This window comes from Nicotiana tomentosiformis, chromosome 3 (genome assembly GCF_000390325.3).
Source record: "Nicotiana tomentosiformis chromosome 3, ASM39032v3, whole genome shotgun sequence".
Taxonomy (NCBI): Eukaryota; Viridiplantae; Streptophyta; class Magnoliopsida; order Solanales; family Solanaceae; genus Nicotiana; species Nicotiana tomentosiformis.
In genome coordinates, this window is record NC_090814.1 from 61,959,932 (window position 1) to 62,104,110 (window position 144,179).

At 39.9% G+C, this 144,179-nt stretch overlaps 3 protein-coding genes and 1 non-coding gene across 5 annotated transcripts; 3 read left to right on the forward strand and 1 right to left on the reverse strand.

The window, feature by feature from the left end:
- Positions 1–24,823: 24,823 nt before the first annotated feature.
- Positions 24,824–25,319, forward strand: LOC138907895 (uncharacterized). The gene is made up of 2 exons (XM_070198516.1): positions 24,824–25,191; positions 25,256–25,319. The coding sequence occupies exons 1-2, from the start codon at positions 24,824–24,826 to the stop codon at positions 25,317–25,319; spliced, it is 432 nt and encodes a 143-aa protein (XP_070054617.1).
- A 5,726-nt stretch (positions 25,320–31,045) lies between these two features.
- On the forward strand, positions 31,046–31,129 carry TRNAL-CAA (transfer RNA leucine (anticodon CAA)). The gene has a single exon. It is a non-coding gene; the product is annotated as a tRNA-Leu (tRNA).
- Positions 31,130–32,559: 1,430 nt separating this feature from the next.
- Positions 32,560–34,732, reverse strand: LOC104095700 (putative protein phosphatase 2C 53). Its single transcript, XM_009601884.4, has 4 exons — positions 34,295–34,732; positions 33,793–34,134; positions 33,491–33,670; positions 32,560–33,354 (listed from the first exon to the last, which is right to left on the reverse strand). Exons 1-4 carry the CDS (start codon positions 34,730–34,732, stop codon positions 33,190–33,192), a joined length of 1,125 nt encoding a protein of 374 aa, XP_009600179.1. The 3' UTR covers positions 32,560–33,189.
- A 9,753-nt stretch (positions 34,733–44,485) lies between these two features.
- LOC104119086 (em protein H5) lies at positions 44,486–106,338 on the forward strand. 2 transcript variants are annotated; one of them, XM_070197017.1, is made up of 3 exons: positions 44,486–44,600; positions 57,350–57,421; positions 105,943–106,338. In XM_070197017.1, exons 1-3 carry the CDS (start codon positions 44,486–44,488, stop codon positions 106,092–106,094), a joined length of 339 nt encoding a protein of 112 aa, XP_070053118.1. In that variant the 3' UTR covers positions 106,095–106,338. The 2 variants fall into 2 exon arrangements, with proteins under 2 accessions (XP_070053118.1, XP_009628792.1); XM_009630497.4 differs by lacking the exons at positions 44,486–44,600; positions 57,350–57,421 and adding an exon at positions 105,617–105,836 and having other exon boundaries at positions 105,931–106,338.
- Positions 106,339–144,179: the final 37,841 nt, after the last annotated feature.

The following is a 144,179-nucleotide window of genomic DNA, read 5'->3' on the forward strand; positions in this document are numbered from 1 at the left end:
GCTGATTGTGCACGTGGAGAAACAACTGGAATAAAACTTGTAGTTGGAGTGTTCTGATGAAATCCACACATCCCAAGTCTGGGGAAATCTCTCATGATGTGCCTAGTATCATCACACTCATAACAACCCCTCTGAGGTCGCAACTGCTCATACTAATTCTGTGCCATATAACTGGAATAACCACTGTAAGAATCTCGTGTCGATGTGCACTATAAACTGGAGCACCCCGAGTAATCTGATGTGTGGACTGAGCTGACCGACTGCTCGAGCCTCCGCTATAATGGGTCCTAGCTGAAGAGTAAAATCCACTGAACCCTCCAGATCTTCGAGACCTTTTGTCCTCCTTAGACTCCCTTTCCTCGCCTAACACACCATCAATCTTCCTTGCAATCTCCACTATTTGCTGAAATGGAGTATCATTTTGCAATTCTCGAGCTATGCATATTTTAATATCGTAATCGAGCCCCTCAATGAATCTGCGGACCCGCTCTCTGATTGTAGGAACTACGATAGGTGTATGACGGGCTAACTCACTAAACCTGATAGCATATTCTGACACTATCATCGTGCCCTAACTCAACCGTTCGAACTATGTGCGCCACGCATCTCTGAGAGTCTGGGGAACAAACTCTTTCAAGAATATTTCCGAAAATTGAGCTCAAGTTGGTGGTGTTGCATCTGTTGGTCTACCTTCTTCATAAATTTTCCACCAGCGATACGCTACGCCTGACAGTTGAAATGTAGTAAAGGCAACTCCGCTCACCTCCACAACACCCATGGTGCGGAGAATACGATGACAATTTTCTAGAAATCCTTAGGCATCCTCTGTAGCTGTGCCACTGAAAGTAGGTGGACTATACCTCTTAAACCTTTCAAGTCTCTTTTGTTCTTCTTATGATGTCTCTGGCCTGACCTCAGGCCGAACCGAAATAACAGGTTGAACCGGTACTACACCCTGAACCTGGCCAACGTGAATCTGCTGCTCTAGAGTTGTGGTAGAAGTGAGAGCTACTCCCCCAATCTGCAGAATATTTGGTGCAACAAAAATCAATCCCGCCTGATTTAATGTACCAAACATAATCAGGAACTGTGCTAAAGTCTCCTGAAGTTTGGGGGTAACAACAGGTGCTTCTGGTACCTGTCCCCCAACTGGAGCTACTAGCGGCTCCTCAACTGTTGCCCTGATATCTTTCTCGACCTCTACCTTGGCCTCTACCTCGGCCCCGACCTCTTGAAGCCCTAGCAGTATATGTGGATGCCTGCTCAGTTAACCCAATAGCACGTGTCTTCACCATCTGTGAGAGAATAGAGATACAAAGGCTCAAATTCCAAATTCAACAAATTTCGCACGACAGGAATGAAAGAAGTGGAAATTTTCTAACAGTTCTGTAGCCTCTCGAAGATAAGTACAGACGTATCCGTACCGATCCGCAAGACTCTTTTAGACTCGTTCGTTACTCGTAGAACCTATGAACCTAGAGCTCTGATACCAACTTGTCACGACCCAAAATCCCACCACAGGCGTCGTGATGGCACCTTGTCTCTAAGACTAGGTAAGCTTATTTCAATTACATTTTGAAGCCATTTTTTTAGTAATCAAAACTAGCAGCGGAACAAATATGAATATACAACCTCCCAAGACTGGTAGTACTGAGTCACGAACTCTAACTGAATACATGAAATGATCAAAAGGACCGAATATACAATACTGTTTGATTAAAAATTAACAGTATAATGAAATGAAAAGACTCCAAGGGACTGCGATGACCAAGCAGCTCCACCTTGAATCCTTACGATCCGTATTTAACTCTGCTCAAGTCCGATATCTCCAATACCTGGCTCTGCACAAAAATGTGCAGAAGTGTAGTATGAGTACATCACGGTCAATACCCAGTAAATATCAAGACTAACCTCAGTAGAGTAGAGACAAGGTACAGTCGAGACACTCACTAGTCTAATAGCATGTGCAATATAATATACAAAAATAATAGGAAATAGATAACAATAAGGGAAACATAAAACAACTAGTGATATACACAGCAAGACAACAAGAATACCATAAATATCGCTCAACAATTAATAAATACATGTACACCCAATTAATTCAAGTTTTTCAAATAAATATCTTTCACATATAATTCTTCCAAATAACTCTCTTTCAAATATAGTTTTCTCAAATAATTATCTATCAAATATAATTCTTTCAATAAATCCTTTTCAAAAATAATTTCCTCAAATAAATATCTTTCAAATACAATTCTTTCATATAATACTTTCTAAATAAAAATTCTTCCAAATAAATATTTTGAATATAATTCTTTCAAATTAAAAGGTCACCATGTGACACCTCATTTCATAATCATAAAAATACATATCTCAGCCCAATTTCATATTTTTCGTAAACACAGGTCTCAGCCCATTTTTCATATTTCCACGGCACTTCATGCCCATAATTAAATCATCATATTTTCTGTAATGACCCAACCGATCATTTTAACTTTTAGAAACTCGTTCCCTAAAATAAAACTCCCCGAACATACTTTTATTAATTTATGACTCGCGGGGATGGTTGGTTCGAGATTTGGAAGTGTGTGGGTTGAAATCGAAACACTTGGTTCCTTAAGTTAGCTTTAAATGGACAAGTTTGACTTCGGTCAACATTTTGAAAAAACGACCCTAGAATCAGGATTTGACAGTTCCAATAGGTTTGTATGATAATTTTGGACTTGGGCGTATGTCTAAATCAGGTTTTGGATAACCCGGGAGCGTTTTGACGCTTAATAGTAAAAATTAACTATTTGAAGGTTTAAAATTCTTTAAATTTAGTTTGTGGTAGGTTTTTAAGTAATTGAAGTCCGTTTGAAATTCCGAGTTTGGGAATAGTTCCGTATAGTGATTTAAGACTTGCACGCAAAAATTCGTGTCATTCCGAGTAGTTTAAGTATATTTCGGCGCATTAGAAGTAAATTGAATAACTTGAATTTCTTAAGTTTGAATCAATTTGGTTTAGGGTATGATTCTTAGATTTGATGTTCTTTTACACGTTCCGAAAGTTCGAGCGAGTCCGTTTTATGATTTTAAACCTGTTGGTATTTTCGGGCGGGGTCCCGGTGACCCCGAGTGTCAATCGGACGAGGCTCGGACCAAGTTGGAAGTTGGGAACCAAAACTGAAGCTCCCAGCTACTGTCAGAATCTCACCTGCGCTTGGCCAGTCGCAGGTACGACATTCGCAGATGCGATAGAAGCTCGCAGGCGCGACACTCGCAGATGCGAGATTTCTTCGCAGAAGTGGAAAAGGAATAGGAGGCCTGCCATCGCAGGTGCGGAATATTGGGCGCACCTGCGAACGCGCAGGTGCGAGGCTAGACGCGCAGATGCAAGATTTGGCCAGGCGAGTGGAACTCGCACCTGCGAGGATTTTTGGTAGGTGCGGAGCCTCAGGTCCGTTCCAACCTCCGCAGGTGCGAAAGGCCTGTTTGGCAGAAAGCTTAAAAGAACGGGAATCCACCATTTTGCCCTTTTTCTCTCCACATTTAGGCGATTTCAGAGCTTTTGAGAGGGGGGTTTCAACTAGCAATTGAAAGGTAAGTTAATTCCACACCCCTTGAGTTAAATACATAGATTATAGGTAGATTATAACTTGTAAATCTTAGAAATCAAGGGTTTAGATGAAAAACCTAGTTTTTTTATAAAAATGAGATTTTAATCACGAAAATAGTTATGGAATTGGATAGAAATTATATATTTGAGTTCTTGAGATTATGGGTAACGTTTCCATCTAAAAATTTCTAGAATCCAAGCACATGGGCCCGGGGTGAATTTTAGGAATTTTACCATTTTGGATAAGGTAATTTATTTAATAGATAAATTTCGAATCATTTAGCATAGGTTAATTATTTTGTATAATATTTGGATAGTTTTGGATTTTCAGCGTCGAATCGAGAATTCAACGCGACGTGATAATCGGAAAGTGGATTTTGAGACGAGGTAAGCCTCTTGTCTAATCTTGTGAGGGGGAAATTACCACATAGGGATTAAATTGAATAATTGTTACTAATTGCGGGGGGCTACGTACACACGAGGTGACGAGAGTCCATGCGTAGCTACTATTAATGCTAAAGTCTGGGTAGTTTAGGACTCAAAGCATGAATTACTTGTGTAAATTATATTCTTTGTTTAATTAATATTAATTGATATATATATGAATATATAGTGAATTGTTAGATAAAGATATTAAAGGATGAAAATCTCATATGCTTGATTTTCTGTTTAAAATTAATTAATTGTTAAAAGAAATTGTTCTTCCTCCCGAATTTATCTTATAATAAATATACTCTCCTTCCGGAGGTACATAAGAAAATGTCCTCCTTTCTTGTGGAGCGGGTCGAATGCCTCGGCAGGATATATGCATCTATGGATCGTGTCGCACGTCCATCGGCAGTGTACACGACACTCTGGATCGGGTCATACGTCCTCGGCAGAAATCGTGCTTAATAATAATAATAACAGGATACTTTAATAGTTATTTCAGCTTACGAAGCTAATTGATAAATTGGAGAATCCTTGAAATTTAATGAATTATTATTCCTGCTTGTTAAGGAATTAATTGTTATTCCTGTAAATGAGATTAATTGATAAATTAGAAATTATTTGAATTGAAGGAATTTAATTAATATATTGAGAATTGTTTCATTTGAAGGAATATGATTATTTTCGCTGGTTAAATAAATTACTGTAAATTCTGTGAATCATGCTGATTTAGATATTCTAGTTGTATTTCAGTTATTATTATTGACCCATAGTGAGTGTCAAAGTCGGCCATCTCGTCTCTACCACTTCGAGATTAGGCTTGATACTTACTGGGTACACGTTGTTTACGTACTGATACTACACTTGCTGTACTTTTTGTGCAAGACCTAAGGCAAGTACTAGTGGGGGACCCATCGTCTTACACCCATGTTATCCAGGGGCATAGTGGTGAGCTGCCTTCCTGAGCCGTTTTGCAGCTACTAGTGTCTCTCCTTGTATTTTTCATTTTATCTATTTTTATTTCAGACAGTATTTGAGACTTTGTATAATCTACTAGATGCTCATACACTTGTGACACCAGGTCTTGGCACACACATTGGTAGAATTTGGTGTTTTATTATTTTTCTTGGTTTTAAATATTGTCAACATATGCTTAATTTATTAAGTTGGCTTGCCTAGCCGTAGTGTTGGGCACCATCACGACCTATAGGTAAAATTGGGTCGTGACAACATAGTACCAGAGCACTAGTTTCACGTAGGTTTCACAAGTTATGAGCAGGCCTAATAGAGTCTTGCGGATCGGTACGGAGACGTCTATACTTATCTTCGAGAAGATTGAGGGTGTTAGGAAATTACCTTTCTTCATATTCCATCGTGCAATTGATGTAGTTCTAAATATCCTTCTCTTATTCTCTCTTAGATGGTGAGAACGCACTCGAATGAGGTTCCGGACCAGGGAAGAGCGACTCCCCCAGTTGCTAGAAGACGAGGGAGGGCTCCAGCTCGTGGTAAAGGGCGAGGGCATCCCAGGATTGTTCTAGTTATGCCGCCAGTGGGTCCAGAAGAGAACCCCATTGTTGAGGAACAGGATGAGTTGCCTGTGGCAGAGCCAGCTCCGGTGGATTTCACATCTGTACCGGGATTTTAGGATGTCATGGGTCATACGCTACGGTTCATGGACAATATGACTCAGGCCGATTTATTTCCGGCAGACCCAGCCATATCTCAGGCGGGCGGGGGAGCACAGACCCCTACCGCGCAGGCTCGTGGATAGGCAGCTGCTGTATATCAGACTCAGGGTGCACTACCCGTCGGTGGAGCCCAGCCAGTGGCAGCAGCTACACCTGAACCCAGGCCAGCTGTAGCCGCCGATCCTCAGAAACTATTGGACAGATGGACTAGACTATATCCTTCTATCTTTGGGGGTGAGCGACATGAGGATCCACATGACTTAATTGATCATTGCAGGGACAGACTGCACAACATGAGAATATTAGAATGTCGTAGGGTTGACTTCGCTACCTTTCAGCTAGAGGGCAGGGCCCGTAGATGGTGGCAGTCTTATGTTCTTGGCAGACCAGCAGATTCTCCTCCCATGAATTGGGACAGGTTCACCCGTATCTTTCTGGACAGGTATATTCCACCCTCCCAGAGGGAAGAGTTGCAGTTTCAATTTAAGCAGCTCCACCAGGGTCAGATGTCAGTGACCGATTATGAGGCGAGGTTTTCTGAATTATCTAGTCATGCACTTATGATACTCCCTACTGAGGCGGAGAGAGTGCGGAGGTTTGTAGCCAGTTTACATACTGGCATTCAGGCCAATATGGCTTGAGAGGTTGAGATGGGTACTTCTTATGAGCTAGTTGTGGAGATAGCCCGGAGGATTGAGGGTGTGCGTCAGCGGAGCCGAGAGAAGATTATGAGAGATAAGCGGTTCAGGTACTCTAGAGGGTTCAGAGGTGCTCTGTCTGGGGGCAGAGGTCAGTTCGTGAGGGGAAAATCCAGCAGACCCCCATTTCTAGCACCACCACCTCCTCGGGGTACTCCAGTGTGACTTTATCTCAGTGCTATACGAGAGAGTTCTTACCACCCATCATCTATTCAAGGTCCTCCCAGTGGGTATTCAGATCCCCAGGGCCAGACTCTTAGTCAGCAGCCCATCGCACCGAAGAGTTGTTACGAGTGCGGTAATCCCAGTCACATGCGGAGGTTTTGCCCCAGGCTTCGGGGTAGACCAGTATAGCAGGGTTAGAAGCCTATGCTTACCAGACCAGTTGCTCCACCAGTAGTCCGACTACAAAGAAGTGGAGGACAGATGGGTAGGGGTCGTCCTAGAGGTGGAGGTCAGCCAGGCAGAGGCCAGCCAGTTAGCGCTCCAGCTCGGTTCTATGCTTTTCCGGCTAGACCAGATGCAGAGGCCTCAGATGTTGTGATTACAGGTATTATTTCTATTTGCGGCAAAGATGCCTCAGTATTATTTGATCCAGGATCCACGTATTCATATGTGTCATCTCTCTTTGCTCTATTCCTGGGTGTTTCTCGTGAGTCCTTGAGTACTCTTGTTTATGTGTCCACTCCTGTAGGAGATTATGTTATTGTGAACCGGATCTACCGGTCTTGTATTATTATATTCAGTGGTTATGAAACTAGAGCAGATCTCTTATTGCTCGAGATGACCGATTTTGAAATTATTCTGGGTATGGACTAGTTATCTCCATATCATGTTATTCTAGATTGTCATGCCAAAACTGTTACCTTGGCTATTCCATCTTTGCCTAGGATGGAGTGGAAGGGTTCATCGGTTAGTTCATTTCATCGGGTTATTTCTTTTATAAAGGCTCAACACATGGTTAAGAAGGGTTGTTTGGCTTATCTAGCCTATGTTCGGGATACTTACTATAGAGATTCCAGCTATTGATTCAGCGCCAGGAGTTCAGGAGTTCTCTGATGTATTTCCTTCAGATCATCCAGGTATGCCACTTGATCGGGATATTGATTTTTGTATTGACTTGGATCCAGATACTCAGCCTATATCTATTCCACCGTATCGCATGGCTCCGAAAGAATTGAAAGAGTTGAAAGAACAGCTTGAATAGTTACTAGCCAAAGGGTTCGTTAGACCGAGGTATCGCCTTGGGGTGCACCAGTATTATTTGTGAAGAAGAAAGATGGCTCAATGCGAATGTGTATTGATTATTCCCAATTGAACAAAGTTACTATTAAGAACAAGTACCCGTTGCCCGTGGGTGGAGCCCAGCCAGTGGCAGCAGCTACACCTGAGCCCAGGCCAGCTGTAGCCGCCGATCCTCAGAAACTATTGGACAAATAGACTAGACTATATCCTTCTATCTTTGGGGGTGAGCGACATGAGGATCCACATGACTTAATTGATCGTTGCAGGGATAGACTGCACAATATGAGAATATTAGAGTGTCGTGGTGTTGACTTCGCTACCTTTCAGCTAGAGGGCAGGGCCCGTAGATGGTGGCAGTCTTATGTTCTTGGCAGACCAGCTGATTCTCCTCCCATGACTTGGGACAAGTTCACCCGCATCTTCCTGGATAGGTATATTCCACCCTCCCAGAGGGAAGAGTTGTGGTTTCAGTTTGAGCAGCTCTACCAGGGTCAGATGTCAGTGACCGATTATGAGGCGAGGTTTTCTGAATTATCTTATCATGCACTTATGATACTCCCTACTGAGGCGGAGAGAGTACGGAGGTTTATAGCCGGTTTACATACTAGCATTTAGGCCAATATGGCTTGAGAGGTTGAGATGGGTACTTCTTATGAGCTAGTTATGGAGATAGCCCGGAGGATTGAGGGTGTGCATCAGCGGAGCCGAGAGAAGATTATGAGAGATAAGCAGTTCAGGTACTCTAGAGGGTTCAGAGGTGCTCCGTCTGGGGGCAGAGGTTAGTTCGTGAGGGGGCAATCCAGCAGACCCCCATTTCCAGCACCACCACCTCCTCGGGGTACTCCATTGCGACTTTATATCAGTGTTATACCAGAGAGTTCTTAACGCCCATCAGCTATTCAAGGTCCTCCCAGTGGGTATTCAGGTCCCCAGGGCCAGACTCTTAGTCAGCAGCCCATCGCACCGAAGAGTTGTTACGAGTGCGGGAATCCCAGTCACATGTGGAGGTTTTGCCCCAGGCTTCGGGGTAGACCAGTACAGCAGGGTCAGAAGCCTATGCTTACCAGACCAGTTGCTCCACCAGTAGTCCGACCACCAAGAGGTAGAGGACAGATGGGTAGGGGTCGTCCTAGAGGTGGAGGTCAGCCAGGCGGAGGCCAGCCAGTTAGCGCTCCAGCTCGGTTCTATGCTTTTCCAGCTAGACCAGATGTAGAGGCCTCAGATGCTGTGATTACAGGTATTATTTCTATTTGCGGCAAAGATGCCTCAGTATTATTTGATCCAGGATCCACGTATTCATATGTGTCATCTCTCTTTGCTCTATTCCTGGGTGTTTCTCGTGAGTCCTTGAGTACTCTTGTTTATGTGTCCACTCCTGTAGGAGATTATGTTATTGTGAACCGGATCTACCGGTCTTGTATTATTAAATTCAGTGGTTATGAAACTAGAGCAGATCTCTTATTGCTTGAGATGACCGATTTTGAAATTATTCTGGGAATGGACTAGTTATCTCCATATCATGTTATTCTAGATTGTCATGCCAAAATTGTTACCTTGGCTATTCCATCTTTGCCTAGGATGGAGTGGAAGGGTTCATCGGTTAGTTCATTTCATCGGGTTATTTCTTTTATAAAGGCTCAACACATGGTTAAGAAGGGTTGTTTGGCTTATCTAGCCTATGTTCGGGATACTTACTATAGAGATTCCGGCTATTGATTCAGTGCCAGGAGTTTAGGAGTTCTCTGATGTATTTCCTTCAGATCATCCAGGTATGCCACTTGATCGGGATATTGATTTTTGTATTGACTTGGATCCAGATACTCAGCCTATATCTATTCCACCGTATCGCATGGCTCCGAAAGAATTGAAAGAGTTGAAAGAACAGCTTGAATAGTTACTAGCCAAAGGGTTTGTCAGACCGAGGTATCGCCTTGGGGTGCACCAGTATTATTTGTGAAGAAGAAAGATGGCACAATGCGAATGTGTATTGATTATCGCCAATTGAAAAAAGTTACTATTAAGAACAAGTACCCATTGCCACATATTGATGACCTATTTGACCAGTTGCAGGGTGCTAGGGTGTTCTCTAAGATCGACTTGAGGTCGGGGTATCATTAGTTGAAGATTCGAGATTTGGATATTCCGAAAACCGCTTTCCATACTTAGATATAGCCATTATGAGTTTCTGGTAATGTCTTTCGGTTTAACTAATGCCCTGGCAGCGTTTATGGATCTGATGAACAGGGTATTTAGGCTATATATTGATTCGTTTGTCATTGTCTTCATTGATGACAGTTTGATCTACTTGCGCAGTAAGGAGGAACATGAGCAATATATGAGAGTAGTGCTTCAGACATTGCGGGAACAAAAGCTATATGCTAAGTTCTCTAAATATGAGTTTTGGCTAGAGTCTGTAGCATTTTTGGGACATATTGTATCGGGCGAAGTTATTAAAGTTGATCGCAAAAAGATTGAGGCAATTCAAAATTGGCATCGTCCCACTTCAGCGACTGAGATCAGGAGTTTTCTGGGTTTAGCAGGTTATTATCGTCAGTTCGTGGAAGGTTTTTCATCTATTTCATCACCATTGACCAAATTAACCCAGAAGGGTGTTCAGTTCTGATGGTCCAATGATTGTGAGGCAAGCTTTCAGAAGCTCAAGACAGCGTTGACTACAGCACCAGTGTTAGTGTTACCTTCCAGTTCGGTAATGTATACAGTGTATTACGACGCTTCAAGCGTTGGTTTGGGTTGTGTATTAATGCAGGAAGGGCGAGTTATTGCATATGCTTCACGTTAGTTGAAGCCCCACGAGCAGAATTATCCGGTACATGATTTAGAGTTAATTGCGATTGTTCACGCCCTTAAGATTTGGAGGCATTATATTTATGGGGTGTCCTGTGAAGTTTATACTGATCATCGCAGTTTGTAGCATTTGTTCAAGCTGAGGGACCTAAATTTGAGGCAGTGCAGATGGCTGGAATTACTAAAAGATTATGATATTACTATCCTATATCATCCAGGTAAAGCAAATGTAGTTGCAGATGCCTTGAGTAGAAAGGCGGGGAGTACTAGGTAGTTTGGCTTTTATTTCAGCAGAAGAGAGGCCAATGCTTTGGATATCCATTCCTTGGCCAACAGACTTATGTGGCTAGATATTTTAGAGCCCAGCCGAGTTCTTGCATGTGTCGTAGCTCAGTCTTCACTATTTGAGCAGATCAAGGCTCGCCAGTATGATGACCCACACTTAATGGTTCTTCGAGAAACGATACTACGACGTGGTGCCAAGGAAGTTACTATTGGTGCGGATGGTGTTCTACGACTCCAGGATCGTCTGTAATTTTTGCTGCACTTTTTGTGCAGGACCTGAGGCAAGTACTAGTGGGGGACCTATCATCTTACACCCACGTTATCCAGGGGCATAGTGGTGAGCTGCCTTCCTGAGCCGTTCTGCAGCTACTAGTGTCTCTCCTTGTATTTTTTATTCTGTCTATTTTTATTTCAGACAGTATTTGAGACTTTGTATAATCTACTAGATGCTCATACACTTGTGACACCAGGTCTTGGCACACACATTGGTAGAATTTGGTGTTTTATTATTTTTCTTGGTTTTAAATATTGTTAACATATGCTTAATTTATTAAGTTGGCTTGCCTAGCCGTAGTGTTGGGTGCCATCACGACCTATAGGTGAAATTGGGTCGTGACAACATGGTATTAGAGCACTAGGTTCATGTAGGTCTCACAAGTTATGAGCATGCCTAATAGAGTCTTGTGGATCGGTACGGAAATGTTTGTAGTTATCTTCGAGAAGCTATAGGGTGTTAGGAAATTACCTTTCTTCATATTCCATTGTGCAATTGATGTAGTTCTAAATATCCTTCTCTTATTCTCTCTCAGATGGTGAGAACGCGCTCGAATGAGGTTCCAGACCAGGGAAGAGCTACTCCCCCAGTTGCTAAAGGCTGAGGGAGGGCACCAGTCCATGGTAGAGGGTGAGGACACCCCAGGACTGCTCCAGTTATGCCGCTAGTTGAGGAACAGGATGAGGTGACTGTGGCAGAGCCAGCTCCGGTGGATTTCACATCTGCACCGGGATTTCAGGATGTCATGGGTCGTATGCTGCAGTTCATGGACAATATAACTCAGGCCGGTTTATTTCTGGCAGACCCAGCCACATCTCAGGCGGGCGGGGGAGCACAGACCCCTACCGCGCAGGCTCATGGACAGGTAGCTGCTGTATATCAGACTCAGGGTGCACTACCCGTGGGTGGAGCCCGGCCAGTGGCAGCAGCTACACCTGAGCCCAGGCCAACTGTAGCCGCCGATCCTCAAAAACTATTGGACAGATGGACTAGACTATATCCTCCTATCTTTGGGGGTGAGTGACATGAGGATCCACATGACTTAATTGATCGTTGCAAGGACAGACTGCACAACATGAGGATATTAGAGTCTCGTGAGGTTGACTTCGCTACCTTTCAGCTAGAGGGCAGGGCCAGTAGATGGTGGCAGTCTTATGTTATTGGCAGACCAGCAGATTCTCCTCCCATGACTTGGGACAGGTTCACCCGTATCTTCCTGGACAGGTATATTCCACCCTCCCAGAGGGAAGAGTTGCGGTTTCAGTTTGAGCAGCTCCACCAGGGTCAGATGTCAGTGACCGATTATGAGGCGAGATTTTCCGAATTATCTCGTCATGCACTTATGATACTCCCTACTGAGGTGGAGAGAGTGCGGAGGTTTGTAGCCGGTTTACATACTGGCATTCAGGCCAGTATGGCTTGAGAGGTTGAGATGGGTACTTCTTATGAGCTAGTTGTGGAGATAGCCCGGAGGATTGAGGGTGTGCGTCAGCGGAGCCGAGATAAAATTATGAGAGATAAGCGGTTCAGGTACTCTAGAGAGTTCAGAGGTGCTCCATCTAGGGGCAGAGGTCAGTTCGTGAGGGGGCAATCCAGCAAACCCCCATTTCCAGCACCACCACCTCCTCGGGGTACTCCAGTGCGACTTTATCTCAGTGCTATACCAGAGAGTTTTTACCGCCCATCAGCTATTCAAGGTCCTCCCAGTGGGTATTCAGGTCCCCAGGGCCAGACTCTTAGTCAGCAACCCATCGGACCGAAGAGTTATTACGAGTGCGGGAATCCCAGTCATATGCGGAGGTTTTGCCCCAGGCTTCGGGGTAGACCAGTACAGCAGGGTCAGAATCCTATGCTTACCAGACCAGTTGCTCCACCAGTAGTCCGACCACCAAAAGGTGGAGGACAGATGGGTAGGGGTAATCCTAGAGGTGGAGGTCAGCCAGGCGGAGGCCAGCCAGTTAGCACTCCAGCTCGGTTCTATGCTTTTCTGGCTAGACCAGATGCAGAGGCCTCAGATGCTGTGATTATAGGTATTATTTCTATTTGTGGCAAAGATGCCTCAGTATTATTTGATCCAGGATCCACGTATTCATATGTGTCATCTCTCTTTGCTCTATTCCTGGGTGTTTCTCGTGAGTCCTTGAGTACTCTTGTTTATGTGTCCACTCCTGTAGGCGATTATGTTATTGTGAACCGGATCTACCAGTCTTGTATTATTATATTCAGTGGTTATGAAACTAGAGTAGATCTCTTATTGCTCGAGATGACCGATTTTGAAATTAATCTGGGTATGGACTAGTTATCTCCATATCTTGTTATTCTAGATTGTCATGCCAAAACTATTACCTTGGCTATTCCATCTTTGCCTAGGATGGAGTGGAAGGGTTCATCGGTTAGTTCATTTCATCGGGTTATTTCTTTTATAAAGGCTCAACACATGGTTGAGAAGGGTTGTTTGGCTTATCTAGCCTATGTTCGGGATACTTACTACAAAGACTCCGGCTATTGATTCAGTGCTAGGAGTTCAGGAGTTCTCTGATGTATTTCCTTCAGATCTTCCAGGTTTGCCACATGATCGGGATATTGATTTTTGTATTGACTTGGATCCAGATACTCAGCCTATATCGATTCCACCGTATCGCATGGCTCCGAAAGAATTGAAAGAGTTGAAAGAACAGCTTGAATAGTTACTAGCCAAAGGGTTCGTCAGACTGAGGTATCGCCTTGGGGTGCACCAGTATTATTTGTGAAGAAGAAAGATGGCACAATGCGAATGTGTATTGATTATCGCCAATTGAAAAAAGTTACTATTAAGATCAAGTACCCGTTACCACGTATTGATGACCTATTTGACCAGTTGCAGGTGCTAGGGTGTTCTCTAAGATCGACTTGAGGTCGGGGTATCATCAGTTAAAGATTCGAGATTCGGATATTCGAAAAACCGCTTTCCATACTTAGATATGGTCATTATGAGTTTCTAGTAATGTCTTTCGGTTTAACTAATGCCCTGGCAGCGTTTATGGATCTGATGAACAAGGTATTCAGGCCATATATTGATTCGTTTGTCATTGTCTTCATTGATGACAGTTTGATCTACTCGTGCAGTAAGGAGGAACATGAGCAACATATGAGAGTAGTGCTTCAGACATTGCGGGAACAAAAGCTATATGCTAAGTTCTCTAAATCTGAGTTTTGGCTAGAGTCTGTAGCATTTTTGGGACATATTGTATCGGGCGAAGTTATTAAAGTTGATCGCAAAAAGATTGAGGCAATTCAAAATTGGCATCGTCCCACTTCGGCGACTGAGATCAGGAGTTTTCTGGGTTTAGCAGGTTATTATCGTCGGTTCGTGGAAGGTTTTTCATCTATTGAATCACCATTGACCAAATTAACCCAGAAGGGTGTTCAGTTCCGATGGTTCGATGATTGTGAGGCAAGCTTTCAGAAGCTCAAGACAGCATTGACTACAGCACCAGTGTTAGTGTTACCTTCCAGTTCGGGAATATATACAGTGTATTACGACGCTTCAAGCATTGGTTTGGGTTGTGTATTAATGCAGGAAGGGCGAGTTATTGCATATGCTTCACGTCAGTTGAAGCCCCATGAGCAGAATTATCCGGTACATGATTTAGAGTTAACTGTGATTGTTCACGCCCTTAAGATTTGGAGGCATTATATTTATGGGGTGTCCTGTGAAGTTTATACTGATCATCGCAGTTTGCAGTATTTGTTCAAGTAGAGGGACCTAAATTTGAGGCAGCGCAGATGGATGGAATTACTAAAAGATTATGATATTACTATCCTATATCATCCAGGTAAAGCAAATGTAGTTGCAGATGCCTTGAGTAGAAAGGCGGGGAGTACTAGGTAGTTTGGCTTTTATTTCAGCAGAAGAGAGGCCAATGCTTTGAATATCCATTCCTTGGCCAACAGACTTGTGCGGTTAGATATTTCAGAGCCCAGCCGAGTTCTTGCATGTGTCGTAGCTCAGTCTTCACTATTTGAGCAGATCAAGGCTCGCCAGTATGATGACCCACACTTAATGGTTCTTCGAGAAACGGTACTACGACGTGGTGCCAAGGAAGTTACTATTGGTGCGGATGGTGTTCTGCGACTCCAGGATCGTCTGTACTTTTTGCTGCACTTTTTGTGCAGGACCTGAGGCAAGTACTAGTAGGGGACCTATCATCTTACACCCACATTATCCAGGGGCATAGTGGTGAGCTGCCTTCCTGAGCCGTTTTGTAGCTACTAGTGTCTCTCCTTGTATTTTTCATTCTGTCTATTTTTATTTCAGACAGTATTTAAGACTTTGTATAATCTACTAGATGCTCATACACTTGTGACACCAAGTCTTGGCACACACATTGGTAGAATTTGGTGTTTTATTATTTTTCTTGGTTTTAAATATTGTTAACATATGCTTAATTTATTAAGTTGGCTTGCCTAGCCGTAGTGTTGGGCGCCATCACGACCTATAGGTGAAATTGGGTCGTGACAACATGGTATCAGAGCACAAGGTTCACGTAGGTCTCACAAGTTATGAGCATGCCTAATAGAGTATTGTGGATCGGTACGGAAACGTTTGTAGTTATCTTCGAGAAGTTATAGGGTGTTAGGAAATTACCTTTCTTCATATTCCATCGTGCAATTGATGTAGTTCTAAATATCCTTCTCTTATTCTCTCTCCATATGGTGAGAACGCGCTTGAATGAGGTTCCAGACAAGGAAGAGCTACTCCCCCAGTTGCTAGAGGCCGAGGGAGGGCTCCAGCCCATGGTAAAGGGTGAGGACATCCCAGGACTGCTCCAGTTAGGCCGCTAGTTGAGGAACAGGATGAGGTGCTTGTGGCAGAGCCAGCTCCGGTGGATTTCACATCTGCACCGGGATTTCAGGATGTCATGGGTCGTATGATGCGGTTCATGGACAATATGACTCAAGCTGGTTTATTTCCGGCAGACCCAGCCACATCTCAGGCAGGCGGGGGAGCATAGACCCCTACCGCGCAGGCTCATGGACAGGCAGCTGTTGTATATCAGACTCAGGGTGCACTACCCGTGGGTGGAGCCCAGCTAGTAGCAGTAGCTACATCTAAGCCCAGGCCAGCTGTAGCCGCCGATCCTCAGAAACTATTGGACAGATGGACTAGACTACATCCTCCTGTCTTTGGGGGTGAGCGACATGAGGATCCACATGACTTAATTGATCGTTGCAGGGACAGACTGCACAACATGAGGATATTAGAGTCTCGTGGGGTTGACTTCGCTACCTTTCAGCTAGAAGACAGGGCCCGTAGATGGTGGCAGTCTTATGTTCTTGGCAGACCAGCAGATTCTCCTCCCATGACTTGGGACAGGTTCACCCATATCTTCCTGGACAGGTATATTCCACCCTCCCAGAGGGAAGAGTTGCGGTTTCAGTTTGAGCAGCTCCACCAGGGTCAGATGTCTGTGACTGATTATAAGGTGAGTTTTTCTGAATTATCTCGTCATGCACCTATGATACTCCCTACTGAGGCGGAGAGAGCGCGGAGGTTTGTAGCCAGTTTACATACTGGCATTCAGGCCAATATGGCTTGAGAGGTTGAGATGGGTACTTCTTATGAGCTAGTTATGGAGATAGCCCGGAGGATTGAGGGTGTGCGTCAGCGGAACCGAGAGAAGATTATGAGAGATAAGCGGTTCAGGTACACTAGAGAGTTCAGAGGTCCTCCGTCTAGGGGCAGAGGTCAGTTCGTGAGGGGGCAATCCAGCAGACCCCCATTTCCAGCACCACCACCTCCTCGGGGTACTCCAGTGTAACTTTATCTCAGTGCTATACCAGAGAGTTCTTACTGCCCATCAGCTATTCAGGGTCCTCCCAGTGGGTATTCAGGTCCCTAGGGCCAGACTCTTAGTCAGCAGCCCATCGCACTGAAGAGTTGTTACGAGTGCGGGAATCCCAGTCACATGCGGAGGTTTTGCCCCAGGCTTCGGGGTAGACCAGTACAGCAGGGTCAGAAGCCTATGCTTACCAGACCAGTTGCTCCACCAGTAGTCCGACCACCAAGAGGTGGAGGACAGATTGGTAGGGGTCGTCCTAGAGGTGGAGGTCAGCCAGTTAGCGCTCCAGCTCGGTTCTATGCTTTTCTGGCTAGACCAGATGTAGAGGCCTCAGATGCTGTAATTACAGGTATTATTTTTGTTTGCGGCAAAGATGCCTCAGTATTATTTGATCCAGGATCCACGTATTCATATGTGTCATCTCTCTTTGCTCTATTCCTGGGTGTTTCTCATGAGTCCTTGAGTACTCCTGTTTATGTGTCCATTCCTGTAGGCAATTATGTTATTGTGAACTGGATCTACCGGTCTTGTATTATTACATTCAGTGGTTATTAAACTAGAGCAGATCTATTATTGCTCGAGATGACTGATTTTTAAATTATTTTGGGTATGGACTGGTTATCTCCATATCATGCTATTCTAGATTGTCATGCCAAAACTGTTACCTTGGCTATTCCATCTTTTCCTAGGATGGAGTGGAAGGGTTCGTCAATTAGTTCATTTAATCGGGTTATTTCTTTTATAAAGGTTCAACACATGGTTGAGAAGGGTTGTTAGGCTTATCTAGCCTATGTTCGGGATACTACTACAGAGACTCCGGCTATTGATTCAGTGCCAGTAGTTCAGGAGTTCTCCGATGTATTTCCTTCAGATCTTCCAGGTATGCCACTTGATCGGGATATTGATTTTTGTATTGACTTGGATCCAGATACTCAGCCTATATCTATTCCACCGTATTGCATGGCTCCATTTAAAGCTAACTTAAGGAACCAAGTGTTTTGATTTCAACCCACACACTTACAAATCTCGAACCAACCATCCCCGCGAGTCATAAATTAATAAAAGCATGTCTGGGGAGTTTTATTTTAAGGAACGGGCTTCTAAACATTAAAATGATCGATTGGGTCATTACATTATTTACCTCTTAAACAAACGTTTGGAGCTTGATTTTCTAGGCAGGTCTCTCATATGCAGGCCTCTCAATGGCAGGCCTCTCATATGCTTGTTTTTCTGTTTAAAATTAATTAATTGTTAAAAGAAATTGTTCTTCCTTCCGAATTTATCTTATAATAAATATACTCTCCTTCCGGAGGTACATAAGAAAATGTCCTCCTTTCTTGTGGAGCGGGCCGAATGTCTCGGCAGGATAGATGTATCTATGGATCGTGTCGCATGTCCCTCGGCAGTGTACACGATACTCTGGATCGGGTCGTACGTCCTCGGCAGAAATCGTGCTTATTAATAATAATTACATGATACTTTAATAGTTATTTTAGCTTGCGAAGCTAATTGATAAATTGGAGAATCCTTGAAATTTAATGAACTATTATTCCTCCTTGTTAAGGAATAAATTGTTATTCCTGTAAATAAGATTAATTGATAAATTAAAAATTATTTGAATTGAAGGAATTTAATTAATATATTGAGAATTGTTGCATTTGAAGGAATATGATTATTTTCGCTGGTTAAATAAATTATTGTAAATTCTGTGAATCATGCTGATTTAGATATTCTAGTTGTATTTTAGTTATTACTATTGACCCATAGTGAGTGTCAAAGTCGACCATCTCGTCTCTACCACTTCGAGATTAGGCTTGATACTTACTGGGTACACGTTATTTACGTACTCATACTACACTTGCTGCAGTTTTTGTGCAGGACCTGAGGCAAGTACTAGTGGGGGACCTATCGTCTTACACCCACGTTATCCAGGGGCATAGTGGTGAGCTGCCTTCCTGAGCCGTTCTGAAGCTACTAGTGTCTCTCCTTGTATTTTTTATTCTGTCTATTTTTATTTCAGACAATATTTGAGACTTTGTATAATCTACTAGATGCTCATACACTTGTGACACCAGATCTTGGCACACACATTGGTAGAATTTGGCGTTTTATTATTTTTCTTGGTTTTAAATTTTGTCAATATATGCTTTATTTAGTAAGTTGGCTTACCTAGCCGTAGTGTTGGGCTCCATCACGATCTATAGGTGAAATTGGATCGTGACATTTTTCCGGCACCTCGTGCCCTCATTTCATAATCATATTTTCCCGGCACATCGTGCCCTCATTTCATATCACAACTGCATGGACAATTCATGTGCCAAATATCATTATGATTTAATTACAGCACCTCGTGTCCACATTTCATATCACAACTGCATGGACAATTCACGTGCCAATATCCTCATTATTTACTCACGACACCTCATGCCCACATTTTATTTTATAATCTGCCTGGCAATAGCCACATGCTCCCAATTTCAACATAAATCAGATTATTATAAATTTACCAACAACAAGACAAATTGCACAAGGTATAAAAATAAATACAAGAAAATCACAACATCACATGAAAATCCCCAACACCAAAACTCCACATCATCACATATCGTCCCTGACAATAGCCACCCTTATCGCTCCTATTGCCACCCTTATAGCTCCTGTTGCCACCCTTATCTCTCTTATAGACACCCTTATTGCTCTGCCCAAACAATATCAATGGCCAACCTTATCGCTCCTATTGCCACCCTTATCACTCCTATAGCCACCCTTATCGCTCCGCCCAGACAATATTCCAACAAACACAACAACAGTGAAATGCCAGCCTTATTCCCACATAATATCAACGGTGAAATACTACCCTTATCTCCCCAAAATAGTAACTCACACAACACAACAATTTACACGGGGAATTATCACGGCAACATAACAAAAATCAATTCATATCACAATTTTCCCAATGGCCACAACCAAAATTACAAAGACACAACCAAATCAATTACTTTCACAACAAATAGCCGAAGGCTCCACACAATGTGTATAACACCCCAAAAATAATCAACAGAGATAGAAATAACTCAGCATAAAGTAAAGCCTTCATTAATCTAAATTCTCAATAATTATATAAACACATCTTCTTAAGCTCATTTAATTAATTATTTGCAGAGGAAAAATTCATAATGAAATTAAATTCCAATAATTATTCAAACAACCAATACTCACGCAATTTCATAAATATTTCAAGTAACAATCACATCAAATTGTCATATAAAAATAATTTCAACAACAAGGATTTAGGCATGGCAACGCGAGACTTAAAAATTTATTCCAAAAAGTCAACAAAAGTCAACGCGAGACTCGTTTCTCGGAACCTGACATAATTTTTATGAAATCTGAACAACCATTCCGATACGAGTTCAACCATACTAATTTTATCAAATTCCAATAACAACTCGACCTCCAAATCTTAAATTTTTCGTTTTTGGAAGATTTTACAAAAATCTTTATTTCTTTCATTTAAATTCGAATTTAACGATGAATATAATCATGGATTCATAAAATATAAACACTTTAGGATATAGAATACTTACTCCAACAAAGATTGTGAAAAATCCCTCCAGAATCGCCCAAATTCGAGCTCCAAAATTCCAAAACGAAAATGGCAAAATGACCAATTTTTGGTCCTTAACATTCTGCCCAGATTCGCACCTGCGGTACTGTTCACGCACTTGCGGGTACTGTTCACGCACCTGCGAAAAAAATAGCAAGCTGCCCAGAAATTCCAGCAGATTTTCTTCAAGTCCGAATTGATCTGTTAACCTTCCGAAATCCACCCGAGGCCCTCGTAACCTCAACCAAATACACTAACACGTCCCAAAATACAATACGAACTTAGTCGAGGCTTCAAACCATGTCAAACAATGCCGAAATTACGAATCGCACATCGAATCGAATTATGAGTTTTTAACTCTTCCAAGTTCTATATTTTGCGTCGAAACGTATCAAATCAATCCGGAATGACTTTAAATTTTGCACACAAGTCATAAATGACGAAATGGAGCTATTCAAATTTCCGGAATCGAAATCCGACCTCGTTATCAAAAATTCAACCTTCGGTCAGTCTTTCCAAAAATCTTCCATTTTTCAACTTTCGCCAAAATACGTCGAATTGTCCTACGGACTTCCAGATCCAAATCCGAACATACTCCTAAGTCTAAAATCATCATACGAAGCTATTGCCATCATCAAAATTCCATTCCATGGTCGTTTGCTCAAAAGTCAACTCTCTGGTCGACTCTTTCCATTCTAAGCTTCTAAATATGAATTGTTCTTTCAATTTAATTCTAAATCTTCCGAAAATCAAACTCGACCACACCTGCGGGTCATAATACATATTATGATGCTGCTCGAGACCTTTAAATCACTGAACAGGACGTTAATTCTTAAAATAATAAGTCGGGTCATTACAAATGTTAAATCTCATGTATAATCACGTAATATAATTGAAAATAGATCAAAATTACTTACCTAATGGTTATATGCGAAAATCCCCTGTCCAAATCGCCTTTTATCGAGTCTAGAGTTCAACGATATGAAAATGAGACTAAAATCCCGTCTTCCAGACCTTTTGTTCAGCTGTGGATGTTGCAAATGAGACCTCGGGTTTGCATTTGCGAACCTTCGCAATTGTGAAACAGGGGTCACAAAAGCAAACCCTGACAGCCTACACATATGTCACAATTGCGACAAAAGCTTCGCAATTGCGATAATAACCTTCTTTGCAAAAGCAACACAATGGTCGCAAATGCGACCCAGTCCAATCTTATACTTTCTTTGCAAATGTGAAGAGGGAGCGACATTTGCAAAATATAGACCTCCCATGTCCTTTTCGCAATTGCGATGCTGGTGCTCGCAATTGCGACAACTGCAGCACCAACACACCAGCAACCTATAACCAGCTCAATCCAATACGAAACACGTCCAAAACTCACCCGAGCCCTCGGGGCTCCAAATCAAACATCCACACAAGTCTAAAAATATCATACAAACTTAATCGCACGATCAAAATACCAAAACAACATCTAGAATAATGAATCGGACATCAAAATGCATGAAATTCAAAAGAAAACTCAAAAACCTCTAGAATCACAACCAAGCGTCTGAATCCTATCAAACCAACTCTAAATTGCACCAAAGTTTGCAGACAAGCTTCAAATAACAAAACGGACCTATTCCAAGTCCCAAAACCAAAATCTAAGCCTGATAACTATAAAGTCAACCTACAGTCAAACCTAGGGAATTTCCAAACATTCAAATTGCTAACTTTCGACAAAACAAATCAAATCAATCTAGGGACCTCCGAATTCAATTCCAGACATACGCCGAAGTCCAAAATCAAAATATGGACCTATTGAAATCGTAAAAACACCGATCCAGGGTCGTTTACCCAAAAGGTTGACCGTGGTCAACTTTAGCCTCATTTTAGTCAAAATTTTATTTTCTTCAAAAGTTCACACAAGAGCTTTTTAAAAAGCGACACGGACCATGCACGCAAACCAAGAAACATAAAATAAATCCACGGGAGGTCTTAGATCATAAAAATTAAGGCTAGTACTCAAAATGACCTGTCGGGTCATCACATCAAGGATCATCTCAGACTCAGCAGTTAGGCTAGCCGCGAGGTAACTTTGAGTGCGGTGACACATGTCATATCAGGAGGTACTGTCCTATATTAAAGAGTAGCAGATTACAACAAGGTACTCGTGCCATGATTCCAGCATCGGTTTCTCCACCACGCATTGCCAGCTAGAGGCGGGGGTCAGGTAGCTAGAGGTGGTGGTCAGGCCATTAGAGGTGGAGATCAGCCAGTTAGAGGTCGTCCGAGAGTCAAAGGTCAGAGTGGTGGGGCTCAGTCCCATTTTTATGCATTCTCAGCCAGACTCGAGGCAGAGTCATCAGATGCAGTCATCACATGTATTATTCCAGCTTGCCATAGACCGAGTGTCTCCCCTTGGGGTGCACCAATGCGGTTTGTGAAGAAGAAGGATGGGATGATGAGGATGTGTATAGAATATTGACAGTTGAACAAAGTCACTATCAAGAACAAGTGTCTGTTGCCGATGATTAATGACCTATTTGACTAGCTTCAGGGTGCCAAGGTATTTTCCAAGATTAACTTGAGATCTAGCTACCATTAGTTGAAGATTAGAGCATCAGATATCCCTAAGACAGCTTTATGGATTTGATGAACCGGGTGTTCAAGCCCCATTTGGATTCATTTGTGATCGTCTTCATTGATTATATTTTGGTTTACTCCCGCAGTCGAGAAGATCAAGAGCATCATCTATGGATCGTTCTTCAGACTCTGAGGGATCGTCATTTATGTGCCAAATTTTCAAAGTGTGAGTTCTGATTGGACTCGATTGCATTTTTGGGACATATTTTATCTTCCGAGGGCATTAATGTGGATCCTAAGAAGGTTGAGTTAGTCCAAAACTGGCCTAGACCTACTTCAACTATGGAGATTCGAAGCTTTTTAGGTTTGGCAGGTTATTATCGCCGGTTCGTGGAGGGGTTTTCATCTATCTCAGCCCCATTGACCAAGTTGACCTAGAAGGGTGCTCTTTTCCGACGAGTGTGAGTTGAGCTTTCAGATGATCAAGACTGCATTAACTACAGCCCCAGTGTTGGTGTTGCCTACAGGTTTGGGATCCTACACTGTGTATTATGATGCATCGCTTATTGGGCTTGGCTCAGTATTGATGCATGATGGTAGGGTGATTTCCTATGCGTCTCATCAATTGAAGGTCCATGAAAAGAATTACCCTGCTCATCACGCGTTGAAGACTTGGAGGCACTATCTATACGGCATTCCATGTGAGGTCTATACCGACCATCGTAGTCTCTAATGCCTGTTTAAGATGAAAGACCTTAATTTGCAGCAGCGGAGATGGTTAGAGTTGTTAAAAGACTATGATATTACCATATTATCTCATTCGGGGAAGGCCAATGTAGTGGTCGATGCATCGAGTAGGAAGGCAGAGAGCATGGGTAGTTTGTAATATTTATCGATAATAGAGAGGCAACTAGCTATGGATGTTTAGGCCTTGGCCAATTGTTTCGTGAGATTGGATATTTCGGAGCCTAGCCGGGTTTTTGCTTATGTTGTGGCACAATTTTGTTATTGGAGCATATCAAGGCTTACTAGTTTAATGATCTTCATTTGTTGGTGTTGAAGAGTACGGTGCAATGGGGTGGTGCTAAGGAGGTTGTGATTGGTGATGATGGTGTTATGCAGCTTCAGGCAGGATTTGTGTTCCAAATGTTGATAGGTTGAGAGAGTTGATCCTTAAGGAGGCTCACAGTTCGCGTTATTCCATTCTCCCAGGTGTCACGATGATGTAACGTGACTTGATACAATATTATTGGTGGCGAAGGATGGAGAAAGATATTGTTGCTTATGTATCTCGGTGTTTGAATTGTCAACTGGTGAAGTATGAACATCAGAAAATGGGTGGGTTGACTCAGATATTGGAGATACCGAAGTGGAAGTGAGAGCGCATCACTATGGATTTTGTGGTAGGCTTACCACAAACCTTGAGGAAGTATGCAGTTTGGGTTATTATGGACCGGTTGACTAAGTCCACATCATTCATTCCGATGGCGACTTCCTATTCTTCAGAGCGGTTACCTAAGATTTACACTCAGGAGATTATTCGCCTGCACGGCATGCCCATTTCCATCATTTTTTACCAAGGCACGCAGTTCACATCGTATTTTTTGAGAACCGTACATCGTGAGTTGGGCACGTGGGTCGAGATGAGCACATTGTTTCATCCTCAAATCGATGGACAGTCCGAGTGCACTATTCAAATCTTGGAGGACATGTTATGTTCCTATGTTATGGAGGTTCATGGGACCAATTTTTACCTCTAGAAGAATTTGCCTACAACAGTAGTTAGCAGACGAATATTCATATGGCGTCGTACGATGCATTATATGGGAGGAGATGTTGTTCACCGATTGGTTGGTTTGAGCCCGGAGAGGCTAGGTTGTTGGGCACTGATTTGGTCTGTGATGCTATGGAAAATGTTAAGAAGATTCAAGAGCAACTACGTACAGCTCAATCCAGGCAGAAGAGTTATGCGGACCGGAAAGTTCATGATGTTGTTTACATGGTGGGTGAGAAGGTTCTTTTCCAAGTATCGCCTATGAAGGGCGTGATGTGGTTTGGGAAGAAGGGTAAGCTGAGCACAAGGTTTATTGGCCTGTTTGAGATCATGGAGAGAGTTGGGGAGGTTGTTTATAGGATTGCATTGCCTCATATCCTTGAAGGGTACATCCGGTATTTTACGTTTCCATACTTCGGAAGTACCATGAGGACAACTTACATGTTTTTTTGACTTCAGCACGGTGCATCTTGAAGAAAATATGGCCTATGAGGAAGAGCCGATAGCTATTCTAGACCGGTAGATTCGCAAGTTGAGGTATAGGAGTTTTCCTTCTGTAAAAGTGCAATGGAGGGGTCATCCGATTGAGGAGGCTATGTGGGAGTCTGAGTTTGATATGCGGAGTAGTTACCCCCACGTTTTTACCAGTCCAAGTGCTTTTCTATATCCGTTCGAGGACGAATATTTCTCTTAGAGGTGGAGAATGTGACGAACCGATAGGTCATTTTTAGTAGTAGTCTTTAGTTCCATGTTCCAAGACCTCTATTAGCTTTATTTTATGTTCCTTGATTTATGTGCATGGTCCGTGTTAATTTTTGGAAAGTTTTTACGTAAAATTTAGAAGAAAACGTAAATTTTGGCTTACAGTGGGACTTGGGTTGACCACGGTCAATATTCTTGATAAACGACCTCAAATTGGTGTTTTGACGATTCCGATAGGTTCATATGATGTTTTTGGACCTGTACGTACTTTTAGTTGGGGTCCGAAGTGACCCGATCGCATTTTGTCATTTTTTGTGAAAAATTGTGAAAATGAGTTTTCAAGTTGAAAATCATGAGTTTTGATGATCGATTCTTGTTACTTGATGTTATTTTGATGATTTGAGGTAGCGAGCAAATTTATATGATGTTATTACACTTGTACATGTTTGATTTGGATCTCGAAGGTCTTAGGTGAGTTTTAGATGCGTTACAGATGCGTTTGGTTGTTAATTGAACTACTGGTGTCTTTCCATTTATGGTGTCTATTGCAGATCTCGCAAATGCGAGGTCTGGCTCGCATTTGCGAGCCTCACTTTTGCGGTCAAGGGATCTCATTTGCGAGCATCGACTGGGGGTTGGGTCTTCGCATTGCGAAGAGTAAGTCGCATTTGCAAAGTCCATTGTGTTCGTTTTTGTGACAAGGGCATCGCATGTGCGATAAAAGGTAGTGTAGGGGAAGCTTCGCATTTGCGAAGCTAAGCTCGCATCTGCAAAGGGTGGGTTGTTTGCATTTGCGATCACTGTTCGTTTGATGTACTGATCACATTTGCGATCAGTGTGTCGCATATGTGGAGTTCGCATTTGCGAACAAATCAATACTTGCAACTAGGTAAAAGAGGAAAAAGGGGACTTAGCTCATTTTACACCATTTTTCAACCCTAAACATTCTAGAGGAAATTTTCTTGAGAGCTTTTCTTCCTAAAATTATTGATAAGTTACTCTAATCCATTTTCTTTCAATTCCCCAATACTTTTTTCATGAGTTTTTAACATCAAAACTAGGATTTCCATGGTAGAAATTAGGGATTTTGGTAGAATTTAGAGATTTTGCAAAATTGAGATTTAGACCTCAAATTGAGGGGAAATTTCGAAACATAATATATAACCGGGCTCGGAGGTATATGGGTAATCAGATTTTGGTCCGAATCTCGAATTTTGACCAAGCGGGCCCAAGGTTGACTTTTCTTGACTTTTTCAATTTCATCAAAGATTGAATTTTTTCATTCGTAGGGTAGTTTCTAAAGCTTATTTTAAATTATTTGATCTATTGGCTAGATTCGGTTGGTTTGGAGGCTTGTTTGACAGGCAAAGCCATGGTTGGTTGATTGATTTGGTTGCAGAGTAAGGTAAGTATCATGTCTAACTTTGACTTGAGAAAATTAGAACTTGTTGGTCTATTTGCTATAAGGGTGGCAAGTGGGTTGGTCTCGGGCCTAAACGGGCTAAGTGGGCCGGTCCCAAATTAAATGGGCCAAACGGTCCCGGGCTAAGTGATCTTTTTGTAAGGAACGGGACCGTTTGGTCCAGGGCTAAACGGTCCCGGCCCGCGGGCTAAATGGGCTAAGTGGACCCAATGGATTTTTTTAAAAAAATTATATAAAAATTAGAGACAAAAGGATGTTAAAAATAATATCTAAGGCAATGCTTCGTAAATTTTATTACAGAATTGTGACCTAAATTTTTTAATATTTTTTAATTCAAATTTATAGTTTAAAGATAAAAATATTGTAAAGAGATATTCAAAGCAATGCCTTGTAATTTTATTAGAGCATTAATAAAATGCTCTCTGATGCCACTGTTGAAGCTTGAATAGTTAAAATGTCTCGGGTCATCCTTGAAAGAACCGGAAAGTGTTTATCTTTGTCCTTCCACCATTCCAAAAGATTAAAGGAGTCGTCGGGATTCACTTCCTCAATTCCCTGCGACAAATAAACTTCAAACTCATTTAGTTGTGAAAAATCACTACTACTAGAACCTTGAGTAAAAAATGGTCAAACATGAGATGTTTCCGTCCGTTTTCTAGGTTGTCTAGAAAACGTAGGGGTAGTAACAGGAGTATCAGATGGGGCATCATTTGGATTAGCAGGTTTATCACTAGTTGGGTTAACATCAGGAGCAGGACTAGTTGGTGTATCATCATCCGGTTGAGTTTCATCAAAATCTATTTCCTCGTCATCATTTTCATCAATAGTTGGATTAGAATAAAGAGCATTCATTAATTCATGGTCTAATTGTTCACCAGCTCTAATATTATGGCAAAACTGACTTTCAGTAAATTGTAATAAACTATTATCGCTATCAAGAATAGCAGGTGTAGGACGGATATGGGGTTTGGTTCGAGGAGCCCGGGGCAGTGGAGGAGGAACATATTTAGCATTAGATTCGTCCGTTTTGGATCTTCCCTTATTTTATCAAAAAGTTTTTTAAGGAAGCCATCTTAATTAATAAAGTAATAGAAAATAAATAAAATAAACAAAACTATAATATTAAAACTTAAGAGTTGGAACGAGTTTACCGAATTGACGAATAACTTGTTGAAAATTAATTATCGTTGAAGACTTCAATTCACCAACTTCACAATTTTTTCACAAATTATAATAATAAAGTAAGCAATACTAGCAATTATAGAAGAAAATTAGAGAGAGATTGATGATTTTGTAAGAAAAAAATAAAAGAATGAGGGGGTATTTATAGTTGAAAATTGAGAAAAAATATAATTATAAAAAGTTTGGGGTTAAAATAAAGTTGGGAGGAGGGAGGGGGGAAGGGGAGGGGGTTAAATGACTATTTTATAAATAGCCAACGACTATTTTTGACAGCCTAATGGCTATATTTTAAATTTTAATTTTTTTTATTTTGAAAGTTGACCGTTGGGAGCGTTTGGCCCGCTAAGAGGCCGGTCCGGTCCCTGGCGGGCTAAATGGTCCCGGTCCTGGCAGGCCCAAAGCATAGGACCGGCCCAGGCCTACTAAAATCGGTCCTAACGATCCTGGCCGGTTTAGCCCGTTTGGCCCGTGGTCCCGGGCCTGGACCGGCCCACTTGCTAGCCTTAATTTGTTATGTGAATTATGTGGGGACACGACGTATATGCGAGGTGACGAGTGTATATGCGTCGTCATGGGATTAAAACATGCGGGATTGGGCTATTTATCTCCATGTCTTCATTTATTCCATGTTATCTCTTGTTACATGCCTTAATTGCTATATGTTTTTGCTTGTCATCCATGCTTTACTTGTTATCTGTTATTTAATTGTTACTTATTTCGATTTATTCATTTCTCGCTCAATAACTGCATACCTGCTGCATGTTCCTACTTGCATTAATTGTAAATTTTCATTGTCCTATATTTTACTTACTTTAACTATCTTTATATTACCTGATGCACTTTATTATGCATTCCAATTGTTTGAGTCATTTAGTATTCTTGTATTAAAGAATCGCCAAGAATTGGGATTACGAGGTATTGGTTATCCTTCATTTTTATTGGTAGTTCTTTAATGTTCCGCACATTTCATTTTTCTTCTATGTTGAGATTTCGTAATTAGTTGTGTTGAGTTGATATTGGGAACGGGTTACCCGCTACAACGATATTGAAATGAATTGATATTATGATCGGGTTACACGCCGCAACAGATAATGATATAATATGATATTGGGATCGGATTGCACACCGCAACAGTTATTTTATTAAGTGCTGGCATCGGGCTGTGTGCCGTAACAGAGTTGATGTGTTGTAGTTTCTTCTTGTTGTAGAGTTTTCTCTCAGTATTGTGATATGATATTTGAGATCATGTTATTCTTGGCCCTCTGGTAATTGACCTTCGAGTCCGTTTATAGGAGTTTAATGATTTATTTATATTTCTATATTCAATTATTAGTATTATTCGTACAAGTTTATTGTAAGTGTCTTGCCATAGCCTCGTCACTAATTCGTCGAGGTTAGGTTCGGCACTTACAGATGACATAGGGTCGGTTGTACTCATGCTATACTTCTGCACTTCTTGTGCAGGTCCCGGTGTTGGTCCCAACAGCGCGTAGAGGAGTTTTGCCCGCATCGAATTGTTGAGGAGACTTGAGGTAGAGTTGCTGGTGTTCGTAGTCCCTGAAGCCCCCTTCTATTATGTCTTTACGATTTACTTTTGTTTCAAACAATGTATTTCGTTCAGACTTTATTTGTCGTATTCTAATTGCTCATGTACTGGTGACACCGGATATCTAAGATTAGTTTAGATCATGTTATATTATGAATTTATCTTATGTTCTTCAATTTTACTAATCGTTAATTATTATTATTATTATTATTATTGTTCTGTTTTAAATTATAAAAATAATTAAGTAATTAGCTAATGTTGGCGTCATCACGACCCCGCGATTGGAATTTCGGGTCGTGACAATCTCCATCCAACAACCTTTGTTTCCCTTTCACCCATATTCTTTCCACTAATTTTGGTTTCTTTTTTTTTTCTTCTTCTTATTTTATTTTGCTTTTTCGTTTTTTTCAATGCTAAATCAGATTGTCTTTTTTGTTTTATTTTTTTGTAACTTTTTTATTTTCATGTGAAATAAAGATGATAACATACACCATATTTATTCTGAACTATAACCTGTCAAGTCTTAATCGAACAAGACATGAGGAAGCATCAGATCTATTTACAATATAATTGTATACATAATATAAATGTAAATATGGGAGTTTCGGTTGATAATAAATATATGTATAAATTAATTATACAATATTGTATATATGTATAAATTATTATTCAGTGAAAGTATATCATTAGAAGGCAAAAATGGTAACAAAAAAACCATTATGTATATTGTATAACTGTGTATAATCGTGTATAATTATATTGCTATCAGTATATACAAAGATTATACATGAATATAGTTTATACACATCGTGTACACCTACTTTTTTCCTTCAGAAATCATTAACAGGGAAAAAAAATAGAAAAAGAAGAAACATACAGATGTCACAGCTTAGAACCATAGATTTAGACCTCAACATAAAAAATAAAGAATAAAGATAAACTACAAATAAAATTGTGTATAATTGTGTATTTACAGCCTTATACACTATATCTTCGTGTATATACAATCTTATGCACTGATATATATATATATATATATATATATATATAATGTATATATATTGTCTAACCATATATAAACACATGCTACACACATTTATACTAGAAAATCACTTTCATCCACCAATACACCTCCACTTCAACATAAAAATCATCACTGACACAAGAATTATTGTAAATGTCCAGGTTCATCCATGAAGAATTACTTTCCACTTTCTCAGATCTAAACCTTTTTTGCCATTGAAACTAAAAACCAAAGGAAAGAAAGAGAAAGCAAAGAAGAACAAACATGAAAAGTATGAGAGTGGCTGTCTTAATCCGTTCACTTTTCATGTTTTGCCTTAGTAGCGTTGCAAGAGTATTACAAAGGTTCTAAATTTCAAGTTAGTCTCGTGAAGTCAGGATGGCCGAGTGGTCTAAGGCGCCAGACTCAAGTTCTGGTCCTCGTGAGAGGGCGTGGGTTCAAATCCCACTTCTGACAATTGCAGTTCTATTGTTTTCCTTCAACAAGTCCCACTTGGTTTTACTTTGTTTTGATTTTTTCCAACGTCTAGACTAAACATTCACCTATTAGATTACTACATTGCCACACAAATTCAGACTCAAAACTTTGCACACGCCCTTTTGAAATTTACGCGTTGTATGCAACAAAAAGCTATGGATGCTTAGAGCTTCAATGGTTACGCATATAATCAAAAACCATACTTCATCTCTATTCATGTAGTTAAATAGAAGTCTAAAGTGAGTTTGACGGACAGATCCTGAAATTATAAGATTTAGTCCAATAAGCATCGGGGTATTATCACTTTTAGTCCGCGCTAGAAATTATTACATTCGGTAGCCGAAAAAACGTATAAAAATTTGTATAATTTTTGCATATAACATACATAATATATATATATATATATATATATATATATATATATATATATATATATATATATATATATATATAATTTTTTCGGCTATTATTTTGAGAGCGGCTATACAGTGCCATTTTCCCATAACCATTTTGAAGTAATTGCTAGTGATACATAAATTCGTATTTGTGTTTTTATTTCCATGGCTCTAGGCAACGCATTCTCATTATCTTCATAAATCCGTCATAAAAATTATTGTATGTGGCGTGTGCCTTTTGAGTTGTAGCAGACGGTGGATGAGTTGAAATGACTAATATTACTCTGTATTACAGCCACAGAATCACGGTTCAACAATAACAAGAGCATTGCAAGAAATTAAGCAATGCAACACAATAATTTAACTTTTGTCCTTAGCAGGTAGCTGTATTTTCAAAGGTATATGGTTTCAGGAAAGTTGGGGATGACAATTACTAAATGGCTATTTGAATGGAATAGAAGTATTGCAATGCTCTTATCGTCAACATGTGAAGGATGCAGGTGGCAGAATTAAAGACTTGAAAAGCTTCAGAACATATACTTACCAAACCTTTGAAAAACTTGTATACGGACACATGAAGTATCACTCAATCATCTGAACATCCACTTGAAATAGCATAATCATCGGAACTTGCTGCAACTTCATTAACTGAATGAACTGATGCCCGTACCTTTCGGTTCTCCTAGTGCAGATAACAAAGAATTTGCGCTCATCACTTATGGATAGAGCTCTTACACTTCAATTTTCGAATTGAAAGATTTTTCCATTACAAATAAGAATCGAGTCTTTCAACTAGATGTGCTCTTGGCTGGGTTTGAGACAGAGCCTGAGATAGTTGGGATTGCTAGTAACAGGAGTAACTGTTAGATCAATAAGATCGATAAAACGCCCACGCCAATTGGACTAACCAGCTTTAATAAACTCACCAATCACCTTAATGATAAAAGAAAGGCCTAGTTGATCTTAGGAGGTCATAATATACATTGTAATTTCTCAGATTCAATCCAAGTATAATAAAGTGGTTGCCTTGTCAAAAAGGGATGCCACAGTGTTGTCCTATAAGAGGCATGTCACCTGAAAGATTGCTCTATATAACACAACTAGCAGCAAAGATGACAATTGACAAGTGACTATAAGAAGGGGAAAATGATGGTACCAACACAGAGAAGAAGGAAGTTAACTCCTTAAGTTATACTACAACAACAACAACAACAACCCAGTATAATCCCATTAGTGGGCTTGGGGTGGGTAGTATGTACGCAGAGCTTACCCCTACCCTGGGGTAGAGAGACTGTTTCCGATAGACCCTCGGCTCCCTTCCTCCAAAAACTCCCCACCTTGCTCTTGGGGTGACTCGAACTCACAACCTCTTGGTTGGAAGTGGAGGGTGTTCCCCACTATATCAACCCACTCTTGTCAACTCCATAAGTTATAGAGTTCAAAATTTACAAAAACAGTTGATGGTCATCTATTCCTTTTGAATGAGAAACTGTACGGGAAGGACATGTATACTATCACCTAACTTTACTTCTACCAAGTAAAAAACTTAATATGTTCTATAATCAAAAGGAAATTCAACTTCAGATCAAGTCACATAACATCTTCTACACCATGTCAACTAAGCATCTTCGCCCTAGCATTGAATCATTGAACAAAATAACCTAATTGAATCACCATCGCGGTAATATCATCTGAGGACCCTCTCATTAACGCCAAATCGACAAGCTTTCTGCAAGCAGAGGATGGTTTTGGGTCACCAACACCTATACACAAAGGCCGGACTACTTCCACTGCCTCCTGATTACTAACCTGCCAAGAGATACAAAGACAAATTAGCATCCCGAATATCCAACAATTTTCAATCTTGTATTCAATCTTTTTAAGACATTTTCTCCACAATTAGTCAATACTTATAAAACATGATCACAAAGTTTGAAGTATATACCTTGTCCCAAAGTCCATCAGAGGCCAATATCAAGAATTCACTTTCTGGTTCAATCATCAATATCTTTGTCTCTGGTTCAGCTATCACCCATCTCTTAAGATGGGAATCTCCAATTCCTCTTGAAACAGCAAGAGATCCCTGAATTCTCCAAGCGCCTCGAGAACAATCTACATAGCCACCCTACAAATAAGAAGCATTTTAAAACACATAGTTAAATACAATCAATAAGTTGTTTAAGTGATTTTAAGTACTACATAACATTTCTACAATTCAAAATTCCCAAATTAGAGATAACTGCTTACCGAGCTCTCGATTCTTTCCCTCTCATCTTGCATAGAAGGGCGGTGATCGACTGTGAGGGCCTCTGCCAATCCACCTCTGCTCATAACAGCTCGACAGTCACCGGCGTTTGACACAACGAGCTTCCCATTCTGTATCAATGCCGTCACACAGCTACTCCCTCCATTTGCATTATTTAGCTTTAGGAAATTTGCATCTGTGGTGAGATAACCCTCCCTTACTGCTTCTTCTAGTCCTTCTTCACTCCTTAAAGCCACTTCATTCATAATGTTTTTACCCATATTCTTTGCTGCAAAATCCGCAGCTTTTACTCCCCCATGCCCATCAAATACACCAAACAAGGCCTGCAGAAAGGGTCAATCATATAGAGCATAAGAATATTTTTCATACAATTTTTTTCTTTAGATATGTTGATATCTGTGACCAATTAATGCTTCTTCTACCAATAAGTTGTTCATTTTCAAGCTTGAACCCGAGATAAAGATAAAGATGCTTTGAAATTACCTGTTTAGAGTGGTTGTGAGGATTATGGATGATAGCTGAATAACGATCCTCCAGAGCACCCCTTTTCCCTCTCTTGGAATACAGAGAGTACCCTTCTCCTTCAACTTCCACTTCATTCTCCAACCTATCCCTATTTGGCGTCTCATGAGCCACTGGTTCAAAATTTAAAGAAACAATTGGTATCGTAATCTTCGTTGGCCTCTTCCTCTTCAAAATAGTTGGAGTAGTGGACGTGGAAAATGACGCAGAGCACACCGACTTCTTAACCTCAAAATTATTGGAGAAGCTGCTCGACGATCGAAGAGCCAACGGTGATTGCAAAGGTGGTGGCGATACATGTTTATTACAGAAGATCAATGGCAATGAGATTGAAGAGGGTGTTGGTGATGGGGACAATAGCGCTGGTGAGTTTGCTACTGCAATATTGGCGCTAGGCATCTTTGGTCTTGATTAAAGTGGAGGTATTTTTTTGTATTTATAAGGGGCCGTTGCTTAACTCTCTTGTTTCATGTACTAATAATTTTCTACTGCTAAAATATTTATTATCCAATTGACATTTCATTTTCTTCTTTGTTTAGTTTGTCTTATTAATTTTGTTAGGCTGAACCATTCCAAAAGATATAGATATTATCCATTTAGGCTAAATGGCTTTTCCCAAATGGCTCACTAACATTAAGAGTTCCCTCTTAGACAAGAAAACACTAAGGGGGTGTTTACATGGTAGTTATATGAAGATTATAATGCAGAAATTTAAACGAGAATTGATAATAAATGAATTGTTATACAGTGATTACTAATGAGAAAATTATTATACATGAATTACTTAAATTAAATGATATTTTTCTACTTAAAATACGTATATTCTTACTCTTGCAATCTTATTCCGCATAAAGAAATAGGTGTACTCCATATAAATTCCCGCATAACTTATTGTAAGTATTATTTAAACCGTCTAACGAAATAATACATTGCTTATGGGGCGGAGTATTTTACACATTATATATTAAGCTAAATATTTTATATTGGATTAACAAATCATCAACCAATCCACCCCTAATAAAAGGGGACACAAAAAATTGTCAAAAAGAAAAAGAAAGGAAAAGAATCGAGGAGGAATGGGCTTACACGCAGTTGGGGTGAGAGTCAGGGGATGGATAAATCAAAAAAGGAGAGGATATTCAAAAGGGACTAAAATCTTTTCAACGTTCAAACACGTGAAAAGCTTCTGGTGGCTGATTTTTACTTTCTTAAGTTTTTCTTTGCTACTAATACTAATGTCAAATTCCCCAGATATGTCAACCCAAATTCCATACTACTAATATTCACCCGGCACTTGGTCGTAATTAAGAATAGTCTCTGCTTCTTCTCTTTTTCTTCCATCCTTCCTTTCTCTTAGTTAAACTCATTAAGCATTTAATATGAGAAACCTACTGTAAAATAACTGGAATTCGCTTCAAATTAGCCAACTTAGAGATAAAAAACACTTTTTATTTTTTATTTTGGAGACAGAATCTTGAGACTCATGATTTAGGGTCAAAAAGTTTCACGCATCTTATCACACCCGTTTATTCAAGACCAATTAAATTTCAGTTTTCCCACCCTAGCCTAGCGTGACGGCATCAATTTTTTCTTCCTTTTCATCCTTCTAGTGCTTCTACTTATAGAATCACAACGTTCTATGCTAAAGTATTTAAAGCATGTTTGAAAAAATCTTAAATAGAAAATAGAGTTATTTAATCTCAAAATCGAAATAATATAATATAATATAAAATTGAGGAAAAACAGTTTTATACGCCATCAGTCCATAGAACATAAATCATTTTAAACTAATGAGGTAATACTGAAGGGGTTTCAATTCCGGAAGAAATTCAAAAATAGTCAGATTTACAAGTGATAATTGAAAAATAGCCACAGTTTCAGAAGTAATCGAAATTTAGCCACTTTCATGTAAAGATAAATTTGAACGAAAACACTATTCAAAATCCGGAAAATATTCCAGCATAATATACTGGAGTTCCAGTATATTATACTGGAACTCCAACATATTATGCCGGAGTTCCAGTATAATATACCGATCCAGCATAATATGCTGAAAGTTCATACACAGGTGTTCCAATCTCCATTATATTATGCTGGAACTTTTCGCATGTTGGAGTTGCAGCATAATATGCTGAAAGTTCATTTACAGGCGCACCAATCTCCAGTATATTATGTTGGACCGGTCCATGTTGCAGCAAAATAGTGATTATTTTTCAATGACTTTGCAAACGCTGGCTATTTTTCAATTATCAGTCCGAAGACTAGCTAGCCCGTGCTATTTCACTTCAATTCTGTTTGCTTTGTTGGACGGACTTCTCATGCCCATATGTGTAGAAATGACACCAGGTAGCAACTCTATAGGGATGCTATTTAGGAATTAGCCAGTGTATCTTGAATTTCAGCTTTTCAGTTCAATTTTTCAGGACAAAAATGTCCTAAGTTGTCCTGAAATTAAGATTTTTAGTTTAAAATTTTAGATAAAATAAATAATGGTTAATCCCTAAATAGCATCCCTGAGAATGACTATACGTGCGCTTGCCCCGCATGTTTGGATGGGCTTTTTGTGGTCTTCAGATTCATGGGTTGAATTGAAACTCACCCCACCCCACCCCCACCCCCACCCCATCTCTCCAAAAAAAAAATGGAATTCAATTACATTTTCTACTAAGACTTTTTGTGGTCTTCAGATTCATGTGTTGAAATGGATAATTATTTACAGAAAAAAAATGAAGTCTAATCAACATTTACATTTTCTAAAAAGAGATATCGTTTTTGAGAAGCATGTGCATGCACTAGCTCAATATTGCGCTAAGTTATAATACAACTTGCAATACTATACTTTAAGTGGTTTCAAAATTGTGAGGCTTCCCATATTATTCAAATACCATTGCCCAAAAGGGTTTCATAATTCAGGAGCTCGCAGGTGATCAAGGCTTATTTGTCTATTTATTCGGACTCTTCTAGACATACCGCATTCAAAATCTTCAGGTGCATGTCGACATTATCTTAACACCTCATTAACTAATTAGATTTAATACAATAACTATAAATATAGTTTATTCTCTCTATTCATTTTTAGTTGTTTATTTTTGACTTTGTACTCTATTTAAGAAAAAATAAATAAAGTATATATTTTATAATTTTACTCATAATAATGAGATTATTTCAAAAGTCTTGGAAAATAATTTGGGGAATAAGCAGTTAATAATAAGGGTAAAACAGAAAAATAAATTATTTTTTCTTTAATTTAATATAATAAATAAATAAAAATAAAAATATATTTTTAATATAATAAACAAGTAAAAGTGAATGTAGGGTGTAGGGAGTATGTTTTTCGGCTAACAGTTTCTATAAGAAAGGAATCATCTACAATTTGAAAGGAACGAGTGGCACTTTTATGCATACTTGACCGGTTCAGTAATTATAGTGTATACTATTGGACAGTCTTATAATAGTACTAACATTTAAGATCAAAAGTGTCAGTCGAATCTTAACCATAAATACGTTTCCACCTCAATTAATGTTGTGCAGCTAGACTCTTTATTGAATAACTGCATTCAATGGTCAATAATTTGAAAGGTGGTAGTGATGTCAATATATTAAGGACAATCTAGAATTGAAAATGAGGATAAGGATGGGAAGAAGTTTAAAAATAATTCCACAGAGATATTTCCAAACGCATGGTTGTGCAGCTACCAAGAAAATATACTTAAGTCGTGACAAGTCTATGTTTGCATGGGTTGAAAAAATTGGTAAAATATTAAGGGTTTTATTAAGATTAATTAATGGAGTTGATCATGAGAACATTTTCTATTTATTGATGCCAAATTGCCAAAAACATACCATGTGATGTGTGGCTTCTGTGCGTTTCCGTTGGAGTTTAGTTAATTAAGAAAAGATTTTGTAAACGGGTGAAATCGGGGCTAACACACACCCCGATTTTTCAGTGGGTCAGACGAAGCAAGGGTATGAATATATTTGATCGAAATTGAAGCTCGGAACTTCTTGTACACCCCGGACCCAGGATGAGTTCTGAGACTTCGGAAAACACATGAACGGTTGTAGGCAACAGATATAGGGCCGTGATATCCGGAACCAACCGGATATCACGGCGCGGATCTCGTTCGATGGCGGTTACAGATCAATAATTAACGAGAGAAGGAAATTTTTACCTTTCTAGACTTGTACTAGGAGTGAAACTCTCCTACTATATAAAGAAAAAGTTTTTTCTTTGATAACACACATTGTAACACGCAAACCAAGGCAATACAAATTCATTTTTCTACTTTCTAGCTATTGAAAAGTTCTTATTTTATTGTTGTTCTTTATATACATTTGGCTTCGAACCAAGGATCCGATCGAGGGCAAAATTACTGTTCAGCTCAAAGCTCATCTGTAACATCACAATTGGTTTGGCTATTCATTCTATATTTAACTTGTTTATCTAACATTCTTGATTATTTGGGTTGAATCAATCTAAATATCCTTAAAATCGCGTATAAATTCAATTGTTATCCGTATTAAGGGTAAACAGTTTGGTGCCCACCGTGGGGCTAAGGATAATAGTGGTGGTTTAATACAAATCTCCATAACACACTCTATTTTGCACGTGTTCTTAAAGGTCTCAATTTCAGGTTTGCTTAAAAATGTCAAATTCTCAGTCTGATCACTTGAACATTGAGGCTGAGTCTGGCCACCATGGCGAAAACAACAATCTGGTGTCTAGCAATGAGGTGCCCCTTACTGATTCCAATGGAGTCCCAGTTGCCGATCTGATCGACACAAATTCACAGGTTGCTATTGACGTCAACCTATCAACTGACCCCGAAAATAGCGTTCGCAGAGGTCCCTGACAAACAGTTCGAGAAACGCCCGAGGGCGAAGGTGATGGGTAAGCCTGCGCTAATCTTCAAAATATTGCAGGCTCAACAGGCGGCGATAGCGCAGCTACACTATCAAGGCCACGCGCCTGGCAGGGTCGAGTCTGAACGGTCCCGGGAGAACACCCGAAGAAACGAATAAACCACCGAGAGGTCAGGTGAAGCCGAGCCCGGAGTCAGTCCTGAAGTAATGAAAATGCTTGAAACATTAATGAAGCTGGTGGAATCAGGTGAAAAGAAAATTGAGGCCAACGACAAGAAGGTGGAAACATACAATTCCAGGGTCGACCAAATTCCAGGAGCACCCCCGATATTGAAGGGGCCGGATTCCAAGAAGTTTATCCAGAAGCCTTTTCCTTGGATCGCGGCACCAAAACCAATCCCTAAGAAATTTTGTATGCCCGACATTCCAAAATATAACAGAACCACGGACTGGAATGAGCACGTGACCTCCTATACATGCGCGTTCAAAGGAAACGACTTGGAAGATGATGAAATCGAGTCAGTGTTACTAAAGAAGTTCGGGGAAACTTTGTCCAAATGAGCAATGATATGGTACCACAACTTGCCCCCAAATTCCATTGACTCATTTTCTATGCTCGCAGATGCTGTCGTGAAGGCTCATGCCGGGGCCATGAAGGTTGAAACCAGAAAATTGGACCTTTTCAAGGTTAAGCAAAGAGACAACAAGATGCTAGTGAGTTTGTGTCAAGGTTCTAAAAGGAACAGATGGATCTGCCTCTGCTTGCGGATGATTGGGACGTTCAGTCATTCACTCAAGGACTTAATCCCCGAAGCTCCTTGGCTTCGCAACAGCTAAAACAAAATTTGATAGATTACCCGGCGGCAACTTGGGTCGGCATCCATAACAGGTACCAGTCAAAACTCAGAGTCGAGGACGACCAAGTCGGAGCTCCTTCTGGGTCTGTTTATCCCATCAGAGCCGACGACAGGTCTAAGCGAGTCGTCGATCATGAACCAAGACCGGTCCGGGATAGATACCAACCATACAGTGTGGATCGAAGGGGAAATGAGTCCGGGCGTCAGCCCACAAGGAACAAAAGGAGAGGTGATCGAGGGCCTAGTAGCCGAGGTCCGATGAGGAAAAATGGTTTCGATAGGCCGCTCGGGGGTAGAGAAGCACCAAGATTGCTAGAATACAACTTCAATGTTTATGCGGCCAATATCGTATCATCCATCGGGCGCATTAAGGAAACCAAGTGGCCCCCACCGTTTTAGTATGACCCTACCCAAAGAGATCCTAACTTGATGTGCAAGTATCATGGCACTCATGGCCACAAGACCGAGGATTGCCAACAATTGAGAGAAGAAGTTTTCCGGTTGTTCAACAATGGGAACCTCTGAGAATTTCTGAGCGATCGAGCCAAAAACCACTTCAGGAACAGGGACGCCAACAAACATGCCGAACTTGAGGAGCCTCAACACGTCATCAACATGATCATTGGAGAGGTCGATATCCCTCAAGGACCGATGATAAAACGCACTAAAGTATCTATCACCAGGGAAAAACATACCTGAGATTATGTGTCATGACCACAAATTCCCTCCGTAGTAAGTCGTGACGGCATCTAGTCTCTAAAACTAGGTAAGCCTAACAACATGCGAAAAAAATAAAATAAACACTTAAAAATCTCAAAACTTCAACAACCGCATAAATAAAATCTGTAACTCAAAATGTACAACTCCCAAAACCTGGTGAAGTATAAGTCACAAGATCTAATAACAATTCTGAACAATCCTATATATCAATGTCTAAGATAGCGTAATGAAATAAGGGGAAAAAAACAAGATAGAAGGGGACTCCAAGGCCTGCGGACGCGGGCAGGTGTACCTTAAAGTCTCCAAAGCAACCTCAGCTGACTAATGCTGGGACTGATAAGAAGTACTTGGATCTGCACAAAACGATGTGTAGAAGTGTAGTATGAGTATAACAAAATGGTACCCAGTAAGTGCCAAGCTTAACCTCGGTAGAGTAGTGACGAAGTCAGGTCAAGGCCCTATTGGAGATAATAAGAAACAAGATGAAAGATATAATGATATACTAATAAAGACAATGTGAATGAAACAATAAGGTCTTTACCAAAGTTAACAACACAGAATCAAGGCAGTAATACAACATGGAAGGAAAACAAGAATTTACACGTTAAGGAAACAAACAACCAAGACTAATACAACAAATAGAGAAAAGATCAACAAGGGCCACTCCCGAGGTACCGCCTCGTAGTCCCAAATCATAAAAGTAACTCACAATCTTTTCTTATATCACTGCGGAGCCTTTACATATAGTTTTGAAAATCATTCTCCCCGAAATAGCACCCCGCATTTTAGTCCACCTTATCATAAAATTCTCATAGTTTAGGGACTGGGGGGGGGGGGACATCCTCCTCTCGGGTGTCTGCGGCTGGTAGGGGTGATGAAGCAGTTGTTAGTGATGAAGGTATAAATGGCATAGAATGAGATGAAGTTGATGGCATTGTGGGTTGAGAGGCAGTTGTGCAAAAGCAGTGTTAGTTGTTGGCTGCTCATCAACCAAAGACAGAAGAGGCTCGGTACTCAGCTTCAAAGTACCGGGAGCAGCGACTAGGACTCGAAAGCGAGAATTGGCATTCTCCACTAAGTCACACTTTCCCCAGAGCGCCTGGACGTCTTCCTCGGTTGGCGTTATAAGCTCTTTAGATTGAGCATTCTGTTGAACTGATGAAGATCGTTGTTTCCTTTATAGGGAAGCCTCTTCATCACTGGCTTCCCCATCATCATCAATCACCACAGTGGCTATAGTTGGCTTGGGCACAACATTCTTCACCCTTTTATTTTTGCCTTCAGCCGAAGAAGAACATCGCCTTTTACGTTGCTTGTTCTCCAGCTGGGGACTCCGAGAGGAAGCACCTGCACTGGGTGCCTGTTCGGGTGACGACCTCCTTCAGCAACCTCGCAGCCTCTGCGGGATCAACCAAAACGTCCTCCTTGGGGACGGTAACAGAGCCCTGCGGAAGACCTGAATTCAACGGAAAAAGAAATTAACCAATTTTCTTATACATAAGGTAAAAACAAGATTAGTTTAGAGAATCAACTTACCATGATTTTTGGCCTTCCACCAGTATTTGAGGGCCATTTTTTCCACCGGCGGGTCTTAGGCGTGGTAATATCCAAAATCTTCTGGACCCACTAGTCCAAGCCTTGAAACCTTGGTGGTATCCACTGAGTTGCTGAAATAATGAAAAGAAAAAGATCAGTAACAACATGAAACAACCTTTCATTAGAGAAAAGACAGACGATGAACTTACGTGTACGAGTCCATAACTCAAGGAAAGATGGAGTTGTGGCTGGGGTGATATCCCTAGTGGCAACTACAACGAACCGCTCCATCCATCTACGGTCGTTGTCATCATCCATGCTGGTGAACAAAGTATGATGGACACGTTTGCTGAAGTTTATTACTCCTCTGCAAAAAATCTTGGGGGAGTAAAGGTTCATCATGCGAGCCAAGGAGAGCTCTTCCCCCATCTCCTGGCATAGCTGCTGTAGACAGGCTATCGTCTGCCACACAGAGGGGCTCACCTGTGCCAAGCAAACTTGACACAGGTAGCAGAACTCCAAGATTACGGGGTTCAAGCCCCCCGCTCAATGAGAATGGGCCCAAAGTGAAGGGGTACGTGTAAACGTACGTGAAACCCTTCTTAGGGAAGGTTACTCGCTCTGCTAGATCGGGAGCGATGGTGTTTAGATCATGGCAACCACAATCCTCCTTCACAGCAGGAATGCTAGAAGAACGGATGGAAGTAAGGTACACGCCAACATCCCATGTATGGGAGTTGGTAGAAGGAAACTTCTCTTCAAAATCCTTGGATATACTGAGCTGGGAATGATGGTGCACATCGTAGGAGGGGCAGCATCAACGGTGCTTTATTTGTTTTTTTAGAGATATTGAGTTCTTGGAGGAAGAGGTAATGATTAGCAGAAGATAATAAGAGTTCTTTGAAGAAGAAGAAGATTAAAAGCAAGAAAAAGTTGAGTGCAAAGAAGTTGAGAGAGTTTTGAAAAACTGTGAAGTGTAAAAGAAGAAGAATGAGGTGTATAATTAAAAGAATAGGCGACTAAAATCGTGTCCATGATTACCTCGTGGAGTGACACGTGTTCGGGGCATTAAATGCGGAGAGACGTGCGTCTAATCAAGCGTCAGAAACTTTTCAGAGGGGATTAAAAAATTTTCCGCCAAGAAAGGTATCTTCACCAACTTTCCGGTGACACAAAGATGTGCCACGCGACAGTATAGGTACTATCTGTATAGGGTAAAATTAGTTCATATTAAATACTTGAATAATAGAGCGACACGTGGAACCGAAGACAGAAGGAAAATGAGGCAAGTAGAAACCAAGACCGGGGGCAGCAGCTTCGGTTTGCACCGGGAAGACCCCGAAGGAAATATTGCTAATGAGGGCAAACAAAAGTCTGCCACCCGATAACATTTAATGAAGAATATTCTGCAGCATTAAATACACAGTCCGTTATAGAGAATTTTGGAATTCATAGCCTGCCGTTACACATTCATCAATGGCTCCCATAATAGTCATTTAAGAGGATCTTGATCCTAGGACCTTGTTCCCTAGGTACAACTATAAATAGTGACTTCAACAACCGTTGTAAGGGACACGAATTTTCTTAAAAAACTTATGCTACATACTATTCAAAAGCTCAATAATATTTTATTTCATATCTATTGATATTCTTATTACTGCCTTCGAAACCTCTGCTCCCGGAACCAAGCTATTTGCTGTCTTATCTCGATTTTAATGCTAAGTCTTGTATTTTATTTAATTTATTTATCATTTTGGGATCAAATCGATTCGCTTGTCTATAAGTCACATTACATATTCAACTATACCGTTTTACGGGTAAACAACGGTCTTGAATGACCTTACTCTAAAGGGGAAAGGTATTCGGGAAATCTGGAAGAGGATGAATCCTACAGATAAATTTTTCATATTTACTAAAATCCACCGTATACTTTTCTCCTTGACGTAGCTGAGTGGCACCAATATAGATTCTCCTTAAGCCATGTTGCCAGGTACGTGTCCCTCGATTCTGGTTAAAATGTAACATCCTTAAGGCTGTAACACCAAATAATACTATCAGCATAACATGTCATGTCTTCTTCATGTAGTGGTAGCATACGCGTAGTTATTTATATACATACTTATATATATATATATCAGTTGTTTCATTTGAAAAGATTGAAGAAGTTAATAAAGATATGGCTACAGAACAAGAAAGAAAGGATTTGGACAATAAAGGTAAGCAAGGAGAGACTGTGGTTCCTAGAGGAGCTAGAGGCAAAAGCCTCGAGTCCCAACAACAACTTGCCCAAGGTAACAAACTAGCTAGCTACTTCTATTGAAAAAATATATGTGTTTACTCTAAAAGCGAATAACAATTGAATTTACACGCGATTTTAAGGATACGTGATATAACTTGGCAGAAATTAAGAGAATATATTAATGTTGAATTTGACGATACAAGAAATAAATGCAAACCAAACGAATCTAATAGCCTTGGCCCTCGAGTTAGACCACCTTTGAACCAAGAGAAGTTTCAACTTGACATAAGAACAGAATATTGCTTTCAACTTAAACAATAATGAAAGCTAAAAATATAATGTATTGCTTTATGTTGCATAAAATTCCCCCGTTTACAAATGACCATACCCCCTTTATATAGTAGGGGAGTCCTACTCTTGATACAGTTCTAAATATAGTAAGAAATTCCCTGATTGGTTAATTAATCGGCCTATCCTTGATACATGTCGAGATCTCCACCATGATCTACGCTCGATTGCGGATATTTCGCCTTTCTATTATCCGACTCAGCAAGTTCCCCTCGATCTCACCTGATCTTAACTTTGTTCGGTCCTGGGGTCTCGAGCTTGGAAATATAATTTCAAACCCCGGTTCAATATGACTCGAGGTCGGACCTTAATCTACATATTCCAGTTTCGATTAGTCAAGCAAGGGGCTAGCTCGGTTTTGGCCGTATACAGATAGTCCCCTCGTTTCTCGGAGAGAAAATGATGAGAAACGACATGAATTTCTGAATCGTGTCTCGATGGGACATGACGTAAGCGATGAACCCGACTATGACGTAAGAGACAAATGGATATCGAAACGTGATGTCGGTCCAGTTATCAATGCATTAAATGCCTGCCAGTCGCTGGTCGGCCATTACCGGTTCTGAACCGTCACCAGCAAGCTATAAGTATCCAATTTTTCTTCATTCAAACTTTGCACTCAAAGATCCTCCTATTCTTGTTTTTCCTTCAAAAATCCATCTGCTTTGCAACTCTCGCACCCAAATTTCTTAAACTTTCATCAAATCGCATACCATCTTAATTCTCTTTCCTCATGTTCTTCAACGGAGAAAACTTCTAAGACCGTACCACAAAAGGAGGCCGCTTCTTCATCACGACCCGCCGGTGGTGGGGGTGCGGCAGATCCTCACCTTGAGGAGTTCGTTCCGGTAGGGTTCCCCACTGTTACCGATTTTAAGGTTGAAAATACCTCCTCGGTACCAGGCCAATGTGAGCCGGTCTCGAGATACATATGCTCGATCACTAAGGATCTCCTCACCAAGGTTAAATAGGACTGCAACTGGGTCAATAAGCATGTGGTGGTTCCTTCGCCCGAGGAATCGATCACTACCCACGTGGAGGGTTTTCTAAGTGTTTACACATATCCCTTTACGTTGGGTCTCTTAGACCCTCTCATCATTGCCTTTTGCAAGAGGTATGATGTGACTCTTGGCCAGATCCACCCCTCCTTCTGGAGAATAGTGATTCTCCTCTTATTTTTTGCAAGCAAAATCGAGGGATGTCCCTTTACACTTGACCACCTTATGCGTCTCTACAGTCCCCGAATCTATCAAGGAGGGCTGATCAAGCTTGCTCGCGGGCCAGTAAGGCTCCGTTATCGAGCATAGATGAAACTCGCGACCGAGGTTGGATGGGCCGATTTGTTCGAGTAAAGATTTCGGACCTAATTCCTGCTAAACACATGCCATTTCCCGAGAAATAGAACATGAAACGTAAGTAGTGTTTCACTTCGAAGGTTCAATCCCATTGTCTTCCTTCTTATCTCTTTATTCATTGATGTTTTTGGTGTCGCAGCTATGGCCCAGATGCCGGACGCAATTCCTGAACTTAAGGAATGGGTCGAGGGCCTTGTGTCACAGAGGCTGTATTCCAAGCGGGCTTGGATGGAATTATCGAAAGGTCGATGGGAGTCCCGCAATCATGGTAAGAGCTTTTCCCTCATACATCTGATATCATTTCTTTTTTATTATCGGTCCCTGATTTGTTATGTTTTTATTTTGCAGGTTTACCAAAGGACGTTGAGATGAGGCCTCCATCAGCTGATGATGATATACACGCCAATCCCCCTGCTCCGAAACAAGTCAAAGAGAAGTGGAAAAGAAAAGTCGCGATTCCCTTCGACTCTGAAAAGAAGAGACCAAGGAAGCGGCTGGCGCATAAGCCCAAAAATGCTGGGGCCCGAGAATTCTCATCGGACTCACTCAATCGGTTGCGAGATGAGTCCGAGGAAGAAGAAGATTATGAGCTGGTGGCCCGAGTAAGATGCGGCTCTGAGATGCCTCGATCCATGGAGGTCGTAGTAGAGACAATGGTTGAAGTCCCCGAGGGTGTCGAAACCGATTTGGCCCAAGCCAGTGAGTTCGAAAAAGAAAGTGTGATCGGTATGTCCCGGTCAAAAGATAACGTACCCAAAGAGGTACCTGGGGTGATTGACATTTCTGGGTCGCCCTCATTTATGGATTCTATGATTAACGAGGCTCAGGCGTTGAAGGGTAAACTTGGCGAAGGGGCGCAAGGAGCAGCCGATCCTTTCAATAACTTTTTTGATGGCCTCGACTCTACTGCTTCGGAAGGTGCTACCGATTTGGGCGACTTATCAGTGCCAAATAAGGTACCGTCATCAGGTGCTACTGGATCTTCATCGAGCCCAAAACTAGTATATCGATTCCCTGCCCCAAGTGTTAACCCCGACCACAGGCGATCGATAACCTTTTCTATCCCCGAGGATGTCCGGGTTTTATCTGCCCCCGTGGGGGTTTCTAGCTACCTCAGATGCTTGGTGACCGAGGAAGACCAAGCCGTGATGAATGCGGTGGAGGCGCCTTGCCTATTTAACGAGGCCCAACATGATTTGAATCGGGTAAGTTAGAGGTTCACTTCATTATTTATTTTAAACTTGAAGTTGTAAATAATTCTAACATCTCTCTTCGGGCTTACAAGCTTCAGTGTTGCATCATGAGGCTTTCTTCAGAATTCGGGAAGAGCACGAGGTTGAGGTCCGGGAACTTACCGAGAAGGGGGATACTTACAAGCTTCTGAGTGAGAAGCTTCGGGCCTCAGAGTGAGCATGTCGAGATAGCCGAGCAGGTATTTCGAGTGCTTCAGGATAGTGAAGATGAATTAGAGATAGTAACTAACGATCCGATACTGCAGGTCCGGTAGAGGATCGAATAGATCGGGCAGCTCAAGACACAGGTAGATGTGATACAAGCCGAGGCTGAAGAATTCAAGAAGAATATGGACATCTTAGCCTCGAAAAAGGAAACTGTCCAAGCACAACTGGAGTTGGCCGAGACCCAGCTCCAAGCTACAAAAGAGAAGGCCTCGGTGCAGGTCAAGAAAATCGAGGAGCTTCAATCTCAATTGGACTTGTCTATTTTTGATAAGGCAAACCTGGCTAATGAACTTGAAGTGGCCAGATCTGAGGTGGCTGTAGCCAACACCAAAGCTGATGCTAAAGTGGCCCAGTTCAAGGTCGATGTCGAGGACATCCAGGCGAAGGCCAAGAGTATGGTGGATCATGCATGATGGCAGGCTCGAAGAGAAGCCCTCGAGGGAGTTCATATTCAAGGCTTTGATGTCCTGGCCGAAATCGAGAATGCCAAAGCAGAGGAAGCCAAGACCTAGAAGCTAGCCTTTCCTGAGGAAGATTCCGAGAGCTTAAGCGAGTCCGAAGACGGGGAAGATCTCGAAGATGGAGATGCTACCTCCGATGAAGACCAGGCCACTTAGGCCTTTACATTTTTTTCCTTTCTTTTGCATCTTTTTGAGGTCATTTTGACCATTGTAAATTTTTGTACCAGGCCATTCTGGCCTTTGTAAACAAGAATTATTATATATATATATAAGGCTTTATTCCCCTTTCCACTCTCAAATTTTTCCTTTGCTTTATCACTTATATTCACAAAGGTCGGAATGCTTTAGCATAAAATAACTTAGGTTGTGTAAGTTTGGACAAACCCTGCCTTTACATTATTTTGTTTGGAGGCACCTCAGGGGTTCATTGTTACCGGGAACTTTCTCCAGAAGTAAGTAACTCAAATTATAGTTTGCCGAGGGTAGCCTTTAGAAACTGTTGTGAAAATTTTTCTTTTTCGAAGCCTAGTTTTTGTTACGGATTTCGAATGTCTCCAAGCCGTGTTAATTTGGCCAGAGCATTTTAGTTCAGGAGCTGCCCATTGGGCTTGTTTTTACCCGAGTTATCCGGGCTTTCCCAAGATAACACTCCCCGAGTGAGGTGGCCGTGGCCTTTAAAAATCGGGGAGTTGCCTAATAGGTCTTTTGCCCCCGAGGCCCAGTGGCTTGGGCCGTTTGAGTTGGATGGCAGTCCCCGAGTGAGGGAGTGGTCGTTCGCATTCCGGTTATGTGTTGCCCAAGGGCTCGTTATTTTCAAAAGTACGAAGCTCTTTAAGGGATGTAAAGAGGAAAAATTTTAAAACATAAGATGATTGCAAGAAAAGTACTTCTCTTTATTCTCGATCAAAATAGTCATACATGCGTACATGTTTTATGCCAGGGCTCGAGCAATCTACGCGGGCACGGTTCTTTTCGACCGTTTGGCCCTTACAATAAATCATATCTATCGAGACCCCTCCTTTATGAAGTAGTTTCCTTGCTAGAATTGATATTCAGAGATAATGCATATCCGAGGGTAGCCCCCAGTATTCAAGGTTGATTGTAAAGGAACCTCGGATATTGTTGAATTGATCTTCGGTGCCGATTCATAATCGGGCTTGATTCTAAGTTAGCACTATTCATTGTTGCCTCGTTAAATACCACGTCGAAAAACCCATTTGGGACAAAATCAGTCTGAGGGAAACAGAGTGCAGCACGTGCTTTCAGACCTAAAGACTTCATGGCGTTCGCCGAAAAATCCATTGTCGTTTCTCGTTGACCACATGCAAGTGTTAGTCTGAAAAAAGGAAATGAAATGGGATCGTACCTTAGCAGTAATACCATTTTAGGTGAGATATATTCCAATTGCTTGGTAGCTATTCTCCATTCATCGTTCTGAGCTTGTAGAACCCTTTTTCTGGTGACCTCGAGAATCTGGTACGATCCTTCCCAATTCGGACCCAATTTCCTTTCATTTGGATTTTGGGGGTTGAGGGTGACTTTCCTTTGCACTAAGTCCCTGACATTAAAAAATCGAAGATTGGCTCTTCGATTGTAGTATCTCTCGATCCGTTATTTTTGGGTGGCCAAGGTGACGAGGGCGGCTACATGCCTTTCATCCAATAGTTCCAGGCTCGTATTTATGGCCTCACCATTCCATTCCTTTCTTGCATATCAGAACCTGATACTCGGCTCTCCGACTTCAACCGGTATTAGAGCTTCGGCGCCATACACCAATGAGAATGGGGTAGCCCCGGTACTAGATTTTGAGGTTGAGCGGTATGCCCAAAGAACTTCGGGCAGAATTTCCTTCCACTTTCCTTTGATATCGGTTAGACTCTTCTTAATAGTATGGATGATGGTTTTGTTGGTCGATTCAGCTTTCCCGTTACCGCTAGGATGATAAGGTATTGATAGGATTCTTTTGATCTTATGATCTTCGAGAAATTTTGTTACTTTGCTGCCGATGAACTGTTTCCCATTGTCATACACAATTTCGGATGGCATCCCGAACCAACATATGATGTGGTCCCAAATGAAGTCGATGACTTCCTTCTCCCTAACCTTCTTGAAGGCTTGTGCTTCAATCCATCTAGAAAAATAGTCAGTCATAAATAAAATAAATTTAGATATACCTGGTGCCCATGGAAGAGGGCCAACGATATCCATTCCCCACTTCATGAATGGCCATGGTGACAAGACTGAATGGAGTAGTTCTCCGGGTTGGTGAATCATCGGTGCATGTCTTTGGCATTTGTCACATTTTCAAACAAAATATTTTGCATCTTTTTCCATGCCGATCCAGTAATAGCCGGCTCTGATTACCTTTTAAACCAATGATTCGACACCGGAATGATTTTCGCAAGTGCCCTCGTGAACTTGCCTCAGAACATACTCGGTATCTCCCGATCCCAGACATATCGCTAGTGGACTATCGAACGTTCTTCTGAACAAGGTTCCATCTTCGGACAAGGTGAATCGTGCTGCCTTTGTGCGCATGGCCCTAGATTCTTTTGGATCTGAGGGAAGTTTTCTGGTCTTCAAATACTATATGTATTTATTTCTCCAATCCCAGGTCAAGCTTGTAGAGTTTATCTCGGCGTGGCCTTCTTCGACTACTGACCTCATGAGTTTCACGACGGCCCCCGAATTGAGCTCGTTGTCCTCGAACGATTACCCTAAGTTTGTGAGGGCATCAGCTTCACTATTTTGATCTCGAGGCACGTGTTGCAAAGTCCATTCTTTGAATCGATGCAAAGTTACTTATAACTTATCTAGGTATCTTTGCATTCGTTCTTCTCTCACTTTGAAGGTTCCATTGACCTGATTCACCACAAGGAGGGAGTCGCATTTGGCTTCGATTACCTCCGCTCCCAAGACTTTGGCTAGTTCGAGACCTGCAATCATTGCCTCATATTCGACCTCGTTGTTAGTCAATTTCACAGTTCTAATAGATTGTCTAACCACGTTGCCTGTGGGCAGTTTTAGTACGATGCCAAGTCCGGACCCCTTTGCGTTCGATGCGTCATCCGTAAAGAGGGTCCAGATTCCCGAGGATGTACCCGAGTTCACTAACAACTCTCTTTCAACTTCGGATACTAGGGTCGGTGTGAAGTCAGCCACGAAGTCAGCCAAAATTTGAGACTTAATGGCTGTTCGGGGTCGATATTCAATATCATACCCGCTGATTTCTACGGCCCATTTGGCTAACCGTCCCGAAAGCTCGGGTTTGTGCATAATATTTCTCAATGGATAAGTTGTTACAATACATATGGGGTAACATTGAAAGTACTATTTTAGTTTCCTAGAGGTGCTTATCAAAGCGAGCGCCAATATTTCTAGGTGGGGATATCTAGTTTCGGCCTCGCCAAAGGTCCGGCTAACACAATAAATCGGAAATTGCATACCTTGTTCTTCCCATACTAGGACTCTACTTACCGCTATCTCCGATACTGCCAAATATAAGTACAATTGTTCATCTGCCCTCGACGTGTGAAGCAGCGGTGGGCTCGATAAGTATCATTTAAGTTCTTCCAAGGCTTGCTGGCATTCCGGATTCTATGTGAATTTATTTTTCTTTTTAAGCAACGAGAAAAATTGATGGCTCTTATCTGAGGACCTCGAGATGAATCTCCCCAGGGCAGCTATGCGCCCAGTTAACCTTTGTACGACCTTTACGTTATCTACTACCGTGATGCTCGATAGCTTTGGTCTTGTTGGGGTTGATCTCGATTCCTCGATTGGATACCATGAATCCGAGAAATTTGCCTGACCCGACCCCGAACGCGCATTTTTCCGGGTTCAACTTCATGTTGTATTTCCTCAATATACTGAAGGTTTCCTACAAATATTTCAAATGGTCCTCTGCTCGCAAAGACTTAACTAACATATCATCAATGTAAACTTTCATAGATTTCCCTATTTGTTCTTCGAACATCCGGTTTACTAGGCGTTGATAAGTGGCACCAGCATTTTTAATCCAAATGGCATTACGTTATAGCAGTAAGTACCATATTTAGTGATGAATGATATCTTTTCCTGATCATCCGGGTTCATTTGTATTTGGTTGTCCTCGGAATAGGCATCGAGAAACTGAGGATCTCGTGGCCGGCCGTGACATCGATCATGCGATCGATATTATGTAAGGGAAAAGAATCCTTGCGGCATGCTTTATTTAAATCTTTGTAATCTACACATATCCTAAGTTTTTTCCCTTTCTTAGGGACTACTACTATGTTTGCTAGGCATTCGGGGTATTTTACTTACCGGATGGACCCTATTTTAAGAAGCTTGGTTACTTCGTCTTTGATGAAGGCATGCTTGATCTCGGACCGGGGTCTCCTTTTCTGCTTCACCGGATGGAACTTCGGGTCCAAGCTTAGTTTATGGGTGGTGATTTCCGGTGGGATCCCTGTCATGTCGAGATGGGACCAAGCAAAATAATCCATGTTAGCTATAAAAAATTGAATAAGTGTTTTCCTGAGCTCGGGAGTTAACCCCGTGTCCAGGTATACCTTTTGTTCGGGCAGTTATTTGACTAGTATGACTTGCTCCAGCTCTTAGACCGTTGATTTGGTATCGTCGGAGTCATCGAGGACTATGAAGGATCGAGGGACCCCATAATCATAATCTTTGTCAGTCCACTGCTTCTCTAGTTGGATCGAGGTCGGCGTCTGTGATTGCTATTTGGCCTCTTGTTTTCCCTTCGAATTTGACCCCTTCCTCGATGAGATTGCTGATACTGGAATCACTTCGTCAACGACAAACATTTCCTTTGTGGCGGGTTGCTCCCAGTAAATGTTTTTGATTCCCTCTGGTGTCAGGAATTTTAGAACCTGGTGAAGTGTCGAGGGCACTGTCCTCATGTTGTGGATCCATGGTCTCCCGAACAGGGCGTTATACCTCATATCGCCCTCGATCACATGGAACTTGGTCTCCTGGATGGTCCCGATCACATTCACTAGCAAAGTTATTTCACCCTTAGTAGTCTCACAAGCCATGTTGAATCCGTTTGGCACTCAGGCTACAGGCACAACTTGTTCCTGTAGGCCGAGCTGTTCTACGACCCTTGATCGAACGATGTTGGCCGAACTACCTGAATCAATTAACACACGTTTAACTTGAGTATTATTCATGAGTACAGATATTACCAGTGCATCGTTATGGGGTTGCATGATTCCTTCTGCGTCCTTGTCGTTGAATGACAATGTTCCTTCTGGTACGTAATCCCGAGTTCGTTTCTCCCTTGTGATAGTCACCTTGGTGCGTTTTAACACTGGCCCTTGTGGAACATCGACCCCTCTGACAATCATGTGAATGACGTGTTGAGGTTCTTCTTGTTTGCTTTGTTTGTTGGAATCTCTGCCTCTGAAATGATTCTTAGCTCGATCACTCAGAAACTCCCGAAGGTGCCCGTCATTGAATAACCGGGCTACTTCTTCTCTCAACTGTCTACAATCTTCCGTTCTGTGGCCATGGGTGCCATGATATTTACACATTTGATTGAGATTTCTCTGGGTTGGATCAGTCTGTAGAGGTCGAGGCCATTTAGTATCTTTGATGCGTCCGATAGCTGATACGATGGCGACTGCGTCAACATTGAAGTTATATTCTGACAATCGTGGTGCTTCTTTAGGTCTAGTATGCATGTCGAAGCCATTTTTGCTCATGAGCCCTCGAGAGCTTTGACCTCGGTCATTTATCCTTTCACTTCGACAGGGTTTCACCCAGATCTGTTGTTCCTACTATCTCCATTATATAGCTAGTATCGATCATTGTTCAACCTTGGTTCTCGATCAATGTCCTTTTTGATTCTGTCAACGGGCCTGATAGGATAAACTGACCCGAAAGGAGCTCCCAGCTGGTCGTCTTCGACTCTAATCTTTGATTGATACCGATTATGTACATCAGCCCAGGTAAATCAGCCCAGGTAACATCCGGATATTCAATCAAGTTCTGCTTCAGCTGTTGTGAAGCCACTGAGATTCGTTCATTGAGTCCTTGAGTGAAAGCGTGAACGGACCAATCATCGGCGACCTGTGGTAGATCTATTCGTTCCATTTGGAACCGAGACACAAAATCTCTGAGCATCTCGTTATCTTTCTATCTTACCTTGAAAAGGTCCAACTTCCTAGTCTCGACCTTTATGGCTCCAGCGTGTGCCTTTACAAAAGAATCTGCAAGCATAGCAAAAAAATTAATAGAGTTAGGTAGTAAATTGTGGTACCATATCATAGCTTCCTTTGACAGGGTCTCCTCGAATTTCTTTAGTAACACGGATTCGATCTCGTCGTCCTCTAGATCATTCCCGTTAATTGAACATGTGTAAGAGGTGACATGCTCGTTTGGGTCGGTCGTTCCATTGTATTTAGGAATCTCGGACATGCGGAACTTCTTGGGGATCGGTTTGGGAGCCGCGCTCGGGGGGGAGGGCTTTTGTACAAGTGGTGCCCCCGGAATTTGATCAACTCTGGAGTTATAAGTTTCTACCTTCTTGTCGTTTTCTTCGATCTTCTTTTCCCCCGACTCAACTCGTTTCGTTAGTTCTACGAGCATCTTTATGATTGCGGGATCGGTCCCTGATTTATTCCCGTTTGATTTCCTTGACACCGATTTGACCCTGTGAACAACTTCCTGGGACGGCTCGGGCTCGATCCTGCTTGGTGCATGATTCTGGTTTTGGAGCTGGGCTATCGCAGCTTGTTGAGCCTGCAATATCTCGAAGATCACTCGAAGGTTGATTCTGCTCTCTTTGCTGCCATGTGAGCTATGAGTGGCCGATCAAACATCCTTACGGATTCTACTCTCGGGATCGATGACCAAATTTGCATTGACGGCTACATGCGAGCTGACGTCGATTGGGTCTACAGCCGGAACTCCATCGAGGCCAACTGGAGGTACATCGTTCCCTGGTGCTATGTTGTCATTTTCATTATTGTGGTCGAATTCGTTGTCCACGTGTACGGGTGTTGCCTGAGAGTTCGACATTTTGATCCTGGAATCAAAGATACTCACAAGAACAAGTGAAAAATAGTGTGTGTTACGAAAGTTAGTACCAGGCAATCACTATTATCCTTAGTCCCACGGTGGGCGCCAAACTGTTTACCCTAAAAACGGATAACAGTTGAATTTATACGCGATTTTAAGGATACGTGATATAACTTGGCACAAATTAAGAGAATATATTAATATTGAATTTGACGATACAAGAAATAAATGCAAACCAAACGAATCGAATAGCCTTGGCCCTCGAATTAGACCACCTTTGAACCATGAAAAGTTTCAACTTGATATAAGAACAGAATATTGCTTTCAACTTAAACAATAATGAAAGATAGAAAAAGACAACGTATTGCTTTATGATGTGTAAAAGTCCCCCGTTACAAATGATCATACCCCCTTTATATAGTAGCGGAGTCCTACTCTTGATACAATTCTAAATGAAATAAGAAATTTTCTGATTGGCTAATTAATCGGTCTATCCTTGATACATGCCGAGATCTCCGCCGTGATCTACGCTCGATCGCAGATATTTCGCCTTTCTGTTATCCGACTCAGCAAGTTCCCCTCGATCTCTCCCGATCTCATATTTGTTCGGACCTGGGTTCTCGAGCTTGGCGATATAATTTCACACCCCGGTTCGATATGACTCGAGGTCGGACCTTAATCTATCATATTTCAGTTTCGATTAGTCAAGCAAGGGGCTAGCCCGGTTTTGGCCGTATACAATACGCAAATAAACAGAACTTACGTTTAATTACCTATGTTCATATATAGTCGGCACCATCTTAGAGTCATAGAAGCGGAATCTGGATTTAAATAATCATGAATTTAGAACGTGGCACCGAAGCCATAGGAATTTTGAACTTTGCTATCAATATACTGGATTCGCCCGAATTCGTATTTAATACTCTAGCTTCAGCTCTCTCCTGCTTCGAGATGGAAGCACCTTCTTGCATATGGTTTGTTTGGTGATTCATAATAAATTGGGTTAATTTTACTGATGATCATCAAACTATCTTTCAATTTCACTAAAGTCATATAACTATTTTTTGTCACGTAAAAGTAACTAAACTTTATCATTGTCACTTAAAAGTCATTTTGCCTCAAACCCCTACCATAAATATGACACGACATTAAATTTTATGATAAAAATCCAAAAAAAATGCCACATGAGCTAATATGGGTCATACCCATTTTAGATCCATTTATCTTTTAATATGATTTGATCCATAATCCAAATGAGTTTCGATAAAAAAAATATTAATTCCATATTAGTTTAAAATGATTATCCTATACTACAAAGTTTTACCTTTTCTATCACAGCACATTCATAATTATTCTATACTAAAATAATCTATGCTAGAAAATTCTTATTTTGTTTATATGCCCCATCCGAGTCATTCATAATTATTCTATACTAAAATAATCTATGCTAGAAAATTCTTATTTTGTTTGTATGCCCCATCCGAGTCATTTTAAAATACTATTGTATACAATAGTACACTACTAAAAAATCAGGTTTTAGCGACGGATAAATTATGTAGCTAAATAGAAAAATCCATCGCTAATCTCATTTAGCGACGGATTAGCAACGGATTATCAGGAAATTCTGCTAGCTACGAGCGTTTTAGCGACAGATTAGCGACAATGTTCGTAGCTAATTCTAATTTCTTTTGTAGTGGTATTTTTGCTTTAGTAGAGTTATAAAATGACTCAGATGGGGCATACAAACAAGATAAGAATTTTCTAGCATAGATTATTTTAGTATAGAATAATTATGAATATTTTGTGACAGAAAAGACAAAACTTTGTAGTATAAGATAATCATTTTAAACTAATGTGGAATTAATATATTTTTTTTATCGAAACTCATTTGGATTATGGATCAAATCACATTAAAGGTAAAATGGATCTAAAATGGGTATGACCCATATTAGTTTATGTGGCATTTATTTTTTAATTTTTGTCATAAAATTTAATGCCATGTCATATTTATGGTAGGGGTTTGAGGCAAAATAACTTTTAAGTGACAATGATAAAGTTTAGTTACTTTTAAGTGACAAAAAATAATTATATGACTTTAGTAAAATTAAAAGATAGTTCAATGACCAACAGTGAAATTATCATATTTTATAGGAAGGAGGCAAGGAGGTGAGACAAGGAAGGAGCAGCTAGGAAGTGAAGGATATAAGGAGATGGGACGCAAGGGTGGCCCCGATTCCGGCCTGCAAGGCGGACGAGATTATATTGTACTTACTATATAAACTAGCTAATGATGTATGTAGTTGCTAAATTTTCTTCCTTCTCTCAAGTAGTAATAAATCATGCAATTAGTATGGTGAAACAACTACAAGTCGTCTACCGGTTTAGTAAATGTTACTCCACTTAGCCTCGTGAAAGATTAGTAGCTGCAATTGCAAATTAAGATCATCGGTAATGCGTTTCGAAGTGGAAAATAAGGGAGGGAATAAATTTTCTTCAATTACTGTGATGGTGACCAGAAATTGTTTTGGAACTTACAAATCGCCAAAAGATACTATTGCTCCTGCTAGTTCTAGAAGGGTAATCAGTTATTTTTAAACTAACCAAATATAACGAGAAAACAGGCTTCCCAAAATAATATTCATTCAACACAAATAACTTAGTGTGGACCGGTATTACCAGTAATCGCGGATTAGCAATATACACTGAGCATTGTATTCACTATTCGTGGGTTGCTGAGCATCGACCAGAGTGAGTTACTCTAGCGGTGAGTACCTTCCACTTCCAACCAAAAGGTTGTGAGTTCGAGTCACCCCAAGAGCAAGGTGGGGAGTTCTTGGAGGAAGGGAGCCGATGGTCTATCGGAAACAACCTCTCTACCCTAGGGTAGGGGTAAGGTCTGCGTACAAACTACCCTCCCCAGACCCCACTAGTGGGATTATACTGGGTTGTTGTTGTTGTTGTTGTTGTTGTTGTTGTTGTTGTTGTATTGTACTCACTATTCGTTGAAGTACTTCTATTGGTCTCTAGCGGAATTCTTTAAGGGTCTGTTTGGACAGTCACATATAATTATATGATTTCTATGTATAATTATTTGATAGTATATGTCACACCTCTTTTTTCCCCACACAACCCTGTTACGAGATTAAGTTAGAAGAGTTTTTTCAATTAAAGTGACATTTTGAAAATGTATTATTTATTATTTGGAGTCGCTACTTGGAATTGAGTTTTTCAAAATATTTTATTTTTTAATTTTCTTTTACGAAACTGACCGACTTTGGTCGGTTTTCTTTGGCGCAAAAATACGGGAAATTATTTTTGAGTCCCGCAAAATTTATTTATCAAGAAACCGACCAACTTTGATCGGTTTTTTACTTAAAATAAATTAATATTAATATTTAAAAAATGACCAAAATCGGTCGGTTAATTCGGCCGGTCATTTTAAAAAACCGACCGAATTCGGTCAGTAATTTTATTTTTTAATAAAACCGACCAACTTTGGTCGGTTATTTTCGTGTGAAAATATAATTAAAGAGTATAAATGAAATAAAAGATAGTCTTAAAATAAAATGCACCAATAGTCTAGTGGTAGAATAGTATCCTGCCACATTACAGACCTCGGTTTGATTCCCAGATGGTGTATTTTTTAATTACATAATTAAAATACCGACCAACTTTGGTCGGAAAAAACCAACCAACTTCGACAATTGTTTTTTTTATGAATTTAATTGACCGACCAAAGTTGGTCGGTAATTTCCGACCAACTTTGGTCAGTATGCCCTTCCGACCTTCAAAATACCGTCCACACATAAATGGTCGCGTTTTGGACGGTTTTTGGCCATTACCGACCCACTTTGGTCTTTTTTTGGACGGTTTTGCCCGAATTTTTAGTAGTGTCTATGTATAATTATTTGGTAGTATACATCACACCTCTTTTTTTCCCACACAACCCTGTTACGAGGTTAAGTTAGAAGAGTTTTTTCAGTTAAAGTGACATTTTGAAAATGCATTATTTATTATTTGGAGTCGCCACTTGGAATTGAGTTTTGGTGTTCCAAGTCACCTTTTATTTGAATCCCTCATCAAAAAGAAGATTTTACTCTTTATTTATGGTCTACTAGAACAGAAGATTAGGTAAGGAATTCTATTGATCGAGAGGAATGTTTGAGGAATCCCTCGAGTCCCGTGGTTCTAGTACGCTTGCTTTTATTGACTAATGTAAGGCTTAAATCAATTTTTGGCCATTTTTGAATTTTACTGGTTGTGATATGCTTATTATCGCTTAATTTATTATTGTCATTTATTAATTAGTTTGACCTAGATGCTGTATGCACACAAGGTACTTCTTTGAAATTGAATGTTAAACCAAGGTACGAAATGTACACATGGTCAAAACATAATTATTTTAAATTTAAAAGTATCAAGATGCGGGAATGCGCACATGATCTTTTTATTACTTAGGCATATATCATTCTAAGGTTCGGGTATGAATACATGGGCTAATATTTAAAGTACATCTAAAGTTTTTCTAGCGTTTTAGAGTAATTCAACTCTTTGTCTCTTTTAGATAAGGGATATTTACTTGTATTATTATTATTAATAATATTTTTTTTTTTTACTTATTACAACGAATCTTGAATTAGTTCCTAACTCATCTCGCTCCCTCACAAATCTTTTTTCTTACCATTCTTTTTAAAATTCGCAACCCTCATATCTTCCTCACCTATAATTAATTTTTACTAACAGGCATTAAAATGTATCTAGATCTAATTAGTATACTCCTCGTGAATCCTATTTCAACATAATGACTAACTATAACATTGTGATTTTAAAGTCTTTCAAAAAGAATATGACTAAGAGAAACAACTAACAGGGAAGATAAATCCAAATTTGAAAAGCTTTCCTACTGATGTGCCTCTATTTAAACAAAATCCACCTTACATTAGATTATTATTTTTAATCTAGAAACTTTACAGAAAGGCTTATGCACACATTCATCACTGGAACTTAATAAAATAAAAATAAAGTAATTAGTCATCATATTATTTTGTGTAAATAACTTCTTGTGAAATTTAAAATTACAACCATTTAATATATAAGGGCATGGAAGCACTAAAACAAATTCAGCAACTCCAACGGTAGGACTAAGACAACTTTAGGGAATTTAACAAATATATCTCATGCCAAAAGAGTGAAGATCAGCCATTTAAGTTCAAACAATTTCGGAAGGAAAGAAACTAATGAAAATCTTACCCATGCTTTTTACTAGAACTAAAAAACATTTATAAGTAAACACGTTATTCGACATAACTTAAATAACTTAAATCATTCAAGTTTGGATTTAGTAACATAAAATCCATTACGTCGGAATCTAAAACATAAAATTTAACACATTTCATACAAGTTTTTCAACAAAACATTAGTTCCTAATACTAAAAAGATTAGAATAGACGAGAAAACGTAGTATTGCACCTTAGATAAGCAAGATCTTTTCAATAGATGAAATAGAAATTCACTGCAAGTACAACTTCAATTCCGAGAGATCACACGGATGAATAGAAAATGGAGAACCGCGACCAGAAGTAACAACATCAACCTACTCGAATAAAGAAAACTTCACTAAAGAACTCTAATTTTTCCAATAATAAAATTATTCAGAATATCTTTCACTCTAAAAAATGCATTTTTCCTTCCTGTTCTGTTCCAAGTCTCTTTTACAAAATATTGGACTCCCTCCTTTTATGTGAATGTGTGTGTATTATTTATAGATGTGTGGGTTAATGATGAGATGAGTGGGGGAAGTGAGAAGTGAGGGTTAGAGGGTTCTGCATTATGTATAATGTGTGTGTGTGCAGATAATCGTGTGTGCATGCAATGTGAGTGAGACGTGAGGGGTTGAGACCTTGAGGGGAAGGGACGTGAGCATATAGGCAGTAACTAAGATTAAGAGAACTTTTTTGTATTTCTTATTTTGTTACTTTTTTTTTCTTCTTTTCGTTAGTTGCTTTTTTTTTTAAAAATGTTCCTGTTTTTTTTTAAAAAATGAAGAAAAGAGAAAGTAAAATGCATAGCTAAAAATATTCGTCAACTACTTTTAGACTTAAATATTATATACATAAGAAAACTAAACATTTACATTATAGTATAAATTATACTAAGAATAATACTATAGCTTACATTTAAAATTAGAAGAAACCAAATATATATATATATATATATATATATATATATATATATATGTATGTATTATAAATTTTCTTCTATTAAAAAATAGGAACAAAAGTTATACTCTAAGAATGTGAATATTTTTTGTAATTTTTAATTTTCTTAAATAAAACCTATTAAGAGATAGATAAAAGTTCAAAATATCAAAGTTATACCTAAAAGAAATATTTATACTAAAATAGTATAGAATTCGGTGTGGTCAAAGATTAGTTGTTCACAGCATGCCCCTCTTTGCTTGAAAACATGAAGAGTTTTCAGGCAAAAAAAATGAACAAGGTGATTGGTTTTTGACCTCTCTTGTTTTAAACTCATTCTGTATTCCATTGTTTGTTTTTCTTTGAATCCTTTTCAATCTAACTTTGTTCCAAAAATAAGGCAAAGAAACGACGGCGAGGCCGATTTACAGGGTTCTCGTTTGAAGCGAGCTGATATATTCAAAAGGCACCCAACCTCGGCAAGGGTATCAAGTCGACCCCGACTGGCCATGGTTGGTCGATGCTTCAAAATTGAAAACTTTGGAAGAAAAAAATCAAATTAAAGCGCCAGCAAAGGCAAAATAAAGCTGAAAGATTAAGCCTCATGCGACTAACAGTCATTGGCAAAGTTTGAAAAGTCAAAAGTTCTCCAATGCTCTGAAATTAACAACTTTGGAAGAAAGAAATCAAAAGTGAAATGCCACAAAGGCAAAATAAAGTTTAAAAAGGTTAAATCCCACGCGACCAACTATCATGACAAAGATTGGAAAAGCCAAAGGTTCTTCGGGGTCAAAAAGCAGTTGGTGTTCAGGAAATAACCAGTTACAGTTGGAATCATTGAAGAAGATGAGCTGAGATCAAGAGATTGAAATAATCAAAGCCACAAACCGACCACCATTTTAAAACTAACGAATCTTTCTTTGTTTAGAACAAGAACAGAACAATTTTAGGAAACAGTTCATGAAAAGACGAACACCACCAAGTGAAGTTCTCAAATCTTTGATTTTCTTCCAATATACATGTAATCATTTTATTTTTAGTTTCATTATACGGAACCAATACCCTATCTTCATCACATGGTACTACATCCCCTAGCTGCATTACTTTCTGCCTATATAGGGTACGACATTCCCTAATAGAATCTTAGAGAGCCAAGAGCCTCGCCTTATTGCCAACACAAGGTACTACATCCCCTGATTTCATTCCTTGCCGCCAATATAGGGTAAGAAATTTCCTAGTAGCATCTCAGAGCGCCACAAGCCTCATTTAATTGCCAACATAGGATACGGCATTCCCTAATAACATCTCAAAGCGCCACGAGCCTCATCATATTGCTAACATAGGGTACTACATCCCCTGGTTGCATTCCTTATTACTAACATAGGGTACGACACTCCCTAGTAGCATCCTAGAGTGCCTCGAGCCTCATCTTATTGCCAACACATGGTACTACATCCCCTATCTTATTACTAACATAGGGTACGACATTCCCCAGTAACGTCCCAGAATGCCACAAGCCTCATCTTATTACAAACACAGGGTACTACATCCCTTGGTTGCATTACTTCCTGCCAACATAGGGTACGACTTTCCCTAGTAGTATCTCAGATCGCCACGAGCCTCATTAATTGCCAACACAGGGTATGACACTCCCTAGTAGCATCCTAGAGTGCTTCGAGCGTCATCTTATTGCCAACACAGAATACACATCCCTTGGTTTTATTTTATTGCCAACATAGGGTATGACATTACCTAATAGCATCCCAGAATACCACACACCTCATCTTATTGCCAACACAAGGTACTACATCCCCTGGTTGCATTACTTGCTATCAACATAGGGTACGACATTCCTTAGTAGTATCTTAGAGCGCCACGAGCCTCATTTTATTGCCAACATAGGGTATGACATTCCCTAGTAGCATCTCAGAGCACTACGAAGGACATTCCCTAGTAGTATCTCATAGCACCACGAGCCATATTTTATTGCCAACATAGAGTGGGACATTCCCGAGCAGCATCCTAGAGTGCCACGAGCCTTATTTTATTGTCAACACAGATTACTACATCCCCTGGTTGCCTTCCTTCTTGTTAACATAGGATACGACATCCCCTATTATCAAAAAACCTTTCAATTCTTTATTCTGCAATAGCAAAGATAGTCTATTGTATTTTCAATAACTCACAAAAAGTTTCTAATGCAAACTAGGGCAGGAATTATTTTTTCATTTTGTTTGTTTATGATGACTTGCAGGTTTTTCAGCAAAGCACGGATTGTATGTGCAAAAAAATAAGACTCCGGCTCTCGCTAGAGAAAGTGGAACGTGTGATCTTAATACCAGCCGCAACCAGCTTTGACATAATGCATGCGGAGACATAGGGTCTCAAGATCCATTTTCTCATCATCTGATTTAGAAACAAGCCTATGAGAATATTTCATAGTATGTTACATCTAGAGCATCATGTTTCAGTCTAAAGTCAATAAGGGAAGCAAGTCAAGAATCAAGACAAGATTCCAGATGAAATTTAGATTGGAATTTTGTAACTCTTAGATTTTAAGAGTATGTAATTTTCTTTTCATTTTGATGTAATAGTAGGAACCACAGATCAGATCCTCGACAGAACTTCACTCGACTCTCCAGCTAAGCACACTCTATCAGTCATTTTCCACATGAACTATAAGATCAAGTCTTGACCCAATCTTCATCCTCGATCTTGGCTTCAACAATGATCCGAAGGGAGGGAATTTCAACTTCTAATGGTATCAGCTTCAGTTCCATAAACCAATCAAGTAAAGGCGGCTTTATTTGGATTTGATTTAGGCTTACTGTTCCAATTCTCTATTTATTTTCTTACATGCCTTATTTTAAACACATTATGCTTCTTGATTCATTATTTCAAAGTCTGACAGTATTTTAGAATCTAGGCATGAAGTCCACAAGCATGTCATGTTATTAAAATATGCATTAATAGAACTGAAAGAGAATAAAAAAGAGACAAGATTAAGAAAAGAGACATTCATGGACGTTGAAATATTGATTTCATTTCTTTGCATTTTAAGATAGAAGGGTTTACATTAGAAAGTAAGACAAAAAAGTAAAACATCCGAATTACACCCTAAAATAATCCGTACGCAGAAAGAATAGCAAGATCGACTACCGAGATTCCCATCTAACAGAGAACTTTTCATGTCTTGGCGACCATTTTAGGTTTCTCATTTGTCGCGGCAATGGCTACAATGGCTTTCAGTGCTGGATCTAACTCCCCATTATCATAGATCATTCCAATGACCAGCCCATTGTTGTGAGTAGGAAAAGGATTGTTTGTCATATTAGGGGCCTCTTCTTCCCTTAGAACTATTTCCTTTATCTCAATGAGGTCCTCCACTGCTCTTTTGAGAGTCCAACAGTCCTTAATATCGTGTCCCACTGCTCCAGAGTGGTATTCACATCTATCATTAGCTTGGTGCAAGGGAGACTCGGGGTTCGGCCTATTCGGGGCCACTGGCTGCAGTAGACCTTGCCTGGTTAGCTTTTGGAACAAACTTGAATACGATTCACCAATAGAGATAAACTGATTCCTTTTAGGAGGCTCTCTTGGACGGGGATTATATTGAGGAATATTTTGTTGGGGATTATATGGAGCTTGGTAGGGACGGGCATTTCTAGGAGGTGAAGCTCGGGTTTAGGTGTGACTTTGTGGCTGCGTGTAAGGTTTTACGTTCATTACCGCATAGTGAGGCAGTTCCACGACATATACAACATCATGATGCGGGTAGTATTAATGCGAAGTTTTGGGTGGCATATATGATTGGCTGAATGGCCTGCGGGCTTCCCTAGAGCTTGAAGCCATCATGGCTTTCTCTTCTCTCCTGTTTTTGTTTGCCAAACCTCCCGACCCATTCAGGATGGCCTGCGATGTGGCTTTGAAGGCTGCCTGACTCAATATTCTTCCCGTCTTCATGCCATTCTCAACTATTTATCCAATCTTAATCGCCTCAGCAAAAGGTTTGCCAATGGCGGATAACATATAATGGAGGTAATCAGGATCATGTTCTTGGAGAAAATAGTCAATCATCTCCATTTCATTCATTGGTGGTTTGACCCTAGCAGCATGCTCCCTCAATTTGATTGCATATTCTCTGAAGCTTTCTATCAGTGTCTTCTTTGTGTTGACAAGAGAGGAGCGGTCTGACACTATATCAATATTGTACTGGAACTGTTGGAAAAAATCTTGAGTCATGTCATTCCAAACATGCCAGTGAGACATGTCTTGATCTATGAATCACTCTGAAGCAATTCTTGTCAAACTTTCCCCAAAATAGGCCATGAGCAATTCTTATTTGCCTCCCGTTCCCCTCAGTTGGTTACAATACCTCTTTAGATGGGCCACAAGATCACCATGCCCATCATACTTATCAAACTTGGGGTTTTTGAAGCCGAGTGGAAAATGAACATGGGGGAACATGCATAGATCATTGAATGAAACACTCGTGTGGCCTCCCAAGCCCTGTATGTTTATCATGGTTTGTTCCAAGCTCTTTATTTTTTTGGTCATTTTCTATTGTTCCATATTTTTGTTAGGTTTTTCAATATCAATTGAGAACATATTCTGAGTATGTTTGTATGAATCTGGAACCTTAAAAGTCAGTTCCGGAGAGTAATGCTGGGCATCATGAGCATTGAGTTGTGGATCATTGTTGGACTTTTGAGCAAGAGTCGGTTGAGGGACAGTGAAAGTATGGACAATGGGTACAATAGGCGAGTCATTACTAAGGGTGCAGTTGGAGGACGTGGAATAAAGGTATTGGGGATATTGGAAAGGTTAATGTTCGGACTGAATCCAGGTTGGTATAATGGGTTACTTGCTATGAAGATGGGCACTGACACATTATGAAGATTATCCAAATGCCCTATGGGTAGTGGGGGCGGTGTCTGTCCGTTCAACCAGGCTTGGTACATCTCTGCCAATTGTTGCTTCAGCACTCTCACCTCTTCAACCAATCCTGAATCTTGTTCGACCAATTGTCCTAGGACATCATCATTATGTCACGACCCCAATTTCCCTCCTTAGGATGTCGTGATGACACCTAGTATTTAGGACTAGGTAAGCCTAACACATGCTGATTATTAATAGAATTTAACTAACTTAATTGCAATACCTTAACTAATATCTGTAATAACATAGCTAAACTAACAACAGTTACATAACCCCAAAATGGGTAGTACAAGTCATAAGCTTTTCTAAGAGTCACTAGAAATAACAATTCATCATTGTCCCATAATAACAAGACACAATGAAATTAAAATACAACAGAAGGTGACTTCGGAGCCTGCGAATGTTCAACAGGTATACCTTTAAGTCTCCAACCGCACATGCATAAGTCTCAAAACCAACTCTATCTGAAGTGCCTGGTTCTGCACAAAATAATATGCAGAGGCGTAGCACGAGTACACCACAGTGGTACCCAGTAAGTATCAAGCCTAACCTTGGTAGAGTAGTGACGAGGCCAGGTCAAGACACCTATCGGACATGTAAAATAAGGGGAATAGTAGAAAGATTTCAAATCACAATTAACAGTGAAAATAAGGGGAGCACGAATGGTAACGAGAACAACCAAGTAATTAAGCAACAACATAGTTGGGGTACAGATGAAATATGAATGTGTTCAAGTAAGTTAAATCGATGACAACTCAGTCAATCAAATCATTCCTAATGCACGAATTTCAACAAAAATTTCCCCAAGTACCACATTTCGTAATCTCAAATCATAAATAACAACTTCCAAACCTTCCATACATGGCACCTTGTGCCTATATTTTCCAAATTACTTTCGCACGATTAAATCCACATGCTACCATGTACATAGTATTCGTGTCAATATCAACTAAGATGATCGATGAATAATATAAACACAATTAAGCACAAATCAAACTTGAATACAGTAAAGTGTCAAATGAGATATTAAGCCTAATTTAGGATTCAAATAAAGTGAAATAAAGGAGAGGTTGTGCAAATAGAGTATCAGACGAGCTTAGTTTTAGAAATAAATGAGATGATGCAAAATATCGTATATAAGCAAAGTAAAACATCAATTAAATCTAGTGAGTTAAATATAGAATTTGTTAAAATAAAGCGTAATAATAATTTTAAGTAAATTACACAACAATAAGGTGATGAGTAAATTTGGGAAACCAATTAAAGTAAAAGTGTAATAACCATTTAAATTAGTAAAACGCCGAATGAGATACGAGTTTTATTTTTGAAAGACACACAAGTGAAACACCTTAAGAACTCTTTCATTTAAATCCGCTAAATTATCAACAACTCAATCGGATATAAGCTAATGACCTCGTACACATAAATTCACCTTGATGATCAATTTATCAAGAAATAACAGAGGCGCAAATTTGGCATATTGAAGCAACACAACATATCACATATAATGCATGACTCACATAAGAAGTCAATATCGTTCCATTATTAGAATATTGACAGTTAATCAAATACGATCAAAATACAATGAAGTGATTTAAGAAACAACAAATAACGTCCTAACATAAAATGTACCATGAGAATCACAACCGGAAATAACCTTAATATCACAACAATCACAACATGTACCTCCGTTGCGGTGTGCAATCTGATCCCACACATTAATAACCATATCATCATTTATCAATATCATAATCCTCCCTTATTCCACCATATCATCATTTATTAATATTATAATCATCTCGTATTCCACCATATCATCATTTTCATTACTGTTGCGACATGCAACCCTCTCCCCAAGCAACATAATTTAAGCAAACAATTTACAACCAAGTACGGCGTACCACAAAATCAAAAGGGATAATGAGGCTACACAAAGAATTCACAACGGATGAAAAAGTTACATGATAACTTACGAAATCAAATAGCAAGAAATGACAATCCATAAACCAAGACAAAATTTCTGAGAATCAATTAACAATTAAGGTATGTAGCAGATAAAGCATGAATTCAACAAGTAATTACAATTAACACTTAGCATAAAAGGGTGAACTTGACAATAAAAGATAGAAATAATATTTTGAAAGTATATAGGATATTTATAAAAATATGAGGGTAAAATTGGGTATCAACAACCATTAGCCGATGAACCTTAATATAAGGAGTGTGTGTAGAAAAAAAGAGAAAAAAAAAGAATAGAAAAGAAAAAAATACAAGGAAAGAAATATGGATAATGTGGATATTCAAAAAGAGAAAAAAAATACACCTCCTAATTTTCCTAATTCATGTTAGTGGGAATATAGAAGTGCTTAAATGAAAAATGGGATATCTCTTGACTGCGTCCGAGTTGATAGATTTTGGCCATATTTCTCCATCCATCTCTGAAAGTATAAGTGCTCATCCCGTCAGTACTCGGTGAACTATGTAAGGGCCTTGCCAGTTGGGTGAGAATTTCCCCTTTGCTTCATCCTGATGTGGAAAGATCTGTTTTAGCACCAACTGCCCTGGTGTGAATTGCCTCGATCTAACCCTTTTGTTGAAAGCCCTTACCATTCTATTCTGGTATTGTTGACTGTGACACACTATGTTCATTCTCTTACCATCAATGAGAGACCGTTGTTCAAACCGGTTCCGTATCCATTCCGCGTCGCTGAGCTCGGCTTCTTGTATGATTCTTAAGGAAGGAATCTCCACTTCGGCAGGAATAACAACTTCAGTACCGTAGACCAGTAGATAGGGAGTTTCCCTAGTTGACGTGCGAACTGTGGTGCGATACCCGAGCAAAGCAAGCAGTAGCTTCTCGTTCCATTGCTTGTAGTTGTCCACCATTTTCCTCAATATATTCTTGATGTTTTTGTTGGCGGCTTCTACGGCTCCATTCATATGCGACATGTATGCTGTAGGATTCTGATACTTGATCTTGAATGTTTCACACATGGCTTTCATCAGATCAGTGTTGAGATTGGCGGCATTGCTAGTAATGATTGACTCAGGTAATCCAAATAGACAAACAATACGATCCTAGACAAATTCCGCTACGACCATCTTAGTCACAGCCTTATAGGAAGCGACTTCAACCCATTTTGTGAAATAGTCTATAGCCACCAAAATGAACTTGTGTCCATTTGAAGCAATAGGTTCAACTGGTCCAATGACATCCATTCCCCAAGCAGAGAAAGGTCAAGGTGAACTCATTGCATTGAGTTCGTTGGGCGGTACTCATATCATATCAGCATGTATCTAGCATTGGTGACACTTTTGAACATATTTGATGCAGTATGTCTCCATATTCAACCAGAAGTACCATGCTCTTAATATCTTCTTGGCCAAAACAAAACCGTTCATATGAGGTCCACAAGTTCCGGCATGTATTTCTTCGAGCAATATAGATGCCTCCTTGTCATCGACACATCGCAACAGTCCTAAATCAAGAATCCTTTTATACAGAATTCTTCCACTCTGAAAGAAATGGTTGGCCAATCTTCAAAGCGTGCGCTTCTTAGTATCTGTAGCACTCTCTAGGTATTCTCCCTTTTCCAAGTATTCCTTGATATCGTGGAACCATGGATTTCCGTCAAACGCTTCTTCGACACGAGCAAAATAAGTTGGATGCTTATGAATTCTTATTGGGATAGGATCGATGAAATTCTTGTCGGGATGTTGTATCATGGAAGACAAAGTGGCTAATGCATCTGCAAACTCATTTTGAATCCTTGGAACATGTTTGAATTCTATCTTTGTGAACCTCTTAATAAATTCTTGTATGTAATGCAAGTATGGCAATTTTTTAGTGTTTTTGGCAGCCCATTCTCCTAGTACCTGGTGTACCAACAGATCAGAATCTCCAATTACCACCAACTTCTGAATGTTCATGTCGATGGCCAGTCTGAGTCCCAAGATGTAGTCCTTATATTTAGCCATATTTTTGGTGCACGGGAACCTGAGTTTTGCGGATGCTGGATAATGTTGACCGGTTTCTGATACTAAAACAACTCCGATGCCCACTCCCTTGAAGTTGGCTGCTCCGTCGACGAACATCCTCCAACTATTGTATGCTTCGGTAATATCTTCACCTGCAAAGGACACTTCTTCGTTGGCAAAATACATCTTCAATGGTTTGTATTCTCCGTCTACGGGGTTCTCTGCCAAGTGATCGACCAATGTTTGCCTTTTGATTGCCTTCTGAGTCACATAAATGATGTCGAACTCACTTAGCAATATCTGTCACTTTTCTAACTTACCTGTAGGCATTGGTTTCTGAAATATTTCAGCGGATCCATCCTTGATATGAGATATGTAGTGTATGCACAGAAAATAATGTCTCAACTTCTGGGGTTTCCATGTCAAAGCATAGCAGGTGCGTTCCAACAGAGAGTACCGGGCTTCGTAAGGTGTGAATATCTTGCTCAGATAATATATTGCCTGCTCCTTCCTCCCAGTTTCGTCATGTTTCCCAGGACGCAGCCAAAGGCTCCATCCAACACGGACATATAGAGAAACAGAGGTCTTCCCGGTTCTGGCAGGACCAACACGGGTAGTTTAGATAAATACTCTTTGATTTTGTCGAAGGCTTTCTGGCATTCTTCAATCCATCTTGTTGCAGCATCTTTCTTTAGCATCCTGAAGATCGGCTCACATATCACCGTTGATTGTACTATGAAGCGGCTGATATAATTGAGGCATCCTAGAAAATCCTTCTTGTTCTTTGGCGGTGGCAAGTCCTTGGATACTTTGATTTTTGATGGGTCTAGCTCAATACCCCGGCGGATGACGATGAAACATAGAAACTTCCCAGCAGGAACTCCGAAGGCAATTTTTGTGGGGTTCAACTTCAAATTGTATTTTCGAAGTCGGTCGGAAAACTTCTTCTGCTATGTGGTCTAAACTTCTTTTGGATTTGATGATAACATCATCCACGTACACCTCTATTTCCTTGTGTATCATATCATGGAAGACAGTCGCCATGGCCCTCATGTAGGTGGCCCCAACATTCTTCAAACCAAACAACATCATTTTGTAATAATATATCCCTCATGGTGTGATAAAGGCTGTCTTTTCGGCATCCTCTCCGTCCATCCAAATCTGGTGATATCCTGTGAGGAAATCCACAGAGGATTGGAGTTCATGCTTGGCATAGTTGTCGATCAATATGTGTATGTTGGGTAACGAGAAATCATCCTTGGGACTTGCTCTATTCAAATCTCAGTAGTCAACACATACTCTGACTCTCCCATCTTTCTTCGGAACTAGCACAATGTTGGCTAACCAGGTCGGTATTCGACCACTCGAAGAACCTTGTCTTTGATTTGCTTGGTAACCTCCTCGTTTATTTTAGACTCATATTTGTCTTGACTTTTCTGAGCTTCTGCTTTACCGGTGGGCACATAGGATTGGTAGGTAGCTTGTGAGCTACTATGGATGTGCTTAACCCAGTCATGTCATCATAGGACTATGCAAAAATATCCTTATATTCCTTTAGAAACCTGACATACTCCTCCTTCTCTGACGGTGATAGATGAATGCTTATGCGAGTTTCTTTGACTGTTGCAGAATCCCATAAGTTAACTGCCTCAGTTTCCTCCAAGTTAGACTTTGGTTTGTTCTCAAAATTCTCTACTTCTTTGACAATTTTCTCGGGTATTATATCATCTTCTAAATCACTTTCCTGATGTTGCGTTGTCTCATTACATGTCATAGTCGTAGGTTCATCAGGATATGTAATAATTATGCTGAAAAGAATGTAGAAAGATAATAATAAATACGAAAAGCAATAATGCATTAATAAAGCTTAAAATTGTCAACAATGGCTCGAGTAATTATTTCAAAACAAAATACTAAAATGTCTTAAATGCTCAAAAACAATTTAAAAACAAGTCATGCTAATTTTGCCAGGTTACCCAAGTACTCGGTGAGCCCGAGATGGTGTAACGGTCTAGTTCTTGAGAACAACTCCTTCTCCTACTGCCTGAATAGTAAGCTCTTCCTCCTCCTCCTCTAAAATTGCACTGTAGTCCATATCTTCCTCATCCAGAAACAACTTCCTTATACCAGCCAAAATCTCGCCTTCCTCCGATCCCCGCATCATGTCAGTCTAGCAGAATGTCTGGTGCAGGGGTGGTATGGGTTGTTCTAGAGGATAGTAATCTACGCTCCACAGTGGTGTCCAATCCTGATATTCTTGCACGGTATATTCATGGCCCAAAGCTCGTGCCATGATACTGCGGTCGTATGGGTTCTATGATCCCCTGAAGCTTTCGACCAAGACCTTTGCCTAGTTCATATCTTGTCCATAACAATATGCTTTCTATCTTATTGCTCCATCATCGTTCCTTCTCAATTGCGTTCACCCGCTCAATGCGGTGATATGTTTCTCCGCCCAATTCCTCTTATTTTTGATGACTGGAATGGTCTGGTTGGTGTAGATAGGGTTGCTTCCGTCTCTATGGATGATCACTTCCTAATGATTCCACTCTAACTTCACAACCTGGTGCAGAGTAGAAGCCATTGCCCGAACTGCATGTATCCATGGTCGTCCTAGCAACAGTCTGTAAGTAAGAGATATATCTAGCACTTGGAATTCGACATCAAACCAGGTCGTGCCCACCTGTATATCAAAGTTGATTTCTCCGATAGTGGATCTCTGAGATCCATCGAACACTTTCACATTCATGCTTCCTATACATATCTCATGCATGCCTTTACCTAATCTTTTCAGAGTGGTCAACGGGCATATGTTCAGGCTTGAACCTCCATCTATTAGGACCCTAGCAATGAACTTATCCTCAAATTGCACAGTAATATGCAACACTTTGTTATGACTCAACCATTATAGAGGTAACTCATCCTCGTGGAAAGTAATTTTGTGACTCTCCAGTACCTATCCGACCATGTTAGCCATCTCTCCACCAGTGATGACGGCGGGTATATAAGCTTCACTTACCACTTTCATCAAGGCATTCTTTTGTGCGTCTGAATTTTGCAATAGTGATAAAATGGATATCTGGGCGAGAGTCTGGTTCAGATGGTCAACAACAGAGTATTCCCTTACTTGTACTTTACTCCAAAGATCATCGTTAGTGCCTGTCTCAACGACAGGCGGCTTAGATGTATCTCCTTTGCTTGTTCCTCCTAGATTCTCATGTGTGTAAATTCTGCCAATTCTAGTCATACCTTGCACGAGACCTGTCTCTTCCATCTTGTCTTTTCCCTTTCTTCTTGCCTCCGCAACATAATCCCATAGGACGGTATCAAATTTATAAGATGGTGTGGGAGCTACCATTATAGTGAAAGGTGTAGCTACCTCGACCTCAAATGGTACCTAGATTTGTACCACGATCGGTGTGAGGGTGACATGATATGTTTTAGGAGTATCTCCCTCTTGAATAAGTCCGATGGATCCTTCCTGATCCCATTCCACATCAGTTTCTATCACATTCACTCCATCGCCCCTATGATTCAGGAGAGGGTTATTACGGACATTTGGTGTGGCTTCCTTTGCCTGTATAACTTTGGTGTCGATCAATGTCTGAATCTTGTCCTTTAACATGTGGCACTCCTCAATGGTAAGACCCTTCGTGCCTGAGTGATAGGTGCAAGTTTTGTTGGGTTTAATCCACTGGGAAGGGTTCTCGACAACAACATCATGAATAAGGGTGACGTAACCAGCGGCCTTCAGTCTCTCGTATAGTTGGGTTATGGGTTCAGCAATTGGGGTGTATTATCTGGGAGCTCTGCGGTCAAAGTTTGGGCGTGGCTTTGGGTAGTTTTGGCGGGTTGGTGGAGGTGAATAGTAATATGCAGGCTGAGTGTTATAGGTATGGTAGGTGGTGGCATGGTATTGGTATTTTGGAGGTGAGGGTTGATATGTGGGTGGAGGTGTTTGGTATGTAAGGGGAGACTTGGGGCCCTGGGCTACCATCACGGCACCCACTTTGTTCTTCTTCGAGATACCTCCTAATTGCAAGGCTTTGTTTGTGGCTTGCAGTGCCTCAAAATTGGTCACCATCCCACTCTAGATTCCTTCTTCTATCCTTTATCCTAACTTGATGATGTTTGAGAACTTGTGATTCTCGATGACCATCAACCTTTCATAATACTGCGGATCTTGAGCTCTAATAAAGAACTTGTTCATTTGTTCTTCTTCAAGTGTCGGTCTTACCTTTGCGGCCTCTGATCTCCAAGAGTAGCATACTCGCAGAAGGTTTATGTCAGCTTCTTCTTGAGGTTTTGAATATAGAAAATGTTTGGCATATTCTCTGTATTGAACCTGAATCTGTCCATGAAATCTGATGTCATACTTACCCAATATGCCCACTTCTTCGGGTTTGACTGATATACCAAGACAAAGCGTCTCCTGTAATACTTCGCATGAAAAGTTTCATGCAGATTTGTTCATTCTTACACACTCCTATAAGATTGTCGCAGTAGGTTCTCAGATGTATACTTCGGATCACCAGCGCGATCGAACATCTCAAACTTGGGAGGTTTGTAACCCTCCGATAATTCTATATCTGGCTGGATACATAAATTTTCATAGTTTAAGCCTTCAACGCCTTTCCCACCTTCAACACTCTAGACTCTCCCTATCAGTTTCTTGAGTTTCTCGGCCATGTTTCGAATGAGCAGGTCCTTTTCAGTCGGCTCAGGTATGTATAAGGTTTCCACATAAATGGGGTTGCTTTGATGAGTTCCTGGAACTTTGGTATATGGGTGATCATTGATTGAGGTTTGGGGATCGGGTAGGTTGTGGTGCGTTTTAGGAAGTTTGATAAAAGGTGGTTTGCGGATATTGAGTCGGGTGATGGTGGTGTTATTGGGAGGTTTGCACTAGTGGTAGGTTAAGGTTTTGGGGAGGTACAGGATTGTGATACTGGTGCGGTGAGGGAGGATTCGGAGCTATGGGTGGTGGATTCTGGTTTTGTGTGTTTTGTGATGGTGTTTGGTTTTGAGTGGTTGTGTTTTGCTGGTTGATGTTAGGAACATTTAGAGTAAGGGAAATGTTTGCCAAATTTCGGACCTGCTCAAGCTCGCCTTGTAGCTCCAGAAATTTCTGCTCCAAACGTAAGACCAACTCATTCTGTCCTGGTGTACTTCTCCCATCTGAGGTTTCAACATTCTCTGCCGCGGTAGCACTATCTTTCTGAATACCACTTAGATCATCCATCTTCCCTTTGCCTTTGTCTTTGCTTTTTAGGTCGCTAGATGGAGGACCTCTGGATCTGGTGTAGTATGCTGATGATGCCAGTATGCACGAACCAACCCTTAGGAATGGGAATAATCAAAATAAATAAAAACAAAAGGTAACCAAGTCAGTAAGACGAAGTAAAAGGGTGTTTGTAATATTTAAGCAAGTATCACATAAGGTCATGCAATAATTCGCATCCTAATTTTGGGGACCTCATCATGCCTGAGGTTGGCCTAAGCGACACATAGATTTGGAGAAACTTTATGCTAACGTTTGCTTTATTTCATTAGTGTGAAAATAAGCCGAAACAATCTTTCTCTAAACTGACAATAATAATAATAATAAAGTCACTAATGGCATTAAGCCTTATTACATCGAAATCTATTCTAAGCTAGAAAGCAGTAAAGAATATCATCTCCTAATATACTTGATCCATGAAAGACCTTCTCCATGCTTGGCTCTATTCACCCCCTCAATCATGTTTCCCAGATCGCGCAGGTCCAGTAGTAAATAAGCCTTTGCCAGCTTCCCTCCTTCATCGCCGTACATGCCTTGACAATCCCAAAGTCTCTTTATCATCTTCCCTTCTAGTTCCATCAATCCTTGCTCTAGATATTCTAACCTCTCTGTCGACTTAGGGGCAATATCTTTCCATTCTCTTATCGCCTCCATGTTCCGAACCTGGGGGGCAAGACTGGCACCTGGTGCCTCACCTAACCTTGCGTACCAACTTGCGACTAAGGGACTCTGAACATATAATATCATACTTTGGCCATGGGGCCACATTGCAAGAAAATTCACGAAGCAAAATATAAAACTGAACAGAAACTAACGCTAACTAAACATCAATATAATGCTGGGCCGACAAGGCCGTCATAACTACTACAGCCGACAAACCAACAAAATATACATACAAGGCCTACAAGCCCAACATACTGCACTAACTGACAGTATATGTCAACAAGCCTCTACTGATGGATGTACTATGATCGAATCAAGGCCCCGACCTACCCATAACATATATACAGATATACATAAGATGTACACAAAATTCTAGACCCGACAACTCTGAAGGACGTGGAGCTTACCTATCAGGCTGAACTTGGGCAATACCTACTAAGGAGGTCTACCCGTCTGTCTGTCTGAACCTGCACGCATAAAATGCAGTGCCCTCAGAAAAGGGACGTCAGTATAAAATAATGTACAGAGTATGTAAGGCAATAAAATAACTGAAAGCTGAAACTGAACTGATAATATGATAACTGAAAGTAACTGGGAGTCAAAGATGATCTGGAGATATACTTACCTGCTGATACCGACTCAACTCTCTTAATATAGTAAGTAAAATAAATGTCCGGCCCTATAAGGCTCGGAACGTGTAACTGCTTCGCCGTAGTAGGCTCGCTCATAGGCGCTCAGCCATGCTAAGCTATGTATCTCAGCCATTCTGGGCTCGCTCATAGGCGCTCGGCCACAGTAGGCTCAGTATATAACTTACCATCTGATCAGAGGTTGCCCAATAGGGGCCTGCCCACCGATTATAGCTCGATGGTGGTGAAAATACTGTAATATTGTATATATATATATATATACTCTCTACTCTATATATATATATATATACACCCTCTGCTCTCTTGACTGAATAAAGACAAAACTAAACTGAATATGAAGTCCCGATAAGGGAGAATACTGTAACTTATGAGACTAGGATAGTGTATATAAATTCGGGAGTATGAACTTCTCTTTATGCCTCGTTATCAAACACATGTAATTACGAGATCATGCCAAAATGAAGGAAGGGCTTAGCCTTAACATACCTTATCACAATCTTTCCAATCACCAAGTTGAAGTCACCTCTTCGCACCTTAATCTACAACAACGATAATAAAACTATCATTAAGTTACGAAAGGTACAACTATCGCACAACGAACGACAATAGTATTAAAACGGGTAGCATCTCCCCCAATAATCCTTACTTCCTCCAAATTCAAGATAACACCAACAATACAAGAACACAACAATAACAACATATATACATTATTTTTCAGCCTTATATACACCATCAAAAACTACAAAACAGCCCAACACACCCCAATCTCTTCATACACAAAACGACCACCGTAGTAGTGTCAAATGACCCAAAAATGTTACGACGAACGACCAGCCCACCACCCTACATTTATATGGTGTTTCTCCACCCCTTCCTCCTCCAAAACCCCACGAAACAGTAGTAAAATACGCAGCCCAACAGCAACACAAAATAGTCCACAAAACAGTCCGCTACAAGTGAATAACTCGAACTCACTGCTTCCGATCACTGTCTCGTGAGTTCTTACAAGTATAGAACAACTTCCCATGAATTTGCAGCAGAAACAATGGATGAAATATAGCAGTAAACTCACCTTATTTATTGGATAACCCAGCTCCTATCTTTCTTCTTCAAACTCCTAAGTTTTACCTCCAATTAGAACTTGAAAGGGAGAGAAAATCAATTAGGGTTTGTGGGAAAGTTTTGGTAGGTTTTTGCAGAGATTATGTCGGGTTATTATGCCCTATTTTCAGTCTAATATATGAATAAAATAGTCCTTTAAAAGGCCTCTTTGTACAACCCGAAATGGCCCATTTTTGGGCTCTCATTTAAGCAAGTAGGTGATACACCTTCTTGTCACCTAGCAGCCTGCGCAGTCTCGTAAAATCGTCCATATCTCTCTACTCCGATGTTGTATTGACAAACGGTTTAATGCATTAGAAAGTAGACTCATAGATATTCCATTTTAAGGGTGGAACACCCCGTAACTCTAAGTAGGTTGGGAGAAAATCTCAGTTACATTTGACTAAAAGTTTCAGTAAAACTTAGGAACGTAACTTGTGATGATTTTCATCGACTTTTGTTCCACAACTCGCTTGACTTCAAAACATAACATACGGCTGTCATACGACTAATATAAATCATAACATAATATCTTTATCATGTTAAGCACCCTAGTCTCACCCCAAAAGTATATATTATAACATTCCCAACTTGTCGACTTTTGACGAAACAATATTTTCTTGAATTCTGTTAGCTTCTGAACCTTCCAACTCTCTTTATACTTGTTTTTCATGATCTTCAATATTTGTAACCTCCGAGGTAATGTGATTAACTTAATTTATATACTTTCAAATATTATCTCATTTTTTGTCATACATTAGTTTGCTTACGACGCACTTTTACGTACGAAAATATAGGTGTGTAACATCATTCCCTACATGGAAACATTCGTCCTCGAATGTTTAGTCTTAGAGACTTTGGAAAATTTTGCCAGAGTCTCCTCTGTACACTAGACTAAAACCAACCTGCACGCAGCTAGAAAACATACTATGCATGCCACACATGGCCAATATTTATAAATAGCAACACTTTGCCTCACCGACCGTAAATCATAAATACTGAAAGTAAAAAATAAAAGCTTACCTGATGACCTGCTAGCCTGAATAGAGATGTGTTGTAGTATCCCATCTTGATCCATATCTACAGTTTGAAATAGATGGGATTATTTAGACTTCATTTCTTCCTCCGATTCCCACGTCATCTCTTCTACATTCTTGCTCCTCCATAAAACCTTCACGGAGGCTACCTCCTTATTTCGTAGCTTGCAGATTTGTTGGTCTAGGATGGCAACTGGAAATTTCTCGTATGACAAGTCCTCTGTAATCTGTACATCATCCATGGGCACCACTCGGGTAGGATTGCCAATGCACTTCTGTAGCATAGATACGTGAAAAACCGGATGGACAGACTCCAATTCTGAGGGAAACTCTAACTCATAAGCTACTTGGCCCACTCTCCGAATGATCCTATAAGGCCCAATATACCGTGGGCTAAGCTTGCCTTTCTTGCCAAACCTCATCACTCCCTTCGTAGGTGATACCTTTAAGAATACTCGGTCATTAACCCTAAACTCTAAGTCTCGTTGCCGCATGTCAGAATATGACTTCTGACAACTCCGAGCTGTCAACAGTCGCTCCCGGATAAGCTTTACTTTCTCTGTGGCCTGCTGAACCAAGTCTGACCCATGTAACCCAGATTCTCCAACATCAAACCACCCTATAGGAGATCTGTACTAACGCCCATAAAAAGCCTCGTACGGAGCCATTTGGATACTGGAGTGGTAATTGTTATTATATGCAAACTCGATAAGAGGTAGATGTTCATCCCAACTTCTTTTAAAATCCAACACACATTCTCGTAACATATCCTCGAGAGTCTGAATTGTGCACTCGGCTTGTCCATCAGTCTGTGGATGAAAAGCTGTGCTGAGATTCACCTGAGTCCTTAGACCTCTCTGAAATGACCTCCAAAAATGTGCTGTAAACTGAACCCCACGGTCAGATATAATAGAAACTGGTACTCCGTGTAGCCGCACTATCTCTTTAATATATAACTTTGCATAATCTTCTGGTGTATATGTAGATCTGACCGGTAGGAAATGAGCTAATTTCGTGAGCCTATCGACTATCACCCATATGGAATCGAACTTACGATTAGAACGAGGTAAACCCGTGATAAAATCTATGTTTGTCGGCTCCCATTTCCATGTCGGGATCTCTATAGTCTGCATTAGCCCTCTGGGCTTCTGGTGCTATACCTTCACTTACTGGCAATTAGGACATTGGGCGACAAACTTAACAATGTTCTTCTTTATATCGTTCCATCAGTACACATCCTTAATGTCATGATACATCTTCGTTGACCCAGGATGGATGGAGTACCATGAATAATATGCCTCTAACATAATCCTTTCTCGTAGCCCTGCTACATCTGGAATACACAGACGACCCCTGTATCTGATAACCCCATCTCCCTTGAGCTCTAACAATGGCTTCTTCTTCTACGAAACTCGCTCTCTTAACTAGACAAACTCTGGGTCCTCGTACTGCCTTTCTTTGACTTCAGCTATGAGAGATGATTTTGCAGTGTTTTGGAGTACAACTCCACCATCGTCAGAATCTACTAACTGCACCCCCAAACAAGCTAATTGATGAATCTCTCTAGGTAATTATCTTTCCTCGGCCTCTACATGTGCTAAGCTACCCATAGACCGGCGACTTAAGGAATCTTCTACAACATTAGCTTTCCCTGAATGGTAGAGAATATTAACATCGTAATCTTTCAATAACTCAAGCCATCACCTCTGTCGCAAATTCAACTCTTTCTGCTTGAAGATATATTGTAGGCTTTTATGATCTGTAAATACATCAACATGAACACCATATAAATAATACCGCCATATCTTAAGTGCATGGATAACCGCAGCTAACGCGAGGTCGTGGGTCGGATAATTCCTCGCGTGCTTCCTCAACTGCCTTGAAGCATACGCAATTACCTTCCCATGTTGCATCAGGACACATCGTAACCCGGAACATGAGGTATCACAATACACGGCATAACCCTCTGGACCTTTTGGAAGTGTTAGAATTGGCGCTGAGGTCAACCTGTTCTTAAGCTCTTGGAAACTCCGCTCGCAAGCCTTCGTCCATTGAAATTTAATTGCTTTCTGTGTCAACTTCGTCAATGGTGCCGAAAGGGAAGAAAACCCCTCTACGAACCTCCGGTAGTATCCTGCTAATACTAAAAAGCTACGAACCTCTGTCAGAGTGGTAGGTCTAGGCCAAGATTTTAAGGCCTCAATATTCTGAGTGTCTACCTTTATACCTTCATCTGATACAATATGCCCCAAGAATGCTACAGACTTCAACCAGAACTCACATTTAGAAAACTTAGCATACAACTTATGATCACGGAGGGTTTGGAGTACCGCTCACAGGTGGTCCGCATGATCATCCTCTGAACGGGAATAAACCAGAATATCATCAATAAATACTATCACGAATAGATCTAAAAATGGCTGGAATAGGCTATTCATCAAGTCCATAAATACGGCGGGTGCATTCGTTAACCCGAAGGACATGAAAAGGAACTCGAAGTGGCCATATCAAGTCCTGAAGGCTGTCTTCAGAATATCCTTTTCCCGAACTCTGACCTGGTGGTACCCAGACCTCAAATCTATCTTTGAAAAGCATCTAGCCCCTTGCAACTGATCAAACAAGTCATCGATCCTTTGAAGTGGATACTTATTCTTAATGGTTACCTTGTTCAGCTGCCCATAATCGATACACATCCTCAGCGAGCCGTCTTTCTTACGCACATATAGTACCGGTGCACCCCAAGGTGAGGTACTGGGCCTGATGGAATCTTTCTCCAGCAAATCTTTTAACCGCTCCTTCAACTCCTTCAATTCGGCAGGTGCCATTATATACGGAGGGACGGATATTAGTTGAGTTCCTGGAAGCAAATCGATGCTAAAATCAATCTCTCACTCTGGAGGAATACCTGGAAGATCATCTGGAAACACATCTGCATACTCTTTGACTACGGGAATACACTGAAGTGTAGGTATCTCAGCGTCTACATCTCTAATTCGTACAATATGATAAATATACCTTTTTGCGATCATTTTCCTCGCCTTCAGATAGGAAATAAACCTACCTCTGGGTGTCGCTGTATTACCTACCCATTCAAGGACGGGCTCACCCAGAAAATAAAACCTGGCTGCCTTTGCTCAGCAATCAACCGTGGTATAACAAGCTGCCAACCAGCCCATGATAGCATCAAAATTCATCATCTCTAGCTCAACCAGGTTAGCTGAGGTTTGATGACTACAAACTGTCACCGTATAACCTCGGTAAACCCGTCTAGCAATAATCGATTCTTCGACCGGTGTAGATACCGCAAAAGGATCACTTAGTATTTCAGGCACTATACCAAACTTCCCCGCGACAAATGGGGTAATATAAGATAAAGTAGATCCTGAGTTTATCAAGGCATAAGCATCACGAGAGCAAATAGTCAATATACCTGTCACAACGTTTGGTGAAAACTCCTGGTCCTGTCGACCCGCTAAAGCATAGGTACGGTTATGATTACCACCTGAACTGTAACCTCTGCCTCGACCTCTACCAGCCGAAGACTGAGACTCGCGCCCTGAAAGATGCACAGGCATAGATGATCCTGTTGCCGAACTTGATGGTTGTGCCATTCCCCCAGAATCTCTATTTGGGCAATCTCGCATCATATGCCCCGGACGACCACAAGTATAATAAGCATCAGAACCGGCTCGGCATTGGCCCAAGTGTACTCTACTACAGATGTCTCACCGTGGCGTAAATGACCATGTCTGTGCAGAACCTCGATGTCGCTGCAAACCCGACTCCCGTGAGCTCTCACCTGGTCCTGACTGAGTATAGCGGCCATACCTGTAACCCTATAACTGAGGTGGCGGAGGCCTAGGTGGCCATCCGGAGTACTGGGGCCTATAACTACCCTGAGATTGCTCCTGAGACCTAGGAAATCTTTTCCTCTTATGTTGCCCTTGCTCAACCCTCTCTGTACCCTGCTGCTGATGCCTACCCCTTTCTATATTCTGGGCGAATGCCTGAATCCGAGAGATATCCATACTATCCGGCAATGCAGCGGCGGCACATGCCTTGCAGCAACCCCTTTGGGAGGGTGCTACTTACGAAACAAATCTAATTTACTACTTACAACATTAAGAAGATATTAATTAAAAAATATGCAGAATAATTTAGTAGCGGAAATAGGCCCATGCGATGAGGTCCAAAGTGCAATATTTTTATTTTCGAAAATACTCTTCATAATTTTATTTTATTTTAAAAATGAAATACAATGTCAAAATTTTAACATAAGGTGATATAACCCTTCTTGAATAATCAACACATTAAAGCAACTTCCTAACAAAATTATACTTTCTTTCGACATCACTGCAAGTTTGTATTGTACATAAATTTTAAACTATCGGGTATAAAAAGGAAAACTAGTTTTCTCCTTTGTACATATATATAAGACAAAGCGTAAATTTAACATATTACAAGACTTGAGTTATTAACACACCTTAAAACAACAAAATAATTTACCAAATTCAAGTTACAAGATTTTGGTCTTAATATCCAAGCCTCCAAATAACATACATAAGTGTGACATATATATCATGTACAAGTCCCAAAACTATACAAAACCATGGTGCATATGCAAATGTCATCTCCATACGTGCTCCCAAAAAGCCTACTTCATAAATCCGTCTTCAAATTTCATCTCGTACATTACCTACGATAGAAAACAACAATTGCTAAGCATAAAGCTTAGTGGCGTATAAACTTTGGGGGCTTGGAGCCATTAACTTCTCCAATTCTCATTTTTAGTCATAGGTAGCTCAAATAAAATATAATTTTAAATAAGTAAATAAATATATCAAAAGTATCAAATATCAACCCTTAAAGTATTTCCAAATATCGATAACAATGTTCAAGATTCAAGAGTTGAGAAAGCGTATACTATCAATCCAAGAAAGCTTGTCAAATATCCATTTTTCGGCCAATATGTACGTCATGCCATCACACTAAGCAAAATCAGATATCAAGATGGACCGAAGCCCAAAATCAAGTAGGGTCAAAACCCAACAGTCAAGAGAATCAAGAACCATCTTAAAAATGGCTTCCTAGTTCGTACTTAACACAGACAAGTTCCATAATTTAAGACGAACTACAAATCCAGAGTCAAGATGGAAAAAGATCCAAATCAAGAGGCATGCCAAGATGAGTGACAAAGTCACTGCCACAAGAAGGACAAAGTCCCAACAAGAATGCAAAATGATCAAACAATCCGTACGAGTGGGCGATTTAGCAAATATCTTGCAATACCTGATATAACACGAATACAATGCTATTAATTGAAGAGAAGAAAAATAAAACATCAGGTTATTTTAAAATATTCCAGCAAGTAAAAAGAGTACAAAGTTTATACACAAACCTTGGTGTTTTACCACAAAATATTTCAATCACAACTTGAGGACGTTCGAATCGTCTACGCCCTAGACAAACCAAATCCGTCCACTTCCTCAAACACTTCCCCTTAGCTTTTATAAGGATATATATACCTTAAATACATAATAAAATATCTATATAAGTTCAGTGATTTAACATGTCAAACTAAAAATGATATTGGTAAAAATTACCCAAAATGTTTGAAACAGAAATTCTGGACAATATCACTGTCTCGTGTTGTGACTCAGATTTGAAGATGAAAAAGGACAAACTAGACTGTGTGGTCTTCTTTTATAGTTGTATAAATGTATCTTAAAGTTTCAGAACATCTTGAATCACCCCCATATCAATTTTGTACAAAACGTTATGCTAAACTTAGTAACAGTAGTACAAGGAGGGTTTGTGAAATAGAAAATCTGGGCAGCACCTGCCCTGTACTTCATTACCTATATTCGGGTAAATAAAGACAAACTAGATTTTGGTTCCTTCATAAGAGTTATAGATCTATGAAATAGTTTTTCAGAAAGTCCTAGATCACTTAAAACGGAGTTCTATACAACAGGATATGAAGAAAACACTAATAGTTGTCTAGTGTAAAAACGGGTTTAGTAACTTACCACAAAAGAGAGGAGACACTTGAGCTTCACCAAGAACTAATTTTGCTGGTTGGTTTAGTTAAAATTTATGGTGGTTTCCAAGAAATTTTCAGGTGATAATAAGGAGAGAGGGTAGGGGTCTTTTTTTTTTCTTGAAAGAATAAAAATGGGGAGTTTATGGAAAACTAAGTCAATGAAAGTTGTCTTTAAGAATTTTGGATAAATATGAAATAAAAATGGCTGCCCCACTACTAAATATCCTTAGATAAATACAAAAGAGTGACAACCCAAAAATTTAATTATAATGTATTTAACAATAATTTATCAAAATAATATTAAGTGTTACGCATAGCAACACCATGGAACTTCTTTGTCAATATTAACACAACCTAGAGTAAGGAATTTTTATATATTGTAAATTTCACGTTTAGGAAGTGAGAAGTAAAAATATTTTCTCATTATAAAGATGCTCAATCGAAAATACAAATATTAGTAAAAATTTGGGGTGTTACAACTCTCTCCCCCTTAAATAAAATTCATCCTTAAATTTACCTGGTACTAGTCCCTAAATAAATGTGGATATTGAATTCGCATATCCTCTTCTCGCTCCCAGGTAGCTTCTTCGCCAGAATGATTTTTCCAAAGAACTTTCACTAAGGAGATGCTCTTGTTTCTAAGCTCCTTTAACTCACGCGCTAAGATTTGGATTGGTTCTTCTCCATATGTTAAATCAGGATTGACCTCTATAGATTCAATAGGAAGAACATGAGATGGATCTGAGCGGTATCTTCTAAGCATAGAAATATGGAAGACGTTGTGGATCTTGTCTAACTCTGGTGGAAGAGCTAGTTTATAAGCAACTGAGCCAACTCTCTCAAGCACTTCATAAGGTCCAATAAATCGTGGACTAAGTTTACCTTTTTGGCCAAATCTCATAATTTTCTTCCATGGAGAAACCTTTAAAAATACCTTATCACCCGCTTTATACTCAATTTCACGCCTCTTAAGATCAACATAAGACTTTTGTCTGTCTGAGGCAATTTTTAAGCGATCCTTGATGATTTTTTCCTTATCTTCAGTTTGTTGAACAATCTCAGGACCCACAAATTTTCTTTCACCAACCTCGTTCCAACAAAGAGGCGTTCTGCATTTTCTCCCATACAAAGCTTCATAAGGAGGCATGCATATACTTGATTGGTAGATATTATTGTAAGCAAATTCTATCAGGGCTAAGTGTTTGTCCCAACTACCCTCAAACTCAATAATGCAGGCTCGAAGCATATCCTCCAAGATTTGTATTACCCTCTCATACTGGCCGTCTGTTTGTAGATGGAAAACGGTACTAAAATTCAACCTAGAACCCAAAGCTTCTTGCAAGCTAGACCAAAATCTAGATGTAAACCTTGGATCTCTATCAGACACAATAGAAACAGGGATTCCATGCAGCCTCATAATCTCATTAATGTATAATTCTGCCAAACATTCCAATGAGTAGTCCATTCTGATTGCCAAGAAATGAGCACTTTTAGTTAGTCTATCTACAATGACCCAAAATGCATCATGATTCCTTTGAGTGCGTGGAAGTCCAGAGATAAAGTCCATCGTTATCCTTTCCCATTTCCACTCAGGTATTGACAAGGGTTGCAGTAGACCAGCTGGGACTTGATGTTCAACTTTTATTTGTTGACATACCAAGCATTTGGAAATGAACTTTGTAATATCATTCTTCATACCACTCCACCAGTAGTGCTCCTTGATGGTCCGGTACATTTTAGTACCTCCAGGATGCATTGCATAAGGTGAATTATGTGTTTCAATCAAGATATGCTTCCTCAATTCATCATCATTAGGAACATACAACCTATTTTTATAAAATAAGGTATCATCTTTCTTCAATGTAAAATCTGATTCTCTTCCATTCTGGACTTCTTCAACCCGTTTCACAAACTTCTCATCTAACTTCTGCGCTTCTTGGACCTGCTCAAGTAAGACTGGCTTGACTTACAAATTAGCAATGATAGGACCATTAGAATTAAATGAAAGACAAACATTCATGGCTCTTAATTCAAGAAGCAAGAGCAAAGGACTTAGAGTTAAACTTACAAGGGAATTGCGACTCAATGCATCTGCAACCACATTAGCTTTACCAAGATGATAATCAGTCGTGCAATCATAATCTTTGATGAGTTCAAGCCATCTACGTTGTCTCAAGTTTAACTCTTTTTGTGTACCCAAGTACTTCAAACTCTTGTGATCAGTAAATATGTGACATTTCTCCCTGTACAAGTAATGCCTCCAAATTTTTAAGGCAAAAATAATGGCAGCAGGTTCAAGATCGTGAGTGGGATAATTCAACTCATGCGATTTCAACTTTCGAGAGGCATAAGCAATTACTTTCCCTTCTTGCATCAAAACACAACCCAAGCCATGGTGAGATGCATCACTGTATACCACATAATCTTTCCATTCAGCTGGCAAAGAAAGTATTGGAGCTTGTGCCAACAAGGATTTGAGCTTTTCAAAGCTCTCTTGACACTTGTCATCCCACAAAAATTCGGTGTCTTTTCCCAAAGGTTTGATCAAAGGAGAAGCTATAATAGAGAAGCCCTTCACGAACCTCCTATAGTATCCTGCTAAACCCAAGAAACTTCTGATCTCAGTTGGAGTTTTAGGAGGTTTCCAATCAACAATAGCTTGAATCTTACTAGGATCAACCTTCACACCTTCAACTGATACAATATGCCCCAAAAATGCCACTTCACTCAGCCAAAATTCACATTTGGAAAGCTTCACGTAGAGTTGACTCTCTTTCATAATTTGCATGACAATCCGGAGATGCTTATCATGATCTTCTCTATTCTTGGAATAGACTAAAATGTCATCAATAAACACCACCACAAATTGATCAAGATAAGGCTTGAATACACGGTTCATAAGATACATAAATGCAGCAGGAGCATTTGTCAAACCAAATAGCATTACCAAAAATTCATAATGTCCATACCTGGTCCTAAAAGCAGTTTTAGGAACATCTTGCTCCCTCACGTGCAATTGATAATATTCAGACCTCAAGTCAATTTTTGAGAACAAGCTGGCACCCTTCAGTTGGTCAAACAAGTCATCTATTATAGGTAGTGGATATTTGTTCTTGATTGTTACTTTGTTCAGCTGCCGGTAATCAATGCAAAGCCTAAGAGTGCCATCTTTCTTTTTCACAAATAAAATAGGAGCTCCCCAAGGCGAAATACTGGGACGGATAAAACCTTTCTCAAGAAGTTCTTGCAATTGAGCCTTCAACTCTTTTAATTCAGCTGGAGCCATTCTATAAGGAGCGATAGAAATATGAGTAGTTCCAGGGACAAGCTCTATAGGAAATTCAATCTCCCTTTTCTGGAGGCAATCCAGGAAGATCATCAGGAAATACAACAGGAAAGTCGCACACGGTTGGTATGTCCTTCAGACTTGGACTCCCCAATCGTGTATCGACTATATGAGCAAGATAGGCATCACAACCTTGACAAATCATCTTCCTTGCCAAGACCGCAGAAATAATATTAGCTTTCAATGATCTTTCTCCTTGAACTACTATGTGTGAGTATGTAGGAGTTCTAAAAGTCACTTGCTTCAACCTAAAATCAACTAATGCATGGTGCCTATGGAGCCAATCCATACCAACAATAACATTATAGTCTTGGAAGGGCATTTCAAGCAAGTCTGCAGGGAAGACCAGATTTTGAATCATGAATGGACAATCTCGGTAAATCCTATTAACAATAGCTTGATGACCTAATGGACTCGTGACCAACACATCAAAGTCAAGTCTTACAGATTTAACAGTATCAGGAAATGCAAGTGATGAGCAAACATAAGAGTGCGAAGATCGAGGATCAAATAATGTAACAACAGATATGCCAAATAAGTGAAATTTACCAACAACCATGTGCGGGCCATCTTGGTCATTCTTCTATCTCATAGCATAGACTAGTGCAGTAGATCTCGACCCACTAGCCTGATTAGCTCCACCTGAACCCGCCGCTTGTATATTTCTAGGTCTTGCACCTCTATTAGCTTGAGAATGAGTAGTGATAGGCTTTTGAACTGATCCCTCTGTATGCGTATAAGAAAGAGGATTAGGATTAGGACAATCCTTCACTTTATGATCCATACTTCCACAATTAAAACAAGCACTAGAAGCTCTTCTTTAGACACTATAGTGATTCTTTCTGCACTGTGCACAAGTAGGTGTATAAGTTTTGCCTTGGCCATAACTTGGAGTACTAGCAGTAGAGAAATTTGGCTTATTCTGCTTATGATATGATGACTTTTGTGCACTTTCAGTCTTGGAATAATCAAACTTTCCCTTCTTGGATGGACCGTCATAATCTGAATTACCCTTCCTAAACTTGTTTTCTCTCCTACTAGCTTCTTCCTTGTCAATTCTTTCCCAAGTAAGAGCAGCTTAAATTAGCTTGGAAAAATCCTCAAGTTGCAAGATTGCCACAGTTTTTCGAATGTAACCATTCAAACCTTCTTCAAATCTTCTGCACTTGTCTCTTTCACCATCAATAATACCTCCAGCATAGCGAGAAAGCATGAGAAAGTTTTTTTGATACTCTGCAATAGACATACTCCCTTGTCTTAAATTCAGAAACTCTTTTTTCTTTGCATCACAGTAGACAGGAGGGACATATTTCGCACGAAATGCTTTCACAAAGTCATCCAAAGTCAGCACCGGAGGTTTTGCTTTTGCATTTGGCACACTTACCCACCAATCATAGGCATTTTTTTGTAAAAGAGAGATAGCATACTTAAATTTGGCAGCATTAGTACACTCTAGTTGTTCAAAGACTCTCTCCATGCGCTCGAGCCATTATTCAGCTACCGTGGGATCAATAGTGCCTTCAAATTCGACTCCACCCATTTTCCTCATCTTCTCAAAATTCATTTCACTAGGTTCTGACATTGTCCCAGCCAAGTGACGAAAGAACTCAGCCATCTGCTGAAATAGATGAGTCATAATAGGAGTACTATGACCCATTTCTCTTGGATTATTGCCCACTTCATTTTCACTAACACGATGATGATTTAGGTTAGGCAAGGGTACCTCATCTCCTTCTTGGAGGTGAGGTGGAGCATTATAATGGGCCTGACTTTCATCAACGGATTCAATAGCTCTATTCGAAGAAGAGGCCATATTAAATTCCTATAAAAGATAAGATCACACTGCATTATGGACATGTACACGACGCATATGCACAAGTAATACATCAAATTACATTAAACAAGTATGTAAAAATTTATAATCTCCAAGTCATTTTTAAGAAAGAAAATAACAAAAATATTAGGTACGATCACAACAAAAATCCTAGAATCACAAACCTAGGCTCTGATACCAAAACTTGTAGCAACCCCTTTGGGAGGGTGCTACTTATGAAACAAATCTAATTTACTACTTACAACATTAAGAAGATATTAATTAAAAAATATTCAGAATTATTTAGTAGCGGAAATAGGCCCATGCGATGAGGTCCAAAGTGCAATATTTTTATTTTCGAAAATACTCTTCATAATTTTTATTTTATTTTTTAAAAAATGAAATACAATATCAAAATTTCAACATAAGGTGATATAGCCCTTCTTGAATAATCAACACGTTAAAGCAACTTCCTAACAAAATTATACTTTCTTTCGACATCACTGCAAGTTTGTATTGTACATAAATTTCAAACTATCGGGTATAAAAAGAAAAATTAGTCTTTTCCTTTGTACATATATATAAGACAAAGTGTAAATTTAACATATTACAAGACTTGAGTTATTAACACACCTTAAAACAACAAAATAAGTTACCAAATTCAAGTTACAAGATTTTGGTCTTAATATCCAAGCCTCCAAATAACATACATAAGTGTGACATATATATCATGTGCAAGTCCCAAAACTATAAAAAAAAACCATGGTGCATATGCAAATGTGATCTCCATAAGTGCTCCCAAAAAGCCTACTTCATAAAGACGTCTTCAAATTTCATCTCGTACATTACCTACCATAGAAAACAACTATCGCTAAGCATAAAGCTTAGTGGCGTATAAACTTTGGGGGCTTGGAGCCATTAACTTCTCCAATTCTCATTTTTAGTCATAGGTAGCTCAAATAAAATATAATTTAAAACAAGTAAACAAATATATCAAAAGTATCAAATATCAACCCTTGAAGTTTTTTCAAATATCGATAACAATGTTCAAGATTCAAGAGTTGAGAAAGCGTATACTATCAATCCAAGAAAGCTTGTCAAATATCCATTGTTCGGCTAATATGTACGTCATGCCATCACACTAAGCAAAATCAGGTATCAAGATGGACCGAAGCCCAAAATCAAGTAGGGTCAAAACCCAACAGTCAAGAGAATCAAGAACCATATTAAAAATAGCTTCCTAGTTCGTACTTAACACATACAAATTCCATAATTTAAGACGAACTACAAATCCAGAGTCAAGATGAAAAAAGATCCAAATCAAGAGGCATGCCAATATGAGTGACAAAGTCACTGCCACAAGAAGGACAAAGTCCCAACAAGAATGCAAAATGATCAAACAATCCGTACGAGTGGGTAATTTAGCAAATATCTTACAATACTTGATATAACACGAATACAATGCTATTAATTGAAGAGAAGAAAAATAAAATATCAGATTATTTCAAAATATTCCAGCAAGTAAAAAAGAGTACAAAGTTTATACACAAACCTTGGTGTTTTACCACAAAATAGTTCAACCACAACTTGAGGACGTTCGAATCGTCTACGCCCTAGACAAACCAAATCCGTCCACTTCCTCAAACACTTCCCCTTAGATTTTATAAGGATATATATATCTTAAATACATAATAAAATATCTATATAAGTTCAGTAATTTAACATGTCAAACTAAAAATGATATTGGTAAAAATTACCCAAAATGTTTGAAACAGAAATTCTTGACAGAATCACTATCTCGTGTTGTGACTCAGATTTGAAGATGAAAAAGGACAAACTAGACTGTGTGGTCTTCTTTTATAGTTGTAGAAATGTATCTTAAAGTTTCAGAACATCTTGAATCACCCCCATATCAATTTTGTACAAAACGTTATGCTAAACTTACTAACAGTAGTACAGGGAGGGTTTGTAAAACAGAAAATCTGGGCAGCACCTGCCTTGTATTTCATCACCTATATTTGGGTAAATAAAGGAAAACCAGATTTTGGTTCCTTCATAAGAGTTATAGATCTATGAAATAGTTTTTCAGAAAGTCCTAGATCACTTAAAACGGAGCTCTATACAACAAGATATGAAGAAAATACTAATAGTTGTCTAGTGTAAAAACGGGTTTAGTAACTTACCACAAAAGAGAGGAGCAACTTGAGCTTCACCAAGAACGAATTTTGCTGGTTGGTTTAGTGAAAATTTATGGTGGTTTCCATGAAGTTTTCAAGTGATAAGAAGGAGAGAGGGTAGGGGTCTTTTTCTTTTTTTTTTGAAAGAATGAAAATGGGGAGTTTATGGAAGACTAAGTCAATCAAAGTTGTCTTTAAGAATTTTGGATAAATATAAAATAAAAATAGCTGCCCAACTACTAAATATCCTTAGATAAATATAAAAGAGTGACAGACCAAAAACTTAATTATAATGTATTTAACAACAATTCATCAAAATAATATTAAGTGTTACACATAGCAACACCTTGGAACTTCTTTGTCAGTATTAACACAACCTAGAGTAAGGAATTTTCATGTATTGTAATTTTCACGTTTAGGAAGTACGAAGTAAAAATATTTCCTCATTATAAAGATGCTCAATCAAAAATGCAAATATTAGTTAAAATTTGGGGTGTTACATGCCTCGGCTAACTCTGGGGCCAACCCTGCTATAAACCTGTGAATCCTGTCCCGCACAGTAGCAACTATGGATGGTGCATATTTGGCCAATGAGTTAAAACAGATATTGTACTCTCGAACACTCATATTGCCCTGCTTGAGGGCTAGAAACTGATCGACTCAAGCCTGTCGGATCTCCGCGGTAAGTACTAGTCAAGGAAGGCATCTGAAAAATTCTCCCAAATAGCTGGAGGTGCATCACATCCCCTGGAACTCTCCCATCCCTCGTACCAAAGGATGGCTATATCTCGGAGTCGAAAAGTTGCTAGCTCAACTGCCTCTTTCTCTGTGGCATGCATAACCCGAAAGATCCTGTGAAGCTGATCTATGAAATCCTGCGGATCCTCTCTCTAATCTGTCCCCATGAACTCTAGGGGACTCAAAGCAATAAACTCTCGGACCCTTGAACTCCCAGACCCCTCAGAAGATCATGCACTAGCTGATGCCCTAGCCTGTTGCTGGGTAGCTACCAACTATGTCAACAAATGCACCGCACTCCTCAAGTCCTGATCTGATGGAAGTGGATGGGGAATTGGATGTCCGGTATCCCTAGGAATCTCCTTAGGTGGTGGAGGAGTCGGTAATGGCTAAGTAGGGATCTCGCCTTGGGCCTCAGACTGGGCCCCATCTACTGGGGGTACCCTGCTAGTCCCCTCACATGCTACTGTATCTCTCCTCTGGCTAGCCGTAGTCTTCCTAGTCACCGTCATCTGTGCATGCAAACACCAACACATTAGTTTAACTCAAATTTCTTATAACTCAGTTCTATAGCATGATTTAGATTTGAAAGAAGGGTAACCAACTCCTAAATGCCCTGTAGTTCCATGATTATATAATGTGGTGCACAACACATCTATAAACAAGACCCTACTAGACACGGCTTTACACTCCCAAGGATAAAACTGCTCTGATACCAAGTTTGTCACGCCCCGAACCTGGGGGGCGAGACCAGCACCCGGTGCCTCACCTAACCTTGCGTACCAACTTGCAACTAAGGGACTCTGAACATATAATGTCATACTTTGGCCATGGGGCCACATTGCAAGATAATTTGGGAAGCAAAATATAAAACTGAACGGAAACTAACGCTGACTAAACATCAATATAATGCTATGCCGACAAGGTCATCATAACTACTACAGCCAACAAACAAACAAAATATACATACAAGGCCTACAATCCTAACATACTGCACTAACTAACTGGATATGTCTACAAGCCTCTACTGATGGATGTACTGTGATCGGAACAGGACCCCGACCTACCCATAACATATATACAGATATACATAAGATGTACACAAAACTCTAGACCCGAAAACTCTGAAGGACGTGGAGCTTACCGATCAGGCTGAACTCGGGCAATACCTACTAAGGAGGTCTACCCGTCTGTCTGTCTGAACCTTCACGCATGAAATGCAGCGCCGCCAGAAAAGGGACGTCAGTACGAAATAATGTACCTAGTATGTAAGGCAATAAAATAACAGAAATCTGAAACTGAACTGATAATATGATAACTGAAAGTAACTGGGAGTCAAAGGTAATATGGAGATATACTTACCTGCTGATACTGACTCAACTCTCTCAATATAGTAAGTAAAATAAATGTCCGGCCTTATAAGGCTCGGAACGTGTAACTGCTCCGCCGTAGTAGGCTCGCTCATAGGCGCTCGGCCATACAAGGCTCTCTATCTCGTCCATTCTGGGCTCGCTCATAGCCGCTCGGCCACAGTAGGCTCAGTATATAAATTACCATTTGATCAGAGGTTGCCCAACAGGGGCCTGCCCACCGATTATAGCTCGATGGTGGTGAAAATATTATAATATTGCATATATATAGACCATCTGCTCTCTTGACTGAATAAAGACAAAACTAAACTGAATATGAAGTCCCGATAAGGGAGAATACTGTAACTTATGAGACTAGGATAGTGTATATAAATTCGGGAGTATGAACTTCTCTTTATGCCTCGTTATCAAACACGTGTAATTACGAGATCATGCCAAAATGAAGGAAGGGCTTAGCCTTAACATACTTTATCAAAATCTTGCCAATCACCAAGTTGAACTCACCTCTTTGCACCTTAATCTACAACAACGATAATAATACTATCATTAAGTTACGAAAGGTAAAACTATCGCACAACGAAAGACAAGCTTATTTTGTATTAAAATGGGCAGCATCTCCCCTATACTCCTTACTTCCTCCAAATTGAAGATATCACAAACATAAGAACACAACAATAACAACATATATACATTATTTTTTAGCTTTATATACACCATCAAATACTACAAAACAGCCCAACACACCCCAATCGCTTTATACACAAAACGACTACCGTAGAAGTGTCAAACGACCTGAAAATGTTACGACGAACGATCAGCCCACCACCCTAAATTTATATGGTTTTTATCCACCTCCTTAATCCTCCAAAACCCCACAAAATAGTAGTAAAATACGCAGCCCAACAACAATACAAAACAGTCAACAAAACTGTCCACTACAAGTGAATAACTTGAACTCACGGCTTCCGATCACTGTCCCGTGAGTTCTTACAAGTATAGAACGACTTACCATGAATTTACAGCAGAAAAAATGGATGCAAGAGAGCAGTAAAATCACCTTATTTTTTTGGATAACTCAGCTCCTATCTTGGTTCTTCAAACTCTAAGTTTTACCTCCAATTAGAACTTAAAAGGGAGAGAAAATCAATTAGGGTTTATGGGAAATATTTGGGAGGATTTTTGCAGAGCTTATGTCTTGTTATCATGCCCTATTTTCAGTATAATATATGAAGAAACTAGTCCTTTAAAAGGCCTCTTTGGACGACCCGAAATGGCCCATTTTTGGGCTCTCATTTAAGCAAGTAGGTGACACACCTACTTGTCACCTAGCAGCCTGCGCAGTCTTGCAAAAATACCTATATCTCTCTACTCCAATATCGTATTGACAAACGGTTTAATGAGTTAGAAAGTAAACTCATAGATCTTTAATTTTATGGGTGGAACACCCCGTAACTCTAAGTATATTGGGTGGAAATTGCAGTTACATTTGACCAAAAGTTTAAGTAAAACTTATGAACATAACTTGTGATGACTTTCATTGACTTTTGTTCCACAACTCGCTTGACTTCAAAACATAACACACGACTGTCATACAACTAATATAAATCATAACATAATCTCCATATCATGTTAATCACCCTAGTCTCACCCCCAAAAGTACATGTTATAATATTCCCAACTTGTCGACTTTCGACGAAACATTGTTTTCTTCAATTCCTTTAGCTTCTGAACCTTCCAACCCTCTTTGTACTTGTTGTTCATGATCTTCAATATTTGTAACCTCCGAGGTAACATGATTAAATTAATTTATATACTTTCAAATATTATCTCATTTTTGGTCCTACATTAGTTTGCTTACGATGCACTTTTACGTACGAAAATATAGGGTGTAACACTATCCTTCAGATTGACTCCTGGTTTGACGTCCCCAGCTATCTAGTCTTCCATCCATGATAGATAGTAGTTCATATGGCCAGTGTGATACCTGTCTGGCATAATAGTTTCTCCTTCCACCATGATCTTTTGATTCCACATGTGTTGCGCTTCGAACTTGAATGGGATGACATCCCCTTTGAAATCTGCCTTATACTGAACCATGTTGGAAACCCGAGGTATTACTTGTTTTCTTCCAGATTGCCTCATTACCCTTATAGGAGAGGAAAGGTATATGCTTCGCAGCCTGATCAGTACCAAGTGAGTGGTTCCTTTTGATATGAAGATGAACCCACTACTAGGAAACCATTCAAGCATCCAATGTACTTGCTCGTCTGTCATATTACTGAAGAAACGCACCCAGCCTACAACATTTCCAGGCTTTGCAAACCTGTCGGGGATGAATGTCATCTTCTTTGGATGATGACTGGCTATGTAGTCATTCAACGACCTTCTAGAAGCTCCTGGCGGTACTCTCCCCTCTGAAAGTGTTCTAGCAGCCAAGCTTGTAGGAATAAATTACAACCCTCAATGTGCCCGAACCCATGCTTGCGCGGATCCAGAGCACAGTACATCTCAGCTAAGATCATTGGGATGATAGTATACGTATATCCTTCGATGCCATCCATTAAGGTCCTGGCAACCATGCTAAGCGAGTATGAATCCTTCCCCCTTGCATCGGAAAGATTAACAATCCCAAGAAGCAGACAATGAAAATATAAACCCGACGGTGCACCTATCACAAAGAAGTAATGGCTATCTCCTCATGATGAAGGCGATATGATTTGCTATGCCCATAATGCTCGTAGAGAAACTCAAAAGGTATGTATGATTTCTTCAAACATAGCAGTGCATCATTCTTCTTAAAACCCAACATTTTCAGAAAACTGCGTGGAGTGCGATTTTCTGGCACCAATAGTCCTCGACTATCCCATGGTAACTTGGAAAACCCCCCTATTTCTTCCAGGAGAGGAGTCATCTCTATATTTCCAAATCAAAAACATCTCTCTTCTCGTCCCATAACATGGTAGCAGCCTCGATCAGTTCCCTATTTGGTCGAATGTTCAGCAAAGATGGCAGGCCACCAAGTACTCTCCTCACATGGTTTCTATCACAGGGTTCAAGGTCTTTCCACCAGTCAATTAGCAAAGATGGGATATTCTGGATCATACCGAACCTAGGGATTTCGTGCTTCATTTTCTGCAAACAAACAAAGGTTAGCCCTTTCCCCCCAGATTCAACTACTTACACAATAATGATCAACATGTTGGCATGTTTTCTCTAAGTAATGAACATAATATGATGGTGTCCTTTTGGGATTATAGAAATCTCGTCGGACTTTGGACAAGGTTTGTCTAATTGGGTTGTTACGTCAATGACGCCTCAATCCGTACTAGGATTAGCATGATCCATGTACATTTCAAATCGGAATGTGGTTTCTAGAAAGGTCTAGACTGGTACTCTCATGTGGACAACTCGAGAGGGAAAGGCACGGGACCATCGACTGTACCGTTGATCGACTAGTCTACCACAAATAAGCCTTTCCGGTTTAAAAAGGGTGATTTCAGGAAAGCACGGACACCCATCAAGTGTTGCTATGTTGATAATAGGCACGGGTGGAGTATGATGTGGAGCATGCTTTATGTAGAAATAGTAACACGTTGCCAAGTATTTGCATGATAAAGTGCATAAAAACAGTAAATAATATGATAAAGATGAATAGGAGTAGGAACAAAAGAGAAAAGAAAAAAAAAGACAAAAAAGAGAAGTTAGTTTAACTCATGAAAACGTGTGAGAACGTAATGAAGCAATTAGGGAAATAAGGACGGGAGGGTTATGATATAGCAATCTTAGACAAGATGAAGGAAACGGGGAGAGGATGTACATGTCATAGCAATAAAGGGAAACAGGGGGGGGGGGGGGGATGTTCATGTCATAGTAATTTAGACAAATAGAGGAAAATAAGGGAAAGGATGTTCGTGTCATAGCAGTTTAGACAAATATAGAAAAAATAAGGAAAATAATCCACATAATTCCATTTTGTTATGGTAAGAACCTAAGTATATCCCCCAGCAGAGTCACCATGTTGTCGTACCCCTTTTTCTCTCGAAAGCGGGTTTCGACATATGACAACTCTTTTAAAGGGGTATTAAAATAGAAGAGTCATCACCTAATAATTTTAAAGCTGCGTTAGGGAACCTATTTTCAAATAACTCTATTTGACTAGTCTACGTCACCAAAGATCGGGTAAGGGCTCAAATTACCTCAAAGAGAAGGTGTTAGGCACTCTTCAAGATCCACAACTGTGGTTCCCAACCGAATTTTACACTATGTGGATTAGATAATTAAGCTAGGTGATCATATAAGTGAAGAAAGACGTGGAAGCTGAAGGTTCTATTATAACATAACCCATAAGAATTATACTATACGAATAATCGGTACAAATCTTAAAGATTACGAGAGTATAACTGCATTGGTCTATATTTAATGACTAAGTTCGTTTAGCAAACATATAAAGGGAAGGGGGTTCCTATGTTTTTTAGCCTAAAGGATCACCCTGTGCAACTTAAATAATACTTCGCAACTCCTTTAGGGTAGGGGTTGCTCATATTATTCAGCGGGCACAGACTATCATCTCCTGCTACCCGATTACTATGTTAAGTTATTACTTAAAGGCACTTTAATTCAATTCTTGATCGCATCCTATGTGTGCACTACTCGTCCCATGGCTATGGTCCACTAGGATTTGGACCTACTATTTAGGTGGTTCTAGACTTTCCTTAGGCTGCTCAAAATGATAAAATCTAGGCGCGCATTTAAAAGATGTAGGACTTTACATAAAGGCAATAAGTGGCTCAAGCTAGCCTCCACACATAACAACAAAGGCACGCAAACAGATTTCAGGTTATGCAGTAGATAGTTTCAGAATTAAGACATTATTGAATCATTAAATCCTATAGACATAGCTTTTATGTGACTCTGATTTTAGCATTATACAAGCAGTACTGCAGATTGTAGACTAACGCATATGCAGATTGAAAGCATCGCAAGTCCTATAGGCATGATATCTAATTGTTTGAGCAATGAGGCAGTGAAACGATCCGAATTACCAGTGTTGATTTTATAGGCATGCTTCTTAGGCAAATGACAGTGTCATATAGGCATGGTTTCTAATAGTGAAATTGATTTTATATATTTTTATCTTTATAGGCATGTTGTCGATGAAGTAACAAAGTAGTTGATTAGTTGATTAAGATCCTATAGGCATGATATCTAAAGGAGCAGCGTAACAGGAGCAATTGATTAATTGATTAGTTGGGGTCCTATAGGCATGGTATCTAGATTGACAAAGCATATGTTGTCACATCCTATAAGCATGTTGTCTAAGTGCACAGTAGTAACATAGAAACAAGTGGGGCAAAAACTTTGGATTAACATGCGTGAACAATATACGAGTGAGGTGTGTGTAATCCCCATATGCATGATTTCTATTAGTATGCAATATACTACACGAAATAACATATAAGTCATGCTGAACAAGATAGCAAATAGAACACGTAGACCCTATAGGCATGTTTTCAATCCTTTTATGCAAACATTAAAATACCCCAACCCCGTTTTTCATTAATCTCCCCATTATTCGTTATTACAAGTTATTACAACCCAAATGGAATAATGCAAACCAAATATGAACAGTTATAAAAGGAGACAACTATAGGCCCAATGATAGGCCCAATACAAAATAACCCAATGCTTTTCTGGGCCTTCGACAGCTCCATTTCATACGACCAGTAGACCCAAATCCCCAGCTCATAAGACCAGTATAGTAAGTTTGAAAACAACAGCCAAGTCCAACAACACATGTAACCAAATACCATGCTCAAACGAATGACTTACATCCCCATTAGATGTCAAACTCAACCACACAAGCAACAAACTATGCATTGAATTAATTAAACAGAGTAGAAAGTTCACACACTTAGTTCTAAGGACTATAGTACTAATTCTCACTAAGACATATAGACAAATCATATAACATAAGACAAGTTCATGCTTGCATTTTAGGGGACATGATTGATCATCTTGGGATAACAGACACTTTCAAATGAAGTTTCAAACACTAACATGGTCAAAATAGCTTAAGGCAATTTTCAAACAGGGGATCTGATCATGAAAGCTAAGGGAGCAATAGAGAACAACCTCAATATAGTAAGTTTAACATAAAGACTAACAATATAGGTTCATGGTCGAGCAATTACTTAACAATAGAAAGTTATCGTGCTAAACATTAATCACCGTACAAAAGACAATATCAAGCTTCCACAGTAGGAGAAGCAAGCATCAATTCTAATACTATTTGGCCATATGTGGTGAAAGAAGGTCAGTTGTAAGATTTACTCCTAAGGTCTTAACTGGTACAAAGGAATGCAGGATTGAGCAAGTCAGCAAACGCATAATAGAATCGCAAAGGCATAATAACAGGTCCTCATGAACAGCATAACCAGAAGAGTAACAAGTTAGGCATGGACTAAATTACTTCCTAAGCATGAGTTTGGTGACCTAACAATCCAGGACAGGGTAGGAAAGCAAATTCAGTATTGACAACAAACATCAACATAACATAGCAGCCTAAACGAGTTTAGTAGACACAGAATTATCAATAGGCAAAAACACACTAAGAACTAGATTGTCACATAAAGATGGATATTGCATTTCACCCTATAGACTATAAGTATATTTAAACAACACAGGATTGAACTAAGCATGGAAAACACAGTAAATCTCATAATTGGCTTACATCACAGTTAAGAATTGGTCGCAGTAGAGTATCAGATACATTAAACACATGAGTTGGTCTATCATAAGGATACAGAACAAAGTAGGGGACAAAATCAGGGAGAGTAGCAGGTAATAAGCATTCAAACACACATATTAGGGTAAACATGCTTAAGAGAGTCAACAATCATTCATACTAAACACGTGTAATAGACAGATATAAGAGTTGGGAATTGTAGGCAAGTTCAAATACTAGAAAAAGAGTTCAGAGTCACAAAACAACTTCAGAGTCAATAAGGTTGCAAAATTAGATGACATAGGAACATATTGATTCACAAAAGTCTCAATGGCATGAATATACTGAATATGAACACAAACAAAAGAGGATGAACTGCTAAGGTTAAAGAACTTACCAGTTATTAATTGACGAACAAATAAACAGGTAGAACAGTCTCAGCGGTACTTCAAACGTCAATAGAAAGTATCACAATCCAAAATGATCTTAGTGCGTCAGAGTACCCAGGGGTTTCAGATGAACCCCGGGCAGTGCTCGCACTAAGAAAGGTCAACTAGTCGAATTTCGGTGGCCTTGGCTTTCAGCCGTCCAAGAGCCAAAGTTCAGAACAATATAGAATGAGAGAATAAGGGAGTATTAATGGTTAATTTCAGTGACTAAGCTCTGTCTAAAGGGAATTAGGAGAGGAGTTTATATAGTGTTCAAATTAAGCAGACAAACATGGAAAATTATCAATCAAACACAAAGAAGGAAAGAATATATTGCATGCAATCAAAATCGGCAAAGGAGAAGGAGATTCTCAAACCCTAGTTGGGTCCAGGCGTATGAGAATCGAACCAGGAATCAAGGATCCTTCCTTGTATGATGTATATAGACGAGATGACGTCCAAATCTCCACCGAATCAGAGTCGACCAAACCAAATATCGGAAGATAGTTCTTGCCAAAAATAAGGCAAAAACTCTAAGTAACGCCAAAAGCGTGTATACACCATAGTAGTAACTCAAAATAGGTAAGTAAATTATGGACTGATTCCATATTTAGGTTGGAATCAGAGAGAATTAGAGGCGGCTACTACGGTTTCTTTCAGAGACGAGAGAACATTCGAGAGTAGAAGGGATTTAGGGGCGGCGGAGATGGGGAATGGGTCTTTAGGGTTTGGGGTTGGTTAATTAAAGAGGAGAGGGGGTCTGTGGGCCGTTGATCTCTGAGATCAACGGCTGAGATAGAAGAATTAGTGGGGTGGGTTGTTTAAAATGGGACGTGACCGGGTTAAATGAAGGGGCACTTTGATTTGGGTTGTTAAGGGGTTTAATAGAGATGGGTCTAGTTTTGGTCCAAAATTAGCCCTATATTGGGCTATACAATTAAATACACGAAAACTATATAAAATAATTTATAAAAGTAATTTATAAATAATAAAAATATTACATATACGATAAAATAATTAAAAATAATAGCTTAACGTAATAAAAATATAAAATGTTATTTTTGTGAAAATAATGCAGTTATATATAGAATATAGGCTATTATTGCAAAATTACGTAAGTAGTTCACAAATGCAGATGTAATTATATAAAATGAAGTGAAATATTGTAAGGCAGATATATAGGTGTAAGCAATAAATTTGGATGATTAAGTCATCGCAAAATAGTTTGAAGGAGTAATTAATAATTATTTGAGTAATTTAAATGCAAGTAAATTCAATTTTAAAACCTCAAAAATTATGAGAAATTACATAAAATACTTATATGACTCTTGTAAATTGGTGATGATGCAGAAATGATATTTGAAAAGTATATAGAATATTTATAAAAATATGAGGGCAAAATTGGGTATCAACAGCCTTTAGTCGATGAACTTTAATATAAGGAGTGTGTGTAGAAAAACAAAAAGAGAAAAAAAAAATACAAGGAAAAAAATATGGATAATGCAGATATTCAAAAAGAGAAAGAAAATACACCTCTTAATTTTTCTAATTCATGTTAGTGGGGATATAGAAGTGCTTAAATGAAAAAAGGTCTAAGTGAGTATGATTTTGTGGAAAGGTGGATTGGTTGAGAAGAATATGTGCTTGAATGTTGCGTGTAATGTATTAAAGTGCTTAGGATGGTTAGCCACTAATATCCAAAATTATCTTACACATCCCTTAGTCTATATTATAACCCGAAAAGACCTAATTGATCCTAGGCTTGGCTATCTTAGATTAGTAGAGATATACACTACGGGCAAGCTAATGGTACGACCACGCAATGCACATGAACTTCTTTGCGAGAGTGAGTGACTTTTGTTCGATTGTGTGATGCCCTTAAATTATGTTCAAAGTTATACTTGAATGTGTGGACTATTTTTATATTCTCTCTCTTGTTGGTTGGTGAGGGCGCATGGTCTCATGACGAATTGGTAATGTTGTTAACTTCTCTCGTTGGGTGAGTACGCGAATTGAGGGTGCTTAGTGATAACGAGTTGGCTTTTGAGGCAATGTGGTTATGGGTAGGTTGTTTGAATTGGTTCAATTGAAACGCTTATACTTTGGAATGTTGAGAACATGAAGAATGTGGATTTTGTATGCTTATGCTTAAATGTCGGTATCAACCATAGTCAAGGGTAGAGTGTATGATTGAAAATGAAGTGCTCCTCCATAGTTAATGTCTAAAGTTGTTGGAGTGTAGTAAAAAGTTACATTGAGGGTGAGCAAGAGTCTAAGTATGGGGTGTTGATATTTGGCTTAAAGTATGTGTATTTATATGCATGTCGCCTCGTATTTTACTCATATTTCGTAGAAATTATATGTGTAATATAATGATTTATGCTAATTCGTGGTATTTTTATATGTAGGGATCACCCGGACTCAATATGGGACGAAAGTGCACGATTTGAAGCTAAAACCAGACGCGTTAATTTTTGGCACACAGCCCAGTGCCAGGCTAGCGCGATGCGCTGCCCTGTACGCTGGGTGGCGGGGACTTTTCCCACTTCGCTCAGGACAAGTTTTTTCGGCCCTACACGCCCCAACTCATATAAAAAGAAGTCTAAACCTATTTTGAAGGAAGAGACGCCACCTTGAGAGAAAAACACAAGCACGGAACACTCGGAAGCAAGAATTCTCAGTCATTTCTTCATCTTTCTTAGTATTTTTAATTATTCAAACACTTGTGAAATTGTTTAACATTATCATGAGTGGCTAAGACCCATTAGTTTTGGGGTTGTGATTTAGCCATGAATATTATTGTTTGAAGTTGATTTTTTCTTGAATATAATTCGCTAATATATGGTTGTTTCTACAATCATGTGTTTAATTGCTCAATTGTCTGGCCAACGATCAAGTTCTATCAATTATCTTAATTATGCTTGGGTAAACTACGTTTAGATTAGAGAAGAATTGAAGAGGGCATGATCTTAACTCTAAAGTGAGGTGCGAACTTGTGGCTAGGATAGGAATATAGCTAATCACCATACTTATTTTAATATCGTGATCTTAATGCGTTCTTGATTGATTCATTCTATAGGAACATAGGCGTTAATCTATTTTGAATAGGTGAGTAGTGATTTGGGAGAATGCTATAAGAGAAATTACTAGATTAATTAGCAACCATAAGTGAATTGCATGAAAAGGAGAGTTAATCATAACACAATGGGATTGCTGAATCGATCACAACCCTCGAATGTTTATTTCTACTGAATTCTCGACAACCATTTTCTGCTTTCTAAATTAGTTAATTGTTACATTCTCTTCTTAGTTATAATCACATAATTCAACTTTGATTGACTCGACTGTATAACAATTTGAGTGAAATTAGTAGGTAGTGAAACACAAGTCTCTGTGGATTCGACACTCTACTCATCATTATATTACTTGTTGATCGTATATACTTGTGTGTGCATTTTGGAGAAACAATGAGATATACGCATATCTTATCCCTATCTTGTTTGAGGTAGAATTGATGTTTCCGATACATCCTTAGCTTAAAACATTAATAGGTATTTTCGTTATTTTAAAAGTACCATTCACTGTTCAAGTAAAAGTGATCCATTTTTAAAATATGAAGAAAAGAAATTAAATTATTCATTATACTTCAATAACCGCCGCGTTCCTTGATCGGTTTGGATTTTATTGGATATTATCTCCCGTCTCCAGATATCGATAACCTTCTCGTGCTTTCCAGCTTTTAGGCTTAGCTAAGTATTCGGAGCGAGAGCGTGTGAGCATACTATCACCCTTGCGGACACGTGTCATTCTTCCTACTACATCAAGGCTGAGTTGTTCTCGTTTTTTCTCTCTGAACCGCCGCGTTAACCTCCACGCGTCAACTGCTCAACACCATTATCCCCTGCTCCCCTTTTATAAATGAGCAGCCAAATTCTCCGTTTCGTCATCAGGTGTTGCAGTGAGTGAATCGTACTAGAAACCGTACTTTGTTTTGTTTCTGTTCACAACGACATAGTTCTAAACAACAAAGGAAGAAGAAATGGCGTCACAGCAAGAAAAGTCTGAACTCAACCGTAGGGCAAAGGAAGGAGAAACTGTAGTTCCAGGTGGCACCGGTGGGAAAAGTCTTGAAGCTCAGGAACACCTTGCTGAGGGTATATCAACGGTTTTACTTGAGCAACTGTTTCTCTTTCATACTCATTTTCTTCTCTTTTTATTACATATGTACTGCTATTTTTGTTTTAATAGGGAGGAGCCGAGGAGGGCAGACGAGAAAGGAGCAGTTGGGAAGTGAAGGCTACCAGGAAATGGGACGCAAGGGAGGTTTGAGCACCGGCGAAGAGGCCGGCGGGGAGCGTGCGCAGCGAGAAGGAATAGAGATAGACGAGTCAAAGTATAAGACCAAGAGCTGAACATGTTGATGAAGACGATAGTCTTTAAATCCTCTGGTCCTCTTCCCTGTGTTAATAGAAGGGTCTTTTTCTTTCTCATGTGTCTAGTTTCTAGGATGTATGTGTTTTCAGCTTTCTAGTTTATATAAGCTTAAGCTAGGTACTATCGTAATGGGGACCATGCATGTAGTTAATGTTGTCTCTTTTGGTTTCATATGTTGTGCAGTTCGTCTAACTTGAATGTCTAGTTGTCTTTTTAGTTTAATGATCTCCTCTACATGATTATTGTTTGCCCTTTCCGTTTACCGAAACGGATATGGTGCATGCCATTTCCTCTCAAGGAAATGTTTAATCTGCATCTGTGCGGCACATTATACACACAAATTGTGAAAATGTGATGGTACACGTTGGGGGGACACGTGAAAATGAGGTGGTAATACAAACAAAAACAGGATGCAACTTCATTTAGTGCGAATTAAGCAACACAAGAAAAAAGTATCATCCTCTAGCGGAGCCGGGTGTGAAACTGAAAAAGGCTAAATCAACGGGAGGCAATTTGTAATGGGTACTGGAATATTATTGAAGCTGAGAATTAAAATTAAACGATATCTCATTGTTTTGTCAGAAGTTCACTTCTGACAATGAACTTCTGACAATAAAATTTTCTGTTGATCATCTGCTAGTTCAATCTGTTTTGAAATTCATAAAAAAATATAATCTTAAAATAGAGACGCTCTAGTAGAAGATATTAAAAAGTCATGGACTTTTATTCTAGGAGGTTGTCCTTTTTCTGAAAAGGCATGGTGTTTTTTTTTGTAAATGCCCGAGTGATATGGTTATTGTAGAATGCTCTCTCTCTCTTTCCTTTCTCTCTGCATGCGCATACATTTAACGTACATGTACAAGGAAATCTGGAGGACTATATGTCAACGTTATATGATGTACATGTACAAGGAAATCTCGAGGACTAGTGTCAAAGTTAATCTCGAGTGTTAATGTCAAAGTTGTAGATGGTCTGGATATAGAATGTTGTACGAATTTTAATCACTAATAACTTTTAGCTTCTTTTGCATATTTGCTCTAGTTGTCTTGTTCATTGAGTTTGTAACATTTGGTATTTTAGCACTTGTTTGAGCTATGTGAATACTTACTATCCCTTCCGAAAAGAAGGATATTAAAGAGATAAAGAGATTCTAAAGTGAATAACAGTAGGGATAGGAAGGAGTCTATTAAAGCTATCAAGAAATACGAGGGAGGAAGGGTATGAGCTATCCTAAAGGGTCTAAGGAAATTTATGCTCCCACATGCAACCAAATGGGGTCAGGTATTGAACCCATACTGGAGTTATGCGTTATGTAAAAACGCCAAGCTGAATACCACTTGGGAATTGGTCCTTTGCCTCAGTTTCAAAAATCAGCTAGGAATCGAAGAGACCTACTAATATGTTTGAATTTTATATGAATTTTGATGCCTGCAATCTTGGTTTAACTCGTTAGTTCTTGTGTTATTTTTATATCATTTAATTTGGTAAGTTTTGTCTTGCTTTAGTGTTTTAAAGGCATATGAACTCAAAAGGAGTCTAGTCACTCCTAACTATGCCTTATAAAAGAACTAAGCGGTCGCTGTAAAAATAATCCGGTTCAAGAGTTCGGAGTCGAATCTCACAGGAAACTAACCTATTTGCTACAACTTTTAGTATCGCTAATGATAAGTTCAGACAACTTTCAGAGTTAACAGAAATTATTTAACTAAGGACAAATGACAATAAAATCTATCAATGGGAGCAAGAATGAAGTTGAATTCAAGGATTAAAAGATCTAGGGTTTATGATTTTCCCAATTGTCGGATTAATTCCTTACACATTAACTATAATCTCGCCGCAATATCCTATAAAGATGATGAGTTCTTATTTACCGCAATCATCTCTGGATCAATTACGTTATTTATTAAAGTATTCTCTCGAACTACTCTAGCTGACAATTCGTACAACTCATAAATAACACGCCAAAGCTTCGTTATCTCTAATCCCGCTTTTAAATTCAAGTAACTAATCTCTTAACTTACTCAAAAGTGGCGTTGTTCAACAACAATCTACTCAAGTATTCTCTCTCAAGCAACACAAGATAACTAGACACGATTAATCAAGGGCCCTTCAATTAACCACGAGAAACACATAGTTGAACACTTAAAGAATAAAACGGCTTAATTATATCAAAACACAATCAAGACTTCATCTAACAATTGGTTCCATCAACCCTAGATGACGGGTTTAGCTACTCATACTACTATGCAAGATTACAATATAGAAAGTCATAACCAACAATGGAAATAAGAAGAAGAAGGTGAAAACTCGTAGAAGAATTCTCCGTTTTGCTCTTGTATGTTCTTGCCTCTCAAAATATTGTGTACCCTTAAAAAACGGTTTGAAGTTGTATTTATACCGAATAGGGCTGATGTGGGGCGTCCTTGATCTCCCTTAATACACAAAATAATACGCTGAGTCACGTGCCAGAGTTGGTGCAAAGCGCGACTTCTAGCACGCTCCCAGTTATTTCTTCTTTTCCTTTGTTCTTTCGCGTGCCAGGTCCAGTGCCAACCTCCATACTTCGCTGTTTTTTTTATTTATTTTCTAAGCCATTTCGCGCCTACTTTCACGCAATGCACTAATTGTGGCACGCAACCAGCTCTTGCAACTCTATCTTTTTGCATCAAATCATCTAATTCTTGCCAACTTCCATGCAAATTTACTCCTACACATGATACACACATAATGAGTATATTTCACGTTTATAAACGTGTGATTTCCCACAACTCACATACAAAATGATATGAAACTATACTAGAAAATGTGCATTTTTAGTCATTTATCACCACCCCACACTTAAATTCTTGCTCGTCCTCGACCAACTCAAAATTAAGCACATCGACAAGTAACACAATTCCAAAGCATACTCAAGCATCAGAGCAATGACAATGGTTTATATCAACGCTTAGAACCCAGCATAAGAGATTGACATCTTTCCACATTTTTAGACTAATGCCACGACTATTTAAAATATTTGTGTGACTCTTCTCACATCCTAGCCTCAAAAATTGACTCTAATACATTCCATTCTATGACTTGCTTCTTGTGCTAACTCAAAAACCAAGGACTTTACCAATCCTTCGCAAATCATGTGCCCTTACCAACAAACCACAGAGAGAAATAGTCCACACACTCAAATATAAATTCAAGTGTAATCTAAGGATTCAAATATTGAAAGAATTCACTCATTCTCGCAATGAAACTCATATGCCACCCATGTTCATACCATAGGCTTGCCCGTAGTGTAAAACTCGACTAATTTAAACTTGTAAAATCTAGGATCAAGTAGGACTTTATAAGTTGTAATGTAAGCTAAGGGACGTGTATGATACATATATATATATATATATATATATATATATATATATATATATATATATGTAGGAAAATAGTGACCAACCCTCCTAAGCACTTTAATACACAACGTTTTCAAGCACATTCTTATCATGACCAACTAAATATTTTGCCAAGAAACCATACACAATTATGCCATTTTTCATTAAGCACGTCAACATATAGGTACTCACTAGCCCGAATAAAGATATGGGAGTGTCATTTTTTTTTTTGACACTCTCCTTAGTTTGGTATTTCCGGCTAGTAAGGTTTTTAATTACAAGTGCACATATTTGGCCTTTTTATGGTTCCACTCAAAAGCTACCCAATCTCTTCCTTCACTTTTTCAGCGACTAAGTGCTTTCGAAGATAAAGGGTGAACAATATATGATTTAGAACAAAATAGGGGTTGGCTCGTACTATGGGTGCCAAAGAAAAAGGTCTGCAGGCTCAAAAGGGCTGACTACGTATAATGTTATCAGTGGTAGGCATATAGGCTGAAGGATCAATCAAAAAAATGCCTATATCATTTCCTAGACTCACAAGACTTAATCATTTTGCTTCGACTCACATACAGGGCAAGTTCTATACTAACAAGGGATGACATAGAGTACAACTAAAATCTCACCTCACACAATGCACATGACTTACTCAGGACGGCTCAGACCCGACTATCAAGTTAAAGAAACTAGCACAGTCCTCATATCATTCAAACACTAGGAATTAACAACAGAGTCAATAGACGAGCCCAAGTGTCAAAAGAAAGTCACATTTACTCTCAAGGCATATAGTCACAAGAATTAAGAAGAAAGTACTCAGCGCAAATGTTCCGGACCTAAGCCCCGATGTAAAACATGTCAAAAATACAGATTACTCAAGCTCTCCCATTCCATTATCAGTTCAACAAGAAAAGAATAGGGGAGAGAAGAAAGAAGACAAAACAAAAAAAAACTTTTTGTATTTTTCTTTAGACTTTAGTCCCTCAAGAATATTGTCTAGGAAATCCGTCGTCGGAAAAAGTCCACAAATTTAATTACAAAGTTTGAGAAATCTACCTAAAAATACCCGGTTCAAGAAAATGGCATCCTCGAGAAAGAACCGTGGTTTAAAGAAAACCCGGGATTGAGCCACTAAAAAAACTACTACAATTATACAATTACAATGGCCATAAGTGTGATCATGCAATTAAAAATATATCACTAGCAGTTAAGCACATGGAAAAAATATCACAATATGAAACCCCACCCCACACGCAAGAATGTGTACTGTCCTCAGTTGCACAATATCACAAACATACAAATAAGCAAGATCAAAAGTAGAGTGGGTGTCAGAAACTCCCTCATTATCACTCTGGCGGTGGCGAGGACCAGTTGTGAGCTTCATCCCTTGATGTTGATGGATCCTGTAGTGCGACACCAGATGTGTCAACCGCCGCTATCAGCTCGCCCTCCCTAGTCGGGGCAACCTCCTCAGAAGCACTCATCAAGGTCGCGTCAAAATCCGTCTGGACACTAGCATGCCTTATATGTCTCACCCCACGAACTATATCAAGAAGCATGGCAAACTGCTCTCGCATCCATCGATACCTAACATCCTGAGCATCTTGCAATGCACGATCCCATGCCTCTAAATCCAACCTCAACTCGTGGATCTCATGCTCCACAGTCTCTATTCTATTACCCTGGTCCATTTCTTTAACTGTTTCTCATTCGGGTATTGGACGTGGCAGTAGTCAAGGAGTTGATCTTCTATGCCCTTGCTCAACTCATCAGTCGCCTTACCTAACTTGAACTTCTCACATAATGCAGTCAAAGTGTGGGCGAAGTAGAGCGTCCACTGCATATTAGTGCAGGTCTTTTGCATTTGACTTCGCATGACCGCACCAATGTTGATTGGTATCCCTGTCATCAAGGCATATACAATAAATACCCGTGTCCAAATCACAACGGACTTGTGAGTGGCCGGCATCAACCGCGAGGAGATCCAGTTCAACCATGATCGGGCATCTTTGTTAAAGTATGTCTTTATCAACCTGTTTTTGGCATCAAATTTAGCTCTTCCTGTGTTATCAGTTAGAATAGCAAGCATATGGTTAGTGTTTGGCTTCTGTGCGCTCCTCAAGTACCCAGACATAAGTTATGGGCGAACGCGATAGTATCTATTGATAGCAGCCGCAGAAATATCAACCATCTTTCCACGGACCCAAACAATGTCATCACCTTCTTTCGGATTCCAATTTGCATATATTTCCCGCACAAGTGTCAGGTTGGCCTCACCTTTAGGCCCTTGAGCAAACCGCGTCCAACCTCTCTTTTTAATCTCAGTCACAATATTCGGGCAACTCCTCCTGGCAGCATCAAAGTTCAACGGGCGTTCAAACAAATTTGGAGTTACCTGCTTCTGCTTAATTGCACCCCATTTCCACCATGCACGATCACTTACAAAGTCTGTCTCCCAAAAAAATTTATCAACAGGAGCACTTGGCTCACCTTTCCCTTCTGGCTGCTGTACCTCGTCCTCGAACTCATCATCCTCCTCAGAATCATCATCCTCAGAGCTGGAGTCAACTACTTTCTTTGTTTTCCCTTTTCCTTGAACCTCGGTCCTCTTACGCTTCTTAGCATGTTGTGGTTGTGAATTGCCTTCCCTAATTTGACAGGGACCTGTCTAGGCCTAGATTTCCGTGCTCGCTGAGCCCTCAGTGGTGGTAGGGCAGGCGGCTCCATATGCACCGTGGTGGCCTCAGATACCACTGCAACATTCTCTGGCACAACTCTGTCATGCATATTCTTCGTGCGTGCCTCATTCTGCAGCTTTTTCAAAATATGTTTTCCATGTCCTCCTGCGCCGTGGCTATGGGTAGGCTTCTTAGAAGTAGTCATAGTACTTGGGAAATAATCACCAAACTAGATTAGCTAGGCTTGCAAATTCAAAGCAAAGTTGTGCGCATCGCACCTCATACTGAACACGTGAACGTACTCTTGCAAGACGAGTCACGAGATACTACTAGAAATCACTAGAATCTATTCAAATATTATTTATCACAATTGGAAAGCAAGTGGGCAACAGTGCACGACTTGTGCCTAAGTTGGCCGTGGTTGTACATTCGCTCAACACGAATAGAATTTAAGTCCAAAGACCTCCAAACGGCCACCCCACACTCAAAATATACTTATGTCTCCATTAGAATTAGGCTCTCTACTCAGACTTTGCTAAACCTATCATAACAATTCATTCGGGCAGTTCATCAAACACGTGACGTGCCTACTCTTCCTAAGCTATTTGTGGTTCAAATTGTAGTTGAAAACCCTCCCAATTAGAGTGAGGTGGTGGGAATTATAGTTACCCACCTCACTATGAGAAACAATCAACCAATAGCAAGCTAGAATGCCCCCAACCCCCAAAGAGAGGAAAATAAAAACAAATTATAGGGAGGGGAACGTTTTTACCTGCTGGCTGACGAGGGGGGGTAGGAGTTTTTGCTGGTGGAAAGAGGATCAGGCAGTGGGGGGGATCGTGAGAGAGAGAGAGACAGGCATGGGGGAGAAAAGGGTCGTGAGGTTTAAGTGAGAAAGAGAGACGGGGAGTTGGGTTATTCTAATTTCTCTTTTTCCTTTTTTTTTATTAATGTAACTTACCTGGGAGCATGCCAGGTCCAGTGAGACTCTCTATACTTCACTGTTTTGTGAAGTTGGTACCCCTGTTGGCGTGCCAACATTTATGCAATGCGCTGGACCTAGCACACTCAGTCACAATTTTTTTCCTCTTGAGAGATGCTTACATGCACTTCTTTTTTTAATACCTGCAACACTCGCAAACATGTCATACACCCCAAAAATCAAAATCAAAACAAAATCAAAGAGAAGAATGAAAGAAATCACGAACTTTGGGTTGCCTCCCAACAAGCGCTTAATTTAACGTGGCAGCACGACGATTTATAACAAGACCATGGGTTGCCTCCCAGGAAGCGCCTGATTTAACGTCGCGGTACGATGCAGGCTTTTATGATTACACTTCGCTCACATATTGGGGCTCTTCCAAGTACATCACATCTTTCTCCCCTTTTTCTTCAATCATTCCAAGGTAGTGTTTTAACCTTTGCCCATTCACTTTAAACTTATTCGTTCCATCTTCGAACTCAATTTCTACTACTCCACTTGGGAACACTTGCACAACTCTAAATGGTCCTGACCATCTAGATTTCAGCTTACCCGAAAACAATCTTAATCTCAAGTTGTATAACAATACTAGATCTCCGGGGTTGAAGTTCCGATCTAGAATGTGCTTATCATGCATCATCTTCATCCTTTCTTTGTACAATCTTGCACTCTCGAATGCATGGGATCGGAATTCCTCGAGTTCATGTAGCTCTGTAACTCTACTTGTGCCTGCAGTTTCCATATCCAAATTCAACAGCCGCAGTGCACATAAGGCTTTATGCTCAAGCTCCACCGGAAGATGGCATGCTTTTCCAAATACCAACTTGTACAGAGACATACCAATTGGAGTTTTAAATGTTGTGCGGTACGCCCATAATGCATCATCTAACTTCCTTGCCCAATCAGTCCGAGTCGCATTTACTGTCTTGGTCAAGACACTTTTGATTTCCCTGTTGGACACTTTCACTTGCCAGTTTGTTTGTGGGTGGTAAGGTGTGGCAACCTTATGGCTAACTCCATACTTTCCTAACAGCTTTGCGAACGCTCTATTGCAAAAATGGGTTCCACCATCACTTATTATATCTCTCGGAGTGCCAAAACGTGTGAAAATATTTTTTTTTAGAAATCCTATCACTCCTTCGGCATCATTTGTTGGAAGAGCCACAGCTTCAACCCATTTGGAGACATAGTCAACTGCTACCAATATGTACTTGTTACCATACGAGCTGACAAATGGTCCCATAAAAGCAATCTCCCACATGTCAAACACTTCTACCTCTTGAATTGTAGTCATTGGCATCTCATGACGGCGAGATATATTGCCAATTCTTTGGCACTCATCACAACGTTTGACCCAGGCATAGGCATCCTTGAACAGATTCGGCAAATACAAACCTGACTCCAATACCTTTGAAGCTGTCTGAATTCCTCTAAAGTGCCCACCATATGGTGAAGCGTGGCAAGCCTACAAAACAGAAGATTGATCTTTCTCGGGGATACACCTCCGGATCATTTTATCCACACATATTTTAAAAAGTAAAGGTTCATCCTAGTAATAAGACCGACAATCACGAAAGAACTTTTTCTTTTGAATCGAAGAGAGTTCATAAGGTACAATACCGCTTGCCAAATAATTAGCAATATTAGTATACCAAGGCGTCTCCTCCATTGCCACTGCTAGTAATTGTTCATCCGGGAACGTCTGTATTATATCTTCAACCTCTACTTTCTTTTCAGCTCCCTCCAACCTTGAAAGGTGATCAGCCACTTGGTTCTCCGTTCCTTTCCTTTTGCGGATTTCCAAATCGAATTCTTGTAGCAAAAGAACCCAACGTATCAAGCGTGTCTTTGACTCCTTCTTTGCTATCAAGTACCTAAGTGCTGCATGATCAGTATAAACAATCACTTTTGAACCAATCAAATAAGACCTGAATATGTCGAATGCAAACACCATATCCAACATCTCTTTCTCAGCCACGGTATAATTGAGTTGTGCATCGCTTAGCGTTCTGCTTGCATAGTAAATTGGGTGCACCATTTTGTCCTTTTGCTACCCCAGAACTGCTCCTATAGCATAGTCACTCGCATCATACATGAGCTCAAACGGTTGCTCCTAGTCGGATGCAATGATGATTAGTGCAGTCACCAGTCTCTTCTTCAACTCCTCAAATGCTAACCTGCAGTCATCAGAAAACAGAAAGGGGTGATCCTTTTCAAGTAGTTTACATAAGGTGTTAGCAATTTTAGAGAAATCCTTTATAAATCGCCTGTAGAAACTGGCGTGCCCAAGGAAACTTCTTATTGCCTTGACCGAAGTGGGCGGTGGAAACTTCTCAATCACGTCAACCTTAGCATAGTCGACCTTAATACCCTCACTTGACACTCAATGTCCCAAAACTATACTTTCTTGTACCATAAAGTGGCACTTCTCCCAGTTCAGCACCAGATTTGTCTCTACATACCATTTCATAACTCTTCTCAAATTGTGAAGATAGTCTTAGAATGAATTCCCCACCACTGAGAAATCATCCATAAAGACTTCTATAATATCTTTAACCATATCAGTGAAAATGGCTAACATACACCTCTGAAAGGTGGCCAGTGCATTGCATAGGCCAAACGACATTCTCTGAAAGGCGAATATGCCATACGGACAAGTAAATGACGTTTTCTCTCTATCCTCAGGGGCTATAGTGATCTGATTGTACCCCGAATATCCATCCAAAAAGCAGAAGTGAGACCTCCCTGCCAATCTATCCAATGTTTGGTCAATGAATGGTAGGGGAAAGTGGTCATTCCGGGTGGCCGTGTTCGGTTTTCTGTAATCCTTGCAAATTCGCCAACCCGTGACTGTACGAGTCGAGATCAACTCCTTATTCTAATTTTGTACAACAGTCATACCACCTTTCTTTGGAACACATTGGATTGGGCTTACCCAGACGCTATTCGAGATCGGAACAATGATGCCCACATCCAGCCACTTAATCACTTCCTTCTTTACTACTTCCTTCATGTTCGGGTTCAACCTTCTTTGATGTTCCCTGGAAGGTTTGTGCCCTTCTTCCAAGAGAATCTTGTATATGCAAAAGGCCGGACTGATACCCTTTATATCTGCCATGGTCCAACCAATAACAGTCTTACATTCTAGTAACACCTGTAGAAGTTGTTCTACCTGTACAGCTAATAAACCGTATGAGATAATAACAGGTAAAGTAGAGTTAGGCCCTAAGAAAGCGTACCTGAGGTGAGTTGGAAGCGGTTTCACCACCAACTGTGGTGGCTCCTCTATTGATGGCTTCACATGTGATGTTTCTCTTTCTTCTAAGTGTAGTGGCTCGAACAGGGGTTCCCTTTTCCAGAACCCTTGACCTTCGAGAGCCATGACCCAATTTGCCAACACTTCACCATCCACATCTTCCAAACATTAAGCAAGCTTCTAACGTGTCTCTAGCATTAAGGGTCTCATCCTCCTCTTGTAGTATTACATCTACCGCCTCTACTAGCGAACAATTTACAAATTTGTTGGGCCTCCTCATAGATTGTTTAACATTGAATATTATTTCTTCATTATTCAACCTCATTTTTAACTCTCCAGTCTCACAATCGATCAATGCTCTCCCAGTGGCTAAGAACGGTCTCCCCAAAATTATTGGTTTTTCTTCGTCAACTTGACAGTCAAGAATAATGAAATCGGCAGGAAATACAAACTTCCCCACTTGGACGAGCACATCATCCAGAATTCATGTTGTCCTTTTCACTATGCGATCAGCCAGTTGCAGCAACATTGAGGTCGGTCTAGCTCTGCCAATGCCTAATTTTGTGTAGATTTCCAAAGGCATCAAGTTGATATTGGCTCCCAAGTCATACAATGCTTTAGCAAAAGCATAACTTCCAATTGTGCATGGGATAGTGAAACTACCGGGATCAGACAATTTTTGAGCCACAGGTCTTGTCACTACCGCACTACAAGTTTGAGTTTGAGTTACAGTAGACAGGTCCTGGAAGTTAAATTTTCAAAACATCAGATCCTTCATCATTTTCGCATAGCCTAGCATTTCCCTCAAAGCATCCATCAGTAGAATATTCAATTGAATTTGTCTGAGCATTTCCATGAATTTCTTGTATTGATCATCTTTCTTTTGCTTTGCCAACCTTTGAGGGAATGGTGCTGGAATCAGCTTCTGTCCACTGCTATGTGTCTTTTCCTGATTAGAGGTCTTTTCCACTACCTGTTCTAGGAGCTGTTCAATTTCCTTTTCTTTGCCTTTGTCAACTTGTGCTTGCTCAATTACAACCTCTGTGAGCTCCGTCGACTCATCGATCCCGACTGGCAATAGAGTAATTGGCACTGCATCTCTACTAGATTGAGCAACTTCTTGCTCTCTGTCTAAGTCCCTTCCATTCCTGGGACTCACTTCCATTAACCAATTTGGGTTCCGCTCTTTTGGGTTGATGTTTGTGTCTGCAGGCAACGTTCCTTGTGGACGATTGTTCAAAGCCATGGATAGTTGGCCTAACTGAGTTTCAATGCCTTTAATAGCCGAGTCATATGCAGCTAACTTTTCTTGCATCCTTCCATTTGTCCCAATGATTTGTTGCAGCATGCCCTTGATTTCTATCATATTACTGTCGTCTTGTCTGGTCACCTACTGGGGATGAGGCTGTTGGTAAGCTAACTGTCCTTGGTGCTGCTGATTGTAGCCCTATTGCCTTTGATAGGGCGCGACTTGGCCTTGTGGTCGTGCTCCCCCAGGATTGGTATTGTATTGTTGCTGAGTTGATCTGTACTGCTGATTTTAAGATCCCCATTGTTGTCACCTTGCCTCTGACCCCCAAAGTTATTGACGTAATTCATGTCTTCTCTGAAGCCCTGGTTATCATTCTCTCCACTCCATGAGCAAACATATGACTGATTTATGCAGGGAGTGCATAGGCCTCCATTTGTTGTGTCAACAATGTGAACCTGTTTCGTGCCCATCTCATCAATTTTCTTTGTCAACAAGCTCATCTGGGTCATGAGAGTGGCTATGTTTTCTGCATTTGTATTGTTTAGGTCAAGAGCAACAGAATGCACTATTGGAGTGAGTGTTGTCTCTCTCGTCATCCAGCCTGAATTTTGAGCCATCTTGTCAAGAATAATCTTACACTTTGTGAATGATTTGCTCAAGAATGCACCCCCGGCTGAAGCATCTACATTGGCCTTCAGACTGTCAGCCAAACCCATATTGAATATCTATCCTAGCATCTGATCCGGGATGCCATGGTGTGGACACATCACCAACATGCCCTTAAACCTCTCCCAGGTTTCCTGCGAAGTTTCAGTCGATTTTTTTCTGAATTGCAATATATCATCAATTTGCCTCGCAGTCTTGTTGGGTGGATAGAACTTGTTTAAGAACTTCTTGACTAGCTCCTCCCAAGTAGCAATGGAGTTTATTGGGAGGGAATTCAGCCATGTTTGAGCCTCCCCAGTCACTAAGAATGGAAACAGTAATAATCCGATTGCTTCAGGAGTCACATTCGGCTGTCTTTGAGTGACACAAATTGATAGAAAATTCTTCAGATATTGTTGTGGGTCTTCGATGTACCACCCGAAGAACAACCCTTTATTCTACAGCAAATGCAGCATGTTGTTGGTAATCTGAAACATCTCCGCTTGTATCGGAGGGACTGCAATTGCGGTGGCCAGATTATCAGCAGCTGGTTGCGCCCAATCATATAGAGCAGCTTCCGGCACAAGAGGTGCTACCACTCCGATGTTTGGGTCAACTTGATTATTCCTATTATTCCCGTTGACATTCTCGACGTTGTCCATTTCAATTTCGAGTTGTTCATTTTGTTTTAGCTGTTTGCCCTTCTTATTAGCCCGATTCAATGTCCTGAATGCTTTCTCGGGATCGGAGAGTCCATCAAAAAGTTCACCAGTTCTCAAGGAGCTTCTAGGTATGCACCTGAGTCACAGAAGAGTTCAAACGTGAGAATTTCAATGGAAATATTAGTAGCACCACAGAAAATTGATCTAAACTAAAAATTCTAGCAATTCTTCCAAGTTGTAATGAATAACACCGTTAGTTCCCAGGCAACGACACTAAAATTTGGTCACTCCCAACTATGCCTTATAAAAGGACTAAGCGGTCGCTGCAAAAATAATTCGGTTCAAGAGTCCGGAGTCGAATCCCACAGGGAACTAACCTATTTGTTACAACTTTTAGTATCGCTAATGATAAGCTCAGACAACTTTCAGAGTTCAAGGTTTGATTTGAGAATTAACAGAAATTATTTAACTAAGGACAAATGACAATAAAATCTATGAATGAGCAAGAATGAAGTTGAATTCAAGGATTAAAAGATCTAGGGTTTATGATTTTTCCAATTGTCGGATTAATTCCTGACACATTAACTATAATCTCGCCGCAATATTCTCTAAAGATGATGAATTCTTATTTACCGCATCTATCTCTCGATCAAGAATGTTATTTACTAAAGTATTCTCTCGAACTACTCTAGCTGACAATTCGTACAACTCATAAATAACACGCCAAAGCTTCGTTATCTCTAATCCCGCTTTTAAATTCAAGTAACTAATCTCTTAACTTACTCAAAAGTGGCATTGTTAAACAACAACATACTCAAGTGTTCTCTCTTAAGCAACACAAGATAACTAGACATGATTAATCAAGGGCCCTTCAAATAACCACAAGAAACACATAGTTGAACACTTAAAGAATAAAACGGATTAATTATATCAAAACGCAATCAAGACTTCATCTAACAATTGGTTCCATCAACCCTAGATGACGGATTTAGCTACTCATACTACTATGCAAGATTACAATATAGAAAGTCATAACCAACAATGAAAATAAGAAGAAGAAGGTGAAAACTCGTAGAAGAATTCTCCGTTTTGCTTCTTGTATGTTCTTGCCTCTCAAAATATTGTGTACCCTTCAAAAACGGCTTGAAGTTGTATTTATACCGAATAGGGTTTATGTGGGGCGTCCTTGATCTCCCAGTTATTTCTTCTTTTCCTTTGTTCTTTCGCGTGCCAGGTCCAGTGCCAACCTCCATACTTCGCTGTTTTTTTAATTTATTTTCTAAGCCATTTCGCGCCTACTTTCACACAATACACTAATTGTGGCACGCTACCAGCACTTGCAACTCTATCTTTTTGCATCAAATTATCTAATTCTTGCCAACTTCCATGCAAATTTACTCCTACACATGATACACACACAATGAGTAAATTTCACGTTTATAAACATGTGATTTCCCACGACTCACATACAAAATGATATGAAACTATACTAAAAAATGTGCATTTTTAGTCATTTATCAGAGTCCAAAACAATTCGTTCGGATCAAATCAAGAAAATTAAAATTGCACGGTGATAGAAAATGCAGGCTCGCATGCGTCCAGGGTGTAAAATTAAGGGAGTTGGAAGATATTAGAAGAAACTGTTGCTCTTTGTTTCATGTATTATTCGTGGTCACAGCTGAGGTATTCATAATGTCTAGCTTCACAAGATACAATGAGACATGATAAACCTAGATAACTAAGAACTAATTAAGATAACCACGTACAAATAGATAATATCTTGTACGTAGTCAATGAAGCAGTCCAACTTGTTATAATCTGAACGTGTTAACAAAATATCATCAATATTCAACATAGACGAGGAAGCTGTCAGTTTTTTATAGAGTGAAGCCTAATTTTATCAGAAAGGTTAATAAGCGATGGAACCAGGCTCGTGGAGCGTGTTTGAGGCCATAGGGTGATGTGATTGGTGCAATTTGCAAACATAGTTGTATTAGTGAAAAATAGACAAAGTTGTGAGAAAAGTGGAGAATGACATGTAAAGATGATATGTGAAATCTCCTATGGGTCGATCATACTCATACCGTGCCTGTTAGTCTCGAAACTGATTATCAAAGAATAGCCCCGGATCAGGTACGGAAGAATAGCTCATAATTACAAACGAGGAAAGAATCAATTAACCCCGGATTACATGGGATTCACGATCATTAGACCATCAGTTATAAATTAATTATGTAATGTGCAATAAATGATTGTAATGGGCAGAACAAGGCAATTAATTACGAAATTGACTCAACAGGTACGGGATTGACTCATCGATTACGGAATTAACTCATCAGTTACGAAATTCCAGAATTTATTCAGTCGTTACAACTCTTCCAAAAGTAACCGATGGATTGAGTAAATGCTCATAATGGACCTATAATTCAAGGAGAATGGTTACCTAGATCTAGTTCTATAAATAGAGATATTTTACCATCATTGTAATCATCTAATATTTTTCTCTTCAGTTCTATACATTGTAATTCATATAACTTACTCCCAAGTTAGCCATAGTTCGACTCTTCAAGCTCTGTTCGGCTCATCATCTTATCAAGGATCATCCAATAAGAATTATTTCTTCTCTATTTTTTTTTTAATTATATTATTTATCATTAAATTTATTTTTCACTTCTATATCACGTGGTATTAACAAAAATTTATATCTTTCGGATCAAATCAGTTGCTTGTGACCCGTCAATTGCTTTGACCTTGAAAATTATTTTTGGGTTAAATAGTTTGGTTTCGTTACCGGGAACTCAAGCAAATTTTCTATTCATCCAAAGATACTAAAAATTTTGTTAATCTTCACTTGTTTTCAGTTTAAACCTTTATCATGGCCGAAATGTGCAAGTGAACACAATTGAGAACAACCGAGTTGGTGATGGCTTTACCAGGCAAAATAAAAATTGAAGAACAACCATGATAATGAAAGAAATAGATCAAGGAACAGAACGAGCGGATAGAACACCTCCGGAAATTTCCAACTATCTTGGGAGAATGATATGCATAATCGTTAAAACACCGGACTTCAAATAGAAGAAGACATAGTAAGTCAAATCGACACCGATAGAAGGTCCAAACAGAGATGATTACGGATCTCATTGAAGGAGTTAGAAGAATAACGTCGGACCTTTCCGGAATTGAGGAATAAAATTTACAACCAGTATAATATGAAGCTCTGAATAGAGAAAGGTACGGAGGTTAAATCAGAAGTCAAAAACATGTTTGGAGAACAAACAGAAGTGGTGATTGGGAGATCCGAATCTGAACGCAAAAATCTAAAAATAGGTCCGAGCAAAGAGATACGGGATTTCTTTCATATGCTGAAAAATATCCGGACCTTCCTAAACAGGTAAGGAATCAACTTGCTAAATTGTAAAATTCCATAGGGCCCTCAATTGAAGGAAGCTCGAACGTAGATGGGCAATTACACAAATATTTTCGGAAACAATTACTAAACCGAAAGAATCATAAGCCACGAGATCAAATGCTGAAGAACTAGAAACTATCATTGACTTTACAAATATGAAGGTTTAGGTTGGTCGAGACTCGACCCCGAACTTAAAGGTAAGTTGATTGAATTTTTACGTGTTAACGCAAGTTGCTTTGCGTGTCCCCATGCTAACATAACAGGTATACCACCAGAGGTAATGGCTTATATACTCAATATTGACCCTTGCTATAATCCGGTCAAGCAAAAGAAGAAATCATAGTCAAATAATAAAAGATAAAGTTACAAAACTTCGAAAGGTCGGTCCATAAAATTGAATAATCTGGACTCTCTAGCTAACATCAACCCACCATTGCTTTACCAATTTCGAGGAGAAAGATGATTGTTGGTACACCAAGCTGTCTCGGAGGTCGCAATAAGCATATTTTTAGTTCAAGAAGATAAAGGTACATAATCTCCTATCTATTATAAAATACTCTTAGACACGAAAACTAAGTATCCACGTTTTGAGAAGTCAACATTAATAGTAGTTGCCCTAAACCTAAGGCTTTATTTTCAATGTCATCCAATTTTTATGATTACTATATTTTTATTACGCAATATTTCGCACAAACACGAACTGTCAAGAAGGCTAGCTAAATGGATAGTCAAACTTAGTGAATATGATATTATTTATCAACCACGTATGGCTATAAAATCACAAGTTTAGCATATTTCATGGTTAATCTTAGCTCGAACATATTATCCGAAGTTGAAAAGGAAGTACATGTTATTTCCGAAATAATTCTAGGGATCTAGACCTTCGACACAATTAGGTCCACAAGTGTTAAAAGTGCTCGTTTTGGGACAATGCTAAATGCACCTATCGGAAAAATAGTTAAACAATTTCCAAAAGTTATATTACTACTAACAACGAAGTCGAGTATGAAGCATATTTACAGGGATAGAATTAGCTGGGGACACATAGCAAAAAAAAATATTTAACGATTGATCAAATCCAAGAAAACAATCAAGCCTGAGAAAATCAAGCCAAATGTGCTAATATCGGATCTGATGTTGATATCACTGACTTCGAAAACAACTCTAGGCTTTTATTGAGAAATATCGTTTGTGAGTCAAACAGTTTCGGGATCATGGCATTCCCAAGTACAGTCTCAGGATCGGGCTCTTATGGAATTGGCATAATAAATTCATTGATTACTTGCATAATGGTACTTTACTCAAAGACAAGTACGTATTTTGACAACTCTGAGTGCGTCTCATCTTGTACTGCCTTTTTGAAGGAGAATTATATTTGAGAATATTCTAGGGTCTCAAAGCTAAAAGTACAAGGACCCAGACAAACAGAATAAATGATGCGAGAAATGTTTAAAGAGAGCAGTGAAAATTACTCCGGTAATAAGGATTTAAATCAAAAACTCAACAAATCCAGTATGACTAACTCAAATCAAGATATGGCATGATCCTCGACAATATTTTGGAACCTCCATAGTTTCCGGCTAGAGTAAAAAATATTTGATAGAAAGAGCTCTGGTACTGTCCCTATTTTGGAACTGGGCCATTTGAAGGTCCATCAACATCACAACTAGCTATCCTACCGGGGACTATTAAACTAGGGACTGTCAAATTATGATTCCAGTGTTTGAGTTCTTATATCTCAAAACTCAAACACTAGGGGGATTACTTGTACTTGAAGATTAGTCAATTTGACCTGACATTATAAGAAGTGATACAAACAGTCAATTGCCTTGGGAGATAAAATTCATAAGAGTATTCCGACATCATTTACCACCATCTCAATTCAGTCAATTTCCTTGTTCATATCAAGCGCATACACTTCAAATAGTGTTGAACCAGTTCTTCAAAAATACATATACTACATATGCACAAAAAGGATCGAGAACTCCATGTCAGAGTCAAGAATCCCACGGAAAAAAAAACCTAGAGTTTTATGTCCAAGTCGAGAATGAAACTTTTGTAAGATCAATATACGCAAATTTGCCATTAGAATAAAGTTCACTTTGAACAAACACCCGAATTATATTCGGTCCAGCAACGACTAGTTAAGATAAACTTATAAGCCTTTCTTAACGGCACATTGTATTATATCTCTTATTCGGATATGTGCCCCCCTCTACTTAGAAGTATGTTCATATACTCTAAATCGGATTCAACATCCAATCCGACTAAATGTCTCTTTGGGACAAATCTACTAAGATATACATTTATTAGGGATCAATATTCCCTCAGACTAAAAGTTTACTCGGATCAATCGATCCTATTTTACGCTTGAATGAAAGGAGATGTCCTTTCATAGCGTTAAAAATAAAAGGGCATTCTTTAATTTAATAGTTAGACACTCAAAGGTGCAACTTTAAGACATCGCACATGAAAAGATGCATCCAAATATATATATATTTCAAGACTATAAGACTAAATATGAGCACTCAAATAAATTCTTAATGTACTAATAAAAATTAGTACTCGGATAAATTCCCTACAAAACCAAATAATATCTAGACAAGCGTGATTGCAGTACTTATATTTGCAGTACTTATATCTTTCTCAAATCAGAGAATTCTCTCTATCATTCACCACTATCACGACCCAATTTCACCTACAGGTCGTGATGGCGCCCACCACTACAGCTAGGCAAGTCAACTAGTGATTTAAACACATACTCAACTCTTTAACAATTAACTCAGTAATTAAACTCTTACAACTCGCAAGAATTAAGACAATATAAAAAGATCTGATAAATTAGAAAAAACTACATGAACATAATTAAATCCAAAAATTCTACTAGTGTGTGCCAAGACCTGGTGTTACAAGTGTATGAGCATCTAGTAGATTACACAAAAATTTCAAATATTGTTTGAAATAAAATAGACAGAATAAAATTTCAAGAAGAGGCACTAGTTGCTGCAGAATGACTCAGAAAGGCAGCTCACCAATGAGCTTCTGGATAACGTGAATTCGCGCTGATAGGTCCAACTATATCACCTGTTTCAGGTCCTGCACAAAAAGTGCAGCAAGTGTACGTAAACAACGTGTACCCAGTAAGTATCAAGCCTAATCTCAAAAAGGTATTGACGAGAGATGAACTTTGATACTCACTAAGGGTCAAATATAATAAATAAAATAATAATGGAAATATTTAAATCAATATGATTTATAGAATTTACAATAATTTTCCTTAACCAGCAGAAATAATTAAATTCCTTCAAATACGATAATTCCCCATTTATTTAACTTCACAAGCTGCAATTAAAATATCAAGGTATCGTGTAATTATTATTATTAGGCACGATTTCTGCCGAGGTCGTACGACCCGATCCAGAGTGTCGTGTACACTGCCGAGGGACGCGCGGCGCAATCCATAGATGCATCTATCCTGTCGAGGCGTTCTGCCTGCTCCATAAGAAAAGACAAAATTTTCTTATGTACCTCCGGAATGAGGATATATATATATGATGAGATTAATGCAAGAGGGTGTATAATTTCTTTTAATAATTAATTAATTTATACAAAAATTCAAGTATATGAGATTTCAATCTTTTACTATTTTTCCTAACAATTCATAGTATAGTTCAAATACTTTAATTAAATAAATGATACAATTAACACACGTAATTCATGATTTGAGTCCTAAGCTACTCGAACTTTAGCATAAATAGTAGCTACGCACGGACTTTCGTCACTTCGTGCGTACGTAGCCCCCACAATTAGCAATAATTATTAATTTAAATAACGTATGCGGTAATTTTCTCCTTACAAGGTTAGGCAAGAGACTTACCTTGACTTGCTCCAATTTAATCTACTAGTAGACCTTTTCCTCGATTATCCAACTCTGAATGGCTCGAATCTAGTAAAAAATAACTCGATACAATCACCAAAATTATAGGAATCAATTTCATAAGAAAATACTATATTTTTCAATAAAAATACGAAATTAACTCAAAATTCGTCTGTGGGGCCCACGTCTCGGAATCCGGTGAAAGTTACGAAATATGAACGTCCATTCAACCACGAGTCTACCCATACCAAAATTACTTAATTCCGATAAAAAATCGGCCCTCAAATCCTCAAATTTAACCAAAAGGGTTTTCAAACTTTTACAACTTAATTCACCAATCAAATGATAAAAACAGTGATGAATTCCGGTAATTTAACCAATATTGAGTTAAGAACACTTACCCCGTTATTTTTTCTGAAAATCTGCCAAAACTCGCCTCAATCCGAGCTCCAAATCGGTAAAAATGGAAAATGGGATGAAATCCTATTTTCAGAACTTAAACTCTCTGTCCAGTGATTTCTTCTACGCGATCGCGAACCTTCTCATGCGATCATGTAGCACAAATTTTTATTGCCCAAAACAATACCCTACGCGATCGCGGAAATTTCCACACGATCGCGAAGCACTGACTCTGCAAACCTACGCGATCGCGAAGCATTAAGCGCGTGGCCCAGTTCCTCCCTCCGTTCCTCTTCGCGAACGCGGCCTTAGCCACTCGTTCGCATAGCATAGCTCGCCCAACCTACGCGATCGCGGACGTTCCCACGCGATTGCATAGAACAAATTTCCAGCTGCCCAATAAACCTACGCGATCGCGAACCTTCTCACGCGATCGCGTAGAAGGAAACCAGACACCAGATTTCAGCAAACTCCAAATCAAAAAAATTGATCCGTTAGCCGTCCGAAACTCATCCGAGTCCTTCGGGACCTCAACAAAATACACCAACAAGTCCTAAAATATCATACGAACTTAGTCAAAACCTCAAATCACATCAAGCAACACTAAAACCACGAATCATACTCCAATTCAAGCTTAATGAAACTTAAAATTTCCAACTTCTACATTCTATGCCGAAACCTATCAAATCAAGTCCGTTTGACCTCAAATTTTGCACACAAGTCATAAATGACATAAAGGGGCTATGAAAATTTTCGAAAATGGGTTCAGACTCCGATATCAAAAAGTCAACTCCCCAGTCAAACTTCAAAACTTAAATTCCTATTTTAGCCATTTCAAGCCTAATTTAACTACGGACTTCCAAACAATATTCCTAACACGCTCCTAAGTTAAAAATCACCATACTGAGCTGTTGGAATCATCAAAATTCAATTCCGGTATCATTTTCTAAAAATGTTGACCGAAGTCAAACTTAGCATTTTAAGGCCAACTTAAAGAACCAAGTGTTTCGATTTCAACCCGAACACTTTCAAATCCCGAACCAACCATCCCCATAAGTCATAAATTAATAAAAGTCACATACATGGAGTTTTATTTTGGGGAACGGGGTTCTAAAAGTCAAAATGACCGGTTGGGTCATTACATTCTCCACATCTTAAACAAACATTCGTCCTCGAACGGGTTTAGAATTGTACCTAGAGTGCTGAATAAGCGTGGATATCTGCTCTGCATGTCTTCCTCGGCCTCCCAAGTTGCTTCCTCGACCGGTTGGCCCCTCCACTGGAATTTTACTGTAGAAATCTTCTTGGACCTCAACTGGCGAACTTGTTTATCAACAATGGCAACTGGCTCCTCTTCATAACCCAAACTTTTATCTAACTGAACAGTACTGAAGTCTAACACATGTGACATGTCGGCATGATACTTCTGGTGCATAGATACATGGAAAACCGGATGAACTCCTGATAGACTGGGAGGCAAAGCAAGCTCGTAAGCAACCTCTCCAACTCGTCTCAACACCTCAAATAGACCTATAAACCTTGGGCTCAACTTGCCCTTTTTCCCAAATCTCATGATTCCCTTCATCAGTGAAACCTTTAAGAGGACTTCTTCACCCACCATAAATGATAAATCACGTGCTTTTTGATCCGCATAACTCTTCTGTCTGGACTGTGTTGTACCAAGTCGCTCCTGAATTAACTTTACATTTTCCAAGGCATCTTTCACCAAATCAGTACCATATAACTTAGCCTCACCGGGCTCAAACCATCTGATGGGCGAACGACATCGCCAACCATATAAAGCCTCAAATGGAGCTATATCGATGCTAGATTGGTAACTGTTGTTATAAGCAAACTCGGCTAAAGGCAAGAAACGATCCCACTGACCTCCAAAGTCGATCACACGTGCCCTGAGCATATCTTCCAAAATCTGAATTATCCGTTCCGACTGCCCGTCGGCCTGCGGATGAAAATTTAATTCACTTTGTACTGACCTCCAGAAATGTGAAGTAAACTGAGGGCCTCCATCTGATATGATGGAAATTGGTACACCGTGCAACCAAACTATCTCCTGAATATAAATCTGGGCCAACCTCTCTGAAGTATACGTAGTCACAATCGGAATAAAGTGTGCCAACTTGGTCAACCTATCGACAATGACCAAACTGCATAAAACTTACGCAAGGTCCGCGGCAACCCAACTACAAAGTACATAGTAATGCGTTCCCATTTCCACTCCGGTATAGTCATCCACTGAAGTAGGCCACCTGGCCTCTGGTGCTCATATTTAACTTGCTGGCAATTTAGACACCTAGCTACATACTCAACTACGTCCTTTTTCATTCGCCACCACCAATAATGCTGCCTCAGGTCACGATACATCTTCGTAGCACCTGGATGAATAGAATACCGAGAACTGTGTGCCTCCTCTAAGATCTTTTTCCTCAGTCCATCCACATTAGGAACACATAGACGATCCTGGAGTCATAGAACACCATCCGCGCCAATAGTAACTTCCTTGGCACCATCCCGTAGTACCGTTTCTCAAAGAACCATTAAGTGTGGATCATCATATTGGTGAGCCTTGATCTACACAATTAATGAAGACTGGGCCACTACACATGCTTGAACTCGGTTGGGTTCTGAAATATCCAGCCTCACAAGTTTGTTAGCCAAGGACTGAATATCCGAAGCTAATGGCCTTTCCTCCGCTGAAATGAAAGCCAAACTACTCATACTCTCCGCCTTTCTACTCAAGGTGTCTGCAACTACATTTGCTTTTCTCGGATGATACAAGATAGCAATATCATAATCTTTTAGTAACTCAAGCCATCTGTGCTGCCTCAAATTTAGGTCCCTCTGCTTGAACAAATGTTGTAAACTGCGATGATCCGAGTAAACTTCACAAGACACCCCAAAAAGATAATGCCTCCAAATCTTAAGAGCGTGAACAATTGCAGCTAACTCCAAATCATGTACCAGGTAATTCTTCTCGTGGGGTTTCAACTGACGCGAAGCATATGCAATAACTCGCCCCTCCTGCATTAATACACAACCCAAACCAACGCATGAAGCGTCATAATACACTGTATACATCCACGAACCGGAAGGCAACACTAACACGGGTGCTGTAGTCAATGCTGTTTTGAGCTTCTGAAAGCTCTCCACACAATCATCAAACCATCGGAACGGAGTACCCTTCTGGGTCGATTTGGTCAAAGGCGCTGCAATAGATGAAAAGCCCTCCACGAACTGACGATAATAACCTGCTAAAACCAGGAAACTCCGGATCTCATTCGCCGAAGTGGGACGATGCCAACTCTAAACTGCCTCGATATTTTTAGGATCAACTTTAATGCCCTCGCCCGATACAATATGCCCCAAGAATGCTACAGAATTTAGCCAAGACTCACATTTGGAAAACTTAGCATATAGCTTATGTTACCCCAGTGTCTGAAGAACCACTCTCATATGTTGCTCCTGTTCTTCCTTACTACGCTAGTAAATCAAAATATCATCAATGAAGACAATAACAAACGAATCAATATATGGCCTGAATACCCTGTTCATCAAATTCATAAATGCCTTCGGGGCGTTAGTCAAACCAAAGGACATCACCAGAAATTCATAATGACTGTATCTAGTCCGGAAAGCAGTCTTCATAATATTCGAATCCCGAATATTTAACTGGTGGTACCCCGAGCTCAAGTCGATCTTAGAGAACACCCTAGCACCCTACAATTGGTCAAATAGCTCATCAATACGCGGCAACGGGTACTTGTTCTTAATAGTGACTTTGTTCAATTGGCGATAATCAATACAAATTCGCATCGTTCCATCCTTCTTCTTCACAAATAATACTGGTGCACCCCAAGGCGATACACTCGGTCTGACGAACCCTTTGGCTAGTAACTCCTTAAGTAGTTCTTTCAATTTTTTCAATTCTTTCGGAGCCATGCGATATGGTGGGATAGATATAGGCTAGGTATCTGGAGCCAAGTCAATACAGAAATCAATATCACGATTTGGCGGCATGCCTGGAAGATCTGAAGAAAATACATCGGAGAACTCTCGAACTACAGGCACTGAATCAATAGGCGGAGTCTCTGCAGTAGTATCCTGAACATAGTCTAGATAAGCCAAACAACCCTTCTCAACCATGTATTGAGCCTTCGTAAAAGAAATAACCCGATTAGATGCACTAACAGACGAACCCTTCCACTCCAGTCTTGGCATGGCAATCTAGGATGGCATGATATGGAGATAACCAGTCCATGCCCAGGATGATTTCAAAATTGGGCATCTCAAGCAATAGAAGATCTGCTCTAGTTTCATAACCATAGAATGTAATAATGCAGGACCGGTAGATCCGATCCACAACAACAAAATCTCCCACTAGAATGGACACATAAATAAGAGTACTCAAGGACTCACAAGAAACACCCAGGAAATGAGCAAATAGAGATGACACATAGGAATATGTAGACCCTACATCAAATAATACGGAGGCGTCTTTGCCACAAACAGAAATAATACCTGTAATCACTGCATCTGGTCTGGCCGAAAAAGCATAGAACAGGGCTGGAGCGCCAACTGGCTGGCCTCCATCTGGCTGACCTCCACCTCTAGAACGGCCCCTACCCACCTGTCCTCCACCTCTTGGTGGTCGGATGGATGGTGGAGAAACTGGTGCGGTAATCATAAGTTGCTGACCCTGCTTCACTGTCTACCTCGAAACCTGGGGCAGAATTTTCGCATGTGACTGGGAATCCCGCACTCGTAACAACTTTTTGGTGCAATGGGTTGCTGACTAAAAGTCTGACCCTGGTGACCTGAATACCCACTGGAAGATCCCTGAATTGTTGGTGGGCGATAAGAACTCTCTAGCATAGCACTGATATAAGGTCGTACTGGAGCATCCCGAGGAGGTGGTGGTGCTGGATATAGGGGCCTGCTAGACTGCCCTCTCACGAACTGACCTATACCTGCAGATGGAGCACCTCTAAACTCTCCAAAATATCTAAACCACTTATCTCTCATAACCTACTCTCGGCTCCGCTGACGCACACCCTCAATCCTCCGGGCTATCTCCACGACCAACTCATAAGAAGTCCCCATCTCAACCTCTTAGGCCATACTGGCTTGAATGTCAGTATGTAAACCCGCAACAAACCTCCGCACTCTCTCTGCCTCAGTAGGGAGTATCATAAGTGCATGGCGAGATAACTCATAAAACCTCGCCTCATAATCGGGTACTGACATCTGACCCTGCTGGAGCTGCTCAAACTGAAACCGCAACTCTTCCCTCTGTGAGGGTGGAATATACATGTCCAGGAAAATACGGGTGAATCTGTCCCAAGTCATGGGAGGAGAATCTATTGGTCTGCCAAGAAGATAAGACTTCCACCATCGACAGGCTCTGCCCTCTAGCTAAAAGGTAGCAAAGTCTACCCCATGAGACTCCAATATCCAGTCTGTCCCTGCACCGATCAATGAAGTCCTGGGGATCCTCATATCTCTCACAACTCCAAAGATAGGAGGATGCAGTCTAGTCCATCTGTCCAATAGCTTTTGCGGCTCGGCGGTCATAGCTGGTCTGGGCTCAGGTGTAGTCGCTGCTACTGGCTGGGCTCCACCTACGGGGTAGTGCACCCTGGGTGTGATATACAGCAGTTGTCTGCCCATGAGCATGTGCGGTAGGGGTCTGTGCTCCATCGCCCGCTTGAGATATGGCTGGGTCTGCGGGAAATAAACCGTCCTAAGTCAGAATGTCCATGAACCACAGCATACAGCCCATGACCTCCTAGAATCCAGGTGCAGACATGAAATCCACCGGAGATGGCTCTGCCATGGGCACCTCACCCTGTTCCTCAATAATGGGATCCTCTGCTGGACCCACTAGTGGCATAACTGGAATAATCCTAGGACATCCTCATCCCCTACCACGGGCTGGAGCCCTCCCCCGACCTATACCTCGGCCTCTAACAATAGGGGGAGTAGCTCTTCCTGGTCTAGAACCTCATTAGAGCGCGTTCTTACCATCTGTGAGAGAATAAGAGAAAAATATTTAGTTCTACATAAATTGCACGATGGAAGATGAAGAAAGGTAGTTTCCTAACACCCTATAGCCTCTCGAAGATAAGTACAGACGTCTCTGAAATCTGTCTGCAAGACTCTATTAGGTCTGCTCATAACTTGTGAGACCTACGTGAACCTAGTGCTCTGATACCATGTTGTCACGACCTAATTTCACCCATAGGTCGTGATGGCGCCCTACACTACATCTAGGCAAGCCAACTAGTGATTTAAACACATATTCAACTCTTTAAAAATTAGCCGAGTAATTAAACTCTTACAACTTACAACAATTAAAACAATATAAAAGATCTGGTAAATTAGAAAAAAATACAGGAACAAAATTAAATCCAAAAATTCTACTAGTGTGTGCCAAGACCTGGTGTCACAAGTATATGAGCATCTAGTAGATTACATAAAAATTTCAACTATTGTCTGAAATAAAATAGATAGAATAAAATTTCAAGAAGAGGCATTAGTTGCTGCAGAACGACTCAGAAAGGCATCTCACCACTTAGCCTTTGGATAACGTGAATGCGCGTCGATAGGTCCAACTATATCACATGTCTCAGGTCCTGCACAAAAAGTGCAGCAAGTGTAGCATGAGTACGTAAACAACGTGAACCCAGTAAGTATCAAGCCTAATCTCGAAGAGGTAGTGACGAGAGGTCGACTTTGACACTCACTAAGGGTCAAATATAATAAATAAAATAACAATAGAAATATTTAAATCAAAATGATTTATAGAATTTACAATAATTTTCCTTAACCAGCATAAATAATTAAATTTCTTCAAATACGACAATTCCCCATTTATTTAACTTCACAAGCTGCAATTAAAATATCAAGGTATCATGTAATTATTATTATTAGGCACAATTTTTGTCGAGGGACGTGCGGCGCGATCCATAGATGCATCTATACTACCGAGGTGTTTGGCCTGCTCCACAAGAAAAGATGACATTTTCTTATGTACCTCCGGAATGAGGATACATATATGATGAGATTAATGCAAGAGGGTGTACAATTTCTTTTAACAATTAATTAATTTATACAAAAATTCAAGTATATGAGATTTCAATGTTTTACTATTTTCCCTAACAATTCACAGTATAGTTCAAATACTTTAATTAAATAAAGGATACAATTAACACACGTAATTCATGATTTGAGTCCTAAACTACCCGGACTTTAGCATAAATAGTAGCTACGTACGGACTCTTGTCACTTCGCGCGTACGTAGCCCCCACAATTAGCAACAATTATTAATTTATATCACCTATGGGATAATTTCCCCCTTACAAGGTTAGGCAAGAGACTTACCTCGACTTGCTCCGATTTAATCTACTAGTAGGCCCTTTCCTCGATTATCCAACTCTAAATGGCTCGAATCTAGCCAAAAATAATTCGATACAGTCACCAAAATTATAGGAATCAATTTTATAAGAAAATACATATTTTTCAATAAAATCCGAAATTAACTCAAAAATCATTTGTGGAGCCCACGTCTCCAAATCCGGTGAAGGTAACGAAATATGAACGCCCATTCAACCACGAGTATATCCATACCAAAATTACTAAATTCTGATAACAATTCGGCCCTCAAATCCTCAAATTTAACCCAGAGGGTTTTCAAACTTTTCCAACTTAATTCACCAATCAAATGATAAAAACAGTGATGGATTCGGATAATTTAACCAATATTGAGTTAAGAACACTTACCCCGTTATTTTCTCTGAAAATATCCCAAATATCGCCTCAATCCGAGCTCCAAATCGGTAAAAATGGAAAATGGGACGAATTTTCAGAACTTAAACTCTCTGCACAGTGATTTCTTCTACGCGATCGCGTACACAAATTTTTATTGCCCAAAACAATACCCTACGTGATCGTGAAGCACTGACTCTGCAAACCTACACGATCGCAAACCTTCTCACGCGATCGCAAAGCATTAAGCGCGTGGCCCAACACCTCATTCTGTTTCTTTTCGCGAACGCGGCCTTAGCCACAGGTTCGCATAGCACAGCTCGACCAACCTACGCGATTGCAGATGTTCCCACGCAATTGCATAGAACAAATTTCCAGCTGCCCAATTAAGCCTACACGATCGTGTAGAAGGAAACCAGACACCAGATTTCAGCAAACTCCAAATCAAAAAATTGATCCCTTAGCCGTCTGAAACTCTCTCGAGTCCCTCGGGACTTCAACCAAGTACACCAACAAGTCCTAAAACATCATACGAACTTAGTCGAAACCTCAAATCACATCAAACAACACTAAAACCACGAATCATACTCCAATTCAAGCTTAATGAAACTTAAAATTTCCAACTTCTACATTCGATGCTGAAACATATCAAATCAAGTCCGATTGACCTCAAATTTTGCACACAAGTCATAAATGACATAACGGAGCTATGAAAATTTTCGGAACTGTGTTCCGACTCCGATATCAAAAAGTCAACTCTCCGGTTAACTTCCAAACTTAAATTCCTATTTTAGTCATTTCAAGCCTAATTTAACTATGGACTTCCAAAAACAATTCCGAACACGCTCCTAAGTTCAAATTCACCATACGGAGCTGTTGGAATCATCAAAATTTTATTCTGGTGTCAATTTCTAAAATTGTTGACCGAAGTTAAACTTAGCATTTTAAGGCCAACTTAAGGAACCAAGTGTTCCGATTTCAACCCGAACACTTCCAAATCCCGAACCAACCATCCCTGCAAGTCATAAATTAATAAAAGCACATACATGGAGTGTTATTTAGGGGAATGGGGTTCTAAAAGTCAAAATGACCTGTTGGGTCATTACAGCCATGATAATGGAAACATCATCTATCTCGGAGAAGAAACTAAGTAGGATGGGGATTGGTTCGAGGATTCCTCTGACTATCCTCGGAAAGCTCTTTCCTTCTCTTGTTAGATCTTTTCTTCAGAGGACGTGCAAGTACATTCTCCGGATCAGTACCTATAGTACTCTTCTTCTAAAGTCATCCAATCAAATAGCTAACGATCGGATGCTTTGTTTCCCAATCGTAAAGTTAACCAGATGCATTAAATTCCTGGACTTTAATAAAACCAGAAGCCCAAGTGAACCTACAATTTAGTTACCTTTTTTTCACTTTTAAAACAAAAGTTTCCTTTTTTTTTAAAACAAAATAAGTAAAGATCTCATGAAATCGTACATACTCTTTTCTCAACAAATACCAACATGAGAAATACATCAACTATAGTGATAGTAATGATAAGTACAATAGTACATAAATGCTAAAAGCCCCCAAAATCCGGTGCCATAAGTACATGAAAAATTTACAGAATATACAAAACTAATGAGCAATCTAGAGAATATACAAAACTAATACAACTATTGTCTTAAAGGTAATAGACAGAAATAAAAATAGACAGAAATAAAAAACAAGGTAGAGGGAGACTCTGGTGCTGCAGATCGTAGCAAGGCAAGCAGCTCACCACTAAGTCTTCGTAGAAGTGTGGCTACGTGCCCGTATGACCATTGGTATTACATGTCTCAGTACATGCACATTCGGTGCAGAAGTGTAGCGTGAGTACAGAAAACAACGCGTACCCAATAAGTATCTACTCTAACCTCGAAGAAGTAGTGACGAAGGATCGACTAGACACTTACAAGAGGTCAAATGGTAATAGAAATACATAAAGTATACATGGTGAATGTACAACAAGTAGCAACGAAGCAAATAAAAGTAATTACAGTAATTCCACACATGAGTCTATATCAAATCACTAAATATGTCATAACTGACCTTGAAGGCGCTAACTCAACTGTTACCAAACCAAATCTAGTCTCAAATATTAAGCACAAGGTTGCCGAGGCGAACGGTTTAATCCCATAGGAATAGTGTACTAAGTACTGCCGAGGCGAACCGCCTGATCCCATAAGAGTAATTTGTTTCATTGCTGAGGCGAATGGCCCGATCCCATAAGAGTAGAGAAATTTACCTCGCTCATGGAAGCACATGCAAGTCGAGAAGACACGGATCCATAATTTATCAAATAATTCCCAATTTTTCAAAGTAAGAGGCTAAGTCGGTATCTTTATTAAAATCCTCAATCTCAGTCATAATCAAGAAAATTAATACACAGGATGGGTACAAATAGCACAATTAAAGGCATGCTTTGAATCTAAGTCTACCCGGACATATTATGAATATAGCTACGTACGGACTCTCATTACCTCGTGCGTACGTAGCTCCCACAACAAGTAGCACACAACAATTAATACACCTAAGGGGATAAGTTCGCTCTTACAAGGTTAGGCAAGAGACTTATTGTAACATACCGCACTTGGGCATTAGGATACGTCATAGTAAATCCATATAAACTTGAATTCAACCATGTCTCGAAATCCGGTAAAAGTTACAAAATAGGAACGCCCATTCAACCACGAGTCTAACCATACCTAAATTACTAAATTCCAATAACAATTCGGCCCTCAAATCCTCAAATTTATCCAAGAGGGTTTTCAAACTTTTCCAAATTAATTCACCAATTAAATGATAAAAACAACCATGGATTCAGGTAATTTAACCAATATTGAGTTAAGAACACTTACCCCGTTGTTTCCTCTGAAAATCTCCCAACAAATGCCTCAATTCGAGCTCCAAATCTTTAAAATGGAAAATGGGACGAAGTCCCATTTTCTGAACTTAAACTTTCTATCCAGACCTCTCTTCTTTGCGAACGCGACAGGTCCCTCGCGTTCGCAAAGCACAACTCGACTGCTCACAAAGTTAACCCTTCGCGAACGCAAAAATTTACCAGCTCAGACCTTCGTGAACGCGACCACCACCTCGCGAACGCATAGAACAGGGACCTAGGGTACCCAATAGCCTCACTCCTCTTCGAGAACGCGACACTACTCACGCGTTCGCGATGTACACACAAACCATACTTTCGCGTTTGCGTCCTTACCTTCGCGAACGCGAAGAACAAAACCTCACACTCAGAAAATACTCTTCGCGAACGCGTCCTACTCCTCGCGTTTGTGATACTTCTACTGTCCACACTTTCGCGAACGCGAGCTCCTCTTCGCGAACGCAAAGAACAAACTTCTGCAACTAAAACCAAAAAAATCTGCTACTTCTCTAAGTCCAAAAATGACCCGTTGAGCATCCGAAACACACACGAGGCCCCGGAATCTCAACCAGACATACCAACAAGTCCTAAAACACCATACGAACTTATTCAAACCCACAAATCACATCAAACAATGGTAAAATGACAAATCATCCTCCGACTCAAACTTAAAGAACTTGAAACTTTCAAATTCGATAACCGATGCCGACACCAACCAAACCACGTCCGATTGACCCCAAATTTTGCACACAAGTCATATTCAATACTATGGACCTACTCCAACTTCTGGAATCGGGTTCCGACCCCGATATCAAAATTTCCACTACCGGTCCAAAACTCTAAAACTTTAACTTTTGCCATTTCAAGCCTAAATGAGCTACGGGCCCCCAAAACACATTTCGGACACTCCCCTAAGACCAAAATCACCCAACGGAGCTAACGGAATTGATGGAATTCCATTCTGGAACCGTCTTCATATAGTTCCGACTACGGTCCAAATTCTAAGACTTAAGCTCTCATTCAGGGACTAAGTGTCCCAAAATACTCCAAAACTCAAAACCAATCATCCCGGCAAGTCACAATAGCAGAAATAGATATGGAAAAAATAGTTAATAGGGGTTCGAGGCTCTAACTCTCAAAATGACTGGTCGGGTCGTTACAATTAGCTACTTATTTTTAAGCAACTATACCACTCGGCAGCACTTGCCTAGTGGCTAATATATAAATAAAATCCCAAAATGGGTCCAAAGCTTACAAGATGTCCAAACCAAAATAGAAGTTTCATGAAGCTACTAGCTATTAAAAATATAGAAAAGCTAAAATCTAATGAACTAGCAATTACAACATAATAAGTTGAATGCTTCCTTCTCCTATCAGTGTATGTGAATCCAATTGTCATTAGAAAATACCAAGCAGCACCTATCAAGCTCTCACCAGGCGCTAGGGTATACTGTCCATAGGCTCAAATGAATTTCAAACATCTGCACCACAGAGTTGAAGCCAGCATAGTCTTCCAAGTGTAGCTACTATATGATCTCCATATGCATTGGACTGATTTTGTCCAAGTATTAATCATGTGTTCACTCATCAAAATTAATGTGTAGAAGAAGAGCCTGGCTTTAGGCAGGCTTTGCAAGGCAAAAGCCAGGCTTGAGCTGGCTTTAGGCAAGCTTTACAGGGTAAAAGCCAGGCTTGAGTTGGCTTTAGGCAGGCTTTGCAAGGCAAAAGCCAGGCATGAGCTGGCTTTAGCCAGGCTTTGCAAGGCAAAGGCCATGCTTTGAAATTGTGCATTTTTGTGATCTTATAAGCTCAAATCCTTCCCTATTAGAACCTTTAATGTAGACATCATTCTAAACATTGCTAAAACATCCTCATATTGAGCATGACAGCATGCTAATACCACTGAGAAATGATTCAACAATCTCCAGAAATATCATATGATGGGTTCAGCATTTTCCTTAGCATTTGGACATATCAGAAGTAGGATAGCATTTTCCACACCTGCTTATCGCATTTTTTGTGTACACTATCAAAGCACCCCCAGAATGAGCATGGGATCATACTAATACCATTGGAAAGTACCTTAATAGCATACTGAATGAGACAAAGAAACATGCAGATTTGTGCAGAGTCCAATCCTGTGAAGCCATCAGTCTAGGGTTCTTCTCTTTGCTATCCTAACCCTAAGGTTAGGTGATTGAGATTTGTCTAGATTGATCAACCTCCTCCCTGCACTAGGTATTTCAGAGAATAAATGAAACTCTGATGTACCTACAAAAGAGAACACAATGTTAGCTATAAAATCTGCCACTGAATTGCCTTCTCTGAACACATGTTGAAAGATCACATTGAAGTTGTCCTTCATCTCTATAATTTTCTTCACATCCTGTGCAATTAACCAAGGAGGATCCCATTCCTCTTCTATCACCTTCTTCATCACCAATGAATCAGTCTCCAATATGAGAGGGTGAAGATCATGCTCCACACAGTATTCCAACCCTTGAAGAATAGCCTTAGCTTCAGCTACCACATTAGTTGTCACTCCCAGGTCTACTGCCCTAGCATACACCATATCACCTTCATCATCCCTCACACAAAAGCCTAGGGAACTAGGTCCAGGATTGCCCTTTGAAGCTCCATCAGTATTACATTTGTACCAACCATGAAAAGGAAGCTGCCATGTTACTCTTGTAGTGATCAATATAGGTTTATATCCTTCAAAGTATTGAATCAAGTCTGGCCATAAAAATGGAATATTAGGCATCCAAGCATACCTCACCCTTGCCAGTTGATGCAATGTCCTATTTATCTTATGAATTACCCTATTTGTGGACACTGAACCCCATGTTTACTTGCATTTCTTCTCTTCCAAAGCTCCTAAGTGATGATAGCTGGTACTGCTAGAAATAGTGGCTTTAAATTTGGACAACACTGAGCATACCACCAATGCCTTATAATCTGCTTCAATTGAATCAATTGCACAGTAATTCCAGAAGCCCCCATAAACAAGTTCCATACCTTAGAGGCAGTAGGACTTGTGACAAATATATGCTCAATTGATTCCTCTTGGGGCTGCTGACAACACCAACAACTAGACATCACCATTTGCCCTTACCTCCTCCACATATCATCAGTGGCTATTTTCTCCCTCCACAATCTCCACAAGAAGAAGGATATCTTGAATGGCAAACCTTTAATCCATATTAACTTGAATTCCTGATTAGGATCAGCCATATGCCTTAATATTTGCCAAGCACTGCTAATGCTGAACTTGACTGAAGGAGTTGGCATCCAGTATGGCCTATCCCAATATCCTTCACTGCCTTCATAATGCACATTTAGCCTTATATGTTCTGCAATTTCCTCATTGAAAGTTTGATCTAGCAGCTGATCATCCCATGCTTCCCCTTGCCGCAGTTCTGCCACCTCCTGAAGATCTTCATTGATTGGAAAGTCTTCAGGTAATACGTGATAAAGTGGACCCAATCTAGTCCAATTTTCATGCCAAATATTAGTGGTCCACTCTTCAATTCCCATAAGATCTCATGTTCTACTTCTTCCCTAGCATTCAGCATTTATCTCCAAACATGAGACCCTCCCCTAAAATGCACCACTGCTGGTAGCTCCTTCTTGCAATACTTATTCCACATGAAATTAGACCACAAAGATTTTGTGGTCCTAAACCTCCACCATAGTTTAGCAAACAGTGCCCTTGAGACATCATGTAAGGACCTAAAACCTAGGCCCCCTTCCTCTTTAGGAAGGCAAAGATTTTTCCAGGAAGCCCAGTGTTTGCTTCTCCCTTCCTTTGTGCTCCAAAAGATCCTAGAAAAAGTCTTATGTAGATGATACAGGATGTTGTTTGGTGGATCAAGGACTGATAACATGTGAACCGGCATACTTTGCAACACACTACAGATGAATGTTGCCTTTCCTCCAAATGACAACAGCTTTCCTTTCCATGAATGCAATTTATCCTTCACCTTCTTGATAAGATCCTCATAATAGTCCTTCCTCCTTCTAGTGTAAAACATAGGACACCCTAGATATGTGAAGGGAAATTTACCTCTTGCAAATCCTGTAATAGCTCCAACTGCCTGAAACAATCCATTAGCAGCCTTTGAATGCATGTAGTATGAACTCTTATCTTTGTTGATCATCAGACCTAATATCTTCTCATAGTTCCCCAACACTGCCATAATCTTGCTCAAGGAGGGAGGATGCGCAGATGCAAAGATTATCGTATCATCAGCATATGCCAACTGGTTTAAAGGATCAGACCACTTAGGCATTCCAAATCCCACAAATGACTTGTTTTCAAAGAGCTTATTCAAAGACCTAGAAAGTACCTTAGCTGACAGAATGAACTATGCTGGAGATAGGGGATCCCCTTGTTTCACACCCCTTGTAGACTTAAAGAACCCTAAGGATTGCCCATTCACCAATACTGAATACCGGTTATTTGACATCAAGTTCCACACCATGTTGATGAAGTGTTTAGAAAATCCCAGCTTCCTTAGCACATGCAATAAGTACTTCCATGAAACCCTATCATAGGCCTTAGCCATATCAAACTTGATCACCACATTAGCTAGCTTTCCCCTTAACCTTCGGTCAGTGAAATTTCTTGAGTCAATAAGATGTTCTCAAATATACTTCTACCCTTTACAAATCTTGATTAGGAGATATTAGAGATGGCAAAAAACTCTCCAATCTGTCATGTAACACCCTAGACAAGACCTTGTTAATGAAGTTGCTCAAACTAATAGGTCTTAAGTCAGAGAAGGTCTCAACTCTACGTTTCTTGGGCAGCAACACTAGATTGGTGTGAGTGATAGATTTAGGCAATGCAACTCCTCCATAGAAGTGTAGCACTATGTTGTGTATATTAGCACCAATAACATCCCAGCAAGTTTGATAAAACAGGCCAGTGAATCCATCAGGACCACTAGCACTCTCCCCACTAAGCTCAAAAACTGCTGCCCTTACTTCTTCAATTGTTGGCAATATGCTTAGTTCCAAATTCTGATCCATAGTGACCATTGAAGGTACATTATTGAGCAAGGAAAATTCAGAAGCATCACCTTCATTTGTGAACTGTTTTTGATAGAAGTCCACTACAGTTGTAGCCAATTGCTCCTGGTCTTCAATCCATACCCCACTGCCACTTTTGATCCTCTTCAGTTGCAATTTCTTTCATTTGCCATTGACATGATTGTGAAATAAACTTGTATTCCTATCTCCTTCAGCAAACCAAGTCATCCCAGCTTTTTGCTTCCAATATTGCTCCTCAATACTCAAGTATTTCTTCAATTCAGATTGAGCCTTTTGAAGCACAATCCTATTCTCAATTGTAGGCTCTTCTTCAAACAACATCTTCTTCACCCTAACAATGTCCTCCAAAATAGCCAATTGCTTGAAGATATCACCAAATGTTTCCCTACTCCATTTTGAGAGTGTTGCCTTCACCCTCTTGATATTCTGCTTGAACATCAAAATCGGATCCCCTATGAAATCAGCTTCCCAATTCTACCTCACCACATCCATAAATGTAGCATGCTTTGTCCTAAAGTTCAAGAATCTGGAAGGCTTGACAAAATTGGTGTCTGCACCCCACATGTCATTAGCAAAGGTGCATGATCTGATCCAGTTCTGATTAGATGCTCAACTTCAATAGTTTTCCACATGTTCTGAAATGGCAAATTCAGAAAAATCCTATCTAATCTCTTGAATATACACTGAGCGTTACTTCCTTTGTACCCTTGCGCAAACAAACCACAAGAGTTTACACAAAATGCAAAATCCTCATATTCAGGAGGGTGTACTGGAAGTCCCCCTATTTTCTCATCTTCATGCAATACCACATTGAAATCCCTTCCTACCAACCATGGTAATTCCATATCACTTGCCAAGTAATAAAAGTGATCCCATAATTCCAACCTCTCCATTGCTGAACATTTTGCATAAACAAGTGTCATCATCATGTGCTGCCCTAGGTCATGGTGAAAAACTCTCATAGTCACTTGTTGCTCAGTATCCTCCACTAATTCCCATTCCACCACTGCATCGAAGAACAACCATATTTGCCCATTAATATTTGCATATGCAGTCTCCATATTCAACCTCCTTCTATATCTATCAATGAGTCCCTTCTTTTGAAAAGGCACCATCAATTCAACTACACAAAAATTATGCTCCCTATTCATGTTGATCACCCTAGGAAAGGCCTGTTGTGTATTCACAGACCTTATGTTCCATATTAATGTTTTGATCATCATCATTTAGATAGACAAGCTGCCCTCCTGGACATTATTCTTGAAGGTTGTGGTGGATCTTCACTCTGATTCTTCTTAGTTTTCTTACCTCCTTTAGCACTAGCTGTGGGTGATAAATCCCCTTCCCTAGCCACTTGTTTGAAGTTTTGTGCAGTTGATTAATCATCTCCTTCATTCTCCATTGGATTTTATCTCAATAAGTCTTCATCAATTGGTGTCACATTGTGTGTGACTAAATCATGTAAATGTTATAGAGGAGTCTTAAGTGGAACATTAAGATGTAGCTGCATAATTTGGTTAGTTCCAGATTCCAAAGGCACTTCCTCTATTTCCCCAGATGCTCTTGGAACAATTGCCCGCTCATCAGCCCATTCATACTCCTTGAATTGTAGCTCATAGACACTGCGTAGCCTAGGAGTTACTGTAGCAGTCTGCTCTGAATGCACTGTTCTAGTGAGATCACCACCCTTACCATTGCCTGAAATTTGGTTTGAACCCACTATATCATCCATAATCTTCACATTAACCTCTCCATCAAGTTTGTTCTAAAATACATACACCGGA

Coding starts and splice junctions, on each gene's coding strand:
- LOC104095700 (XM_009601884.4), bottom strand. CDS start 34,732: ATGCCTAGCGCCAATATTGCAGTAGCAAACTCACCAGCGCTATTGTCC. Junction 33,671..33,792: donor GGGAAAGAATCGAGAGCTCG/GTAAGCAGTTAT, acceptor TCTTATTTGTAG/GGTGGCTATGTAGATTGTTC. Junction 33,355..33,490: donor CTGATGGACTTTGGGACAAG/GTATATACTTCA, acceptor ATCTCTTGGCAG/GTTAGTAATCAGGAGGCAGT.
- LOC138907895 (XM_070198516.1), top strand. CDS start 24,824: ATGGCGTCGTACGATGCATTATATGGGAGGAGATGTTGTTCACCGATT. Junction 25,192..25,255: donor ATCCTTGAAGGGTACATCCG/GTATTTTACGTT, acceptor TTTTGACTTCAG/CACGGTGCATCTTGAAGAAA.
- LOC104119086 (XM_070197017.1), top strand. CDS start 44,486: ATGGCTACAGAACAAGAAAGAAAGGATTTGGACAATAAAGGTAAGCAA. Junction 44,601..57,349: donor CCAACAACAACTTGCCCAAG/GTAACAAACTAG, acceptor CATATTTTATAG/GAAGGAGGCAAGGAGGTGAG. Junction 57,422..105,942: donor TAAGGAGATGGGACGCAAGG/GTGGCCCCGATT, acceptor GGAGGAGCCGAG/GAGGGCAGACGAGAAAGGAG.